The sequence below is a fragment of the Rhamphochromis sp. 'chilingali' genome (assembly GCF_963969265.1).
Source record: "Rhamphochromis sp. 'chilingali' genome assembly, chromosome: 5".
Taxonomy (NCBI): Eukaryota; Metazoa; Chordata; class Actinopteri; order Cichliformes; family Cichlidae; genus Rhamphochromis; species Rhamphochromis sp. 'chilingali'.
Genome location: NC_137932.1, coordinates 44222960 through 44344855, shown reverse-complemented (window position 1 = coordinate 44344855; position 121896 = coordinate 44222960). Strand labels below are relative to the sequence as shown.

Genomic DNA, 121896 nt, shown 5'->3' with positions numbered 1-121896 from the left:
TATGGCTTTGTCAAGATCACCTGATAATTTATCTGAAGATAACAGGAACAGACTTCAAATTTTACATTAAATTAGAAAATATATATATTTAAAAGGCAAAAGGTACCTTTGTGAGAAGGAAATGGGTCTAAGAGGGAGAACAAAAACTCCAGCTATTTTTTCAAATTAGAAAAACATCACAACACACTTGGCACCATGACTAAACTGTGTTCAGATGGGTCATCACACAAGACCCTCAAGTGATTACCAAGACTTGTGAACTTTTTTATAAAACTTTATATAAATCTATTTTTTCTACAGAAGTCATGAACATTTTTTATGATTCCTTAGGTAATATTAAAACAATTATTGACAATAATAAAACTATGTCTGATGCCCTCATCACAGCAACTTAATAAGAGTCCAGGGAATGACGGGTGGACTTGTGAATTTTACAAATTATTTTTAAAGGACTTCTCACGCTTTTACATAAAGTATATATTGAAAGCATTGCTAATGAAAAAGTCCCTCCTTCCTTGATTCAGGGACTAATTACTTTGATTTCCAAGCCTCAAAAAGACGTCCTTTTGATAGAAATTTGGACCTATTTCACTGCTCAATAATGATCATAAAATAATTGCTATGTCTGGCTAAAAAATTAAAATGTGCACTTAATGATATTATTGATGAAACACATTCTGGTTTTATGACTGGGCAGACACATAACAAACAACATAATAATTAATATTTTTGGTCATTCAGGTTTAATCACAGATAATAGTTTCATTCTTTTTTTGGATTTTTATAAAGTTTTCAACTCCATTGAACATGAATTCATGTTCAGCGCACTTGATATTTTTGGTTTTGGAAATATGTTTAAAAAATCCATTCAAACTTTATATGCAGATGCAAAAAGCTCAATCAAACTCCCGTATGGTACAACAAAGAGATTTGATATCAACCGTGGGATCCGTCAAGGTTGTCCGATTTCGGCATATCTTTTCCTTCTTCCTATGCAGACTTTCTATTCATTTTAAAAACAGCAGTGTAATGTTGCTGGCAGAACTTTATCTATTACTCAACTAGCGGATGACACAATACTTTTTTAAAAGGATAAATCTCAAATTGGTGAAGCTCTCAAAGTCATCAAAAATTTCTCAATAGCCTCTGGTCTCCAACGCAACATTCCAAAATGTGATCTTTTCACAGTTAAATGCTGCACAGATACTATTATATCAGGTGTTCCTGTTAAAGATAAGGCTAAATATCTTGGTATTATCATTCAAAAAGACCAAGATGCTAGATTATCTGAACATTTAGTCCCTCATAACTTCAATATAACAAAGATTTAATCTTTGGCTTCAAAGGGATTTATCCATCAGTGGAAGATCCTTGGTAGCCAAAGTTGAAGGCCTTTCCAGACTTTCCCTTTCCCTGATGTTAAATATGGACTTTTTTTTAAGGTACCTGGTTTGTTTTCTCCCTGTAAACACACAGGACTGATCACACCTGTGGTTCAGGTAAATACCTGAGTGATGACATGTTTCTGAGTCTCAGGTGAGTGTGAGGGAGCTCTGCTGCCCTCTAGTGACTGTTCACCGGGAACACATGGGCGGTGATTTATTTAAACTTTATTTAAAAAGTGAGTGCCAGCAGACACTGATAAACATAGTTGTTAACAGGATGTCTCATCAATATCAACATGAATCGTCATTGTTGTGTCCTTGAAGATAAAACAGGAAACCCACAGTTGGATCTCTGTGACCCAGACTTATGTATGTTGATCTTTCTGGTTGTCGTGACTGTATTTCTTCTACGTTTAGTGTTTGTATTTTCTGCTTTTAGGTTTGTTATGTAATCTTTAGGTTTATGTCATCATGTCTGCCATCTTTACTGCCTCCTGTGTTTCTCGTGTTTGATGTTCCCTCTCTGTCTCTCCTGACCAGACTTCATGAGGGTGGTCTGAGGGCCCGACATCCTCTAGTGCAGTGGTGTCAAAAGTAGTCCTTTTGCACCATGACAAGCTGTGACATGCATCAAATGACTGAACTGCCATTCAGCATGCAGGCAAGTTCTATAGCAGGTATGTCCAACTCCAGGTCCCAAGGGTCGGTATCCTGCAGGTTTTAGATGTGTCCTGTTCTTCCAACACAGCTGATTTAAAGGGCTAAATGACCATTTCAACATGTCTTGAAGTAATGAACTAATCACTTAGGTGGTCTATCTAAAACCTGCTGGACACCAGTCCTCGGGGCCTGGAGTTCCCACCCCTGTTCTACAGAGTCTTGGAAATGACCTACTAATTTTATTCAGGTGTGTTGCAGCAGGAACAGGTAAAAGTTTCGAGGGCTGGAGTTTGACCCCTGTGCTCACTGCCCGGCACCATGGAGCCTGACTGGCATTTGCCATAGAATACCAGAATTATTATAATTTTACTTTACTACAGTCTATTTTAACCTGGTGCTGTGATGCACTGAGGAATGTGAATCTTATGTGTGTGTGAACATAACCCGATTATTAAAGCTTTAGTGTTGTCTGTGCCTTCTGTTTTTCAATTCATTCTTCATGAATTAATCCGATCCTTGTAAAAAGAAAACATGAATATTCTGCTTTCTGCTCTGTATAGGGTTGCCAACTCCCTGAAAAATAAATAAGGGACACCTCGTGGCCAGGGCCGGGCGACCCAGTTGTCTTCACCCTTCCCAGTGTGGTGAATTTTCTAGCTCTTTTTTTGTGTGTGAAATTATTTTTTTAACCCTTTGACTTGAATTTGATTTAAGTAGATGTGTATTCTTTGTGATATGAACACATGTGAAACAAATGATCATTTAGCCATTTATTTTTAGCTCAAAATGACAACATTAACACATAAAACAGGTCTCTTTCTTAAACAGAAGCCTGTCATGCTTAACTTTTGAGAATATAAGTAAATCTTTCTTTAAAAGAACTGTCCTGCTTAACTTAAAATAATAGAAAACAATAGAAAGAAAAATATTCTTGTAACAGTGCACATTTAGTGCATTTAGTACAATTGGCTTCAGCTGAGGTATTATTTCAGCTTTTCTAATGCTAATCAGCTGCTCCCGTTTGAAAACCCGCTTGTTCCCATGATTACGCATCTTAACTCATCATCATTATTCATCTATGTATTACTTTTATGTATTAGTCATCTATTTGTTGTAATCATCTATCCTTGCAGTCGTTTATTACACAAAATAAATTATATTATCACACTTCTCGCCACATAGCGCTGATATTCACTGCACATGCCCATATTAACGTTTTCCAGCCAGGTGTTTTCCTTTTCCCATTCTTCCCTTTCTCTGAGGGGAACAAACATTGCTGCTCTAATGCTGGGCTCACACTGTGCGGTTTTAGGCCCATTTTGAGACGATTTTTGAGTGATCGGACCGATTTTGGCCTTCATCGTGTAGTATACGTGGGGTAACGAGAAGTGATTAACACCTCACGACCAGCTCCCGATCATCAATCGCTCGTGAGGTTCTCACCACAGCCGCTCACACTGCTCGCGCGCAAACACGTAAACGCCGTGAAAAAGACGGAGCAGCACGGCTGTGCAGCGTGTGATCTGGACACAAGCGATGGAGGCACAACTTGTAGAACTTTGAAAAGCTCATCCGAGCCTTTTCGATGTGGCATCACAAAATTATCACGACCACAACAACCGTGAAAATAGTTGGATCTACATCGCTGCTAAATCACAGCTGCCTGATCATGTTTTTCATTAGCAATTTAGCAAAGTTGATGGTGGTGGTGTGTCTGTGTGAGTGAGAGACAGAGAGAGCGAGCGACAGATTTTCTGTTATAACCTTAATTTTATGGACGCACAGTGTGAGCACTCAGGTCGCATCAGAGCATCGGGCGGTATAGTGTGAGAGTACATCGTGACCTACCAACTTCTAACCCCTGCGAGTCAATCGTGCAGTTTGAGCAGGAGCTGAATAACGCGACTGAAAAAATCGCACAGTGTCTGCCCAGCTTTAGGTGTACTGTCGTCCGAGACTTGCACCGCAGTGACGGCGTTTGTTTCCCTGTTGGCCATGCTTCTTGTTGTGGTCATCTGTTGTCTTCCGGTATTTTCTCCGTAAGCGACCTTTCCTCGACCAATGAGATGAGCGGTAATCTGAATTGTCATACTCGAATTGTCATAAGTGTGCTGTCAGCTCATTGGTCACAAAGCAGGAGAGGGGCTGGGAATTATGTTTTCAAACAAAGCGTTAATCCCATTAACATTTATAGACTACTTTTGATTCTCACTGTATTACGGGACAAAGTGCGTCCCTTATTAGCTCAATACGGGACGTGTACTTTTGTTTCTAAACACGGGACGATTCCGTTTTTTAAGGGACGGTTGGCAACCCTAGCTCTGTAGGTCCTCACCTCTGCTGACCAGGAACACCACAAGGCCTAAGATGTGATCTTCTGGACATGTGATCATGTTAATGTGGTTCAGGTCTTCACACACTGAGAACATCCTCTGTCTGATATACATGCTGGTATCACATGATTCATACCTGTGGACCGTAACATCGATGTTGTCTTTTACTACAATATACCAGACGTACCGGGCGATGGAAGCTCTGCTCTTATTTACTTGTTGCCATGGTGAATCCAGGTACCAGAGCTCCATTGAGGTGTAAATTCCAGTTTTCTTTATTCAGGTGGGTTGTTGTGATGTCTGCTAGCAGATGGAAAGTCTAGAACAGAGGAAGTTGCTCATTTTATTTCTACAGGACTGTTTAACTGCTGTGCGAAGCCTTGTGGACTGAACACAGTCATCTGGTTTGTTTTGTGTGCAGTGTGAACTTATTTCAGGTGTATTGTATGTTTGTATAGTCCATTCACTGCTGAACTGAAGTCTAGTTTCCTTTTTTTCTCTTGGACTTTAAAGGAAGGACGGATGAGCAGCATGAAGATCAGAGTTTTGACCTGCTGTGAGACGATCACTGAGGTTTTACTGCATCGTTCTTAACCTGCATCAGGTCAGAAAATGATGTGAGGGGAGATTGTCACATCTTGCAGGAGCTTTCCTCTCCTCAGGAGCTCTCTCTGCAGGAGGGGGAGATACAGGAGAGGTGGAGGAAGATCTCAGCCTGGGTGTTTATTGTCTTATGTAGTCTGGAAGATGAGTGGATGGTGGGGTGGGTGCAGTTTTCTCTGTGGTGGGGTTGGGTGGACTGTCCTGGGCTCTGTGGGGCCGGGAGGCGCTGCTGCACTGGGCCCCGGTCTGGATGGGCCTGGGCCCCCTTTCCCTGGTGGGTCGCGGAGTATGGGGGTGCCTACTGGGGTCAGCGGGGGAGCTGGCCCCAGGGAGGGGTCACTTGCCCCTCCCTTCCTTCCCTCCCCATCTCCAGCTGCCTCCCTCTTCCCGCTCCACCACAACCACCCACACATGCAGGACCTTGGAGTAGGGGTATGTCACCAGGGTGCAGAGGAGGCTACCCCCCCCTCTGTCCCCTTCTGGCTGCCTCTGCCTCAATTTTATCCCACAACTTAGACATTCACATTACTCACACTCTCATTACACATACATATAGGATCTTGGGGGTGGGCACGATACACGGAATCCAAAGTACCATCAGGGTGTACACCCCACCCCTGGCGTCGTTGCCCACCTCTCAATGTTAAATACACGTAGACATTGAGGGCTAGCAGGAGGGGCTATGCGCTTACCTGCTGCTCTCTGGCAGGTAGCTCCATGCCCTCCTGGGTTTTAAATGCACCTTAGAACACACATGCATCAACACTACAATGAGCGGGTGGAGGGAGGTTTGGAGTCTTCTCTCACCCCCGTTCTCTGCGACCCGCTGGAGCGGGGGGGCTAGGAGGAGGAGTTGGCCGTCCGACTGCGGTCTGGAGTGTGGGGCCTCCCTGCTGCTGCGGAGTCGGGGCGGTCTGCCTCCCCCCACCGCAGGGAGAAGGGTAACACCACCTGGGTCTGGGTGCAGTTCCCCCCTCCAGGGGCAAGGGTACCTAGACCCGGTTTGTAGAGTACGCTTGGGGAGTGTGATCGTGTGTACAGTGTCTCTTTATGTCTGTCTCCACGTTGGTTGAGTGTGGAGTAAGTGCATATGAGAGCATGAGGGTGGGAATGGATGTTTGTATCTGTGTGTTCCTGTATGTCTGTGTCTATATGTCAGGTTGGGTGTCAGGCGCCACCTCTCTGGGGACATCTCAGGCCCTCCAAGGTTTGGAGGCCTTTCTCCCCCTACCACCACTTCCCCTGCCAGTGGCGGACCCCCTCAGACATCGGTGCGTTGGTGGTTCTTTGTGTCCGGGGATGGGCGTCCAGGTACACAACGGCTCACTCCTTGGCGGCCGCTTATCGGGCCTGGAGCCTGGGGCTCGCTCGGGCCACTTCGGAGGTGGGGTGCCCCCGGCCTCTCGGCCTGGGGCTCGGTCACTCAGGCACGGCTGGCTGCCGGCGAAGCTCACGGGCGCGTCACTGCAACTCCCCCTGGCTTCTGCTCCGCGGCTGCTGAGTGAGCCCTCATCTGGGACTCTCCTCAGCTCTTTCTGGGACAGTGGCGCGGCTGCCCCTCTGTTGGTCTTCCTTGGTCTCTTGTGTTCTGGGGGCCTCTGGATGTCTGGAGTTTTGATCTCCTCCATTCCTGCTTCATGCCCTGGAGGACGGGGCTGTGGCCCCCCCACACCCTCTAGCAGATCATTACATGAAGGAACCTTTTAAAAAAAACAAGCGCGTCCATGCTCACAGGTGTTCACACGGGTGATCACACCCACAAACTACACCCTTTTTGGCTCCTACCTCAAAGCACACTGTGTTCTGTTGATCTTATGTGCTGCACAATAATGTTTAACATTTAGTATTTACTGTCATATTCCCATATATCATTGTGATGTTGTTTATTCTATTACTCTTGTTCTCTTCTGCTTGTTTTCTTTTTTCTTTCTCAGCAGGTGATCCAGGTGATTGATATATGCATTTTTTTTTTCTCTGCCAGTTCTGTTGGTTTTTGTCTTTTGCCCTTCTCCCCCGTCCCTCTTCTCAGCTGTTTCTCTTTCCCTCTTTCTTTCTCCCCTTCTTTCCCCCAGTCAAGTCTGTCCCGTATTCAGTAAGTGAAAATAAAATAAACAATAAAAGGTGAATCAAATGGACCATTACGGCAAGGCTGGGATGGTCAATTTGGTAAAGTAAATCCGTTGGGCATCTTTCTTTGCCTTTAGACAACAATTCTGATGGCAAAAGAGCCAAACGGGACAGGCAAGCAAAAAAAAAGAAAAAAAGAAAATAAAGTATCTGAATTTCAGGAGCCGGACCACGCCTCCGAACTTATCTATGTTCCAGCAAATCTACAAGATGTTCGTTCTCGTTTACGTGAACGTTATGTGTTTCTTTAAAGGCCTAAGATGTTTCTAAGTTACAAATCTTGCATAGATTATTATGCTATTTTAATATAAATAAAAACAAATAACTCAAATGTTTTTGTCTCCTAAAGAGATTTGTGCCTATGGTAATGAATACTCGAATCACACTGTTGTGAGATCCTGGTTCCAGATTCACTTTTGACTTCTAGAGCTAAGCATGGACAAGCATCAGTTTACATCAGTGAACTTACATCAATGCACTCAAAGCAGATCCCTGAGGTCATGTGATCAGGACCCGCTGGCTGTGCAAAATACAAGGCTGAGGATGAAAGGAGACTTTTTTCTGTCTTTATTTTAGCATTTCATTGCAAAGGACTGTAATATTATTCTTATCTTGAATAAAATTGTATTTACTTTATTTACAAAAAAAAAGAAAAAGAAAGAAAATGATGTGAGACCTGATTAAATTTAAAGCCGTGACAGTTTCTCCCGCTCATCATTATCCACTCATTTTTTCCCACGGGACATTAAATATGGACTTTTTTAAATGGACTCTGGTTTGTGTTTCAGCCCGTAAACACACAGGACTGATCACACCTGCGGTTCAGTTAAATATCTGAGTGATAATGTGTTTCTGAGGCTGTGTCCCAATCCAGCAACCGCACGCTTTGGAGTATGCATTTTGAGACCTATTATACACAGCGTCGCAACGACGGCTGTCCCAATCCGAAGTGTACTTCAAATGCATACTCCAAATGCGCTGTCGATTTCCCCAAATTTGAAGTGTGGGCCGGTGCACGCTTAGTGGTACCATATATCCCACAATTCATAGCGCGGCGGGGGGTGTGGATAATTTTGCCGAAAAATACGGCAGACGGCTGAAGCGGAGCGGCCGAAGAGTGAACTTTCAAAAGTAAGTACTGAATATTATGTCACTTATTTATGTCGGGAAAGTCATGTGACATTAGTGACGTTTGTACTAACTTGGTTTTAAAGCCTTTAAAATTTACGCCGTTCAATAGTCGACCTTAATCTTACAGAGAATGTGATGATTTTGTGGATAATTAAAGTCAGTCATATATCCACAAACACAACAAGCTGAAAGTCAGTGATGCTGCTCGGTTTGCAGTCCTGAACATCACGGCACAAGCAGGATCCACTGCACTGTTAATGTGAGCTATGTTATATTGCTGCCTCTGTTTGGTGGTGTCGAGCCAAACGGACTTTAACGTGTGTTTGAACGAGCTGACGGTTCACTCGTTAAGCTGAAAGAAAGATGCTTTAATCACAGCAGTCACACATGTGTCCACTGCACCATCTGGAACTCTTCTTGTTTACACTCGTAATAACACAAACACTAAATCCTGCTTCTCTGGTGTTGTTGTGTAGCAGTGTGTACACCTGAGACTGTCACCTGTCTGTCTGTCCTGCACTCTCTCTCTGTTTCTTTCTCTCTGATTGTGTAATAAAAGTATGAACATGTGTTTATAAGTTACACTTGTGTCTGAATCCTGCAGCTTATCACACATTTGATTTCCATGTGTGACGACTGCAAGTGTCCAGAGTGAGGACAGACTGAGGGACCCACTGCTGCACATCATCTGTGAGGCTTTGCACCCCTGATGATCCACCAGGACAAACTCAGCAGTGTGTGAGGAAGAGGAGGAGGAAGAGCCAGCAGCAGCTGACAGATGGAGAGAATAGACAGACTGTTCCCTGTTTGTGAAGGACTGCTAGGAAAGTTTAACAAAACTGTCTGTGCTGAATCAGTCTTATTAGGTAATGTTCAAATAATGTGATCATCCCAGTGTTTCCAGTGTGGGAGAAAGTACTCAGGGCCTTCAGGTTACACACCATGAAAGGCAGAAACAAGTTTAATGTTCAGAAACCTAAAGTATGTATCAGCAGCAGAATGGAGCTAAAATAAATGTTGGTTTCAGTTCTATGAAGCTTTGAGTATTTTGGATCAGTAGCTGCTGTGTTTGTTGCATCATGTTGCTGTAATTGTTTATATGCTTTATATATTCTGAGCTAAGTTGATCTATAGTGTTACATCATATTCTGTAAGGATGTTATGTGTTTGTAGACTTTCTGCCCAGTTTGACCCATTTAGCAGAAGTCAGCTTGGTTCCACTTGCCTCTTACCCGTGATTGCGTCGCTATGGGATAGACAGCATCCTGACCAACTGTGTCACAGTCTGGTATGAGAACTGCTCTGTTGCTGACCGCAAGGCACTGCAGCGGGTGGTGAAAACTGCCTAACGCATCACAGGGACTCCACTTCCTGCAATTGAGGATGCCCACAAGAAGAGATGTCTACGCCGAGCACGCATCATTCTCAGAGACTCCTCTCATCCTGCCAATAAACTCTTCCAGCTCCTCCCCTCCAAAAGGTGCTACAGGACCTTTCAGGCTAAAACCAGCAGGTTTAGGAGGAGCTTCTTCCCCACAGCTGTCACCCTACTGAAGTCAGTCCCCGCTGAACCTTTCCACCCACACCCCCCTATCCCTCCCAATGACCATGATCATGATAGTGTAGTCTCTGTTACAGTGCATACATGGTTCACTGTTATAGTCCGTTCAGAGTACTATATTCATAGCACTCTGTAGATCTGTTTACCACACACCGGTACAGCTGTATATATGTAGCACATATGTATACTTGCTCTCTGTATAGCAATATAAACATCTTGTCACGGTTTGCCGGGGCAAGCCGTGTGGAATATGAAATAGGACCCAAAATGCAGACTGCTTAAGTGGAGGATGAGCTTTATTTACAACCGGATAAGAACAACAAAAGGGGTGGCGAGAAACAGAACGGTAATAACTCTAAACTGGGAAAACTAAACTAAACACGAAACCAGAACACTAACGAGGGTACCTTGCAGGGAGAATGACCAGGAAGCTGGAGGAAATAAACACAGAATGGCGGCGAGGAAAATAACGCAGACGAACCAGCAACTACCATGACAGAAGACACAACTTAAATACACCCAGAGAACACAGGGAGATTACACGCAGGTGGGGAACACAGCTGGGAGTGATTATCGTGACGAGACTAGGGAGGCAAACTGAAAACACTCACATAAGACGCAGACCTTCACAATAAAACAGGAAACACATACACGCAATGACATAACACACCAACTTAACACAGACTGGGGGACACAGAACATAGGAACATGAACAGAAGAATACAAACACCCAAGGTAACCAAAACCACAGAATACTAATAGACTAAACATAAACACGGAGTCACAGACTCCGGACCATGACACATCTGTAGACTTAACTTATTTGTACATAATCTGTTCAGAACTATTCCGACCTTTTCTACACTTACCTGTATATAATCTACTCTTATTGCACTTCTAATCAAAAATAAAGTTTGCATCTAATCAGAAGTGCAAGAGCACTTCTGATTAGATGCAAACTTTATTTCGTTACCCTGTATTTATACATGTGTAATGACAATAAAGTTGAATCTGAATCCTAATCTGTTCAACCTGTTTCTCTAACAGGAGGACACTCTTTAGACTAAATGATTAAACTCAGCACAGACTCACGGTGGAACCAGAATAAACTCTGAATCCAGGATAAAGAGGTTCAGTGAATGTGGTGTTGAAGGTGTGGAGGTGGATCAGAGTGTCAGAGGAGACTCTGTAGAAGGACAGAGTTCCAGCAGGACAGTCCACATAAACTGCTGCTCTGTTAGAGACGGAGGAGGAGGATGTGGAGGAGGAGATGGATGTTTTTATGTTATTGTGACAGACACAATAAGGACCATCATCAGAGCAGAATAAACTCCAGGAGTGGTCATTCTTTCCAAACACACAGTTATTATTGACTCCTTTCCTTCTGATTCTTCTGTAACTCACTGTTATACGAACCTCTCCTCTCCACTCGACCTCCCAGTAACAGCGACCAGTCAGACCATCACTACACAGCAGCTGTAGACGATAACCAAATCTGTCTGGATGTTCAGGATATGGCTGAACCTCCTTCACACGTGTCACCTTCCTGTTGTTGTCAGACAGTTGGAGGTTTTTGTGTACTGTGTTTGTGTCGATTGTGAGTTGACAGGAATCTGATGGAGAGAACAAACACAATCCAGCTGCAGTTATTGATCCATCATCTGTTCATTGATTGACACTTTGATGATGACTCCTGACATCAGAATGATGAAGATGGTTGAATGTGTGCTGCTTTGTTTTCATGAATCACATTAAAAACACACTTACACTTCCTCAGACCTGGTCTCAACCATCGGACTCCAGCAGGCTCCACCCTGAAAGGAGGAGGGGGGTCAGAGCAGCACAGTCAGCATGCACACATGGACATTACAGAGTGGCTCCACCATTCTGTAAGCATGTAAGTTGATCTTAAGAAGAACATTTCAAGTGGAGAGAATATTTTATGATCACCAGGATCCTTCCATCTGAGTCATTACTTTTAAAGAGGTGCTGCTATACGAGGGAATATTCCATAGATTATTTATTAGAAACATGTATTAGAAAAGAAATGTGTGATTTCCTTGCACAGCTTTGCCGTCCACCTGGGCCTTACACAGAGTTTCTGTCTGATTTCTCAGACTTTTTATCTCATTTAGTGCTCAGCTCAGATAAAATCATTATTGTGGGTGATTTTAACATCCATGTAGATGCTAAAAATGACAGCCTCAACATGGCATTTAATCTGTTATTAGACTCAATTGGTTTCTCTCAAAATGTAAAAGAACCCACCCACCACTTTAATCACACTCTAGATCTTGTTTTAACATATGGCATAGAAACTGAACATTTAACAGCGTTTCCTGAAAACCCTCTCCCGTCTGATCATTTCCTGATAACATTTACATTTACAATAATTGATTACACAGCGGTGGAGAGTAGACTTTATCAAAGTAGATGTCTTTCTGAAAGCGCTGTAACTAAGTTTAAGAATATAATCCACCCACTGTTATCATCTTCAATGCCCTGTACCAACACAGAGCAGAGCAGCTATCTGAACGCTACCCCAACAGAGGTCGATTATCTTGTTAATAATTTTACCTCGTCACTACGTACGACTCTGGATACTGTAGCTCCAGAGTGCCATTAGTGTGGTTACAGCTAGTGAGCTGAGTGTTTGCAGCTAGTGAGCTGCACTCTTTTTGACATACTTTGTACTTTATTGACTAACGCTTGAGTTTTGCTTGTTTCTTTAAACGGTAATAGCGGCTTGTCCATCTCTTTTAGTTAGTATTAATAGAAACTTTAATAAAACTCTTTAATTTAACCCTTTTGCCTCCTTGACTCCTTTTTCTGACCCGGACACTTTTTGTTACTTCCCCCTCACCGCCTAGACCCCTCAGGGGAACGTAACAAGTGGGGAACTCTGGAAAACTAAGGTCTCTAATCAGAAGTACCTGACTCCGTGGTATAATTCTCAAACACGTAGCCTAAAGCAGATAACTCGTAAGCTGGAGAGGAAATGGCGTGTCACAAATTTAGAGGATCATCATTTAACCAAATCACAGATGTAACATTATCTACAGCTACTTTTAGTACCATTGATATTCATTTAGACTCTTTTTCTCCAATTGATCTTTCTGAGTTAACTTCAATAATTACTTCCTCCAAACCATCAACGTGTCTTTTAGACCCCATTCCTACAAAACTGCTCAAAGAAGTCCTGCCATTAATTAATTCTTCGATCTTAAATATGATCAACCTATCTCTAATAATCTGCTATGTACCACAGGCCTTCAAGCTGGCTGTAGTTAAACCTTTACTCAAAAAGCATCTCTAGACCCAGCAGTCTTAGCTAATTATAGGCCAATCTCCAACCTTCCTTTCATATCAAACATCCTTGAAAGAGTAGTTGTCAAACAGCTAACAGATCATCTGCAGAGGTTTATTTGAAGAGTTTCAGTCAGGTTTCAGAGCTCATCACAGCACATAAACAGCTTTAGTGAAGGTTACAAATGATCTTCTTATGGCCTCTGACAGTGGACTCATCTCTGTGCTTGTCCTGCTAGACCTCAGTTCGATACTGTCGACCATAATATCCTATTAAAGCGATTAGAACATGCTGTAGGTATTACAGGTACTGTGCTGCAGTGGTTTGTATCATATCTATCTAATAGACTCCAGTTTGTGCATGTAAATGGAGAGTCCTCTTCACACACTGAGGTTAATTATGGAGTTCCACAGGGTTCAGTGCTAGGACCAATTCTGTTTACATTATACATGCTTCCCTTAGGCAGCATCATTAGAAGACATAGCATACATTTACACTGCTATGCAGATGACACCCAGCTCTATCTGTCCATGAAGCCAGATAACACACACCAATGAGTTAAACTGCAGGAATGTCTTAAAGACATAAAGACCTGGATGGCCGTTAACTTTCTGCTTGTTAATTCAGGTAAAACTGAGGTTATTGTACTCAGCCCTGAAATTCTTAGAAATATAGTCTCTAACCAGATGCGTACTCTGGATGGCATTACCTTGGCCTCCAGTAACACTGTGAGGAACCTTGGAGTCATTTTTGACCAGGACATGTCCTTCAACGCACATATTAAACAAATATGTAAGACTGCGTTCTTCCATTTGTGCAACATCTCTAAAATTACACTGCACTAGACCCTTATGCATTTTACCCTTTGTCACACTTTCTTGTGATTATTTAAGACTACCCATTCATGTTAACTGCTTTTTATAAAAGACATTTGGCTCCACTGATCCCTCCCCTTCAACTGGTTGTCCTTCCTGAACCTGGTTCTGCCAAAGGTTTCATCCTGTCTGTATCATTGTATGGTCTGTACCTCACAATACAAATATCCATACCTGAGAGTGTCCAGTCTCCATTGTGAATCCTTCAGACCAGCCGACAGCAGCTGTGTTCCAGAAATGCCTGGATGATTGTAGCTCAGGTCTAACACTCTCAAATGGGAGGGGTTGGAGTTGAGAGCTGAGACCAGAGAGGTACAGCCTTCTTCTGTTATCATACAACCAGGGACACTGCAGGAAGTGAATAAATAAATACATTCTAATGTATTTTATTTTATTTTACATTAGAGTTTTCCAGGTACTCCAGGTATAAAATATATGCATATGGAAGTAAATAAAGAATGGGTCCTAAGAACTCATTCTTTTTAGGGAAACATTAAATTGATGGCGAACAGATCAAAACACTGACAGAATCCATGGATGGCAGGCTTTTGAGTGTCCTTGCAAAGAAAGGTGGCTATATTGGTCACTGATTTGTTTTTGTTTTGTTTTTGAATGTCAGAAATGTATATTTGTGAATGTGGAGATGTTATATTGGTTTCACTGGTAAAAATAAATAATTGAAATGGGTATATATTTGTTTTTTGTTAAGTTGCCTAATAATTATGCACAGTAATAGTCACCTGCACACACAGATATCCCCCTAAAATAGCTAAAACTAAAAACAAACTAAAAACTACTTCCAAAAACATTCAGCTTTGATATTAATGAGTTTTTTGGGTTCATTGAGAACATGGTTGTTGTTCAATAATAAAATTATTCCTCAAAAATACAACTTGCCTAATAATTCTGCACTCCCTGTATAGACACAGACAAACAGGCACACACAGATACGAACATCCATTCCCACCCCCATGCACACATATGCAAATACTCAGCACTCACCCAATGTGGAGACAGACATAAGTAGACACTGTACACACAATCACATTCCCCAGACGTACTCTATACTCCTGGTCTAGGTACCTGTGTGTTCTAAGGTAGCCCTGTCCCCCAGGGCATGAATGGCTCCCCTGCACCCTGGTGACACACCTGCACCCCAAGGCCCTGCATGTGTGGGTGATTGTGGTGGAGCGGGAAGAGGGAGGCAGCTGGGGATGGGGAGGGAAGGAAAGTAGGGGCAAGTGGCCCCTCCCTGGGGCATTCATGTCATTTGATGTTTGAGCTGATAAATGGTAGCTCTGAAATTTCTAGATTATTGCTTATTCTACATCTAGCCAAGAGTAATCTAATAATGTATGTTTTAGCCATCCTGAGATAAATTGAAGTGTTGTGTAAATAGTGATGCGTAACTAGTGTTGAAAGTTAGGCAGATCTAATCCTTTTATTCTTGGTCTTTTGTAGTGTTTTTAAGCTGTATCGCCCCCCCCCCCCTTTTTTTGTGCCCTTTATCACCCTCTTCCCCGCTGTTTTTCTTTCCCTCCCACTCTTTTTTCTCCATTTCCTTTCCAATAGTCATGTCTGTTCCATATGTAACAACTGAAAAATAAAATTAAATACATAAACAATAAAAACAAAGGTCAATCAAATGGACCAACATGGCAAGGCCGGGATGGTCCACTTGGTATAGTAAACCTGTTGGGTATCTTTCTTGACCTTCAGACAATAATTCTGATGGCAAAAGAACCAAACGGGACCCAAGCTTGAAGGATAGACAGTCCGCAGGGATGAGAGGGTTTTTTTTTATATATATTTGAGAAGGAGAATCCATCTGTCCATTGTCCACCACTTACCCAGGTTCGGTTCATGGGAGCAGCAGAGAAGTCCAGACTCTACCCATCTCTTCTAGCTCAGTAATAATAATAATTATTAATAATATAGTTATCTTGATTCATCATGTTTTGTTAACCTTTTGTATCAGCAAAAAAAGTCTTATTTTATATCACTTTTTTCTTACATCATCATATACAGTGGGGCAAAAAAGTATTTAGTCAGCCACCGATTGTGCAAGTTCCCCCACTTAAAATGATGACAGAGGTCAGTAATTTGCACCAGAGGTACACTTCAACTGTGAGAGACAGAATGTGAAAAAAAAAAATCCATGAATTCACATGGTAGGATTTGTAAAGAATTTATTCGTAAATTAGGGTGGAAAATAAGTATTTGGTCACCTCAAACAAGGAAAATCTCTGGCTCTCACAGACCTGTAACGTCTTCTGTAAGAAGCTTTTCTGTCCCCCACTCGTTACCTGTATGAATGGCACCTGTTTGAACTCATCATCTGTATAAAAGACACCTGTCCACAGCCTCAAACAGTCAGACTCCAAACTCCGCCATGGCCAAGACCAAAGAGCTTTCGAAGGACACCAGGAAAAGTATTGTAGACCTGCACCAGACTGGGAAGAGTGAATCTACAATAGGCAAGCAGCTTGGTGTGAAAAAATCAACTGTGGGAGCAATCATCAGAAAATGGAAGACATACAAGACCACTGATAATCTCCCTCGATCTGGGGCTCCACGCAAGATCTCATCCCGTGGGGTCAAAATGATCATGAGAACGGTGAGCAAAGATCCCAGAACCACACGGGGGGACCTGGTGAATGACCTGCAGAGAGCTGGGACCAAAGTAACAAAGGTCACCATCAGTAACACACTACAACGGCAGGGAATCAAATCCCGCAGTGCCAGACGTGTTCCGCTGCTGAAGCCAGTGCATGTCCAGGCCCGTCTGAAGTTTGCCAGAGAGCACATGGATGATACAGCAGAGGATTGGGAGAATGTCATGTGGTCAGATGAAACCAAAGTAGAACTTTTTGGTATAAACTCAACTCGTCGTGTTTGGAGGAAGAAGAATACTGAGTTGCATCCCAAGAACACCATACCTACTGTGAAGCATGGGGGTGGAAACATCATGCTATGGGGCTGTTTTTCTGCCAAGGGGACAGGACGACTGATCCGTGTTAAGGACAGAATGAATGGGGCCATGTATCGTGAGATTTTGAGCCAAAACCTCCTTCCATCAGTGAGAACTTTGAAGATGAAACGAGGCTGGGTCTTCCAACATGACAATGATCCAAAACACACCGCCCGGGCAACAAATGAGTGGCTCCGTAAGAAGCATTTGAAAGTCCTGGAGTGGCCTAGCCAGTCTCCAGACCTCAACCCCATAGAAAATCTGTGGCGGGAGTTGAAAGTCCATGTTGCTCGGCGACAGCCCCAAAACATCACTGCTCTCGAGAAGATCTGCATGGAGGAATGGGCCAAAATACCAGCTACTGTGTGTGCAAACCTGGTAAAGACCTATAGTAAATGTTTGACCTCTGTTATTGCCAACAAAGGTTATGTTACAAAGTATTGAGTTGTATTTTTGTTATTGACCAAATACTTATTTTCCACCCTGATTTACGAATAAATTCTTTACAAATCCTACCATGTGGATTCATGGATTTTTTTTTCACATTCTGTCTCTCACAGTTGCAGTGTACCTCTGGTGCAAATTACTGACCTCTGTCATCATTTTAAGTGGGGGAACTTGCACAATCGGTGGCTGACTAAATACTTTTTTGCCCCACTGTATGTCCTCAGATCTTTATTGTGAGAATTGATCATTTATATCAAATCAAAGACCATTTGTCACATTTTAAAGGTACATGTAAAAGCTGTCAGCTTATATAATTCTGAATCATCAGTCAAAAAATCCTAACCTGAGAATTTCCAACATACACTGTGGAGTCTGCAGTCCAGCAGAAAGAAGCTTCATGCCTGAATCCTGCAGGTCATTGTTGCTCAGGTCCAGCTCTCTCAGACTACAGGAGTGGGAGCTGAGAACCATGGACAGAGCTTCACAGCTTCTCTCAGAGAGGTTACACCTGTTCAGGCTAAAGAAACAATGACATTTTTCATCAAACAAAAATAATTTTAATGTTGAATCTAGATTTCAAGATGAATATCTCAGTTTGCACCACAGTTCAGATTTTAATTAATTAATTTAAAAAAAAATAATTAACTGAGATTTTGCCCTGGGACAAATAAAACACTTTAAGTTAAATTTCCTAACAGAAAACTAAATTAGACCTCTATTAAGTCTAAAGGGAAACCAGTGAATAGCTACTAGATTTACTTATACTAGTACAGAGTGACACCAATGACTGTAGAAAACATGGACGACGCTACAGCACCTCCTCACATTAAGCCAAAATATCGCGCTTGCCGAGGCTGCCATCTTGCATTTTTGGAGCCAGAGTCTGCGCGGTAGTGACTTCAGGTGGAGCGACTGTGTAACGCTCCCGCCCACACACCCCCTGGGCGTGACCGCAAACACGCCCAGTTTATTTGCTGATGGGTTTACCGCGACTGACGACTCGTTCAATTGAGGTAACTACAACCATGTCACTATTATGAAAAAGACACACAGCTTATCATCTTATAGTTCTAAAAGATCTAAAATCACTCTGTTGTTAAGTTGTTTGCTAAATTAGCCGCTAGCACACGCAATGTGTTGGGGGCTTGTTGCTAGTGATGCTACACACCTATTACTCTAATAGTCTGTATTATTGAATGATTCAGCACCAGAGATGGGCAGTAACGCATTATAAGTAACCCGTTACAAGTAACGATTACTGTTACTTTCTCCTAAGCACGCTGCGTTACTGTGTTACTAAAACTGTTATTTTTTTGGGAGAGTGTCTCATGACAATGACGTAAGCGAGTGCAACGTTCGTGGCAACAGCTGCGTGCAGATCACAAATGGATAATATATCGAGTGCGGGAGAGTGTATGACCGTGCAGCATTTAAAGCGTGGAGGTGCTGACCTTACTTTGAGTTTGATTCTGTAAAAAGTAAAAAAAACATTAGCGTCTGCTGCTCACTGTGTGGGAAGAAAACTTCTTTTTACAGCAAAAAAACCCCTAAAGGTCCGAGCAAGCACCAAATACGCTGCCACAGGAATGTGAAATTCACAGAGAAACTGCCATATCCTTCCACTGACCACTGCAGCACACCTGCACCAGGGTAAACCTCCGCCTGCCCCACTCCTGCTATACAGGTGAAAATAGAGCAACAGGACCGCTGAGTCTTTGATTTTATTAATTTTCTGCTGTGTTTTACGTGCATCGATTTGAAAGAGTGAGTGTAAACACAAAAAACGATTTTATTTTATATGGTGGAATGTGCAGAAAATAGGTTTAAATGTTAAACAAATTTTTTCCAGTCAGAGAATGTTGCATATAATTTAATGTTTGCTTGATGCATAAAGTTAAAAGATTAAAACTAATATTGTTTATTGTCATTTATGCTTAGAAATATTTACTCATATATGCTTAGAAGTATATAATCATTTGTAGATTGAAAGAATGTCTCATCCTAGGAGTTCTGTAACATATCTGTGTAGCATGAAGAGGGGGGTGCGTTCACTCCTCTACAGAGTGTTCTGGCATAGATCACACACCTCCTTGGAGAGGTCGTATCTTCTCTTGCTGATATATGGTATAGCAAACACACGTATATCTGTTTGAGTGTAAGAGCCTTTTGTTTAGATGGACCCGCTAGACTCCTGGCACCAGCTTTGGGGAGTCTTCACAGGGTCACATCTTGACCCCACACACACACACAAACTTACACAACGCACAGGCAAGGTACTCTTGGTGTGTATGTAGACCTCTTATGTTAATGAAACTATGTATATTCATGTGAGCTCAATAAAAGAACAATGTTATGGGGGAGCGGACGAGAGCTACTGGGGTCAAGCGAAGGAACGGCGCTTGTCGTGGTTCTCTCCCTCATACATGAGTAACACAAAGAATTTTGCCTACTTGTGTCTTGCTTTTTCTGTGTAGTTAATTGTCCTTAACGTTCCAGTGAATAGGTTTATGCTTCAAACCTATCAAGTAGTTTTAAAAAGACTTTTTCATTTGATTACATTTTATATGATGGATTATGCAGAAAAATTAGAATTGGGCTGAAAGATCTATTGCTTTATTACCTATTTAGGGGATAAATCATGTTTTAAAAAGTAACTAAGTAACTAATTACTTTTGAAAATAAGTAATCAGTAAAGTAACGGGATTACTTTTTTGGGGAAGTAATCAGTAATTAGTTATTGATTACCTTTTTCAAGTAACTTGACCAACACTGTTCAGCACTCCTTAGGTTTTGTTATCCATTTTTAGACAGCGATGAGATCAGCTGCACACTCCACGCCCAGAGTTACTGTTAATATAAAAAAATGTAACGTTGTCCTTTAAGATTTTAACATTTAAGATTGAGTGTAATAGATCTAAAACTGTTTAAATGTTCAGAGCCCTCTGAACCCTTCCTGGTAACATGGAAACATGGAAACTTTAAAAACAGCAGCAGAACGTTTCAGTAGTTTAGTCTAATTTGTTTTTTTCATTTAATAATAGAGTCCATATTATATCAACAGCTACATTCACCCTGGGGAGAAACTAGTGAGGGATACCATGAAGACTAAGCTGGGTTTCCTGGGTCCAGAGGTTTGGAGAAACTTCTTCCCTTTCTTTCATCACAGCTGTCCTGTTCCAGAAGTTCTGTTGACCCACTGAGAGAGGCATCATTTAAGAAACACCAGGAAGACTGAAGCTCATCGCATTGATCAAGCAGGACTCATGATCTTCACCAGCAGCTCCCTCACAGGGAAATCTTCCGCACTCCTCCCAGGAGATGGATAAACCCAGCATTTCATGAACACTGTGATGGAGACCTTTGCTTTGTGTAATGTTATAAATACTCGGATACTCCCCAGAGGCTCCGGACTTTTACATAGAGATATTATACTCAGTCCTGTAGAAAGTTATATATTTAAAAATATATGATCCTCTCTAGTTACTCTGGTATAAATAACTTTGAATTACTTTATGGTAAATAACACACTATCGGCAAAAAACTGTGAAAGAATTCCAGATCACAAGGTTGTAGTTTGAATACAAGTGACAACCTTTGACCTTCATCAGGTTTTATTTAATTGTGTCAGAAAAATGTGCTCTTCATGCAGCTGAGTACATCAAGTGTTTAAAACGGAAGCTGTGCAGGTTTGAGATCAGCAGCTTTGTAAAACACCAAACTGAGGTCCTGTTAATGCTGATATATAGTGACACAGTTACATGGGTGATTAATCCTTTTCTTTTTTTATCTTTAACTTTATCAATAAAGCTGCAGCTTTCGCTACAGCACATGTGGTACTTTAACCTTTGCACTGTTTTCATCAGTTCATTTTGCAGTTAACATGTGAACATGTTGGATGATCTGGTGCTGAGGTCTGAATCTGAGGGCAGCTCCTGTAATCACAAAGACAACAGAACCATCACAAACTGAATTATAAAGTTTATCTCTCAAATCTGAAATAAAGCTGATCCTTCTGTCCTCACACACTCAGGATCTGAAGCTCTTCTCTTACATTTTCAGTTCTACAGTTTAATCCATAAATACTGATTAATGAGGAGTGACTGAAGTACAAGCTTTTTTTTTAAATTTGGTATTTATTGTCTTTACAGATGTGGCAAGAGACTGAAAACTGTTGTTTGCACATATTTAATAATCAGCTCTGCACAGGAGCTGAAGCAGAGTGCAGCCTGTCACTTTTACAGTATAATACTTGTAATAAAAGTACAGTAATGGTAATTAATGACTGAGCAGCCCGGGGCGTTTCTCTTGATTTTTTTTTATCCAGGATAAATTCATTCACCTGCAAGGATTAGATAAACGAATTTTACAAAACAAGTTTCCCCGACATCCGAGTGCTCATGTTAGCTAGCTAGGTCTCAGGACCGAGCTAAGGACGGTAATTATGGATTAGCTTACAAACACGTTTAACTTACCAAAAAGGTGCAGTGGGGCCTCGAGTCCTTCTGTCGGGTAGTCCAGTTTACTGAAGAACACCTCAGGCTGTCAGGTTAAAACAGTCGTTCGTGTTTTTGTAACAAAAACTCTGGCCCTTCTCTCAGAGCCTACACTCTATCTGCTATTCCTGAACAGAGATACGCAAGTTTCTCCGTGACTGCAGCTGCCAGTCAAAACTGTTATGATGAAGTTACACGCCAATTTAACATCACCGCGATAGAATCAAACTTATGGGAAAGGAGACCCCTTGGACACAAATCAGCGTGATAAGAACTATTGATAACAAAAGAAAGAATCTTTGGAAAAAATGTATCTGAAAAAATGTATCTGATGAGAATTAATTTACTTTTGTCTGTCCCCAATCCCATCCGCTAACATGGAGTAGGCGGAGTTTATGACCTTTACTGCAGCCCTGCAGCCATACACCAAGGGGCAATAGAGACATTTTAGCTTCATTTTGGGGGAGCTGTCGCGTCGTCCATGTTTTCTACAGTCACAGGCATTCAGTTCTGCTGGTCACTTTCATAATTCTAATATCTATAGAGTTATCTAGGACAGGGGCAACTGAGTCCAGCCCCTCTCCAGGAGACTGGTTCCAGAGCCCAAGCCATGCGTTGAGATGAGCCCAACTATATCTAGCCGGTACCTCTCAACCCCATGCCTAACTCAGGCTCCTTCCCCACCAGAGAGGTGATATTCCATGTTCCAATTGCCAGTTTTGGTAACTGATGATTGATCCACCAGGGCCTCTGCTCCAGCCCGCCACCCGGCACACAATGCACCCAACCCCTACGGCACCTGCGGGTGGTGGGCAGCAGGTTCCTTGCACAGCCCAAAAAAGGTCCCTTTTTTGGGCTGTGCAGGGCCAGGCCCCATGGACTAAGGCCCGCCCACCTGATGCTTGGCAGGGTGAACTGTTCTCTTGGTGTTCTACTCATAGGGGTCTTCTGAATCGCTCTTTGTTCCTCACCTACCTACAACCAATTTGCCATGGGAGACCCTACCAGGGGCAGAAGCCCCCGGACAAAATAGCCCCTGGGATCCCTGGGACACACAAACTCCTCCACCACCATAAGGTAGTGATTCGCAGAGGGGATCTACGTCCCTACCCTCACCTGTGGTCACGAGCTGTGGGTAGTGACTGAAAGAATGAGAGTGCAGATAGAAGCGGCAGAAATGAACTTCCTCTGAAGGGTGGCTGACCTTACCGTTAGAGATAGCGTGAGAGGTTCAGCCAACCGGGAGGGGCTCAGAGTAGAGCCACCGCTCCTCCACATGGAAAGGAGCCAGTTGTGGTGGTTCGTGTATCTGACAAAGATATCTCCCGATAAGTTGTTGGGCAACCCAGGACACATTGGGTAACGCCGTGGTGTTCCCCCGGACAAGCTGGAAGAGGTGGCTGGGGAGAGGGAGGAATGGTTTTTTTTGCTTAGGGTGCTGCCCCCGTGATCTATTAAAGAGATGAATTTGATGCCAAATCAGGTGGAAAACTTCTGTAGTCAGGAAATATTTAGGTTAATTTGATTGGTTATACTATAGGATTTGTAGTTATAGTAGTTGGCCAGTAGGAATGTTTGGCCCTGCTCTGCAGCAGCTTCTGACTAAAGCTTCTTACCCACTCCGCGGGTGGAAGCGGCTGGTGCCCGGCAGATGCCTACACAAGTGCCTGTTCCCCGGAAGAGGGCTGCTGAGGTCGGAGCACGTGAGGGACCTGCTCAGCAGGTTCCAAAGGTCAGAGCACACAAGAGCCCTTCCCAGCCGGGATGGGGTGCGCGAGGACCCTGCCAAGCCTGAGGTTGGCGTGCTGTCTAGACCAGGCTTCCTTCCACCTGGGGCTCTGTGTGGTCTTGCGTAACGGCTGCCTGCCAAGCCGCCTGGGAGCCTCGGATCATGCCGTGACTGCTGTGCCACCTCCACTTGCCACACAGGCATCCTCTGGTCCACACGGTGGCCACCAGATCAGCTTCATCATCGCTGTGGGACAAATGGCAGACCGAGCGGCATCCGCAATCACGCCTTGCTGGCTTAAAACGGATTGAACTGGGTCCATACTGTTGTTATTGGTGTGTGTTTGTGTAACCACGGTAACTTCTGACCCCACTTCCGCCAGTCCCTTTATTGTGGCGGGAATGAACCCTGTATAAGTTCCGGGTCAATCAGCTGCATGTCCCTGCTCCTCTGGCTGCTGTTGTCCCTGTGGTTGGCGTACTTGTCAGATATCGACAAATTTTACACTACAGACCAGTTGACAGCGTGCAATAACCCGGCCGATTCATTCACCTTTACACTACCTCACAATCGACTCAACGGTCAGGTTTCTTTTTTCTCCCGCGATCAGCCCTGATCAGCGCGAGATGGCGAGCCACCCGACCACCGCTACGTTGCGGTAGGAATTATGAACCTATGGACTGAATCAAACTGTTGACACATGACCTATCACAGGTCCATGGAACTAAAATAAATCACATACTGGACTACACCTCATCCCACCTCCTTTTGGAACCCAATAAGCTGTCTTGTATTGTCAACATTATTTTGTTTGTGATATATATGCATTTTTTTTTTGTACATCTGTCTATATATTCCTCATAACAAACATAATACATATATTTTGAGCTCGACTTTGATTTCCTGTGTTTTATTCACACCCTCAGGCTCCATAGTCGAAACTTATTCTGATAGCTCATTGTCTATGAGGCTGCAGTCAGGCGCCCTGGTCCTTTAACCGTGTTACATTTGGCTGGGGGCTGGAAAGCTGCAGCCGTGAAAGTATAAGGTACAACAACTGGTAATAAAGGTGTGAAGAATGTGATCAAGCTCATCATTCGTATCCCACAATACCTCAAATAAATTATAAGCTAAAACATGTTATCAGCAGCAGCTATGGACCATCAATTTAAAACAAAACTCAATGACTGTATTTTAAAAATAAAATGAGAAGTATGTCCTTGCTTACAGAGCTTTGTTGGAGGCTTTGACCACTGGCAGCAACCTCAGAAGAGCCTCCTCTGAAGCAGAGTATTTCTTCAGGTCAAACACATCCAGATCTTTTTCTGATGATAGTAAGATGAAGACCAGAGCTGACCACTGAGTAGGAGACAGTTTATCTGTGGAGAGACTTCCTGATCTCAGGGACTGTTGGATCTCCTCCACTAGAGAACGATCATTCAGTTCATTCAGACAGTGGATCAGATTGATGCTTTTCTCTGCAGACAGATTCTCACTGAGCTTCTCCTTGATGTACTGGACTGTTTCCTGATTGGTCTGTGAGCTACTTCCTGTCTGCGTCAGCAGACCTCGTAAGACAGTCTGACTGGTCTGCAGTGAAAGACCCAGGAGGAAGCGGAGGAACAAGTCCAGGTGTCCATTTGGACTCTGTAAGGCCTTGTTCGCAGCAGTCTGGTGGAGAGATTGAAGTTTTGGTGTGTTAAATAATTTAAACCACCAGGAGGTTGTTTCTTCCAGCAGATTGAGTCCAGAGTTGATGAAGGTCAGATGGACATGAAGAGCAGCCAGAAACTCCTGAACACTCAGATGGATGAAGCAGAACACCTTGTCCTGGTACAGTCCTCTCTCCTCTTTAAATATCTGTGTGAACACTCCTGAGTACACTGAGGCTGCTCTGATATTGATGCCACACTCTGTCAGGTCTGATTCATAGAAGATCAGGTTTCCTTTCTGCAGCTGATCAAAAGCCAGTTTTCCCAGAGACTCAATCATCTTTCTGCTCTCTGGACTCCAGTGTGGGTCTGTCTCAGCTCCTCCATCATACTTGACCCTCTTCACTTTGGCCTGAACCACCAGGAAGTGGATGTACATCTCAGTCAGGGTCTTGGGCAGCTGTCCTCCCTCTCTGGTTTCCAGCACATCCTCCAGAACTGTAGCAGTGATCCAGCAGAAGACTGGGATGTGACACATGATGTGGAGGCTTCGTGATGTCTTGATGTGGGAGATGATCCTGCTGGCCTGCTCCTCATCTCTGAATCTCTTCCTGAAGTACTCTTCCTTCTGTGGGTCAGTGAACCCTTTGACCTCTGTCACCATGCCAACACAGACAGGAGGGATCTGATTGGCTGCTGCAGGTCGTGTGGTTATCCAGAGGCGAGCAGAGGGAAGCAGTTTCCCCCTGATGAGGTTTATCAGCAGCACATCCACTGAGGTGGACTTTCTAGGGTCAGTTAGGATTGTAGTTTTGTGGAAGTCCAGAGGAAGTCGACACTCATCCAGACCATCAAAGATGAACACAACCTGGAAGTCTTCAAAGCTGCAGATTCCTGCTTCTTTGGTTTCAGTAAAGAAGTGATGAACAAGTTGCACCAAGCTGAACTTTTCCTCTTTCAGCACATTCAGCTCTCTGAAAGTGAATGGAAATATGAACTGGATGTCCTGGTTGGCTTTGTCTTCAGCCCAGTCCAGGCTGTATTTCTGTGTTAAGACTGTTTTCCCAATGCCAGCCACTCCCTTTGTCAGCACAGTTCTGATTGGTTCATCTCTTCCAGGTGAGGCTTTAAAGATGTCTTCTTGTCTGATGGTTGTTTCTGGTCTGTCTGGTTTCCTGGATGCTGTTTCAATCTGTCTGACCTCATGTTCATCATTGACCTCTGCAGTCCCTCCCTCTGTGATGTAGAGCTCTGTGTAGATCTGATTCAGAAGGGTTGGGTTTCCTGCTTTAGCGATCCCCTCAAACACACACTGGAACTTCTTCTTTAGTTTTGATTTGAAGTTAATCTGACACTTCTGAAGAGCCTCTAAATGAATAAAAGAAGAGAGGTTTAATGTTTTAATGTTTCTGTCAATGGCCAGAAACATTAAAAGCATTACTACCTGGCCCGAAGGTCCCGAAGCTTCAGTAGTTGCAAATACATTACAAATTTGTTTAATATGTGCGTTGAAGGACATATCTTGGTCAAAAATGACTCCAAGGTTCCTCACAGCGTTACTGGAGGCCAAGGTAATGCCATCCAGAGTACGCATCTGGTTAGATACCATATTTCTAAGATTTTCAGGGCCGAGTACAATAACCTCAGTTTGATCTGAATTAAGAAGCAGAAAGTTAGCGGCCATCCAGGTCTTTATGTCTTTAAGACATTCCTGCAGTTTAACTCATTGGTGTGTGTTATCTGGCTTCATGGACAGATAGAGCTGGGTGTCATCAGCATAGCAGTGTAAATGTATGCTATGTCTTCTAATGATGCTGCCTAAGGGAAGCATGTATAATGTAAACAGAATTGGTCCTAGCACTGAACCCTGTGGAACTCCATAATTAACCTCAGTGTGTGAAGAGGACTCTCCATTTACATGCACAAACTGGAGTCTATTAAATAGATATGATACAAACCACTGCAGCATGCTCTTATCCCTCTAATAGAAGATTATTGATTGATTATTGAGAAGATGCCATCAACCTCACCGTGCTTAGCTGATGGACCGGAGCATAAACCCAGCTGAGAGGAGAGAGTTGGATCTCTGGTCTGAAGATGTCTGATCATTATGCCGCTGGCTTTGTCTCCTTTCTTCTTCACTGCGTCAATGATACAGCGTGCCTTATCTGCTGTAACCCGGTTCTTCTCTATAATGCTCTCTTTCTCCAAATCATTAAACACACCTTCTGCAACCAGGGCCTCGAGGAGCTGTATGAGGATTTCTTTTGACACCCTCGACACAAACTCTGTCCGCATTTTCCCAAGCTTCTCCTCTACAGGAAGGAGACATAAACATGCATCACACTCAGAAATCTGCACACATTGAATATGAGCCACTGATCACTCACTCTTCAATATGAGTGAACTCTGGTAACATTTCTTAACTCCCCACATGTCCTAAATTTGTTTCCCTGTGATTTATTTACTGCTTCCTGACCAGTTGCTCAAAACTTCGTAGCAACTTTAGAGTCAAGCATTTTCTGGTTAAAGTGAACAACTGTGAGGGGCCGAATAAGAAAAGACTGATTATTTTTAGACCTTAGACCTTTTATCATCATTGTGCGGTTTCTTGCACAGGGAAGTCAAAGGAGCTTGCAAAGAAAAGCGTCTGGACTTCTTTAAGTTGCTTGAAGACGTTTCACCTCTCATCCGAGAAGCTTCTTCAGTTCTAAGGTCAAATGGTGGAGAGTCCCAGATATAAACCTAGTGGGAGTTTCCCCCCACAGAGGGACAAAAGGACCCCCTGATGATCCTCTAATCGCCTGAGCCAAGGTGAGAAACTGGGTGTGGGTCCCAATCAGCCAGAGTTTCGGGTGTGTTCATTGTGAAACCTGGCCCCACCTTATCATGCGAATTCCTGAGGTCAGCTGGCCCAGGATGTGAGTGGGCGTTAAGGCGTCTGGGAAGGGATCTCAAAACTTGATTATAGATGGCAGAGAGTTGGTGTCGTAAACCCCGCCTCTGTTCAAAGATGGTCGCTCACAGTGGACATAGATGCTTCTTTCACTCCTCTTTCAAACCATCTGTCCTCTCTGTCCAAAATGTGAACATTGGCATCCTCGAAAGAGTGTCCTTTATCCTTAAGATGCAGATGGACTGCTGAGTCTTGTCCTGTGGAGGTGGCTCTTCTGTGTTCTTCTGTTCTTCTTCTGTGCCACCATCTTTGACCGTAGAACTGAAGAAGCTTCTCGGATGAGAGGTGAAAGGTCTTCAAGCAACTTAAAGAAGTCCAGATGCTTTTCTTTGCAAGCTCCTTTGACTACGATGACCTGGATGACTGAGAACCTTCACAGACATCTTGCACAGGGAAATTAGGTAGCTGGAACACAAAGCGCTTTTCTAGTCCCTAAGGACCCCAAAGCGCTTCACACTACATTCAGTCATTCACCCATTCACACACTGGTGATGGCAGCTACATTGTAGCCACAGCTGCCCTGGGGCGCACTGACAGAGGCGAGGCTGCCGGACACTGGCGCCACCGGGCCCTCTGACCACCACCAGTAGGCAAACATGGGGTTAGTATCTTGCCCAAGGATATTTGGCATCTATACATATATGTGAGTAAACTATATACATGGTGTATGTGTAGAAACATTGAAACAGAAACTTTGTGGGGCTGTATACAAGGGCAGTTATATAATATAATAAATAAATAAGGGTGGAGGGGCTATGGTCATTTAGGGTGGGGATGGTAATTCCACTGAGACCAAAATATTGTATATGGGATGGCAGCAAAATAGTTGATCAATAGCAAAATATAGAAGAAAAACACACAGTTTAAATTCTGACAACGTCTCAAGAGTAAAGAGCTTTCTGTGAAAGGCTGGATTTTAGGTTGTAGTTATATTAATGGAGCAGATTCAAACTCACAATGAGCAGCTACCTGAACGCTACTCCAACAGAGATCAGTTATCTTGTTAATAATTTTGCCTCCTCACTATGTACAACTCTGGATACTGTAGCTCCTGTGAAAACGAAGGCCTCTAATCAGAAGTACCTGACTCCGTGGTATAATTCTCAAACACGTAGCCTAAAGCAGATGACTCGTAAGCTGGAGAGGAAACGGCGTGTCACAAATTTAGAGGATCATCATTTAGCCTGGAGAAATAGTTTGCTGCTTTATAAGAAAGCCCTCCGCAAAGCCAGAACATCTTACTATTCATCACTGATTGAAGAAAATAAGAACAACCCCAGGTTTCTCTTCAGCACTGTAGCCAGGCTGACAAACAGTCAGAGCTCTTTTGAGCCAACCATCCCTTTAACGCTAACTAGTAATGACTTCATGAACTTCTTCACAAATAAAATTTTAACCTTTAGAGAAAAATTCAAAATCATCTCACAGATGTAACATTATCTACACATACTTTCAGTACCATTGATATTCATTTATGTCATGATTCGGCTGTGTGGCAGGCAGGAAGTGGACCCAAAAGCAAGCTCACAGAGGCAGGAATGAACTCAAAACACAGCTTTTATTGCTGGAGGGAAACGGCGAAACAAACTGATAAGAAACTACACTGGGAAGCAACACACTAGCACACAGAGAAACACACGGCCATGAATGAGGGAGAATGCGACACCGAACAGAGGGAGACGCAGACATAAATAAACAGAGGTTTAACGAGAGAAGTGGGAGCACACGGGGAACACAGCAGACACAGATAATCGTAACGAGAAAGGGCAGGAGTGAACACAACATGACGCATACTGACGAGAGACTGTCAAAGTAAAACAGGAAGTACACAGAGGTTCAGACAGGAGGAGAGAGAGAGAGAGCACAGACATAACGGGCTGGGTAAAACATTGAATGAAACACAAGGAGGGGAGACGAGGGCTCACAGATACATAGGGCACACAGGGGGTAAAAGGCACAAGGGGAAATCAAATAAGGAACAACTGAACAGAGCAACCCAGGAACCATGGCCTAAATGAAGAACAAAATACAAGAATACATGAAAACTAAGAATGCTGGGCCAACATGGCCTAGGATCATGACATTTAGATGCTTTTTCTCCAATTGATCTTTCTGAGTTAACTTCAGTAATTACTTCCTCCAAACCATCAACGTGTCTTTTAGTGTCATGGCAAAAGGGATGAGCCGTGTGAGAAAAATAAAGGAGGATCCATGTTTAGAAGGGTTAAAGAAATCTGAGCTGGCAGCAAATACTTCATGAACGTGCACACTGTCCGTTGTTCAGCTGCCGTTTGTCTCTGAACTGAAGCTTCGGACATGCACACCTACAGTGGGGCAAAAAAGTATTTAGTCAGCCACCGATTGTGCAAGTTCCCCCACCTAAAATGATGACAGAGGTCAGTAATTTGCACCAGAGGTACACTTCAACTGTGAGAGACAGAATGTGAAAAAAAATCCATGAATCCACATGGTAGGATTTGTAAAGAATTTATTCGTAAATTAGGGTGGAAAATAAGTATTTGGTCACCTCAAACAAGGAAAATCTCTGGCTCTCACAGACCTGTAACGTCTTCTGTAAGAAGCTTTTCTGTCCCCCACTCGTTACCTGTATGAATGGCACCTGTTTGAACTCATCATCTGTATAAAAGACACCTGTCCACAGCCTCAAACAGTCAGACTCCAAACTCCGCCATGGCCAAGACCAAAGAGCTTTCGAAGGACACCAGGAAAAGTATTGTAGACCTGCACCAGACTGGGAAGAGTGAATCTACAATAGGCAAGCAGCTTGGTGTGAAAAAATCAACTGTGGGAGCAATCATCAGAAAATGGAAGACATACAAGACCACTGATAATCTCCCTCGATCTGGGGCTCCACGCAAGATCTCATCCCGTGGGGTCAAAATGATCATGAGAACGGTGAGCAAAGATCCCAGAACCACACGGGGGGACCTGGTGAATGACCTGCAGAGAGCTGGGACCAAAGTAACAAAGGTCACCATCAGTAACACACTACAACGGCAGGGAATCAAATCCCGCAGTGCCAGACGTGTTCCGCTGCTGAAGCCAGTGCATGTCCAGGCCCGTCTGAAGTTTGCCAGAGAGCACATGGATGATACAGCAGAGGACTGGGAGAATGTCATGTGGTCAGATGAAACCAAAGTAGAACTTTTTGGTATAAACTCAACTCGTCGTGTTTGGAGGAAGAAGAATACTGAGTTGCATCCCAAGAACACCATACCTACTGTGAAGCATGGGGGTGGAAACATCATGCTATGGGGCTGTTTTTCTGCCAAGGGGACAGGACGACTGATCCGTGTTAAGGACAGAATGAATGGGGCCATGTATCGTGAGATTTTGAGCCAAAACCTCCTTCCATCAGTGAGAACTTTGAAGATGAAACGAGGCTGGGTCTTCCAACATGACAATGATCCAAAACACACCGCCCGGGCAACAAAGGAGTGGCTCCGTAAGAAGCATTTGAAAGTCCTGGAGTGGCCTAGCCAGTCTCCAGACCTCAACCCCATAGAAAATCTGTGGCGGGAGTTGAAAGTCCGTGTTGCTCGGTGACAGCCCCAAAACATCACTGCTCTCGAGAAGATCTGCATGGAGGAATGGGCCAAAATACCAGCTACTGTGTGTGCAAACCTGGTAAAGACCTATAGTAAATGTTTGACCTCTGTTATTGCCAACAAAGGTTATGTTACACAGTATTGAGTTGTATTTTTGTTATTGACCAAACACTTATTTTCCACCCTGATTTACGAATAAATTCTTTACAAATCCTACCATGTGGATTCATGGATTTTTTTTTCACATTCTGTCTCTCACAGTTGAAGTGTACCTCTGGTGCAAATTACTGACCTCTGTCATCATTTTAAGTGGGGGAACTTGCACAATCGGTGGCTGACTAAATACTTTTTTGCCCCACTGTATGGTGCATTCAGGGGGCATAGGAAATCTCATACACAAACCTAACCCTGTTATACAATCCAAGTGCAGGCACTCATGGAGGTGCGAAGGAGGTTTATTGAAAAGTAAAACACAAGGTGAAAATGGCAAACGAGACTAAAGATAATCTGAACTGGGACAAACTAAACTACTAAACAGCAAACATGAACACGAACATGACGGAGGATGAATGGAGGCATAGGAAGGTGGACCGCAGGGAAAACACACGATGGATTCACAGGAGATTCATAGGAGAAAAACAGACAGACCAGTCACTAGAACGTGAGAAGACACGATTTAAATACATACAAATATATAAGTAAAACATTAACTCATGGTCTTATGAACGCTCTAGGTATTACAGGTACTGCACTACAGTGGTTTGTATCATATCTACCTAATAGACTCCAATTTGTGCATGTAAATGGAAAGTCTTCTTCACACACTGAAGTTAATTATGGAGTTCCACAGGGTTCAGTGTAGTGATGTTCGATTCGTGAACGAATCGTTCAATACTCGAGAATCACTTTACTGACTCGTGAATCATGATTTACAAGCTCAACTGACTCACTGACTCATCCCTGTTGCTATTAGCAAACTAATTCCATTAGTAGAAATATATCTAGCTTATAATTAAAATTGTGGGGGGAAAAACAACAGCCAGTTTCATAACAAAAGCATTTCTGCTCTGAACTGGAAGAAAATAGCTCCTCGGTTCAGAGTAGCATCGCGCTGCTAACATGCTAACAACACATTTGAGCTACTCACCCCCTCGCTTCCTGTGCTGAATCGTAAGCATAAGCGAATCACTCAGGACTCGCTCACCCCCTCCCTCCTGTGCTGAATCAAAGAGCGAACGAATCACTCAGGAGTCACTAACCCCCTCCCTCCTGTGCTGAATCATAGGCTGTGTCCCAATTCAGGGTCTGCACGATTGAAGTACGCATTTTAAGTGCGGTTACGTCACCGCCACGCGACGACGGCTGTCCCAATTCGAAGTGTACTTCAAATGCATACTCCAAATGCGCCGTCGATTTCCCCAAATATCAAGCGTGGTCCGGTGCACGCTTCGTGGTCCCATATATCCCACAATTCATAGCGCGGCGGTGGGTGTGGAGAATTTTGCCGCAAAATACGGCAGAAGGGAGCAGCCGAAGAAGTTTTTTTCCCCCCAAACTTTATTGAAATTATAAAGCGAACAGTCAGTCATTACAGTTCAGTTTGTACAGTAGACATACAAGGCAAATAAGAGTAACAATATACAGTACAATGAAATAAGAAGGATGAATAAATAAAGGAAAAAAAAAAAGGGGGGGGGGTGACAGACTTCATAACAACTTTGTACTTGAAAGTTGTGACAGCTCATTCCTTAAACATTTCTGAATGAATTTCAATCAATGATAAACCTTTTTTATTGGAAGTTAATTTAAGAGAGTTTAAGTAATGTTTAATTTCAATCAAAAACAAATTAAATGATGGGGTTGAGTTTTGAAATTTACATTTATGTATATGGAATTTCCCTAATAAGATGGAGCGGCCGAAGAGTGAACTGTCAAAAGTGCTGAATATGACGTCACTTATTTATGTGCGAATGTTTAATAATTAAAGTCAGCCACAAACACAACAAGCTGAAAGTCAGTGATATATGTATATATATGTATATATATGTGTGTATGTATATATATGTGTGTATATATATATATATATATGTGTGTGTATACATATATATATATATATATATACTGTATATATATATATATATATATACTGTATATATATCAGTGGTAACAGTGGTCCCCGTGGTAATCGGAGCACTAGGTGCGGTGACTCCCAAGCTAGGCGAGTGGCTCCAGCAGATCCCGGGAACAACATCGGAGATCTCTGTCCAGAAGAGCGCAGTCCTGGGAACAGCTAAGATACTGCAGGACCCTCAAGCTCCCAGGCCTCTGGTAGAGGACCCGAGCTTGAAGGATAAACCGCCCGCAGGGGCGTGCTGGGTGTTTTTTTTTTCCATAATAATCTGACAATACTATAGGGCGCCATTTTCGGGGTCTACGAATCGAAACAACATACTGTGTTGGAACAACGACTACAAGAAAGATGCTTAAAAGCAGCTCAAAAGAGAATGAACTGTATAGAGACCGATTTCGTTCAGAGGCGAAGCGGCGGTACTTGCAGAAAATAGCCTGCATTGGAAATGTGGACCCGTATGAAATACGGCCGTGGAGTAGAAACCCTGAAGACCAACCGCTATTGACGTAGCCTGACATATTTTCGTACCTTGTCTGTGGAGTCAGCGCCTACAAGTCGTCATTCAAACAAAGGTAAGTCAGCTCGAGTACTGCGAGTGAAATGCGTTTGATTTCCTTGCAAACATTCAGATTAGCATAAATTCATTCATGAGGGGAAATTACAGTGAGAACATGTGGAGGCTGTTAGGTGAATAACATAGTGAGTTCAGTGCATTGATGAGACATTGTCCTGAAGGATTTAGTTATTCTTTATGGTTAAAGAAATTGCACTAATTTATTCATATTTATTATAAATAATCCTAATTATACATCTTGCTTCCATGTTTGTATCCTGTGTCACTAAAAATACATTTTAGTTTAGTTTTATACATTGATTAATGACCTGCAGAATCTCCTTATCATATTAAGTGATTCCTAATTGTCACTTTATGCTTTCTCCATCTTGAAAGTGATTACATCCTTGCATTACATACTTTAGGTTCATTTTCTGCAGGCAGGTTTCTGACAGAGAACAGGCAGATTTACACTATAACATGCAGCGTTCTATAGATGGACACATAAAGAAATGAAAAATTACATGTATGTGCTAACTTTCTAAACACTTTGTTACATTTATGATAAAGTAGATTAAACACATTTGTGTCGGCCTTGGCTCAAAGTTCTTGTCTTTAAATGAACTTTGTCTGTGTGTGTTTCAGGTCCTGCACTCTCAAAGACTGAATGAACCAGCATTGCAGCCATGGGTCACTGTGAGCATCACAGGGAAGGTTGAAGACGCCCGCTGCACCTGCATGGACGGAGTCGTGGGGACCTGCAGCCACGTCACTGCTCTTCTGTTATGTAGAAGCAACAGTGCTGATCTGTGGCACAAGGACTGTTACAGATGAACCTGCATACTGGGTTTTGCTGAGTAATATGACCAAGATACAGCCAGAGGTTGGCCATAAGATAGACTTCTCCTCTTCAGCTGCCCAAAAAAAGGCTCTTGATCAAAACATAAAAAGACCATCTGTAGTGACAGAAACACCCAGCACGCCCCTGCGGGCGGTTTATCCTTCAAGCTCGGGTCCTCTACCAGAGGCCTGGGAGCTTGAGGGTCCTGCGCAGTATCTTAGCTGTTCCCAGGACTGCGCTCTTCTGGACAGAGATCTCCGATGTTGTTCCCGGGATCTGCTGGAGCCACTCGCCTAGCTTGGGAGTCACCGCACCTAGTGCTCCGATTACCACGGGGACCACCGTTACCTTCACCCTCCACATCCTCTCGAGCTCTTCTCTGAGCCCTTGGTATTTCTCCAGCTTCTCGTGTTCCTTCTTCCTGATATTGCTGTCATTCGGAACCGCTACATCGATCACTACGGCCGTCTTCTTCTGTTTATCTACCACCACTATGTCCGGTTGGTTAGCCACCACCATTTTGTCCGTCTGTATCTGGAAGTCCCACAGGATCTTAGCTCGGTCATTCTCCACCACCCTTGGGGGCATCTCCCATTTTGACCTCGGGACTTCCAGGTTATACTCGGCACAGATGTTCCTGTACACTATGCCGGCCACTTGGTTATGGCGTTCCATGTATGCCTTGCCTGCTAGCATCTTGCACCCTGCTGTTATGTGCTGGATTGTCTCTGGGGCATCTTTACACAGCCTGCACCTGGGGTCTTGCCTGGTGTGATAGACCCCAGCCTCTATGGATCTTGTACTCAGAGCTTGTTCTTGTGCTGCCATGATTAGTGCCTCTGTGCTGTCTTTCAGTCCAGCTTTGTCCAGCCACTGGTAGGATTTCTGGATATCAGCCACCCCCTCTATCTGCCGGTGGTACATACCGTGCAGGGGCCTGTCCTTCCATGATGGTTCCTCGTCTCCCTCCTCTTTCTTGGGTTTCTGCTGCCTGAGGTATTCACTGAGCACTCGGTCAGTTGGGGCCATCTTCCCAATGTATTCTTGGATGTTCGTTGTCTCATCCTGGACTGTGGTGCTGACACTCACCAGTCCCCGGCCCCCTTCCTTCCGCTTAGCGTACAGCCTCAGGGTGCTGGACTTGGGGTGAAACCCTCCATGCATGGTAAGGAGCTTTCTTGTCTTTATGTCAGTGGCTTCTATCTCCTCCTTTGGCCAGCCTATTACCCCAGCAGGGTACCTGATCACGGGCAGGGCATAGGTGTTGATGGCCCGGATCTTGTTCTTACCATTCAGCTGACTCCTCAGGACTTGCCTGACCCTCTGCAGGTACTTGGTGGTTGCAGCTTTTCTAGCGGCCTCTTCATGGTTCCCATTCGCCTGCGGGATCCCCAGGTACTTGTAACTGTCCTCTATGTCTGCAATGTTGCCTTCTGGATATATATATATATATATATATATATATATATATATATATATATATATGTAGCGGTTCCGAATGACAGCAATATCAGGAAGAAGGAACACGAGAAGCTGGAGAAATACCAAGGGCTCAGAGAAGAGCTCGAGAGGATGTGGAGGGTGAAGGTAACGGTGGTCCCCGTGGTAATCGGAGCACTAGGTGCGGTGACTCCCAAGCTAGGCGAGTGGCTCCAGCAGATCCCAGGAACAACATCGGAGATCTCTGTCCAGAAGAGCGCAGTCCTGGGAACAGCTAAGATACTGCGCAGGACCCTCAAGCTCCCAGGCCTCTGGTAGAGGACCCGAGCTTGAAGGATAAACCGCCCGCATGGGCGTGCTGGGTGTTTTTTTTTTTTTATACATACATTGGGTGAATGTGCAGTAGTAGCAGCAAGCAGGTGAATTCTGTACATTAATATGAATGGACATCTGACTATTTTACAGGATAGACAACATAAACATATTTAAAATTAAAGGAATTGAAATGTACATTGTGCCTTGGTTTAGAGTGTCTGGAAGAGAGTCCTGTCTCAGTCAATTATAGATGATGTGAGAGGGCGGGTGTGTGTGTTTAGGGCACGGATGGCTTGGGGATAGAAGCTCCTCTTGAGTCTCTCTGTCCTTGCCCGGAAGATGCGGAACCTTCTACCAGATTGCAGAAGTTGGAACAGTTTGTTGCCAGGATGGGACGGGTCCTTCAGTATCTGCGCTGCTCTAGTCCGGCATCTCCTGGTGTAGGTGTCCTGAAGCGGGGGGAGAGCAATCCTGCAGCAGCGTTCTGCTGTACGGATCACTCTCTGGAGAGCTTTTTGGTCCTTCACACAGCTGTTCCCAAACCACGATGTCATGTTCTGTGTGAGGATGCTCTCCACAGCGCCTGTATAGAAAATCCTGAGGATCTTTGGAGAGACCCTGAACTTCCTCAGTTGTCGTAGGTGATACAGGCGCTGCCTAGCCTTTTTGGTCTGGACCTGAATGTGGGCAGCCCATGTCAGGCCTGAGGAGATGTGGACACCAAGATACTTGAAGGACTGCACCCTCTCCACTGGAGCTCCATTGATGATAATGGGCTTGTAGTCTCTGTGCTGACCTCTTCTGAAGTCCACCACCAGCTCCTTGGTCTTGCTGACGTTCAGCTGGAGGTGGTTGTCCTGGCACCATGATGCCAGATTCTTCACTTCATCCATGTAGGCCGTCTCATCGTTGTTGGAGATGGCACCCAACACCACTGTGTCGTCAGCAAACTTCACAATGGTGTTGGAGCCATGGGTGGCCACAGTCTGAAGTGTAGAGGGAGTAGAGCAGTGGCGAGAGGACACATCCCTGAGGTGCTCCTCTGTTGATGGTGATGCTGTTAGAGACGCATCTACTAACTTGGTCTTAAACACCAAAAAGACCAAGGAGATCATTGTAGATTTCCGGAAGAGGGGTCATAACAACCATCTGCCTCTCTTCATTGGCAGTGAGGCGGTGGAGAGGGTGAGCAGTTTTAAATTCTTGGGGGTAACTGTGACCGAGGACCTGTCCTGGGGCAACCATATCACCTCAGTTGCACGGAAGGCCCAACAGCGCCTCTACTACCTGAGGAGACTGCGGAGCGCACACATTCCCAGATCTCTGATGTTGAACTTCTACAACTGTGCCATCAGCAGCGTTCTGACGTATGGATTTCTAGTGTGGTTCCCCAGCTGCACCAAGGTCGATCAGCAAGCACTCCAGCGGGTGGTGAAAGAAGCTGGCAGAATTATTGGAACAAGTCTGCCAGAGATCAGTAATATCTTCCCCACTCGCTGTCTGAGGAGGGTGCACAGTATCCTGCGGGACCAACATCACCCTGCGCGCCACCTTTTCCATCTGCTGCCCTCAGGGAGAAGGTACAGGTCTATACAGGCCAGAACATCCAGACTGGCCAACAGCCTGTATCCACAGGCTGTGAGGCTCCTGAACTCTCTGCCCCCCTCTCACGGACAATAACCATATCCAACTTCTTAATAGCAATGAACTGGTCTGCATTGGTGCATCATATCTTTATTCTCTTCCCCCTCCTGCCCCCCCCCCCTCTTTCTTAAATAGATAACTATCATATCTGATATCATATCTCACAGTACAATAATATTGAATGGGTTGCATTGTTGTATTTTGTCATGTTTCTCAGGTCTTTGTCTGAATTTCTACGAACATTATTGCTAAGGATTGTCTTATTGCATTGGAGTCACACTGGGTTAAATATGTACACTTGGGTTTTAAGGGGTATTTATTATTTTCTTCTTTTTTTGGGTTGTATGGAAGCCCCAAACGCAATTTCATTGTTCTTGACAGTGACAATAAATAAATACTATACTACTACTACTACTACCCACCCTCACCACCTGAGTTCTGCCAGTGAGGAAGTCCAACACCCATGCACACAGACGGCTGTTAAGTCCCAGATCCCTCAGCTTTGTGAACAGTCTGCAGGGCACTATTGTGTTAAACGCTGAACTGTAATCAACAAACAGCATTCGCACATAGTTACCCTGTTTCTTGTCCACGTGGCTGAGAGTGGTGTGTAGGACGTGGGCGATGGCATCCTCTGTGGATCTGTTGGATCTGTAGGCAAACTGCAGCGGATCTGTGGTGTCTGGGATGGAGGAGGAGATGATGTTCTTCAGCAGCCTCTCAAACACCTTCATTACTACCGAGGTCAGTGCAACTGGCTGGTAATCGTTCAGGGATGAGGGTTTGCTGTTCTTGGGCACAGGGATGATGGTGGATCTTTTGAAGCATGTGGGGACCACAGACTTCGCCAGGGACTCGTTGAAGATGTAAGTGAACACACCTGCTAGCTGGTCAGCACAGCAGCGCAGCAGACGGCCGGTGATGCCGTCTGGCCCCGCCGCTTTCCTTGTGTTCACTCTCCTCAGTGCCGCTCGGACGTCATGCTCCGCGATGCTGGTCACCGGTCTCTCGCTGATGACGTCACTGTCCTCGGTAGTCAGGCGGTAGATAGCATTAGCCGCCTGGCTAACCTCGAAACGGGCGTAGAACCGATTCAGCTCGTTGGTGAATGCAGAGTCAGCGTTGATCAGCGCAGTGTCCCTGGTTTTGTAGTCCGTAATGGTGCGTAGTCCGTGCCACATACTCCGTGTGTCGCCCTGGTGGAAGCGGGACTCCACACGTTCCCGGTACCGGCGTTTGGCATCTCTCACCGCACGCCGTATGAGGCCGCTTTGTAGGCACTCATATCGCCAGTGGCGAGACCCGCGTTGTAGGAGGCGGTCCTGGCGTTCACTGCAGTGCGGATCGATCTGTCCATCCACGGTTTCTGGTTTGGGAATGTGGTGACTCTCGCAGTGGGGATAATCTCCTCCGCTAGCATATTGACGAAGCATACTGCTACTTCCGTAAACTCGTTGATGTCGACTGCGCATGCTCTGAACATGTCCCAGTCGACATCGTTGAGTGCGTCCTGTAGCGTAGCTTCTGATTGGGCAGTCCACCGTTTTACCTCCCTCGTGGTTACTTCTTCCCTCCGTATGCTTTGTTTATACTGGGGGATGAGGAAGATGGCGTTGTGGTCAGACTTCCCAAAAGCTGGGTGTGAGACAGCTTTGTAGCCCTGCTTGTATGGCGTGTAGCAGTGATCCAAAATCCGATCCCCTCTCGTTGGACACGAGACATGCTGGTAAAAGTTTGGCATGACTTGTCTGAGGTTCGCTTTGTTAAAGTCTCCTGCTACAATGAGGGCTGCGCCCGGGTCCTTGTTTTGAAGCGAGCTCAGCACATCATGTAATTCGGACAAAGCCATACCTGTGTCCGCTTGGGGTGGGATGTAGACCGCCGTGGCGATGACCGAGGTGAACTCACGGGGCAGATAGAAAGGGCGGCACTTAATGCTCAGGAACTCCAGATGTGGCGAGCAGCCGCTGGAGTAGAAATGCTCCTGGCATCACACCACTTTCTGTTTACTATGAAACACACTCCTCCACCTTTGGTTTTGTTCGACTCTGCCATTCTGTCCGCGCGGAGCACAAAGAATGAATCCGACGGAGTTACGGCCTGGTCCGGCACGGTGGGGGTCAGCCATGTCTCCGTGAAACATAGAAGGTAGTTCTGCAAAATCACTCAGTAGGATGTTTGTTCTAATTTGCTATGACCTCAGAGCGCATCGAAAATAAAACTAATAGGCTATAAAGAGTGATATGAACATATTTAGAACTTACTGGAATGAAAATGTCTGGAGCACCAACAGATATCTGGAGATGGGAGAGAACTGCACGTCAGCTCGTCTCACAGCTGCTATCCAGGCTAGACGCCTTCGTTTGCTAACATCGATACACGAGCTGCCTCGTGTTGCTTCCAGGTTGGGAAAGAATGAAAAGATAAACAATTTTCAAGCTTATTCTCTTGCCGGTCGTGTGATCGAACATTGCAGCCGACCACACGGCAAATACGAACCATGGCTGTTGTGTGTGCCTTCGCTCCCTTTTCACTTGCGCTAGACCCCCAAAATGGCGGATCGGGCCAAAATCCTTTCCACGCCCACCCCCGTGACATCACGCTCCAAAGCCCTATAATATTGGCCATATTATATTTACAATACCACAGTGAGATGACTTTAGTCTCATGAACAACATTAACTAATTGTTATTTACTAACTAATCTTAAATGACTGTTCAGCACAGAAATGAACCCCAACAATCATGTTTCACAGTCCCGTGGTCTCAGCCTCAGATACTCAACTAAAGTGATGTCATGACAAAAATGAATGACCAACAAAACATTTTTCTCCTTCATTTCTGTCAATCAAAGCTGTATGTAACGTGTCTCGCGGTTAGTATCATGGTTACTAGGCAACCTGAACAGCGTGACGAAGCGTATACCGTCCCATTTCACAAGCCTCTCACTTCCGCACTTCTCGTACTTATAGTACGCACCGTACGTAGTACGCGTAGTGTGCGTACTTCAAGCGTGCAGACCCTGAATTGGGACACAGCCATAGAGCGAGCGAACGAATCACTCACTCACCCCCTCCCTCCTGGCTCACAGCTTCTTCTTCTTCTTGGTTGGCAACCAATGTTAAGGCGCATTACCGCCCCCTGGCTCACAGCGCAGTGGACATTTAGATGAGAAAATATATATTTAACACACTTAAGGAAAATACTAATAAAATACAAATAAACAAAATAAATGTTTATTAAGCAATTTTGATAGGAAATTGTTGTCACGGCTGGTGGAGTGAGCCGTGTGGAGTGGAGGAAAAGGAGGACCCAAGATGCAGCAAACTGATGATACGAGTGACGTTTATTTACAGGGTGGTAGTGGCAAAAACAGGCAATGAAGCATGAGTAATTACAAAGGGAAACCTAAACTGGGAGAAACTAAGTGACAAACCTGGGACCATACCAAAAGGGTGCAGGGCAGAGAGACGCAGAGACAGGAACACCATAGAACGCAGAGACACACGGATGAATGCAGACGAGCCGACAACGAACACAGACCGACACCCACTAAATATACACACACAAGGTAATCAGGTAATCACACACAGGAGGGAAGAACAGCTGATCTGAATACACATGATGACTGGAGGACACAAGCTGAACACAATGACAACAGACACAGACTTTCAGAACAAAACAGGAAATCTAGAACCCGAACCGGACACAAGGGGGGAGGACACAGAATAACTAGAACAGAGGGAAATAATCACAAAACACAAAACGCTGGGTCAACGACCCAGGACCATGACAGTACCCCCCCCTCCAAGGGCTGGCTCCAGACAGCCCAAAACAAAAACAGACGACCAACCCAGGGCGGGCGGCGGGGGCCCAGGACGGAGGGACCAACACCGAACAAAACAAGCTCCAGCGAACCGAGGGAATTGTCCAAAACAAAAACACACATGCTGGAGCACGAGAACAAAACACAGTTCAGGAGGCCGGCCCGGAGGCTGACAACTCAGAAGTCCAGGACAGTTCATCTTCTGAGGCCGGCCACGTCGGCGACACAGCTCCGAAAGCCGACCGAGCGGAAGGCAGCGGTGGCGGAGCGGAGGCAGTTCAGGGGGCCGACCAGGCACACGGCAGCGGCGGTGACGGGGAAACCGTTCAGGCGGCCGACCATGCGGACAGCAACGGCGGCGACGAGGAAACCGTTCAGGCGGCCGACCGTGCAGACAGCAACGGCGGCGATGACACAAGTCTGGAGGCCGACCGCGCGGAAGGCAGCGGCGGCATCTAGGAGGTCGTCCATATTGACGATGACGCTCCACCAGCGGCCTGGCAGATGACCGCCGATGTCGAGGCGGTAGTTCGGGACCCGAAGGTGGCGTGGCCGTCGCAGCACCAGACGAGACCGAAGCAGAGGCTGGACCAGACGAGGCCGAAGCAGAGGCTGGACCAGGCGAAGCTGAAGCCGATGCCGAAGCCGGGCCAGGCGAAGCTGAAGCCGATGCCGAAGCCGGGCCAGGCGAAGCTGAAGCTGATGCCGAAGCCGGGCCAGGCGAGGCAGATGATGATGCTGCAGCCGGGCCAGGCGAGGCAGATGATGATGTTGCAGCAGGGGGCTGGACGGGCTCCTCGGGCCCTCCAGCTGACGAGTCTTGGGGCTGGACGGGCTCCACGGGCTCCTCGGGCCCCCCCAGGAGGCGAAGCAGGAGGCTGGACGGGCTCCTCGGGCCCCCCAGCAGGCGAAGCAGGAGGCTGGACGGGCTCCTCGGGCCCCCCAGCGAAAACAGTCTCTGGACCAGTGGGCACCGGGGCCCCTGGAACATACAGGTCAGAACCAGTAGGCGCGCGGGCCTCTGGCAGGCACAGTTCAGAACCAGCAGGCGCGCGGGCCTCTGGCAGGCACGGGTCAGAACCAGCAGGCGCGCGGGCCTCTGGCAGGCACAGTTCAGAACCAGCAGGCGCACGGGCCTCTGGCAGGCACGGGTCAGAACTAGCAGGCGCGCGGGCCTCTGGCAGGCACGGGTCAGAACCAGCAGGCGCACGGGCCTCCGGCAGGAACGGGTCAGAACCAGCAGGCGCACGGGCCTCTGGCAGGAACGGGTCAGAACCAGCAGGCGCACGGGCCTCTGGCAAACACAAGGCAGACTGCAGCTGCACGGAGCATTGACTCAGCTCAGGCAGCGACAGCCGGATGCAGTCCTCAGCTGGCTTCTTAACTTCCAGGGGTCCAGAGTCGATCAGGGGCTGGAACCCAGCCTCTGGGGATGCCCTGGAGTGCATCACAGTCTCTGTACTGGCCAGCTGTTAATTAAGTTTGCAGATGACACCACGGTGATTGGCCTCATCAGTGACAACGATGAGGCCGCCTACAGGGAGGAGGTGGATCGTCTGGCTGAGTGGTGCGACACAAACAACCTGCTGCTTAACACCGAGAAGACCAAGGAGCTCATCGTGGACTACAGGAGGAATGCTGACCCACATCCACCCATCCACATTAAGGGGACGGCTGTGGAGCGTGTGAGCAGCTTCAAGTTCCTGGGAGTCCACATCTCCGAGGATCTCACCTGGACGACCAACTGCTCCAAGCTGGTCAAGAAGGCTCACCAGCGCCTCTTCTTCTTGAGGACTCTGAGGAAGAACCACCTGTCCTCAGACATCCTGGTGAACTTCTATCGCTGCACCATCGAGAGCATCCTGACCAACTGTATAACAGTCTGGTACGGGAACTGCTCTGCCTCGGACCGGAAGGCGTTGCAGAGGGTCGTGAAAACTGCCCAGCGCATCGCCGGAGCACCACTTCCTGCCATAAAAGACATCTACAGGAAGCGGTGTCTGAAAAGGGCTGGGAAAATCATCAGAGACCCCAGTCACCCATCACATGGACTCTTCACCCTCCTGCCCTCTGGGAGGCGCTACAGGAGCCTCCGGACTAAGACCACCAGGTACCGGAACAGCTTCTTCCCCACAGCTGTCAGACTCCTGAACTCTGCCTCCTGACATCTGACCCATGTTAACTCATGGACTGAACATACACACACACACACAATGGACAACTGTACCCTCAAACACACAATAATAACATGGAGTGAACCACCACTCATAACCACTAGCACTTTATATAGCCTCTGTAGAAATTATCCACACCCTCACTTACCTTAACTGCACTACTGTATAGCCCTGTGTAAACAATCATTCTGTACATACGATAATTTTTAACCCTACAACTGTTTACAACTTGCATAGTTCCCATTTCTGTATAGCTGTATATCTCAGATTCCTGTAAAGTTATTTATTTCATATTCTGTATAGTTTTTCATATTTATATCCTGTTCATATCCTGTACATAGCTTGTACTCACTACAGCCTGTACATACTTATAGTTATAGAATATTCACAACATACTTCATACCGTGTACATTATAACATAATAGACCCATTTCTGTAATATACTTACATATCTATATTATTGCTAATATATATTGTAATATATCTATATCACTAAGCACTTCTGGATGGATGCAAACTGCATTTCGTTGCCCTGTACCTGTGCATGTGCAATGACAATAAAGTTGAATTCTATTCTATTCTATTCTGTTGGGGACTGATTACTGCGTTATGTGGTGTGTCTCTCTGCTTGACATGAACAGGTGAAAAATAGTTCTTTTCAGGTTGGATGGACTTAACCTGTTGTACAGGAGGAGTTGGTGAAGATGATGGCTGAGCGGCTAACTGAGCTAGTGGCTGCTGGGCAGCTAACTGAGCTACTGGCAGGGCAGCCGACTCAAAAAACACAGCCCCGGAATAAACAGACACACAGTCCAAAACAGAAAAAGGGTCCTTTTCACTCACCACAGCTGGCAGTTCCAAAGTCCTAGTCTTCGGCTGTGGGGTGATGCGCCGACGGCGCGATCGTCGCTTCCTCCCGGGCAAAGCCTCCGGCTGGCCGGGCAAAACCTCCGGCGGGCCGGGCAAAACCTCCGGCGGGCCGGGCAAAACCTCCGGCGGGCAAAACCTCCGGCGGGCCGGGCAAAATCTTCGCCGCCGGGCTGAGTTGGGAAGCGGTAGCGGCTGGTGGGTGAAGGTGCAGTTCGTTGAGTATGAAGTCCTGTGCGAGCGGGTGAAGAGAGTCCAGCAGCCAGGAGTGAGCAGAGATGAGCTGCTGTAGCCTGGCTTCTACAGCGCGGAGACACTCTTCCCCCTCATGCTCGAGCCATAGGTTAACCAACCTGGAAACAGAGTCAATTAGTTCCTCCCGAAGCTCCTCGGGAGGTGCGGATGCCGCTGGGTCCATGTCTGGTCGGCTCGTACTGTCACGGCTGGCGGAGTGAGCCGTGTGGAGTGGAGGAAAAGGAGGACCCAAGATGCAGCAATCAATCAATCAATCAATCAATCAATCAATCAATCAATCAATCAATCAAAGCTTTATTCGTCACATGCAGGTTGCCCTGCAGTGAAATGGGACCCCCCCCCCGACCTTACACATATAGCACAAACATTACATGGGGATACAGGTCGGAGATTGGTAGAATCAGGAAAAAACATTGAAATGTACACTACAGTGGGGAAAGTACAAGAGGAAAAAAGAGACCCCTACTCATGCTGTGCTTCCATGGTAGGACAGCATGAGAACAGGAAACAAAAAAACTCCTTTGCACAAAAAAGCACATAAATGTCCACAGCACAACATTGTGAAGACATGACAAGCCACAGGGGTGGGTGGGGGGTGAGGAGTAATCTGAAGAAACACAGCAGCCACCCTGCACAGCGCTATCATTCCAGCGCGGCACACAGACCCGCCGTGTTCCCTCGCCGGAAACAAGCATCAAAGGCGTTGGAAAGGGAGGGGGGATGAGTGAGTGCCTATCAGTGTAAGTGTATGTGTGTGCGTGTCCATAGTTTAGCTGAGACAGTGTCCTTCGCTCTATCAGGCTAAGTAAACAGTCTGCCAGCCAACCCAGGTGGCCTTCATGGGACGGGAAGAATAGTCATCACACAGTCGTTATCAGGGAGTTGTTTTGGTGGGCTCCAGCCTTGGGCCTAGCAGCTGGCGCCGTGGTGTCCAAATGTTGAATATTGTTGATTTCTCCTTTGTGAGCAGCTCGAATTTAGCCCTCTGACACTGGTCCCTCGATCTCCCGTTGGAGAGCCGCGAGCCTCCCCATGATGGTATCAAACTTCTGTTCCATGGTGTTGTCAGTCTTTTGATTCTGAGACCTCACAACTGCAGTGATCCGTTCCGCGATGTTTTCCAACTGTCGCTCAAGGGTGTCATTTTGAGCAGGCCTTTCTCTGATGTTTCCCCTCATACGCTCAATGGTGTTGTTTTGAGCCTTCACAGCAGCTGTAAGCGTCTCCAAGGTATTGACCATATTACGTTCGTTGTGAGAGGTCGCGCCTCGTCCCGTCGCTTCGAATCCAGCGGGCAGCCTTGTGGGGGTTTGAACAGCCGGTTCCGCTCTCTTATTTCTCTGATAAACCAGGGCTAAGCCAACGCCGATCAGCATGAACCCTGTTATCATGGTTCCGAATAGGTAGATATCTTCAGTGTCCTCGATCGACAGTCCCGCCAGGCACACGGTCCTCCAGTTCTGCCACCCGTCCATCGTGTAACCGGCAGGGAAAGTCCCTCCAGGGCACTCAGGCTCTCCCGAGCCCAGACTTCTCGTTGAGAAAAGGGTGTCAATAGCACTCAGAGACCAGTTGATCAAATCCATAATTCTCTTTTAGGTTTTAGAGAACGACAGTGAGAGACTGTTCCAGGGAAAGTAAATGCACACAAGACAAGACAAGGACATAGAGGCTAAGCAGGGAAGATAAGGGTGAGGAGGAGAGGAGAAAAGTGCGACCGCCTTAGCTGAGAGCTCAAGTAGAAAGCAAACTGATGATACGAGTGACGTTTATTTACAGGGTGGTAGTGGCAAAAACAGGCAATGAAGCATGAGTAATTACAAAGGGAAACCTAAACTGGGAGAAACTAAGTGACAAACCTGGGACCATACCAAAAGGGTGCAGGGCAGAGAGACGCAGAGACAGGAACACCATAGAACGCAGAGACACACGGATGAATGCAGACGAGCCGACAACGAACACAGACCGACACCCACTAAATATACACACACAAGGTAATCAGGTAATCACACACAGGAGGGAAGAACAGCTGATCTGAATACACATGATGACTGGAGGACACAAGCTGAACACAATGACAACAGACACAGACTTTCAGAACAAAACAGGAAATCTAGAACCCGAACCGGACACAAGGGGGGAGGACACAGAATAACTAGAACAGAGGGAAATAATCACAAAACACAAAACGCTGGGTCAACGACCCAGGACCATGACAATTGTTTAATTTTAGAAATGTTTTTGCTCTTTTTTTCTCTATAAAATAGGTGTGTTCTTTTTTTTTAATCATTCGTCTTAGCAGTGGGATTTACATGAAAAGGGAAACAAATTAAGTTTGAGTGAAAATGTAAAATTTTCGCACTCTCTGGTCAACTGACTCAGTGAATCAAATGACTCAAAAAATCCGATTCACTTTGGTGAGTGACTCATTAACACTCGATTCAGTAAAAAGAATCAAATTTACCATCACTAGTTCAGTGCACAGCACAACAATATGGATATACATATTATTGTTCCTAGAGTATTTAAAAGTAGAATGGGAGGCAGAGCCTTCAGTTTTCAGGCCCCTCTTCTGTGGAACCAGCTTCCAGTTTGGATTCAGGAGACAGACACTATCTCTACTTTCAAGATTAGGCTTCAAACTTTCCTTTTTGCTAAAGCATATAGTTAGGGCTGGACCAGGTGACCCTGAATCCTCCCTTAGTTATGCTGCAATAGATGTAGGCTGCTGGGGGATTCCCATGATGCACTGGGTGTTTCTTCTTCTCACTATGTATTAACAGACCTCTCTGCATTGAATCATATCTGTTATTAACCTCTGTCTCTCTTCCACAGCATGTCTGTATCCTGTCTTCCTTCTCTCACCCCAACCAATCACAGCAGATGGCCCCGCCCCTCCCTGAGCCTGGTTCTGCTGGAGGTTTCTTCCTGTTAAAAGGGAGTTTTTCCTTCCCATTGTGCTTGCTCATAGGGGTCATATGATTGTTGGGTTTTTCCTCTGTATGTATTGTTGTAGGATCTGCCTTATAATATAAAGTGCTTTGAGGCGACTGTGTGACTTGGCGCTTTATAAATAAATTTGGACAGAATTGAATTGAATGAATATCTCTTTTAATCCAGATCAGATTTTTTTTCTTCTCAGAGTTTCTATGAGAAAACCGTGTGACACCCTCTATGGAGTTAGCGCATCTCCAGTCCGGCCACCCTGACATTAAGGGTCTGAGTGATGAAGAGCAGCAGGTTCTCCATGGAAACAACAACAGCTATGACTGGGTAGCTTGGACTGCATGTGTTTCTGCCTCATTAACATGTACTGAGACAAACTTATCTCCTACCTGCAGATCCCATCTTCTTCTCCTCTACAGGTCCATCCATCCTTACAACATAAACCTAAGGATGATCCAGTGGGAACTCTAATGCAGAGGTGGATGTCGGTAGAACTGCTGAATGCTCTGATGAGCAGGAAGATGAAGTGCTGATCTCAGCTGAACACCTGTGGGAGATTTTGGAGTGACATGTTAGACAGCATGTTCCACCAGCACCATTATCCAAACACAAAGTAAGCCCACAGGGGTTTTTATTTTAATGGCATTCACACACCAAGAGAGTTCAGATACTTTTAAGTGAACACCATTGAGGCCTGAAACTGGTCTATACATCCCTCCATTCATAATAATGGACTGCATTCATATAGTGCTTTTCTAGACACTCAAAGTGCTTTACAGCACCACTATTCATTCACTCTCACATTCACACACTGGTGGAATGTGAGAGTGGTGGAGGCAAATCACAGTTGTAGCCACAGCTGCGCTGGGGCAGACTGGCAGAAGAGAGGCTGCCATATCGCGCCATCGGCCCCTCCGGCCAACACCAGTAGGCGGTTGGGTGAAGGACACAATGACCAGGACAGACAGAGCTGGGAATCGGACAAGCAACCTTCCGGTTACAAGATGAGCTTCCCAACCCCCTGAACCATGGTCGCTCCATCCATCCATCCATCCATATAATCCAGTGTCCCTTCAGTTATTGTTACTAAGTCCTTATCTTTTTCTTTTTTATGTTTTTAGTTCTTGCCTACCCCGGGCTGTGGAACATCAGTGCCTGAAGACATTAAAATGACTTTAGCTAATAACATGGACCCCCGACCTCCTCCTGCTCCCACATCAGCAAATGAAAATTCCATCCATCCATCTTCTTCCGCTTTTGTCACGGTCCGCTGTGACGGACCGAGTGGAGAATGCGTGTAATGGACCCAGGTGCGTACACGAGTGAGCAGACGGGAGTGAGCTTTAAGAGAAGGCGAGCCTTTAATATGGCTGAAAACAAGGTGTACAAATACAGCAGGGATAACGTGGCTAAACAGAAACCTGAACTGGGAACAAACGATGGTGAGGCTATGGCTTGGAAGACAACAGACCAGGCATGGAAACACGGAGGGTGGGAACACAGACGACGCGACGCAGACTGTATGAAACACAGAGACTAAATACACATGAGGGATGATCAGGGGAAGTGACCACACATGGGAACGCAGCTGACACACATGAACTTAACGACAGGACAGGAGGAGTAAAACTGAATACACTGACAGTGAATGCAGGCCTTCAAAGTAAAACAGGAAACATGAGACATGACCCGGGGAGACATAGTACAGGGGGAGGTGACATAACTGACAGCATGAACTTGACAGTACAAGACACACAGACATAAACACACGAAGGGCAAGGGAGACGTAATGCAGGGGTGATATATACAAATGGCTGGACTACCTTAGAGAACCTAAAATAATAAACATCAAAATAGGCTAAGCATAACACACTGGGTCACACGACCCAGGACCATGACAGCTTTATCCGGGGCCGGGAATTGGCGGGTCATCCCCATCATCCCCAGACTCTGCTTCCTCCTCGGATGAGGTGGGATTGTCAGTGGGATTAAAGAGGTCCTCGAAGTATTCCTTCCACCGCAATTTTCTCAGTCAAAGTCAGCAGCTCTCAGCCAACTATACACAGTGCAGGTAGAGCACCGCTTTCCCCTCCTGAGACTCCTGACGGTTTGCCAGAATCTCTTCGAGGCAGTCTGAAAGTCTTTTTCCATGGCCTCTCTGAACTCCTCCCACACCTGAGTTTTTGCTTCAGCCACTGCCCGAGCCGCATTCTGCTAGGCCTGTCGGTACCTGTCAGCTGCCTCCAAAGTCCCACAGGCTAGCTAAGCCCAATAGGACTCCTTCTTCAGCCTGGTGGCTCCCTTCACCTCTGGTGTCCACCATTTGGTTCGGGTGTTACCACCACGACAGGCACCAACCACCTTCCAGCTGCAGCTCAATGCAGCAGCTTCGGCAATGGAGACGCTGAACATGGTTTGATTGATTGATTGAATCTTTATTTTGAACATTTTGAAAATGTACAAAAAAATAGAATTAAAAGAGACAAATGAACAAAGCAAAACAAAAGGAAAACGAGCAACCACAACATGGTCCATTCAGACTCAATGTCCCCAGTCTCCCTCGGAATGCTATTGAAGCTCTGCCGGAGGTGTGCGTTGAAGACCTCGCGGACTGGGGCTTCTGCTAGACGTTCCCAGCAAATGAAAATTCAAAGATTTAAATAATCTGACACGAGGCGGAAAAACAATCCAGAAACAGCAGGAATCTGCAAACCTCTCAAATTTGAATTACCTGAGAAGCTTTGGTAGTATGTTAACTGGAACCATAGTCTGGAAAGAGAGATCCCGGTCTCCATAATAATTAGGTTATCGCAGAAGAAACCCTCAGATATGTCAGGAGAAGAGTGGTTTAACCTGCTTTCAGTTTAAGATCAATGAAATGTGTTCAAGTTAAGCAAACGGTGTACCTATTTTTGCTGCGCCTGTTCTGGATCTGTCCTGTGATGTTTGGAAAGCCTGATCTGGATTCATTATGATGAATATTGACTGTGTGCTGGGATAATGTGACTGTTCACATCAACAATAACAGAAAGGGCTTCATCAGGAAGGTAACATATCCACAAAGCCAAAGGTCGCCACTCCAACCCTTCATTTATAACGTTTAACGTGAACATCTGTCTATGATGTTTCAGGGACTCTTTGATCAAACATGTCCATGCTGATTGTCCTCAGCATTACTGTTTTACTGCTGCTTCATTTCTGGAAGTGAAACTTCAGATCTGAGTGGTTTTCTGATAAAGTTCACTTTAGCCTCTCATGTTTGACAGCTGGAGTGTTGTTTATGGTAAAGTGTCAGCAGTCTGTGGTCTCAGTGAGCACTGAGCTTGGTTTGCTGCTGTTCAAAATGAGAGCTGAATGATCAGAGACTCCCAGCAGTGATCCTGAGTCCTGACATGACAGAAAGGGGGGCAGGAACGGCAGTAAGGAGCTAGGAAAAAAGAAGAGCGGTGACAGAAGCACGCCACAGTGAAGATCACATCGTCATATCAGAGTGCTGTGATTGGAGGATCACAGTCTGAGCCTGAAACATAACAGGAATGAACTTCTGTGATCCAATCAGAGGAACAGATCAAACCACAATGGTGGCATCTTTGTCCCACACCGTTGACAGACTGAAGATAAGAGCGTCATAGATGAAGATGGTCTGCTGCAGAGTGAAGCGCTCTCATGTGATCATCAGCTGTGTGAACCAGGAAGCGACAGACGAGGGGCGGAGTCAGAGGGGCGTATGTTGGAGCATAAATATATCTGATAAGGAACAAAGATAAAGATCTGACATTTTCTCTGCTCTCAGCATCAAAGTGAATGCGGAGCTGTAATGTGAGAGACATTAAAACATATCAGAGGCATATTCATAAAAAATCCACATTCGTGATAATTCAATGAGCTACAATTCATTAATATTCCCAAATAAAACATGAAGGATATGCACAAATATGTACACACATGCACTTATTTACCAAGATTATTTTCAGAGTCAGAGTGTCATCTGGAATCTGGGATCAGACTATGTGCTGATGATCTCTGTGGTACAGATGGTCATATTTGCTCCATCCAACAAAGTAACAAAGTATCCGAGTAAACAAAGTATTCTTTATTTTTGCACCACTGAGAAATATAAATATTTCAAAATGATTTCACTAGGTATCTTCTACAGTATGAAGTTTTTTATTAGTGCGTTTGCTCACACCTGGGACTTTGCAAGAGTGCTGGACGCTTTCAGTACTCCAACATTTTTCATGCATCTGTCCCAAAGGATACATTTAATAATTGAAAATTTCAGGCTTTCATGGTTAATATTTCTGTCCTGGTTCACAGTCTGATGCTAACGGACCGATAGAGAATCATCAGAGACTTACCGCAGTGACACCGAGACCTGGTTTCCTGAAGACTGCTGAGGTCGACCGCAGTCTTTCGAGTCCTCCAAGTCCTCTGATCCACAGCTGCTTGTAATCTTGTTGTCTTAAACGGGGGGTGGCTGCCTCGTGTCTCCGTGTGCTTCGCTGAACTATGGAACTGCTGTGACATGAACTCTGACTGTGATGTCTGAGATAAACTCACATGAGCATTCCTCAGCATAGAGGCCAGCATGAAAAATGACTCACAGTCTGGTGGAGAAAAATCAGCAGAGTGAAGAAAACAAAGTGTCTAACAGGACCGAGACACCCTGTCAGCATGAGAGGAGGGAGTCAGTGGAATCACTGAAACATGTATGAGAAAATGAAACAGTCCTACCACACAGAGGTCTCCACAGGAGAAAGTCAACAATCAACATCAACCAGAGTTCGTTTATGTTGATTGTTGACTGTTGACTCTGAGTTTGTGGAAGCTGTTTACTGGAGCAGGGCTCTGATCTCCTCCTCTGTTCTCCTCATCTGACTCTCTGATTAAATCACTCTCCTTCAGGATGTGTCTGGACCTGAAACACGACTGTTCTCCGTCCCACAGATCCTGAGCTGACACAGTGAGGAGCCCTGAGAGGATGAATGTATCCCACTTGGGTGGCATCCACACCACCCACAGAGCTCCGTGAGTCCGATCCACTGAGATGCCTCTCTGACACAGTAATGGCGGTCTGCCTGTCTCACCTCTCAGTGTGCAGTCAGGGACACTCTGTGACTGGTGAGTTTTAACTGTAGTTCCTCTCAATGAAATGGTAAATGGACCGATTCTTATATAGAGCTTTTCTACTTTCACGGGCAGTGTTGGTCAAGTTACTTGAAAAAAGTAATCAGTAACTAATCACTGATTACTGCCCCAAAAGTAATCCCATTACTTTTCTGATTACTTGCTTTCAAAAGTACTTACCGTAAATGTCGGGCTATAAGCCGCTACTTTTTGCACAAGCTTTGAACCCTGCGGCTTTTAGTCAGGTGCGGCTTTTCTATGGATTGTCCGTGATTTTTGTCATATCGTAAGACGATTTGTTTTGTGTGTTCCGCTGTTGTACGGCACTACGTTGCCTGGTGGAAGGATCGGGGTTCAAGAGTGGTATGTTAGTCACATGTCCGTCCGCCAGGCAACGTAGTGCCGTACGAAGTAGCGCGAAAAACAAACTTCAAAGTAGCGCTACGCGTTCAGCGGGAGTCGTGGATGATGAGCGGCGATAAACTTGCAAGTTATGCCCAAAAAGCAAGTTATGCCCAACTCCACCGGTAGATTCTGACAGCGTGGAAAAGTGTGAAAACATCCACGATCACCAACGGATTTTGAAGGGCTGGACTGCTGCATGATGGAGAGGAGGACACCGCCACAGCCCTTCTGAGGGTGTTCGACTCTGACACTGACAATGAGGATTTCTTTGGTTTTGAAAGTGACAACGAAGGAGAGAAGAAGAGTGGATGACGAAGCCATCATGAGCCTGTTTGTATCCGACACTGGAGAAGAGGACTTTGGTGGTTTTAGTGCGTAGGAAGAAGAGAAAGATGGTGGTGAATGACTGACTTTTCTTCTTGTTAAAGCTGTGTCACTGCACCTGAGCCTAAAAGGTAGGCCGAATCTATTGTTCTGGTGTGCTGTAGGTTATTGTTATGTACTACATGTGCAAATATGTACCCATAACTTGTTTTTCAAAATATTAATAAAAGTGATGTCTCCAAACAGCCATCTCTTTCCTGACAATTCCCTTTGTGCATATTCTCTTACATATGATAAGTCAACATTGAAACACCTGCGGCTTTTGGTCAGGTGCGGCTAATGTATGTACAAAACAGGATTTTCCCCTGATTTTAGCTTGTGCGGCTAATATTTAGGTGCGCTTTGTAGTCCGGGAAATACGGTAGTTACTTTTTAAAAACGTAATTTACAACCTGAATAGGTAATAAAGCAGTGCAAACATACTGTTATAAATACTGTTATAAATTAAGCTTAAATAGACATGAAAATAAAAATGAGAATAAGAATTAAAAGTGCTAAGTAGATAGATAGATATATACATGATATATACATGAGTGCAAGTGGTGATCAGCAGCAGCAGTAGTACCTGTGGTGCTGTTAGCACTGTGTGAAGTACTGGTACTGAGTACTAGTAGTGGTATAATAAGTATTTGTTAGCATCTTGGTGGGTCAGAGGCAAACAGGTGAGGTCAGGTGAGTCTGTGGCAGCTCTGTGTGCACTTCTGTTCCACTTCCTGTCTCACACACACTCAGAGGACCAGGTAGGTGTGTGTGTGTGTGTGTGTGTGTGTGTGTGTGTGTGTGTGTGTGTGTGTGTGTGTGTGTGTGTGTGTGTGTGTGAAGCTTCATTTTCTCAGGACAAGGCAGGAAGTGCCCCAGGTGCAGCTGAATGAGCACTTCCTGTTGGGAGACGTCAATTTCCTGCAAAGGACGGCGTGCAGCTGGACGATAAAATCACAATAATAAACAAAAAACATCCGAGACAGCCTGAGGCGACCTCGCACAGCATCATCATCATCATCATGACTAAAATTATTATTGTTATTGTTGTTCTTATTAATCATAGTAGTAAAGTATTTTTATTATCATCTTATTTTAATTGTCATTTTATTTATTCTGTTTTCTGTGTTTGTTTTATTTATTTTTAAAGTTCCTGAATATTTATATTTATTTTGTGTTTTTCTCGTGGTTTTATTGACTTTTTGTCAGTTATTTTTTATTTATTTGTTTTACTTTACGTTATTTGATTCATTATACATTTATAAATAACTATTTTTCTATTATTTCTTTATTGTTATCTGTTTTATGTTTTTAAATGTTTTACTTCTTCTTCTTTCTGTAAATATTTGTATTTATTTTCATGATGACTGATGATTATTGATCATTGATTATTGGGGGCATGACCTTCCTGCTGCTGTCTATAGCTACAGTTAATTGGCTGTGTTTGGTCAAACTGCTGCTGCTGACATGAGCAGTGTGCTGCAGGTCAAAGGTCAGACAGGGCTCGCTAAGCTCCTGTGGTCAAACTGAGCCCTGGAATCTGGATACCTGAAGACCTCGGCCTGTTGCCACAGTGACCAGCAGGCCCGGGAGCCCCCCCTTCCTCCTCCTCGTCTGTGGGAATCCTCGGTGTTTGTTCCTCTGAGGGAGCGGAGGAAGACGAGGAGGAGGAAGCCCACTATTTTTATGAATAAAGTTTGTGAATTCAAATACTCAGCTGTGTTCATTGTTTGGCTTCCTGTTTGTAGAGTTTACACTCAAACCTGCCTCAGATGCCTTTAACACCACAGCACACCAGGGCCTGTGGTTTTATTTTAAAATCCTTCACTTTTAAAGCTGCAACAGTGTTAGCTCCTTCACAATAACAGCCTGAATGTCTGAAGCTCCGTTTTGGTGAAGTTCTTGGACTTTATTTGGATGTGTCTGAGTACAGCTCAGAGTCTATGAGTGACAGCCATCTTTAAAATACAGTCTGGACTTTACTTTGAAATTCTGACCCACATCACTCCACACTGTGGTTCACACAGAACTTGGTTTAATTTGATGTTTTTCAACTCAGTCCTGAAAAAGTTGTGAAACGTTTCAAACATGAATAACAGAGAACATTTTATTCACATTAGAACAAAGAAAACTGAGCTTGGTGGCTGAAAAATGTCTCAGAAAGTTGTAACCAGGCAACATAAACTTGTAAAAGTAGGTGGGACGAAGGAGAAACAGCTGTAGAAACATTTAGCAGCTGAAAAGGTTATTTGGTAGCAGGTCCATACTGTGATTGGGTATAAGAAGAGCATCTTAGATAGAACAGTTTCAGTTTCATCATCTGTAGAATGTCATTTCATCCACAGACAGAAAATCTGGAGGAATCTCTGTGTGCAGGGATCAGTGTTAGATGCTGCTGATGGTGCTGACAGCTGGCACATCTGGAAAGGCTAGTGCTGACAGGAGTGAACAGGTTTTAGAGAAACACCTGCTGCGTGCAGACGTGTTTATCAGGGAAGGCCTTCAGGTTTGAGCCAACACAGCAGAGGGGGGACTGCTGAGAGGTTCGAAGCCCACAGGCCTCTGTGACTGATGGTCCAAGCTACAGACGCCATCAGAGCTTTATTAATGAGGTTCATTTAACATGTGAAAATAAAAGACGAATAAATATGCGGTAAATTATTGATGATACTGAAAGAATACAATCATATCTATTTTATTTTTTAATATTACCATGTAGTTCTTGGATAGTATTCAATTTTAAACATGTTTTATGAAATTTAACCTCACTTTTAATAAAAACAAGATTGTTATGCATTTATTTGTAATGAATTTATTTATTTTGTTATATTTTATTTGACCAGTTTTAATAGTGGATGTTTTATTTCTTCCTGATGCTTATTTCTGCAGCGGCTGTCACGTTTAGCCAGACTCGGTTTAAAAAATGTACTATTTAAGTTTAGTGGCGTTCCTTCTTCCTTTCCTCCGTTCCTCTTTGTTTTTGGCGCTTTCTCTCACGCCTCCGCAGTTTCATTGTTCCGCAGCTGAAGCTGTAATAAATCACGCAGAGTGGGGCTGCCTCTGTGGGCGTTTCTTCTTCTCTCATTTAAACCGCAGTGTGGGGGGACCCGGGGAGACCGCCTGCGACCCTCTGCCGGACTCTGTGCCCTCTGACCCGCCGTGGATCCGGACTGATCCGGACCGAGCCGCCCTTCTTGTGCTGTAAGTTGTGCAGCGTTCAGGCTGATGTCTGCTCCAGGGTCCGCTGGGAAAAGAGATGTTTTTACAGGTTAGGGATACAGGTAAAAGCTGTTTATAGCATCAGGTGTGACTCAGAGATGAACGGGCAATGAAGCAGAGCGGACTCTGCGCCGACAGGAAGCCTGTCATCAGTCTTCTTAAATATCACTACTTTACTTTTCACCATCGAGCAAACAATTCTTAAATCAGGCGTTTTTTCAAATGGAGTTCGTTATTGCTCCAGTTTGTGCTCCACTAAAGCTGATCGGAAAAGCTTATTTCTGCAGCGGCTTAGCCAGACTCGGTTTAAAAAATGTCCTATTTAAGTTTAGTTGTGCGGGCACGTGCACGGTCTCATGCATGCGGACGGCTGAAAGTTCCCACGAGCCGCTGGAGTCGCGCCGTGCCTTCGGCACGCAGCTTGTCCGTTTGCGAACACTCGTGTTTGCATTAGGCAGTTTGTGTTTACCAGCAAACTTTACTTAGCGGACGTTTTAACGCATTTTTAACCCGCAGTACTCAGTCAGCTCAGCGCGCGTGCACACAGGTAGCTAACGTGTGCACGCGCCAACATGAGCTGTTTTTGTAGCGTGCACGTGCCTGCAGGTGAGATGATTTCAGCGCGCAGGCACGTGAACTGTCGTGGATCTTAGTGAGATCTGCGCCTGCAGTAGGAAGATCCGGGGATTAAAGGGTTAAAGAGTGGGTCCGTGCAAAGCTGTGTCCACGGCGCCTGAGCCGAGTTACAAAGGGGGCGGTGCGAGCGCTCAGGCCTCACACTTCATGCTGAAATGCCTCAAACTCCAAACGAACCGTAGGGGATTTTTGAACGGACTCTGGCTCTGAGGGCGCTGAGGCCAATTTATGGCCCTCTGACTGGTGGCTCACCCTGCGTTCAGGGACCTGGATTTCCTTTGAATGGAGCTCCGTGCTGACTGTATGTATGAGGACTCAGCACGAGCCCGGCAGGTAAACACAGGTGTGACCCACGTTGCTTTATTACACAGACACGCTGTCACTTATTACAGATGTAACAGTGTGTCTGTGGCTGGAGGTTCATCCAGATGTTTCAAACAGCTGCGCTGAGCCTTGTTGGCTTCCACTCTTTTAAAGCATCAAAGCTGGTGCTTACTGTATGCACACCTGTGTGTAAGTCACATGATAAAGAGCTCATATTTACTGTAATGCATTAAAGCCTACCGAGGCCCGCTGTCTTCATTATAATTATCAGCTGTGTGTGTGTGTGTGTGTGTGTGTGTGTGTGTGTGTGTGTGTGTGTGTGTGTGTGTGTGTGTGTGGACTGGTGCTGAGCTCAGCTCTTAGATGCTTTTTTTTTGGTAAAATCTGAGACTTTCTGTCTAAAAGACACCGGTTAGAGTTTTATTGGCGAGCTAATTGACTCTTTGTCACAGCGCTGCGGTAAAATTTGATTTTGAAGGTCATGACCTTTCAGTCTAAAGCACCCTACAGAGTTTTTATGTGCAGCAGCAATAAAACACTCCTCCTCCTTTTCATCCTCCGTCTGCTGTCTGAGGGCTCAGTTTTCTTCTTCTTCTCTGGTTTTAATGTTCTCAAAACAAACGTGGACTCATAAAGATCAGTTTTAATCTTAAAATATGCTCTGAATCCACAGGAAGAATTATTCATAGTAATGTTGATCTGATTAAAATGAACTAAAATGAGAAAGTAAAGCTTTCGATGTTATGATGTAGGAGTTTTAGAGGCAGAAGAATGAGACGTTTAAGACCATTTATTCATAATGACCTTTTAACTAATAAAATATGACAGGTTTTTGATTTTCACTAACATTTTGTCAGGAATAAGCTGATATCTTATAGGTTTTATTCCCTCCCAAACATCCAAAAGTCAAAGAACCCTTAAATCTGAGAATTTTTTAATGGAGTTTGGTGAGAGTTTCACTCGCAGCAGAAGAACAGATTATTGATGCAAATAATCAGCATGTGTCTTGTTTCCAATATTAGTCTTTTATTATTTCCTGTGTTAAATCTGTGTTCACTGCCAAATCAAACTTATCGATCTTCAGTTAGTGATTTTGCACCTGATGAATTTCCCGAGGGTTAAAACAGGAAGACGTGGTTATCTTTTTTCTGCTCAAGCGGGAGCAGGAAAAAGAACGCAGCAGTAAAACCTTCAGACCTCTCAGCTCATTCACATGTTATTGATCACACACTGACGTTATTGTTGGTTCAGTCACTTCAATTTGTTAATGAAGTCTGGATGTTTGACCTGCTCTGACTTCCGTCTGTCTGTCCAGCTGCTGGTGTTCTCGTTGTGTGGTCGAGTTGACGGAGAGCCACAGTTTGTGAGCAGGAGTCCTGAACCTGCTTGTAATCAATACGCCTGATACGACCTCCCGTTCAGCTTTGTCCGCTTTAATCTTTATTTGGGAGCGCAAAGAAAATTCTTAAATTAAAGAATCTTTGAATGGAGTTTGGTGGGAAACACTGCTTTTATAAACAAGCCTGAGGTCCGTGGGCTGAATGGACATCAAGATTTTAATTTGAAATTTGAATACTTTCAGAAAACTTTACTTTCACATAGTCAAATACACAGTTTTTACATTTTATGAATTATGTTGTTTGGGGGTTTATTTATTCATTATGACATTTTCATATTATTTATTATTATTTTTATTATGTGAAATTTATTCAGTGCATTAATTTAAATGTATTTTTATCAAAAATACATCTTTGTTTTTTATTTAATATTTCTGACTTTCCCTGTTTTCCAGGTGTAACCTCGTCGCCATGAGTCTGAGTGCTAACGACCTCTCTGAGCTCATTGAGCTGTGGGAGGAGCTGAACCTGACCTCCGCTGACCATAACCTGTCCCACGTGGAGGCGCTGAGGTGTTCGGGCACCGTCAACCAAACCGCCTTCCTTCACACCCTCTCCGTCCTCTACATCTTCATCTTCCTGGTGGGCCTCGCCGCCAATGCCCTGGTGGTCTGGGTCAACCTGCGATCCGACAGGAACCGCTATGAGACACACCTGTACATCCTGAACCTGGCCATAGCTGACCTGTGCGTCGTGGCCACGCTGCCGATCTGGGTGACCTCATTGCTGAAGGGCGGTCAGTGGCCGTTTGGAGAATCCGTCTGTAAACTTACTCACCTGGTCTTCAGCGTTAACCTCTTCAGCAGCATCTTCTTCCTTGCCTGCATGAGTGTCGACCGCTACTTGTCCGTCACGCTGTTTGGCGACACCCCCGACAGCCGCAGGAAGAAGGTGGTGCGCCGGCTGATCTGTGTTCTGGTTTGGATGATGGCGCTGGTGGCCTCCATCCCAGACACCTACTTCCTGCAGGCGGTGAAGTCAGCGCACTATGATGGCGCCATCTGCCGTCCAGTGTACCCGCCCAGCAACCCGAAGGAGTGGATGGTGGGCATCCAGCTGAGCTTCTTTGCGCTCGGCTTCGCCATCCCCTTCCCTGTCATCACCATCTTCTACCTACTCCTGGCAACGGCCATCCCTCCCACCTCAGACCAGGAGCGGCGCGTCAGCCGGCGGATCATCCTCACGTACATTGTAGTCTTCCTGGTGTGCTGGCTGCCATTCCACACTGTCCTCCTGCTGGACACCCTGTCCCTGCTGAATCTCCTGCCCTTCAGCTGCCGGCTGGAGAACTTCCTGGACGTGTCGCTGCACCTAACACAGTGCTTCTCGCTGGTCCATTGCTGTGTCAACCCCATCCTGTACAACTCCCTGAACAGGAACTACCGCTATGACCTCATGAAGGCCTTCATCTTCAAGTACTCCACCAAGACCGGGCTCACCAGGCTCATCGATGCCTCGCATGTCTCAGAAACCGAGTATTCAGCAATGACCACGGACAGCCCGATGTGAACTTCAGAGCCCTCCAGGACTCATTCAAAGACTTGTAAATAACTTCCACCTACCCCTGTTGGTGGCACACCTAACTTCATCCAGAGGAACTACTACAGCAACGACGAGTATGCCTTCAGACCTGCACCAGGTTAGGGTGTACGTGCTTTAGCAGTTTTAATGGACTGGGCTGGCTCAACTCGTTCAGGACCTGCAGTCGGTTCCTCCATCTGCTAGTGCTAGCTGCAGTCTTTTCCAGCTTGAGCCAGGTGAACCGCACCAGCTGTGATTCCTGGATGGGTTATTGACCTAATGGCCAATGTCTCTTGGGAATGCTTTTTGCGTCATTAGAAGCTTTTTAGGACTCGGGAATGCATCCTAACACCTATTTGACACGTCGTATGTTATTGGATCGACTGGTGACAGAAAGACGTTCTGGCCATCAGGTAATCATTTGTATCTATAAAAAAAGACTTTTCTTCATGCTCTGCTGTTTCTAAGTAATCAAAACAAAGACAGCACAAAGGTTTGTGGACAGCATGACTAAACGTGTCAGCGCTGCTCCGATCAGCTGCTTTAACTCACTGAGGTTTCACCTGTTTCTGACACACTCTGTGTATTAAATACTCCAACATAATGCACTGAATGTGAAAGCCATGTCCTCCTAGATGTATTATAACTCTCTTACATAGAAAATGAATGAAGGCTCAAACATCAGCAGGTCAGTGTCAGGAACAGCTACTCGCTGAGCCTGGCTCAGATCCTTCACCACCTAACCGAAGTTCACAGGTCAGAGGAACACTGGATTATGTAGAGTGAGCATCCACAAACCTTCAGTCATGTAGTTGTTTGTCCTGACAGTCAGAGCTGAGGGCTGAAACTCGCCTGAGAGATGACCTGAAGAACCTGAAACTCACAGGATCACCTGAAGGCAGTAAAAAAAAAGTTGTTTTTTTCCACTTTATATGAATTGGAGGTGGAAACATGATGGAGAAAAACATTTTTCACCTTCAGAGACGACCCTGAAATCTGTGGACGCGTTTCTGTCCAACAAGCTGGAAACTATTAACAGGAAATTCTGGGTTCAAACTGGCGAATGACGCACAAACATCACATTAACAACAAAATATTAGGAAGAACTTTCTGTCTCTGGCAGAAATTCTTGTTTTCTGTAATGTTTTTGCCAAATATCCACATGCTCTTTCCAGGAAACTTTATTTTGAAACTCAGAAAGAAACAAAGGTTGTTGTTTTTTTTGTTCATTATCAGCATATTTAATCTGTCTGCTGTCAGGTTACCAGACTGTGACGATGTGCTTCATTTCTGTATTACAGCTCCTGCACTAGAACCAAACTGTGTAAAAAAGCTCCTGTTTCCTGTATGATCTCCTGCTCGTTCCTGCTTGTTTCTGCTTCAGGTTCACTCTGTAATAAAGATGGAGATGAAGATGAGTGTGTGTGTGGTTCATGTTTGTGTGTTTGTTGTTGTGGTCATCATGTTTTCACGTCTCCATGTTGCCAGGATTTTCTACGTTTAAGGTTTTGCTCTTTGTATTTTGTGGTCAGCATTCAGTTTTCCCAGTTTAGTTCTGTTAGCTTTCCTCCAGTGTCCGTGTGCCTTTTGTTTTGTAATGTTTTTTATCCGCCTATTAAACAGCTCACTTTTTGTTAACATTCAAGTTTTGTTACACTTTCCTTGATGTCTGCATTTTGGGTCCTCTTCACAAATTCATACAGTGCTGCATACTGTGACAGTCCGAGGGAGACTTGGCGGGTAAATTCTCAGTCTTATTCACTTCATGAACATGAACAGTCTCTTCATAGCTCATGCTGCTGTAAGCTGTGGTGGCGACGTGGACGTCGCCTCCTCCTGGAAGCCGTGGTCGTGGAGCCTGGCGCTGCTATGGCTGGAAGCAGCCACCGGTTGCGGTGAGGAAAATGCAGCACTTGTCTGCTGCGGGATGGACATGGAGACAGGCGGGAGACTGAACAACTTTTACTCCCGTAGCTGGCGAAGGGAAAGCAGCATCACAGAGGGGCTGGAATGATTCAACCTGCATGGTGTGGGGGCTGCTGCTTTGGCGGTGAATGTGAAACTCCTATTGTAGCCAAAACAAAGTTCTTGTGATGCTCCAACTAAACGCTCCACAAAAAGCGGAGTGGCTGTAGCTCAGGTGGTAGAGCACCACCTGAGCTACAGCCACTAACTGGAAGGTTGGCAGTTCGATCTCAGGCTCCACCAGTTTGCATGCCAAATATCCTTGGGCAAGACACTCTCCAATGACAGTAAGCACTAAACAGTTTAGAAAAATGTGCTTGTGTGAGTGGGTGAATGTGTTAGTTGTATAAAATGCTTTGAGTGCTCAGATAGAGTGGAAAAGAGTTCTGAGAACCAGCCCGTTTACCATGAAAACCGACTGTTCCAGTCCTGAGTCACCAGTAGTTACTGGAAACCTCCACCACACACACACACACTCCAGCCTGGAATGATAAACAGCTGCTACCAGAAATATTACAAATACACAAGAAGCGTGTCAAGGCATGTGGAAAACACGCTGCACTCACATGGAAACATGTGCACTGAAAGCTGTTTTTAATGACAAACCTTTTATATTGTAAATGAGCTCATTTCTAAGAGGAGTGAGGATGACTCTTTCATGACATACATTTTTAATTTCTCTTTGCTATTTGGGCTAATTGGGACCTGGTGAATGTAAAAACAAAGAATGATCTTGATATCCACACATATTAGGACATTCTCTTTAAATTTCGTTAGAACAGTGGCAGTGTAATGTCCTCGTAAGTGGAAATCAGGCTGTTACGGCCCGAGGCCATAAGATGTTTGTGTAGCTGCTGTTTTGTGTTTTTTACTATGTTTAAGAGTCTCTGCAGGTTATTCCTCTCAGGAAGAGCACCGGGCTGCAGATTGGATAAGCATGACCATGTGACCAGGGTTTAAAGCCGCTCTGACAGCTTCCGGGAGAGAGAAGCGAGTGAGTGCGACAGTGAACCGATTTGACAGCAGACTCATACCTGGTCCTGGCTTCCAAATTCGTTGTGTAATCCTTTATATGTGTATGCGTGCTCTTTGAGAGCCGCCAAAGGCGTGTGTTTAAGCTGAAGGGGTGAGCCACTTTTTCTCCTGTTTCTGGGCTAGGAAGCAAGGGGGCTATTGTCATTTGTTTGTTTTGTTTTTTCTTAGGATTTAGTTAGTTTTCACTGACAGGACTTGGTTGGTTTTGTTTATTATTTTGGCTTGGGTTCACCCTGGGGTTGTGCTTCTTGTCACTCAATAAAATCACCCTTTTTTTTAACTCATAACCAGTGTTGGTCAAGTTACTTGAAAAAGTAATCAGTAACTAATTACTGATTACTTCCCCCAAAAAATAATCCCGTTATTTTACTGATTACTTATTTTCAAAAGTAATTAGTTACTTAGTTACTTTTTAAAAACACGATTTACAACCTGAATAGGTGATAAAGCGATAGATCTTTCAGCCCAATTCTACTTTTTCTACATAATCCATCGTACAAAATGTAATCAAATGGAAAAGTCTCTTTTTAAAACTTGTTTTTATCAGTTTTAACCTTTTAACTTTATGCATCAAGCAAAAATTTAATTATATGCAACATTCTGTGACTGGAAGAAATTTGTTTAATATTTAAACCTATTTTCTGCACATTCCAGCACATAAAATATATTTTTTGTGTGTGTTTACACTCAGTCTTTCAAATAGATGCAAGTAAAACACAGCAGAAAATAAATAAAGTCAAAGACTCAGCGCTCCTGTTGCTCTATTTTCACCTGTAAAGCAGGAGTGGGGTAGGCGGAGGGTTACCCTGGTGCAGGTGTGCCGTGGTCAGTGGAAGAATCCACGAGTTTCTCTGTGAGTTTCCCATTACGTCGTAGCTACTCGGTGCTTGCTTGGAAGTTTAGGGGTTTTTTCGCTGTAAAAAGAAGTTTTCTTCCCACGCACAGCGGACACTAAACTCAAAGTAAGGTCAGTACTTCCACGCTTTAAACGCTGCACGCTCATACTCTCTCCCACAATCGATATATGATCCATTGTTGATCTGCACACAGCTGTTGTCACGAACGTCGTGCTCGCTTACGTCACTGTCATGAGACATTCTCGCAAAAAAATCACGGTTTTAGTAACGCAGTAACGCAGCGTTTCATACGGGAAAGTAATGGTAATCTAATTACCATTTTTGCAATAGTAATCCCTTACTTTACTCGTTACTTGAAAAAAGTAATCGGATTACAGTAATGCGCCTATCTCTGGTCATAACCGGGTTCGTGGTTTGTTTTGGGAACTAGGGCGGGTACTTGGTTCTCTCTCCTCAGAATCTTTTGTGCGTCTCAACACGCCCAGACTTGGGGCGTAACACAGGCCCTTGTAGAGCAGAATTTAGTATTGTGGTCTAGACAACGCAAAATGTGGTGTCCACATATGTGGACGTCAGGTCCTAGGAGGTTAATAATAAATATATAATTATAATGTTTCATTACTACACCAGTGAAATATAACTGTTCAGTTATTATTCAATTTAAAATTAAAGTTGCAGATTAATGAACTCAGGTTCATCAGGTCCAGTGAACCCTGCAGGCCGCTGAACGCCAAAGACAGGCTGTCAAATTTCATGTTACAAATTTCATGTTACAAATTTGACAGTAACATGAAAATACAAGGTATCCGTGAGGCTTTGTGACACCTGCAGCTATTTTGATGTGCATAAAAAGTCTTTATTAAAATAGTTTTAGAGTACATAAAGTCTGTGTGGCGTGGGTGTGGTCTCTGGCCAGCTGCAGAGGAGGGGTGACGCAGTGAGCTCCCAGGGCGGCGCAGGGGCGGGGTGAACAGGTGTGCTGGGATCTGACAGTGATTGTGTCTCTTTATATGTTGGCAGTGACAGCCGGAGGAGGAAGCGGACGTGACAGCAGAGAGAGAGCGGGAGTGTCTGTGTCCCAGTAAAAACCACAGTATTAAATAAAAGTTCTGCTTTCATCGTATTCGCTCCAGCGTATGTTTCTTGGGTCCAACGTTACAGTCAGTATGTTTGATCTGATTTGATTTGTCAGCATGTGTTGACCTTGTGACCTCTTCCTGACAGCAGGAAGTGGGTATTGAACAGAAGGTGTGGAAAGCCTGGAGTGAAAGGTCTGGTTAGGTTTTGTGTGCAACGCTCTCAGACTCACCTTTTTTCCATCCAGGTGAGCCTGAGAGTGCTGCGGCTGCTGCTGGTGTCAGTCATGTCTTCCTCCAGCATCAGGATCAAAAGAAAGAAAGGAGAGGAACAGATGAGCAGAGCTCAGGCAGCAGGTTGGCCGTGGATTATCCATCAGCAGCTGCAGTCAGGCGTGTTTCAGGTGTCATGTGTCAGGTACTTTTAACAAGGATCCATCCATCCATCTTCTCCTGCTTTATCCGGAGCCAAGACGCGGGGGCAGCAGCCTAAGCAGAGAAGCCCAGACCTCCCTCTCCCCAGCCACCTCCTCCCGGTGGGACATGCCCGGAGCACCTCACCCAGGAGGCGCCCAGGAGGCATCCTTGTCAGATGCCCGAACCACCTCAGCTGGCTCCTTTCGATGTGGAGGAGCAGCAGCTCTACTCTGAGCCCCACCTGGATGGCTGAATTTATCACCCTATCTCTAAGGAAGAGGCCAGCCACACTTTGCGGCTCATTTCTGCCGCTTGTATCTGCGATCTCGTTCTTTCGGTCACTACCCACAGCTCATGACCATAGGTGAGGGTAGGGACTGTGAGATCATTATACTATCTTATGCCACGTTATACCTCTAATTAAAGATTGTGAAATCATTATGTAGTTTTAGGTTGCATTATTCTCCTGACTCAGAAGGTGATAACTATTACATTTGTTAAACTGATTTGTATTACATTAGACTGCTGATTTATTGTGAATGAATTACATTGTTCATGATGCAGTACACTGCTGAGTTATAAGAAATGCTGTTTGTGTAGAATCATGGCCTTTCTTTTCTGATTGAGAAAAGAACATACTGTAGAGGTTTTCTGCCCCATCTCATAAGGAGGAGATAAAACAGGAAGCCAAGGCCGTCACTTAGGCGCCGTAAGAGAGAAAGAATGTGAATGCTTAGTGTGGAGGGGGGCCAAAGCTATAAGAATGTGAGAAACGGTCAGACACCTGCCTGTCCACATCTTCCGTCTAGACGTTTTAATGCTCATTGTGTTTGTATGGAATAAAGAGATTGTTGATTGAGCATTTATACACCGAGTGTTGTTCTTCCTTCAAATCAAATCAAATCAAATCACTTTTATTGTCACATCACATGTGCAGGTACATTGGTACAGCACATGTGAGTGAAATTCTTGTGTGCGAGCTTCACAAGCAACAGAGCTGTGCAAAATACAATAATGTAAACAAGCAAAATACAAGAATGGCTACATCTGAAACTAATAAATATATGTACAATATATAATAGTATATGCATTTCTGGATGTGTATACTAAATATTTTTCTACGTGTGTGTGTGTGTGTGTGTGTGTGTGTGTGTGTGTGTACACATATTTTACAAATTAAATAGAGTAAACAATAAATAAAATATATAAAATAAATAAAATAAAATATACAGAGTGAGACATGTGCAAAACAGTGGCATTACTTCAGCCCAAAGATCAAAGAATTGCGATATTTATCAGGGCGTAGATCGACCGGTAAATTGAGAGCTTCGCTTTTACACTCAGCTCCCTCTTCACCACAACGGACCGGTGCAGCGTCTGCATTACTGCAGCTGCAGCACCAATCCATCTGTCGATCTCCGGCTCCCTTCTCCCATCACTCGCGAACAAGACCCCGAGATACTTGAACTCCTCCACTTGGGGCAGGAACTCATCCCCGACCCGGAGTGGGCACTCCACCCTTTTCCGGCTGAGAACCATGGCCTCAGATTTGGAGGTGCTGATCCTCATTCCCGCTGCTTCACACTCGGCTGTGAACCGTTCCAGTGCGAGCTGGAGGCCCTCACCCGATGAAGCCAACAGAACCACATCATCCGCAAAAAGCAGAGATGAGATTCTGAGGCCACCAAAGTGAAAGCTCTCCGCCACTTGGCTGCGCCTAGAAATCCTGTCCATAAAAATTATGAACAGAACCGGAGACAAAGGGCAGCCCTGGCGGAGCCCATCACCCACCGGGAACGAGTCCGACTTTTTGCCGGCAATGCGAACCAAGCTCTTACAACGGTTGTATAGGGATCGAATGGCCCGTAGCAATGGGCCAGACACCCCATACTCCCGCAACACCTCCCACAGGACACCCCGAGGGACACGGTCGAATGCCTTCTCCGAGTCCACAAAACACATGTAGACTGGTTGGGCAAACTACCATGCACCCTCAAGTATCCTCGAGAGGATAAAGAGCTGGTCCAGTGTTCCGCGACCAGGACCTCCTGAATCTGAGGTTCGACTGTTTGGAAGAAGATGGCGCCAGATGTCATGGGACGCCGACTCTCGGTTCGGCAATGTTTATGTTTTATGTTCTTAGTGGTGTCCCTGCAAGTTTTAAAAACTCACTCCCTGTTGGTATATGAGTGACAGACGCTGCTTAATATCCGTGACTCACTACTGAAGCTCCCCAACGTTAGCGAGCGATGTGGAGGACTCCCGCCCCTCTGGTGTCTGTACCGGAGGAACTGCATCGCCGTGATCCCCCCTGGAATCCTTCGAAATGGAAGCGCTGGAGAAGTGGATGAATGCGCGGCATGCGCTCTGCGAAGCGTGTTCGGGTCAGAACTTGGATGCAGCGGGTCCTTACCATCGGTGACCCTGGCTGTTTAGGACTTTATTTTGGCCTCAAACAGCGCTGCCTTCTTCCTGTTTACCCGACGTCATCGGAGCACCCTCACCCGAGGCTGCTTTATTGGTCGCCATGCCAGCGGGATACGAGGGGAGATGGAGCAAATATGAACAACCTACAATTACTGCCTGCTACTACGGATGGACAGAGAGTTAAATTAGCTCTCTTAAACGCAAGATCTGTATCAAATAAAGCTCATGTTCTTTGGGACTTTTTTGGCACTCATAAGCTGGATGTCATGCTCCTAACTGAGACATGGCTGCGCTGGTGAAGTGGCACCCTTGCTGGAACTTTGCCCCACCGATGCCAGCTTCTTCAGCTCCCCCAGGTTGTCTGGGAGGGGAGGCGGGGTAGTCTCTATCATCAAAGACTGTATTTGTCATGTTTCAGCTGTGTACAGGCAGGAGAAGGACCCAAACACAAAACCCACGACAACAAAATTAAACTGAAAAAGCTGCTTTATTGCAGAATGGCATGGAAAACTAAACTAAACTGGGACATGGATAAACTGACACACAAGGAACCACAGCCATGAGGGAAACTACAACAGTGACAAAGAGAAACACAGGGCTTAAATACACAGAGGGATAACGAGGGAATGAGACACAGAAGGAGAGCACAGCTGGGAGTAATCAGGCTGGACGAGACAAGGGAAGCAAAACTAGAATCACTCACATGAGACAGGGACCTTCAAAGTAAAACAGGAAACACACTGACTGCAAACTTAACAGCAACTGAGAAGACAGAACATAGGGACCTGAAACATGGGACAGAAAGGCACAATAGACGTGGACATAACAACGCCACAGGGACAGAGTAAAACAAAACACAGAACCTCTTAGAAAATAAAATGGGAAACATAATGAAACGCAGACATGACTACATGAACTTGACAACATAACAGACATGAAACACATGAAGGGCAAGGGAGACTTAACAGGGGTTGGAAGACATAAGGGGAATCTAATAACAAAGAACTAGAAAACCTCATGAGCTTAATCATATAAACATCCAAATAAACTAAACTCAAAACACTGGGTCATAAGACCCAGGCTCGTGACAGTTTTAAATGCAAACCCATACAAAGTCCTGGTGCTTTTACCTGATTTGAGTCCCAACTCCTGACTTTAGGCTGTCCCATGGTTCTAATTATAGTCATCTATCATCCATTTAAATATAATGACTTGTTTATTTCGTAATTTTCAGACTTCTTGACATTATCACTCACTATGAAATGATTCTTATAGTGGGGGACTTTAAGATTCATCTCTGTTGTGAGGATAAACCCCGAGTCAAATATTTCTTAAATGTAACTGATTCCTTAAACTTCACACAATTTGTGTCTGGGCCAACACGTAAGGGACACACCCTAGACCTTGTCTTGGGCTACGGGCTGAATGTATCAATGGCTGAAAGTTGTGTTTTACCTATTCTAAACCACCCAGCAATTTTATTTTATATTTTAATCCCTAAATCTCCAGCTTCTGAGAGGGGATCATAGTTATATTAGCCTCGAAGCATTGCTTGGAGTTAAATTACATCTACCTGATGTGTTGGACCCTATTTTTACCCAGGAGTTATGTGTAGACACCTTGACTGTGAACCTTAATAATACACTTCTTGAACTACTGGACTCTGTTGCTCCCGTAGGAAGTTGAAATGTCAAAAAAGGAACCCTATGTCTTGGTTAAATGAGGAGCTCTTGAACTTGAGAAGAAATTGTAGAAAAGCAAAGGGTCACTGGAGATCTTCCAGACTAGAAGTATTTCTCCAGGCTTGGAAGGACTCATTGTCTTCACTTCCATCAGTGATGTCAGCAGCGAAAGCAAATTATTTCTGAAATCTCATCATGAGTCATAAGCAAAACTCAAAACTCCTTTTCAACACAGTGTCGCAACTTAGAGAGAGTAAGTCAACTCTCTGCTGTTCTAATTTGATAGCTCATGACTTTCTTAAGTTCTTCGGAGACAGGGCTGAAACACTTAGAAATCAGATCACTCCCTCCTCAAGCTGTTCATTAGACTACTCAGCTGCTTTGCCTGTTGGTGCTGATAAACTGTTCTCTGACTTCGAGGTTATTTCTCTGTCTGGATTAACTAAGGTTGTAAAAGCAGCTCGATGTACAACCTGTTCTTTGGATCCTCTACCAGCCTGGGCTATAAAGGAACTGTGGTCAGTATTAGGACCTTACATTCTGTTTCTTTTAAATACTTCAGTGACGACCGGAGTCTTTCCTGAATGTTTTAAATCAGCTGTGGTAGTGCTGATCTTGAAAAAGCCTGGACTGGATGTTGATATGGTTGCAATCTATAGACCCATCTCACATCTGTCTTTTTTTATCTAAAATCTTTGAAAAAGTGGTTTTTAAGCAGCTCACTGAGCATTTGCCAACAAGCAATCTGTTTGAACCATGTCAGTCTGCTTTTAGACCAAATCACTCCACAGAAACAGCTTTAGTCAAAGTGGTAAATGATCTGCTGGTTAATGCAGACAATGATCGCACTTCAGTTTTATTACTGCTGGATCTAAGTGCTGCGTTTGACACTGTGGATCACTGGATTTTATTGGATAGGCTTGAACATTTTATTGGAGTTACAGGAAATGTTTTATCGTGGCTGAGATCTCACCTGTCTGGGAGGTCTCAGACTGTTAGTTTGAAAAATGATCTCTCTGAGACCTGTGCAGTGAGGCATGGGGTCCCTCAGGGCTCCGTACTTGGACCATTGCAGTTTTCTATGTACCTGCTGCCTCTCGGTGTTCTTTTACGTTCTTTTAATGTAACCTTTCATTGTTACGCTGATGACCTGCAGCTTTATGTTCCTTTAACCATTGGAAATTGTGCTGAAGTCTCTAAACTAGAATCTTGTCTATCTGCAATTAGGGGCTGGTTATCGGATAATTTCTTGCTCCTAAATAATGATAAGACAGAGTTGATGGTCATTGAGCCACACAAATTTCAGCACTTGTCCCAAAATTTCATCTTGAGAATTGATGACAGTGTCATAAATTGCAGGAACAAGGTAAAAAACTTGGGTGTGTGGTTAGACATGGTGCTCTCCTTTGAATCTCATGTAAAAGAGATAACAAAGACCGCCTTTTATCATTTGAGGAACATCGCCAGAATCAGACAAGTTTTGTCAAGCGACACTGCAGAGGTTCTTGTCCATGCTTTTGTGTCTTCCTGTATTGATTATTGCAATGCTTTTCTTTCTGAATAGAATAGCCTTTATTGTCATTGTACAGAGTACAACGAAATTGGAGTGCCACTCCCTTGGTGCAAGTTTCAATAATAAATATAAATGTAAAATATAAAAAGTACAAAAAAAACAATCGTAAGTACTCAAACAATAGTATGGGCTACCAAAGAAAAGTTTCAGAGGTCTACAGATGGTGCAAAATGCAGCTGCTCGCATTTTAGCAAGAACTGGGAAATTTGAGCACATTACCCTGTTCTGAGATCTCTGCATTGGCTACCTTGTCAGGGTCGAGCAGATTTTAAGGTCCTGCTGCTCACCTACAAGGCTTTAAGTTTCTGTCGCACCACTCAAGGCTGAGTGGTGCGACAGAAACAACCTGCTGCTTAACACCGAGAAGACCAAGGAGCTCATCGTGGACTACAGGAGGAATGCTGACCTACATCCACCCATCCACATTAAGGGGAAGGCTGTGGAGCGTGTGAGCAGCTTCAAGTTCCTGGGAGTCCACATCTCCGAGGATCTCACCTGGACGACCAACTGCTCCAAGCTGGTCAAGAAGGCTCACCAGCGCCTCTTCTTCTTGAGGACTCTGAGGAAGAACCACCTGTCCTCAGACATCCTGGTGAACTTCTATCGTTGCACCATCGAGAGCATCCTGACCAACTGTATAACAGTCTGGTACGGGAACTGCTCTACCTCGGACCGGAAGGCGTTGCAGAGGGTTGTGAAAACTGCCCAGCGCATCGCCGGAGCACCACTTCCTGCCATAAAAGACATCTACAGGAAGCGGTGTCTGAAAAGGGCCGGGAAAATCATCAGAGACCCCAGTCACCCATCACATGGACTCTTCACCCTCCTGCCCTCTGGGAGGCGCTACAGGAGCCTCCGGACTAAGACCACCAGGTACCGGAACAGCTTCTTCCCCACAGCTGTCAGACTCCTGAACTCTGCCTCCTGACATCTGACCCACGTTAAACTCATGGACTGAACATACACACACCCACAATGGACAACTGTACCCTCAAACACACAATAATAACATGGACTGAACCACCACTCACAACCACCAGCACTTTATATACCTCTGTAGAAACTATCCACATATCTCACTTATCTTAACTGCACTACTGTATAGCTCTGTGTAAATAATCATTCTGTACATACGATAATTTTTAATCCTACAACTGTTTACAACTTGCACAGTTCCCATTTCTGTATAGCTGTATATCTCAGATTCTGTAAAGTTATTTATTTCATATTCTGTATAGTTTTTCATATTTATATCCTGTTCATAGCCTGTTCATAGCTTGTACTCACTACAGCCTGTACATACCTATAGTTATAGAATATTCACAACATACTTCATACCGTGTACATTATAACATACCATAATAGACCCATTTCTGTAATATACTCACATATCTATACTATTGCTAATATATCTATATCACTAAAGCACTTCTGGATGGATGCAAACTGCATTTCGTTGCCCTGTACCTGTGCATGTGCAATGACAATAAAGTTGAATTCTAATTCTAATTCTAATTCTAATTAAACGGACTGGCACCTTCATACCTCTCCGACCTTTCACATCTTTATGTTCCATCTCTGGCCTTCTAAAGGTTCCTAGAGCCAGAAAAAAGACAGTTGGAGAGCTTTTACTTTTCGTGCCCCGTTTCTGTGGAACAACCTCCCTCAAGATATTCGGCATGCTCTGTGGAGGTTTTTAAAACTAAGTTGAAGACACATTTGTTCACCCTATCCTACATGTCTTAATTCTATGGCTTTTAGTTTTTACATTTTTATTGTTTTTAACTTGTATTGTGTCTTTTACCTGTATTGCTATGTATCGCTTTTATTTTATTTATCTCTTTAGTTCTACAGCACTTTGTTTGAAAGCGCTTTATAAATAAAGTTATTATTATTATTATTATTATGAACTCTCCTTTCCAGCACCCTGTCATAGACTTTCCCAGGGAGGCTGAGGAGTGTGATCCCCCTGTAGTTGGAACACACCCTCCGGTCCCCCTTCTTAAAGATGGGGACCACCACCCCGGTCTGCCAGTCCACAGGTACTGCCCCTGATCTCAACATTGTAGAGGCGTGTCAACCAGGACAGCCCTACAACGTCCAGAGCCTTCAGGAACTCGGGGTGGACCTCATCCACACCAGGGGCTCTGCCACCAAGGAGTTGTCTAACTGCCTCAGTGACCTCGCCCTCAGAAATTGGCGGGTCATCCCCCTCATCCCCAGACTCTGCTTCCTCCTCGGAAGACGTGTCAGTGGGATAACGGAGGTCCTCGCCAGCACTATACACAGTGCAGGTAGAGCACCGCTTTCCCCTCCTGAGACGCCTGACAGTTTGCCAGAATCTCTTCTTTAAAAAGGATTTTCTTTTAAAAACATCAAAGACCAGAAGAAAGTTAAAAAAAAACCCCTGAAAGACACCATGAAGACGCGTGGGCCAATCAGAGGCTCACAACCTGCGTGAGGTCAAAGCCTGATTCTGAGGGCAGGTACATCCACACCTGTTTGAGAAAAAGTGGGAGGAGCTTCTGACCCAACTGTGGACCTAAAACACTTTAAAACGTCCTTCCAGGACCTCTCAGCGTGCGTCAGGAAACCATTTTTTGAAATCCGGATCATTTTTACCTCTCAGGAAACATCCTCGTGAGGTGAGGAGGAGCTGTTCATGCGCAGCGGGCTCTGGCTTAAATCGAGCGTTTTGTGAATGGACTTCTGTGAGCGGCTGATCTGCAGATTATCTGAGGATTTGAGTGAAGTAATGAGAGCAGGTCTCACCTCCAAACAAAGGGAGTGCTGAGGTCACAGAGACTGAGTGTGCTCAGCGGGTGAGAGGAGGCGAACTCTTTAAATAATCACAGAAAGCTTAAAACGCTGCCGGGCCTCTCTGCGGATACCGTGCCGGACGCCATGGCAACCACTGAAAGAAGGGGAGGAGAAGCAGGAGGAGTTTCAACAAGCCTGAGAGGGACCCGAGTCATCATGGCGACGGCTCTGAGCATGCTCAACAGGTGAGCTTTCAGACCTCTTCATGCCTTTAAGGACCTCTATAGTCTGATCCAGGATGAGCCAAGGAGTTTCAAGACCCTTCAAAGACCCCTGGAACATCTGAAAAACCAGACTCCTCAAACCCTCACTCTGCTTCATGCTCACACACTGAGTCACCATCAGACTTACAGAGGCAGCTCAGGGCTGGAGGATCCTTTAGGACCTCCTAGACCCCCTCAGAGCCCCCCCAGGCCTCTTCATACCTCCTCAGACCCCCTCACAGCCCCTCGGAGTCCCCCAGACCTCCTCCTGTCTGCACTCACTCTGATGCAGATCATTTGTCTCTCAGTCTGAGGATTTTTAGGTCAGCCTGTGGAATCTGTGACGTCAGTAAGCAACCTCACAGTGTGTGTGTGTTTGTGTTAATAGTAGCTGGACTGTGTTTGTTGTCTTCTGGTCTTAAATCAATCTTTTTTTGAATGGACTTCTGTGAGCAGGGACGGTCATCAGGAACTCCTCATGTTAAAGGAACCAATCAGAGCAGGCACACAGGCTCCAACTGAGCATGCTCAGTGGGGTTTGCTTTATTGATCACTGATTACTGGTGATCATAACAACATGAGTATTAAAAGCAGCAGCTTCAAGAAAGAAGCTCAAATATGACTGTGTGTGTGTGTGACGCTCTAACCTTTGACCTGCTGCATTTTGCCACCACAGAAGAAAAAGACAGAAGAAGTGACTACCGTTGACCTTTGGTCTTGTGTGTTTACCTTCAGCAGATCAGCACATTCCACACACACACACACACACACACACACATTATTTTTGATCACAGATTTAAAACATAATTTTCTTATTTTCGTAACAGAGATAAACCACAGCAGACACACGAATAAAAATATGAATTATAAACTCTGCAGGTCATTTTTTAAATAACAGAAAATACAAGAAATCAAAAATATTTCAAGAAGAAACAAAATTTCTAAGACAAATTTCAGAATAAAAATATTTTATTTTATATAAGATATATAACAATAAAAATTTGAAAGACTTAAAACATGTTTGTGATGAAAACAAGAATATTTATTCTCATGCTGGAGTTTAACAGAGGAGGAGGAGGAGCAGGAGGAGGAGTAGGAGGAGGAGGTATTCCCTGATGAGTCTGAGCTGCAGCTGCTTCCTCAGGTATGTAAACACAGGCTTTTATTGTGGAGGAATGCAGGCCCCATCAGATAAGCTCGGTCTTTAATTTTGTAAACACAGAAACATCACTTTAGTGAGTTTCTTCATCATAAAATCCCTTCAGCTGCTGGCAGCATGGAGGTCAAAGGTCAGCCTGAACAGAGCTTCTGTGGATCCTCCCTGTGTGTGTATGTGTTAAACACAGGCAGTCTGAGTAAACAGCTCCCTCTGCTGGCCACGCTCAGCGTTACACTCAGTGAACCAGATGTTTCAGATGTCTCCAGATGTTTCAGGCTCTTTGTCAGGATGAGTGGGGTCCTCTGGCACGCGGTGACCAAAGGACAGGACAGGAACTCCTGGTGCAGCAGGTGCAGTCTGTCTGAGTGCGCTCAGTGACGCTTTGAATCTGTGTTGTGGACGGCAGGTCTGAGTTGAGCTGATTGGCTCACAGCAATACAGATATTTACAGATGTTTCTTCTGGCTGTGGGCGAGCTTACGATTGGGACTGCTGTGGTTGAGAAGAGGCTGAGAGCATGGCCTCCACAGCTGTGTGACCTTTGACCTCTGAGGGGGGGGGGGTGATGTTCAAGGGTTCAAGGTTCTTTATTTGTCACATGCATAGTTATACAAGTATAACACACAGTGAAATGTAGCCTGACACACTCCTCGACATGTGCAAAAATGGGGGGGGGGGGGGGGGGGGGGGTGTAGAGGAAGAACATTATATATATATATATATATATATATATATATATATATATATATATATATATAGTATATACACTGGGTGAATGTGCAGTAGTAGCAGCAAGCAGGTGAATTCTGTACATTAATATGAATAGATATCTGACTATTTTACAGGATAGACAATATAAACATATTTAAAGTTAAAGGAATTGAAATGTACATTGTGCCTTGGTTTAGTGTCTGGAAGAGAGTCCTGTCTCAGTCAATTATAGATGATGTGAGAGGGCGGGTGTGTGTGTTTAGGGCACGGATGGCTTGGGGATAGAAGCTCCTCTTGAGTCTCTCTGTCCTTGCCCGGAAGATGCGGAACCTTCTACCAGATTGCAGAAGTTGGAACAGTTTGTTGCCAGGATGGGACGGGTCCTTCAGTATCTGCGCTGCTCTAGTCCGGCATCTCCTGGTATAGGTGTCCTGAAGCGGGGGGAGAGCAATCCTGCAGCAGCGTTCTGCTGTACGGATCACTCTCTGGAGAGCTTTTTGGTCCTTCACACAGCTGTTCCCAAACCACGATGTCATGTTCTGTGTGAGGATGCTCTCCACAGCGCCTGTATAGAAAATCCTGAGGATCTTTGGAGAGACCCTGATGTGCACAGCTTCTGCAGCACTATATACATATGGCCAGTATTTACAGAAAAAATATACAAAATGTGCAAATGTACAATTGCATAAAAAAGAAAACAAATACGTAAATAAATAGTATGTACAGTTTGGGTTATTGCACAGTGGTGGGTTATAGAGGGAATTCTTGGAATGGGGGGTAGAACTATGATGTCAGTGCATGTGTGAGCTCAGGGTGGTTATGGGTGGAAGAAACTGTTCTTGAGTCTGGGGGTCTTTGTGCTAATGCACCTGTAACGCTTCCCTGAGGGAAGCAAGCTGAACATGTTGAAACCAGGGTGGGAGCTGTCCTTGATGATGTTTGTTGCTCTGCTGAGGCAGTGGGAGGAATAAATGTCCATCAGGGAGGGGAGAGGGCAGCTGATGATATTCTGTGCTGCCTTGATGACACTCTGAAGTCTCCCTCTGTCTGCCTTAGTGCAGCTGCCATACCATACTGTGATGCAGTTTGTTAGCAGGCTCTCATTGGACGAGTGGTAGGAGGTCAGCACCAGGTTGGATTTCAGTTTGTACTTCCTGAGGACCCATATTGATTTGGTATCCTGGCAACCAGTCCATCATGTGACCTCTGCTCCCAAAGGCTCCCTTGGTGTCTGAGCAGGATAACACAGTGGACATGATGTCAGCGTGCTCACCTGACCACCTGATCAGCGAGCAGCTCAAGTGTCTAACCCACAGGAGCTCGGCTTGGACACTTAGCTGACTGAGAATGATGACCTCACCCTCTGTGAGGTCATCACATGTCTGAGGGTAGTCTGAGGATGATGATGATGAAGGGTGGGCGATGTGTGAGCTCCAAACAGGTCAAGCTGCACATTAAACACACGTCTCCATCCAGCTGCAGGCTGATGTTTCTCTGACGACAGGAAGAAACCAGCCTCTGATCAATACACGGATCAATGATCAGACCACTGATGACGTTTGAGAGTCCACACCTGCAAAGTTCCTCTTTAGCCACTCTGTGCTGTTCAGACTTATTAAACAGGAAGTGAAGCTTTATTCTGGAGAAATCAATAATCTGATCAATAGTTCTCCCGGTCCCCGTGGAAACATCAAAGTCTTAAAAATCAACGACATTTGCTGGACTTCCTGTTTCAGATGGTGAGCAGGACGTCCAGCAGAGGGCGATGTTTCCCTGCACCCAGCAGCTGACACAGCTGTGAGGTCACCACAGCTGGGGGAGGGTTTAAAGCACACCTGTGCTGAGCCCACACCTGCCCCACACGCTGCACTGACACGCAGATGTCACACGTGTTTGGTGTGATGGTTGTACGGAGGCTCAAACATGCTGAAACTCTCAGGTCAGGTTTATTTGTATAGGACATTTAAAAACAACGAGTTTGACCAAAGTGGACAGAGTCCAGCAGCGATCAGCCCGATACCCTCTACACTGAAACCGTCTGCTCTGTGGGGTGAGAAATGTTGACAAGTTTGTTTAAACAGCTTGGCGTCTTAGTAGATGTAAACTTTACATAAAAAAAATCTAAGGATTTTTACACAAACACACACAGACACACACAGGTTTGGGGTCAAAGGTCAGTCCTTCTCTGTGTGTTTGTGTTTTCTCACTTTTATATGTCTGTGAAGGTTCTCAGTCATCCAGGTCATCGTAGTCTAAGGAGCTTGGAAAGAAAAGCGTCTGGACTTCTTTGAGTTGCTTGAAGACCTTTCACCTCTCATCCGAGAAGCTTCTTCAGTTCTAAGGGTCAACTGGTGGAGAGTCCCAGATTTAAACCCAGTGGGAGTTTCCCCCCAACGAGGGACAAAGGACCCCCTGATGATCCTCTACCTGATCACATGAGCCAAGGTGTGAAAGCGGGTGTGGGTCCCAATCAGCCAGGGTTTCAGGTGAGCTCATTGTGAAACCTGGCCCCACCCTATCATGTGATTTCCTGAGGTCAGATGGCCCAGGATGTGAGTGGGCGTTAAGGCGTCTGGGAAGGGAACTCAAAACTGGATTATAGATGGCAGAGAGTTGGTGTCGTAAACCACCGCCTCTGTTCAAAGATGGTCGCTCACAGTGGACGTAAATGTCTTCTTTCACTGTCCTCTCTGTCCAAAATGTGAACGTTGGCTTTCAAGGATGCCAACATTCATATGACGTGAATATGGCTGTGATAGGTGTGCTGATCACGGTGAGTCTTTAATTAGACACTGACAGAGGACAGAAACAGCTGACTGAGGCCAGAGCAACAAACTGTCAGCAGGAAATAGACTGGCCCCATCAGGAATCATCAGAAACAGGGTCACGGGCTGGTTTATAACCCTCAGCTAGCTGTCACTCTGCACCTTTGTCTTTTATATATGTCACAGCAGAAACTAGGAATCCACAGAAGGAGAAGAAGAAGAAAGCTCTGCAGCTGTGATTGGAGTGAACTAACCAACTTCAGATAGATTAAAAAACGACCCGGTGTGAGTTGCACTGAAACACTTCAGAGTTTACCTGTTTACCACACCATGCTCTGAAGGAGGTTTCTTCCTGTCAAAATTGAGTTTTTGCGTCCCATCGTTGTCTTGTCTGATAGTTGGAGTTTCTCTGTATTGTTGTAGGGTCTTTACCTTACAATATAAAGCACCGTGGGCTGACCGTTGTTATGATTTTACACTATATAAATAAAGTAAAAATACAAAAATCCGGCACAGCAGCTGAGATATGAAACAGATGTTTCAACTGTGCAAACCTGGATCAAATAAAATACTTTCCAGGTGCCAGTCTGGACAGATACGTGTTCAGCTGTTTAGGGATGCCATGAAGTCAGTATGTGAAGAGGGAGATGTGAACAGTTTTGGTGCTCAGGTTTGGATCCCTTTAGATTTCAGATGGGTACCTGGACCACTTCTATCTGCGAACCTATGGGCAGAAGTCCAAATGTCCATGAGACATGACTAAGATACAAAAATAAATAACATTTAAGAAGAAATGACATCACTGAACACACAAAAAGGGAGATCTTGATGCATGCTCAATCATCCAGGTAAGTAAATCTCCAAAAGTTGATTCTGTTCATCTGGACGTAGCGTTTTGTGGGAGAAATGTTTCGTCATCATCCAAGTGAATTCTTCAGTCTCAGCTGACTACAGGTTTCCCCAATCGTATAAATAGTACATTTGCATAATGACTGAAACCAGCCCACTGATGGAACAAAGGGCTGTGAGGTCAGTTCCTTAATCATAATTATGCAAATTCTCATGACCATTGATCAAAGACCACTGATCAATGGCCATGAGTAACAGTTTTCAGAAAACCTGTAGTGATCCAGTACATGTCAGGAGAATCAGAACAGTTGAGACACATTTTTTCTAAACACTGCGTCTCTGTGGCTTTTAAACCCAAAAACACACTGTGCCAACAATTGGTCCACCCCAACGATTGGGTCCCCCGACACAAATAGAGTGACATAGTGTACGCTGTTATGTGCCAGGAGGATTACCAGGTGTGGCGGGGCGTGGCCTGCGGTGCCGTGCAGAGGAGGCGGATGCACCTGCCACACCTGGATATATACACCGGGGAAACCAAACAACCAGGAACGCTGGTTTGAGGGCGGAGTCAAAGAGGCCATTTACGTGAAAAGGGAATCGCGGAGGGGGCCTAAGGGTACATCTTTCACCACCTTACAATGCTGTGATTGCAGCCATATGCATCTAAATAAAGACTTAACAGACTCACAGCAGGGTGAAAACAAAACAACAGGAAACTCTCCACACTTTACAACACCTCAGTTTTGCTGATGTCTGATGTTTACAGAAGAGTTTAAGGAGCGACCATATTCTTATCCTATTCCAGTGTTTTTCTAATAAGTTAGTGAGTAGCTGCTATTGACATAGGTTGGAGTGTTAAGAGAAGGAGAGGGGAACTTTCTTTAAATGTTGCTAGAGGTTAAAGGTTTAACTGTTTAAGGGTTAATGTTCTAGTTGTGGGTTATACAGGGGTAAGGATAATGTTTTTTTTTATTTCTTTTCATTTGTTTTTCTTTCTTTCTTTTTTTCTTTTTGATATTTATATTTTTTCTCTCCTCTTTCTTTAATTTATTATTATTACTAATTCACCCTCCCAAGAATGGCTATTTTCATATTTTTAGCTTTAATCTACTGCAGTCGACTTACTATCTATAATTATGTCCCAATCTATGAATATTAAGATAACATCCTGGAACGGTAGGGGTTTAAATAACGTGAGTAAGGTGAAACAGGTATTGACTAGACTGAGGAGGATGCAGACAAATATAATCTTTCCCCTTTCGACTAACATACAGGTAATGACTAGAAGGTGGCAGGACCTTATAGCTCACATTCACGAGGGACTTTGATTCTTATAAATAAGAACATCCCTTTTGAGATGACTAATATTATCAGAGATGTAACAGGTAGATATAATAGTACAAGGCACTTTCTTAAAGTCTAACTTCAATTTAGTCTGCGTGTACGGTCCTAATGAGGACAACCCCAAATTCTTTGAGGACCTGTTTCTATTACTCTCTACATTGGAGGGAGAAAATGGAGGGGATTTTAATTTAGCTTTGGACCCTGTTAAGGACAGGTCCTCCGATTCTACTGGCCCTACACATCCTCATGCGAGGAAGAGCATTAATCACTTCATGAACAGCTGATCCTAATACACATGATGACTGGAGGACACAAGCTGAACACAATGACAACAGACAGAGACCTTCAGAATAAAACAGGAAATCTAGAACACGAACCGGACACAAGGGGGGAGGACACAGAATACCAAAATCAGAATAACTAGAACAGAGGAAAATAATCATAAAACACAAAACGCTGGGTCAATGACCCAGCACCATGACAGTACCCCCCCTCCAAAGGCTGGCTCCAGACAGCCCAAAACAAAAAGAGACGACCAACCCAGGGCGGGCGGCGGGGGGTCCAGGACGGAGGGACCAAAACCAAACAAAAAACAAGCTCCAGTGATCCAAATGAATTGTCCAAAACACAACACACACACACTGAAATCCCTGAACAGGGTCCCAAAACATAGTTCAGGAGGCCGGCCCAGAGGCTGACAACTCAGGAGTCTAGAACAGTTCATCTCCGGGGGCCGACCATGTGGAAGGCAGTGGCGTCGACGTGGAAACATTTCAGGCAACCACCCATGCGGACGGCAACAGCGGCGACGGGGAAACAGTTCAGGCAGCCGACTGTGTGGAAGGTAGCGGCGGCGACGGGGGAAACATTTCAGGCAACCACCCATGCGGACGGCAACAGCGGCGAAGGGGAAACAGTTCAGGCAGCCGACCGTGTGGAAGGTAGCGGCGGCGTTCAGGAGGTCGTCCATAGTGGCGATGACGCCCAACAAGCAGCCTGGCAGATGACCGCCGACGTCGAGGCGGCAGGTTGGGACCCAAAGGCTGCGTGGCCCCCGCTGCACCAGGCAAGGCAGAGGCTGAAGTGGAAGTGGAGGCTGGCCCAGACGTGGCTGAAGCTGGACCAGACGTGGCCGAAGCTGGACCAGGCGACGGCGAAGCTGACTCGGAGGCAGGACCAGATGAGGACGAGGCTGACTCGGAGTCAGGACCAGACGAGGACGAAGCTGACTCGGAGGCAGGACCAGACGAGGACGAGGCTGACTCGGAGTCAGGACCAGACAAGGACGAGGCTGACTCGGAGTCAGGACCAGACGAGGACGAAGCTGACTCGGAGTCAGGACCAGACGAGGACGAGGCTGACTTGGAGGCTGGACCAGGCGAGGATGAAGCCGGAGCTGAAGCTGGACCAGGTGACGGCGTGGGTGAAGCTGAAGCTGGACCAGGCGACGGCGAAGCTGACTCGGAGGCAGGACCAGATGAGGACGAGGCTGACTCGGAGTCAGGACCAGACGAGGACGAAGCTGACTCGGAGGCAGGACCAGACGAGGACGAGGCTGACTCGGAGTCAGGACCAGACGAGGACGAGGCTGACTCGGAGTCAGGACCAGACGAGGACGAAGCTGACTCGGAGTCAGGACCAGACGAGGACGAGGCTGACTCGGAGGCTGGACCAGGCGAGGATGAAGCCGGAGCTGAAGCTGGACCAGGTGATGGCGTGGGTGAAGCTGAAGCTGGACCAGGCGACGGCGTAGGTGAAGCTGATGAGGAGACTGCTGCAGGCGACGCTGATGAAGCGGATGAGGAGGCTGCTGCAGGCGAGGATGACGGCTCGGAAGCTGCTGCAGGCGAGGATGAAGGCTCGGAAGCTGCTGCAGGCGAGGATGACGGCTCGGAAGCTGCTGCAGGCGAGGATGAAGGCTCGAAGGCTGCTGCAGGCGACGCTGAAGACGAAGCTGAATCTGGACCAGGCGACAATGATGATGAAGGTGAAGCTGCTGCTGCAGGCGTGGGTGAAGCTGCTGCTGCAGGCGTGAGTGAAGCTGCTGCTGCAGGCATGGGTGAAGCTGCTGCTGCAGGCGATGTGGGTGAAGCTGCTGCTCTAGGTGATGTGGGTGAAGCTGCTGCTGCAGGCAGCGGCATAGGAGCCGGAGGTGGTGAAGCAGGTGAAGAAGCAGGTTGCTGGATGGGCTCCTCGGGCCCTCCAGCAGAGACAGGAGGCCGGAGCGGTCCTTCGGACCCTCCAGCGGAGACAGGAGGCCGGAGCGGTCCCTCGGACCCTCCAGCAGAGACAGGAGGCCGGAGCGGTCCCTCGGACCCTCCAGCGGAGACAGGAGGCCGGAGCGGTCCTTCAGACCCTCCAGCAGAGACAGGAGGCCGGACCGGTCCCTCGGACCTTCCAGCAGAGACAGGAGGCTGGAGCGGTCCCTCGGACCCTCCAGCAGAGACGAGGACGGGCTGGCCGGGCTCTCTAGAACCCCCAGCGGAAACAGTCACTGAACCAGCAGGCACAGGGGCCCCTGGCACACACATGGCTGACTGCAGCTGCGCGGAGCACTGACCCTGCTCAGGCAGCGACAGCCGGGTGCAGTCCTCAGCTGGGTTCTTAGCCTCCAGGGGTCCAGAGTGGGCTGAGGGCTGAAACTCAGCCTCTGGGGGGGGCCTGAAGTGTGTCACAGTCTCTGAAATGGCCAGCTTTTGAGGACTGATAACAATAATGTGTGGTTTGTCTCTCTGCTTAGGATTAGAGGTTGTAGAACAGTTCTGTATGGGTTGAATAGACATAGCTTGCTGTACCGGAGGAGTAGGTGAAGATGATGGCTGAATAGGTAGCTGAGCTGAGGGCGACTGAAGAAAAGGTTGGGAAAATAATGGTGGTGAAGTTGGAGACTGAGCTGACGATAAGGCTGATGATTCCTCTACCAACTGAGCTATTGACTGGGCAATGGACTGTAACATAGTTTGTAATAAGTCTGGCTGTGACTGTAACTGGGCTATGGGTAGTGAGGCTGAATGTGATGGAGGTGACGGCTGGGCTTCTGGCTGGGCAGCTAACTGAGCTTCTAGCTGGGCAGCTAACTCAAAAAACACAGCCCCGGTATAAGCAGTCACAAGGTCTGGCGAAACAGAAAGAGTGTCTTTTCCACTCACCACACCCGGCAACTCAGAAGTCTCGGGACCCGGCTGTGGCGATGGACGTCGGCGGCGTGAATGTCGCTTCCTTCTCGGGGATAGCTCCGACCGGCCGGGTAATTCCACATCTGGCGGGCCAGCCACAGATTCCCCGGCAGGCCGGGCCGCAAATTCCCCGGCGGGCAATGCAAAACATTCACCGCCGGGCTGGGTCGGGAAGCGGTAGCAGCTGGAGGGTGAAGATGGAGTTCGTTCAGAATGAAGTCCTGTGCGAGCGGGTGAAGAGAGTCCAGTAGCCAGGGGTGAGCAGAGAGTAATTGCTGTAGCCTGGCTTCTACAGCGTGGTGAAATTCCTCTCCCTCACGTTCGAGCCACAGGTTAACCAACCAATCGGTGGCCGCGTTACAGGACGCACTCGATGACGCAGACTGGGGCATGTTCAGAAACAGCTCCGACGATGACGTCAACGTGTTTACGGAAGCGGTTGTGGGATTCATCGGGAAACTAGCGGATAATACCGTGGAGACAAAGACTATCACAACGTTTCCCAACCAGAAGCCGTGGGTGGATAAAACCATCCGCAACGCTCTGAGATCCCGCACCGCTGCCTACAACACGGGACTCATGACGGGGGACATGGACCCGTACAAAGCCGCGTCATATAACGTGCGGAGGGCGGTGAAAGAGGCGAAGCAGCGCTACGGGAGGAAACTAGAGTCACAACTCCAACAGAGTGACTCTAGGAGCCTGTGGCGGGGACTAAGGACAATAGCGGACTATAAAGCACCAACAACCGGTATGACGAACGCGGCCGTGACTCTGGCAGACGAGCTGAACACTTTCTATGCTCGCTTCGAGGCTGCAGCTAAGGTCTCCAACAATGCTAGTGTTGGCGGCGCTAACGGCTGCAGACAGGAAGATACTGCCAGCACCGGAAACGTGCTCGTCATCTCCGAGCATGAAGTAAGGAGAGCCTTCAAGAGAGTGAACACCAGGAAAGCAGCAGGACCAGACGGCATCCCAGGTCGTATCCTAAGAGACTGCGCATACCAGCTAGCTCCTGTGTTCACTGAGATATTCAACATCTCTTTATCTCAGTCGGTGATCCCCACATGCTTCAAAGAGTCCATCATTGTTCCTGTCCCGAAGAAACCCCACCCTGCTTCTCTCAATGACTATCGCCCTGTAGCCCTCACCTCAGTAGTGATGAAGTGCTTTGAACGCCTGGTCAGAGACTTCATCATTTCTTCACTACCAGACACACTGGACCCACTACAGTTCGCTTACCGTCCAAATCGTTCTACAGACGATGCCATCTCTCATCTCCTCCACACATCACTCACTCACTTGGACACTAGAAGGGGGAATTATGTTAAAATGCTCTTCATAGACTACAGCTCTGCATTTAACACCATAATTCCCTCCACACTCACCACCAAGCTGGAGCATCTGGGACTCAGCTCATCTATGTGTCAGTGGATCTCCAACTTCCTAACTGGCAGACCACAGGCAGTAAGGATGGGCGGACATGTCTCAGCCTCCACCACTCTCAGCACTGGAGCCCCCCAGGGGTGTGTTCTGAGCCCCCTGCTGTACTCTTTGTATACATATGACTGTGTGGCCACTACCAGCTCCACCACCATCATCAAGTTTGCTGACGACACCGTCGTGGTGGGCCTGATCTCTGATAACAACGAGACGGCCTACCTGAAGGAGATTAGGAATCTGGAGAACTGGTGCCAGAGGAACAACCTCCTTCTAAACGTCAGTAAGACAAAGGAGCTGATAGTGGACTTCAGCACTAAGCAGGAGAGGAACTACCAGACCCCCGTCATCAACGAGTGCCCAGTGGAGAGAGTGGACAGCTTCAAATACCTCGGAGTTCACATCACGCAGGACCTGTCATGGTCCTGTCACATCAACACCGTGGTGAAAAAGGCCCGACAGCGTCTCTACCACCTCAGACGCTTGAGAGACTTCCAACTGCCCTCCAAGGTGCTCAGGAACTTTTACTCGTGCACCATAGAGAGCATCCTGGCGGGAAACATCTTAACCTGGTTCGGGAACAGCACCATGCAGGACAGACGAGCTCTACAGAGGGTTGTGCGGTCAGCTGAGCGCACCATCCGCTCCGAGCTCCCTGACCTGCACTCAATCTACAGCAGGCGGTGCCGGACCAAGGCCAGGAAGATGGTGAAGGACCTCAGCCATCCCAACAACAGACTGTTCTCTCTGCTGAGGTCAGGAAAGCGATTCCGCTCCCTGAAGACCAACACAGAGAGACTGAGGAGGAGCTTCTTCCCGCAGGCGATACGGTCTCTCAATCACACCACCACACAGTACTGACCCACACATATGGTTCTTACACACACACTGGACTTTCTGGACATTGTTTTTGCACAACACTGGTCACTATATTCTTCATATCCGGTTAATACTTGTACAGCTGCTGTTATTGTGTATATATTTATTTATATTTAGATTTCTTCATACATTCTTATATAGTTCTATATTGTGTATTTTGTTGTACAGTTATTTTATTTTCAACTTTAATTTATATATTTTATCTTATTCCTTCCCAGTTAAATTTACCCTTCATTCTAATTTGTGTTGTACAGTTATTTCATTTTTAACCTTAATTTATATTTTATTCCTTCTTAGTTAAATTTACCCTTTTTAATTTTTCATATTTATTTCCTATCTTATTCATAGCCTTTTCCTTTTTTGTTTTCTTTAGGTCACGAGCAGTTGTCCAAGCATTTCACTACATATCGTACTGTGTATGACTGTGTACGTGACAAATAAAATTTGAATTTGAATTTGACTTGAAACAGAGTCAATTAATTCCTCCCGAAACTCCTGGGAAGGTGCGGATGCTGCTGGGTCCATGTTTGGTCGGCTCGTACTGTCATGGCTGGGGCAGCAGTCGTGTTGTGGAATGAAAAGGACCCAAAATGCAGGCAGCTGACTGATGAAGAGTGTGATGTTTATTTACAAGGTGGGATAGTGGCAAGCAAGCAGTGAGGCATGACAAAACTGAAGAAAAATAAAACTGGGAGAACTAAATAACAAAACTGAGAGCATACAAAAGGGGTGCGCGGCAGAGAGACGCAGAGACAGGAACGAAACACCATGGAACACAGAAATGCAGACGAAGGCAGACGAGCCGACAACGAACACAGACCGACACCCACTAAATATACACACACAAGGTAATCGGGTAATCACACACAGGAGGGAAGAACAGCTGATCCTAATACACATGATGACTGGAGGACACAAGCTGAACACAATGACAACAGACAGAGACCTTCAGAATAAAACAGGAAATCTAGAACACGAACCGGACACAAGGGGGGAGGACACAGAATACCAAAATCAGAATAACTAGAACAGAGGAAAATAATCATAAAACACAAAACGCTGGGTCAACGACCCAGCACCATGACAATAGGACCTGCTCAAAGGAACACACAATGGTAAGTATAACCAAACTACATAAACAAATGAAAGATCCAAATCAATTAATGATGAAGTGACATTTAGCTTTAAGTACATTTACACAGATGAAATGAATATAACCAATGCTACCACAAACAGACCTGGGATAGTATGTAGAGCCAAGGTTACATGTGCTGTGTTTACATTAAAGCATTATGATAGACTGTAAGATAACAGAACACAAAATAACAATATATGCAAGTGATGAATGGCAAATGAATTCTGTCCTAGCCACTTTGTCACAGTCACTCATACTTACAGACATATCCTGTCCAAGGCAACAATATTTTAAGGTCCGTATCAGCTTAGAACGATAACATTACGGCATCACTTTCCGCCATTTTTTCTTTCCCAAAGTAGTCAAACCCATATTACAAAGCAGCCACTAGAAGGAGCTCTAGGACAGTTTACAACCGTAATATTCAGTTTAAGTTATAAAAGGCAGAACAGGCACGTTTATTTCATTCCTTTCTTTGTTATTAATATTTGCATTTGAACTGCAAATAAAAGTCAAGACAATAAATTCTATGTTTTAATAAAGTCAATGAGTAATTCTGTTAATCAATGTAAAAGAACTGTTATTATAAGTTTATTACAACTAAGCAGCCTTGCGTGACTTCTTTGAAGTCCTGTCATTCTACTCATTATACTTGCCTCTTCCAGAACATCGTGCATATACTACATCACCAGCATACATGAACTGCCCCTACACATCAGGAATTCGGCAACCAAACATGCAACACCCATACATGTTAAGCACCTGAAGGTTCTTATCGAGGTCACATATTTTGATGTTGCCTAGCACCCACCTACTATTACCGGGCTAAATTTACCCATTTGGTTAAATGGTCAAATGACCAACCTGTTTGTGTATCAGGCTGTAAGCTTGTTTACTGCAACATGGGCGGCTAACTCACTGCTGCCCCTGCTGGACGTCACAGGAACTGCAGCTTCGTGTTTCAGCCGATTATTTATACTACAGCAGGATCATTTAAATTAAATAGTTATATTTAAAGTACTTTTAATCTTAAAATAAATTAAAACATCTATGTTTTAAGTGTTTCCAGTACGATAATAAGACTGTTTTTAATGTTTAAATGTGTTTAGGTCACTGATTTTAAATCTTTATGAATCGTGTTGTGGGTTCATCCATCCATCCATCCATCCATTCACTTCCGTTTATCCTTTTCAGGGTTGCGGGGGGCGCTGGAGCCTATCCCAGCTGCCATAGGGCGAGAGGCGGGGTACCCCCTGGACAGGTCGCCAGTCTGTCGCAGGTGGTGTGAAGTGCAACTGCTATTGCATCATCTGTAGATCTGCGCGGACCTCTCTGTTAACCCACGGCTTCTGGTTAGGGTAAGTTTGTACAACAGCCTGCAGTACAACGTCATTGATGCATTTAAGAATACTCAGCATAATTGTTGGTGTTGTTGTTCGCGGCAGTCCGGAAGACTTCCCAGTCTGTGATGCTAAAGCAGTGACGCATAAAGTCTGACAATAAACTTTTTACTGGGGAAAAAAGTTTCAATCAATCAATCAATCAATCAATCAATCAATCAATCAATCAATCAATCAATCAATCAATCAAGGCTTTATTCAGCACATGCAGGTTGGCCTGCAGTGAAATGGGACCCCCCCCCGACCTTACACACACAACACAGACATCACATGGGGATACAGGTTGGAGATCGGTTGCAGTACAGAAATGTACACTACAATGGGAAAGTACAACAGCTCCCTGACCTGCACTCAATCTACAGCAGGCGGTGCTGGACCAAGGCCAGGAAGATCGTGAAGGACCTCAGCTATCCCAACAACAGACTGTTCTCTCTGCTGAGGTCAGGAAAGCGATTCCGCTCCCTGAAGACCAACACAGAGAGACTGAGGAGGAGCTTCTTCCTGCAGGCGATATGGTCTCTCAATCACACCACCACACAGTACTGACCCACACATATGGTTCTTACACACACTGGACATTCTGGACATTGTTTTCACTTCATCACTTAAATCACTTTAAGCATATTTGCACTGCACAAGACATAATGTGGATTGCACAACACTGGTCACTATATTCTTCATTTCCAGTTAATACTTGTACAGCTGCTGTTATTGTGTATATATTTATTTATATTTATATTTCTTCATACATTCTTATATAGTTCGATATTGTGTATTTTGTTGTACAGTTATTTTATTTTCAACTTTAATTTATATATTTTATCTTATTCTTTCCCAGTTAAATTTACCCTTCATTCTAATTTGTGTTGTACAGTTATTTCATTTTTAACCTTAATTTATATTTTATTCCTTCCTAGTAAAATTTACCCTTTTTAATTTTTCATATTTATTTCCTATCTTATTCATAGCCTTTTCCTTTTTTGTTTTCTTTAGGTCACGAGCAGTTGTCCAAGCATTTCACTACATATCGTACTGTGTATGACTGTGTACGTGACAAATAAAATTTGAATTTGAATTTGAATTTGATTTGAATTTGATTTGAAAAAGAGACCTCTACCCATGCTGAGCTCCTGGGAGGACAGCATGAGAACAGGACGCAAAAAAACTCCTCTTCACAAAAAGCACATAAATGTCCACAGCACAACATTATAGAGCACGTGACCAGCAACAGGGTTGGGTAGGGGATGAGGAGTAATCCGAGGCAAACACAGCAGCCATCCTGCCCAGCGCAACCATTCCCGCGTGGGCCCAGACCCGCCGTGTTCTCCAGGAGGGAACAAACATCGAAGGCGTTTGGAAAGGGAGGGGGGATGAGTGAGTGCCTATCAGTGTATGTGTGTCCAGAGTTCAGCTGAGACAGTGTCCTTCGCCCTGCCAGCCTAAGTAAACAGTCCTCCAGCCAACCCAGGTGGCCTTGCATGGGATGGGAAGAACAGTCTAAGCACAGTCGTTATCAGGGTGTTGTTGTTCAGCTCCAGACTTGAGCCCACAGCTGGCACTGAAGGGATAGCCGCATTATGATGGTGCTTTTTTCTTCTTTAGTGCGAACAACTCATGAGAATTTCAAGCTGTTTTTAACAGTCCGACACTGATCTCTCACTGGTTTCAATCCCAGTGTCAGCCTTGTGGGGGTTTGAACAGCTGGTTCCGCTTTCTTAATTCTTCGATAAGCCAGGGCCAAGCCAGCTCCGATAAGCCAGAACCCTGTTACCATGGTTCAGAATAGGTAGATATCTTCAGCGTCTTCCATCGACAGTCCCGCCAGACACACAATTCTCCATTGCTGCCACCCGTCCATCGTGTATCTGGCAGGGAAAGTACCTCCAGGAAACTCAGGCTCTCCCGAGCCCAGACTTCTCGTTGAGAAAAGGGTGTCAATAGCATTCAGGGACCAGTTGATTGAATCCATAATTCTCTTTTAGGTTTTAGAGAACAGACTGTGGGCGAGTGTTCAGGGGAAAGTAACACAAAAAACACGAGACTAGATGAGGGCATAAGAGCTAAGCAGGGAAACTAAGGGAGAGGAGGAGAGGAGAAAAGTGCGACCACCTTCGCCGAGAGCCAAGAGAGAACACCTTGTGATTTTATGACATCATGTTATAAGACATTAAATTATTATCAACAACATTATCAGATTCTCTCCATATCATGTGTATTTATGGTTGTAAGTGGCTTACAGTCACATTTATTATTATTAAAGATAAATACGCTCAAGTTCATTCAGAATAAGTTGTTTTTGTATTTATTATATCTAGTATTAAGTCTTAATATCTAATGTGTGTTCAGTCATATCTTCGATATAAAAGTCTTCACTGAGCGTTTGATGATGTCAAATGATCTCAGGTCTCATGACCTGCTGTTGGACAAACTGAGCTTTGACTCTGAATGCTTCACACTTGTCACACTTTTAATTTCAGTTTGTGTCCCTGATGTTTGTCGTCTGCACTGTGGATGTCTGATTTCGTTTTTCAAAGTTTAGCCTGCAGATGTGTTACAGTGTGTGTGTGTGTGTGTGTGTGTGTGTGTGTGTGTGTGTGTGTGTGTGTGTGTGTGTGTGTGTGTGTGTGTGTGTGTGTCTGTGTCAAGAGGTGTCGTCATATGATCAGCTGAGGTTCTCAGTTCAGTTTCGCTCATCTCATCATTGAGCTGCAGACACACATCGGGTGAGTTTTTACTGTTTTTCACTGAATTTTAATCTCATTTATAAACTTTAAATTTAAACAAATTAGTTTTTAAATCTAATCTGAGCTTTGAATGAAGCCTCTGTCGCACACAACATATCACACAGCGCTCACTGAGTTGTCTTTATTTAACTTCATACTGCGGACAGACTTTTATTCTGAAGGCACATAAACAGTAAATTATTTTTTTAGCCTGGCTGACTTTTATTTGGAAAGTCTTTTATTGTAAATATTTTTGCAGATTGAGGTTTAAATTTAGTGAGAGTTTAGTCTGTGGGTGTGGTGACAGACCAGCAGCTGACACTGAACCATGTTCATCTCATATGTTTCAAAGTAAAAGACACTTCAGCAGCTGGACATCCTCAAATCTGATCATTTATAATTGGAGCAAAAATCAAGCTTAATCTTTTTGAAATTGTGAGTTGTGTCAACAAAAAATACATTTTCTTTTATGGGTTTTTTAAAAAAAATTTAATTAAAAAACAAACCAAATACTTATGGAAAAAATAACAATACACATTCAAGAGAAAACTTTAAAGTAGTTATTCTAATTTTTGATTTTTACTTTATTTTGTTTATTATTTTACAGCAGGGGTGCCAGAAGCTTTATAGCTTCTAAAATGATCAGGTCCAAATGATCTGCCTACTTTAAAAAATGCTCAATACATAGTTATACATATATTTAATTAAACAATATATGTCATGTGATCTGCCCATGATACCTTTGTGAGCTGCGGGTGGATCGACAGACTCAGAGGTGTTTGTGGATTTATTATCATTGTTTTTCTAATAATTATATTTTTTCATATCAGTTTGATGATGTTGATGTTCTTTTGCCTCAAAGTATTTCTAAATTTATGTTTAAATATTAAAGACTTACTGTGGCTGGCCAGGCAAAATATTTTACTTCTGATATATTATAGCTTTTTCATAAATATATTGGGGGTTTTCCTGAAAAAATATGTTGCTTTAAAATATTTCCAGCTTCTTGCTTTAATAGGAATTTACTATTTATTTATTAAGATATCTTTTTCAAATTTCTCATTATATTGAATTATAAAACCTTCATTTTGTTTGTCTAAAATGTGTTATCACAAAATCTGGTTCTAAAGATTTGTTAAGTGAAAAGTTTTTTTAATCTGAAAACTTTTGTCTTTTTCATGCTTTTATTATCAAAGTATTATATATGCACTATATTTTTCTAAAATATTTTATTCATTACTTCAAGTATTTCTAGAATATCCTTACATTTTAACAAGTTATACAACTTAAAAAAAAGAAAACCTTGTTACTAAAAGCAGAGGACCAACAACGAAACCCTGAAGAACAACTGCCACCTCATATGACTGTTTGATTGATTGTTTTTTTGATTGATTGAGTGATTCCTTTAGTGTCATGGAGCATAAGCTGGATCTTTCCCGTCTAACGGATGAAGAGGCCAAACATGTTTGGGAAGTGATTCAACGAGATTTCAACCTCCGCAAGAAAGAAGAAGAGAGACTCAGGTACTCGTTCCCACACTCAGAGTTTTCATGTACAAATATCAGAAACATTACTAAAGTTTCAGGGTGTTTTTCAAACTGAAGCTGAAATATCAGCATTAATAATAGCACACAGAAAATTCTTGCTGCAGAAATACAACAAAATAAATAAAAAAAATGCTTTGAAGCTTCTACACATTTTAATGGAAGTTTGAATATTGTTTGTATTCAGTGTTATTAAAAATTGGGCAAAAAACGGGCAAATCAAAAATCAATCAATGTACAAAGAATCAGAGAGTGAATTAAGTCCTTTTTAAAACTGATTAAGCATCAAATATGTTGTCAGGTTAGTGAAACAAAAGTAAACACAGTAAAAACAAACAAACTGAAATGATCTTCAGACATTCCCTCAGTGAATTTTGAGCTGTTTTTGGCATGCTTTCCTCTCAGAGTTGCTATTTTTAAGTCTTGGATCAGGGGACTCCAGGCCTCGAGGGCCAGTGTCCTGCAGGTTTTAGATCTCACCCTGGGTCAACACACCTAAATCAAATGATTAGTTCATTAACAGGCTTCTGGAGAACCCCAAGACATGTTGAGGAGGTCATTTATCAGAATCAGAATCAGAATCAGAATACTTTATTGATCCCTGGGGGAAATTATTTTTTGTTACAGTGCTCCATTTTAAACCAACATTAAGACAAGACAGACAATACGCTAACTAAGAATAGTACAATATATACATATATATACATACATACATACATAAGTCACTTATAAATAAATATTTGGAAAAGAAACATGTGTAGTTGTAGCAGCAAACAGTGTGTTAAGTGGATGCGTTGTACAGGGAGCCACAGGCAGGAATGATTTCCTGTGTCGTTCAGTGGTGCTTTTCGGTAATCTCAGTCTCTCACTGAACGAGCTCCTGTGACTGACCAACATGTCATGGAGTGGGTGGGAGGTGTTATCCAACATTGTCTTTATCTTGGACAGCATCCGCCTCTCCGACACCACCTTGAGGGAGTCCAGCTCCATCCCCACAACATTGCTGGCCTTACGGATCAGTTTATTAAGTCTGTTGGCATCTGCGACCCTCAGCCTGCTCCCCCAGCATGCAACAGCATAGAGGATCGCACTGGCCACCACAGACTCATAGAAAATCCTCAGCATTTTCTGGCAGATGTTGAAGGACCTCAGTCGCCTCAAAAAATAGAGACGACTCTGGCCCTTCCTGTAAAGTGCTGTGGTGTTTTTAGCCCAGTCCAGTTTATTGTCAATGTGTACTCCAAGGTATTTATAGTCCTCCACAATGTCAACACTGACCCCCTGGATTGAAACAGGGGTCAAGTGTTTCCTGGTCTTCCTGAAGTCCACGATCAGTTCCTTGGTCTTTGCCACGTTGAGCTGCAGATGATTCTGCTCACACCACGTGACAAAGGAGTCGACCACAGCCCGGTACTCTGTCTCATCATCCCTGCTGATGCATCCAACCACCGCAGAGTCATCAGAAAACTTCTGAAGATGGCAGGTCTCTGTGCAGTGGCTGAAGTCTGTGGTGTAGAGGGTGAAGAGGAAGGGGGAGAGGACAGTCCCCTGTGGTGCCCCTGTGTTGCTAATCACCTTGTCAGACACACACTGTGGGAGACGTACATATTGTGGTCTTCCTGTCAGGTAATCAACAATCCAGGACACCAGAGAAGCATCCACCTGCATCGCTGCTAACTTATCACCCAGGAGGGTCGGCCTGATGGTGTTGAAAGCACTGGAAAAGTCAAAAAACATGACCCTCACAGTGCTCGCCGGCTGGTCCAGATGGGTGTAGACACGATTGAGCAGGTAGATGATGGCGTCCTCTGTTCCGAGACGAGGCTGATAAGCGAACTGAAGGGGATCCAGATGTGGTCTTACTATGGGTCGCAGCTGGTCCAGGATGAGCCTTTCCAGGGTCTTCATGATGTGGGAGGTCAGTGCCACGGGCCTGTAATCCTGGGGGCCACTGGGACGTGGCGTCTTTGGTACAGGGACGAGGCATGATGTCTTCCACATCACCGGGACCCTCTGCAGACTCAGACTCAGCATAAACAGTTTATGAAAGACTCCACACAGCTGGGGGGCACAGGTCTTGAGGACAAGGGGACTCACTCCGTCTGGTCCAGCAGACTTGCCTGAGTGAAGTCTCCTCATTTGCATCTCAACCTGGTATTGAGTGAAGGTGATGGGTGGGGGAGGGGTGTCAGGAATCTCACAGGAGGCAACATGTGAAGAGAGAGGCTGGCACAGTGGTGTGGCTCTGGATTCCAGGCTGACTGCAGGTGAGGTTGTGGGGGTGGGAGCAGACACTGTGGTGTCGAATCTATTGAAAAACAGATTCAACTCGTTGGCTCTATTCTCACCTCCCTCAGCTCCCCTGCTGTTGGTTGGCCTGAATCCAGTGATGGTCTTCATGCCCCTCCACACCTCTCTCATGCTGTTCTGCTGGAGTTTCCACTCCAGCTTCCTCCTGTAATTGTCCTTAGCCTCTCTGATCTTGTCCTTTAGTAACACCTGGACCTTCCTCACCTCCTCTTTGTTGCCCCCTCTGAAAGCCCTCTTCTTGTTGTTGAGGAGGGCTTTGATGTCCTTAGTCACCCACGGCTTGTTATTTGGGTAACAAATAAATTTAGCTATTTAAATCAGCTGTGTTGGATCAAGGACACATCTAAAACCTGCAGGACACCGGCCCTCGAGGCCTGGAGTCCACTACCTGTATCTTAGATAAACCCCAGACTTTCCCAGACTTTCTCTCTGTGACTCTGAAGCTAAACTTTGTGTGAGTCCTGGAGTTTGAACTGTTTTCGTTCATGTGAAGTTTGCAGGAATTCCAGCGTGAAAGACGTTGTTGTTGTTGCACTCGATCACGCCCCGGTCACACGGAGTTGCCTCACAAAGACGCTCTGTGTCTCCTCCAAACACTCCAACTCTCATCAGCCCCCGGGGGGAGGGAGCAGCCTCACAGGGACTCATGACTGGAGAGAAATCATCAGGAACATGTTGTCATCTTCATCCTTTAACAAGCATACAAAACAAACCGAGAAATCAATAAAAACTGATCAGAATTCAACATTTAAAACTATGAAAGAAGCCAAAATGAAATCTGTAAGAAGACTTTTTTTATACTGTGGACTGATAAACTGGACAGGTGAGGAGTTCAGACTCTTGGGAGGGATTTGGACTAGAGTTCAAAAGGAGCACACTGCCAGCTCCTACCAGGAGGAGCAGGCCTGATGTAAATCCGGGACAGCAGGAGAGATTAGATCCTTGGGCTGGCCTGGGAAGGCCTCTGTGTTACTCCAGATAAGCTAGTGGTTGGTGGTTGCAGAGAGGGAGGTCTCTCTCCATTCCTGTCCCTGTGACCCATTGCCAGATAAACAGATCTGACTTGCAGTTGTGGTCGTCACATACTCTGAAGGTTTTTGTGGCTCAGCCCCTCCATGGTTCTCAGTCTGAGGCTGGTGGGCCTCCATGTGGACATTACTAAAGGGATGGATCACAAGAAGCAGGGAGAACACACGATTCATTCAGAGCCAATTATTGAGGGGCTGTGGGTGAGTCACAGATTGGTCATTTATCTTCTTTATGACTGCTGTTCCCTCTCTTCTCTGTGAAAATGTAAAGAACCGAAGTCTCACGTTGTTTTTTTTATCAGTTTAATAATTAATACCTTCATCCAACAGTCCATGGTAGCTCCATCTCCAGAGGGAATCAGCTCCTTGGTTCTGGTTCGTCTTCCTTTGTTTTTTATTCTACCTGTCAGCGAGGTTCAAGGTTTCTATAAGATCACCTGGAGTGGAATTTGAGTTGTTGTTTGCACCTTGTGATCTGGACCTTTGGATATTTGGCATCAGCCGACCTTTCCCGTTTTTGTGGAGCATGCTGCTGAGGTTTGATCCTTTGGTGCTTTACTCTGATCACGAGCCTGATTGAATAAAGATAGGCACAAACCAAACATAGCCAAACATCTCAAACACAGATTTACCTACTCTTTGTCCTGGAAAGCAAATCCATCACCACACTGTTCTTGAGAAACGAAATGTCAATGCCTTTGTTTCTAGTGTTTGATCTTCCAGATCTTCATCATCAGGTCTTCCTTCAGATCCTCAAAATTCCTCAAGAAGTTCTCTGTTATGGTTTTAGTTGTTTGTGCATTCCTTGGATTGGTCAGAGTGTTCTAATTTTATGAAATCTATGTTCATTTGTTATATTTGTTTAGGGAGCTGGAGCTATTTTTGGTGAAGTTTCCAAACCTCAAGGTCTCTACTCCATGATAAACTCGGGGACTATCTTTTCATGTCTTTTGCAGTGAGCTGAAGAATAAGATTGAGAAGGAGGACTCAAAACAAGAACTGCTGGGCTCTCAGAGCAACTTGTCCGACTCGCTTTGTATCCGCTGCCTGCAGCCCTTCAAGTTCCTGGTGAACAGCAAACGCCAGTGTCTGGACTGTCGCATGTACACCTGCAAGTCCTGCAGCCGCTACAACAAGAAGGAGCACGGCTGGGTGTGCGACAACTGCCGCATGAACAGGTGAGCCTCCGGCAGCGGAGAGCACTGCGTCAGCGTAAGCTCAGAGTTATTTGGTGGTCATGGTAGTTTCTTTTATGGTAGATGTTTATCATATTCTCTATATTCTGCACTTGTGTTGTTCAGGGTGCTCAAGATCGGGACTCTGGGCTGGTACCATGACAACGTGAGAAACCGTTTCAAACGCTTTGGTAGTGCCAAAGTGATGAGGTCATTGTACAAGAGGCTGAACGGAGAAGGTGAGTTTGCCTTATGTTAAAGAATTCAGAGATAATGAATCAACTGTGAGCTTTTTAGGGTTTTATTGAAGTTACACGCTAACAGACAACTTGTGTTGGTGCTTCAGGTGGGCGTGATGATGACACGCAGAGTATGCCGGATGTCCACAGTCGTGAGTTTCTTAAATGTTTTACTATTAATAGATTTTAATTGGAAATTTTCTTCCCATTTACCATGCTATTTATATGTTACTGTCAAATGTTCCTGGTAATTAGGGTTAGGGGTTAGTATGTAATGTAAATATGTAAGAAAAATTGTGTATGTTTCTTTTCCGTGTCCTGTGTACTGTTTGTTTGTATATTTGTCTTTTTGGCTGCTGTTACAACCAAATTTCCCCTTGTGGGACAATTAAAGGATTATTCTATTCTATTCTATTCTAATTATGGGCAAAGGTTCAAATTAATCATGTAAAGGTAACAGCTGCTGGTCCAAAGCTAAGACTCACCAAACGTCACCGGGACTTAGCCAATCAAAAGAACATACGCTCAAAGGCTTAGAGTAGAGAGTAGAGTACCAGAAAGTACAACGACTACCAGAAAATTAGAGGTCATCCAGGTCTTTAAGACATTCCTGCAGTTTAACAACCGTATTTTCCGCACTATAAGGGGCACTTAAAATCGTTTATTTTCTCAACAATCAACAGTGTGCCTTATAATCCGGTGCACCTTATATATGAATTCTGGTTGTGCTTACTGACCTCAAACCCATTTTATGTGGTACACAGCACTCAAAAATCTGTCAAAAGTGTTTTAATGGCGATCGTGGCTCAAGAGTTGGGAGTTCGCCTTGTAATCGGAAGGTTGCCAGTTGGAGCCCCGGCTCGGACAGTCTCGGTCGTTGTGTCCTTGGGGACACTACACCTGTTGCCTACTGGTGGTAGTCAGAGGGCCCGGTGGCGCCAGTGTCCGGCAGCCTCGCCGGGTGGATGACTGCTTGTGTAAAGCGCTTTGGGGTCCTTAGGGACTAGTAAAGCGCTATACAAATACAGGCCATTTTAGTATGACTTTGGTAAGCTACGAAGCCACACCGCTTGATGTATTACAGCTACAGTAGTCAGGAGCCTCACGGGGTAATCTGGGTCCAAAACTACAGTAATTGGTGTGTGTTATCTGGCTTATAGATAATGTTGTGTGTGATCTGCATAGCAGTGAAAATACATGTCTATTCACACGTACAGTGGGATGCAAAAGTTTAGGCAAACTTGTTAATAGTCATTATTTTCCTGTATAAATCGTTGGTTGTTACAATAAAAAAAATGTCTGTTAAACATATCATATAGGAGACACACACAGTGATATTTGAGAAGTGAGATTAAGTTTATTGGATTTACAGAAAGTGTGCAATAATCGTTTAAACAAAATCAGGCAGGTGCATAAATTTGGGCACTGTTGTCATTTTATTGATTCCAAAACCTGTAGAACTAATTATTGTAACTGAAATTGGCTCGGTAAGCTCAGTGACCCCTGACCTACATACACAGGTGAATCCAATAATGAGAAAGAGTATTTAAGGGGGTCAATTATAAGTTTCCCTCATCTTTCAATTTTCTCTGAAGAGTAGCAACATGGGGGTCTCAAAACAACTCACAAATGACCGGAAGACAAAGATTGTTCACCATCATGGTTTAGGGGAAGGATACAGAAAGCTGCCTCAGAGATTTAAGCTGTCTGTCTCCACAGTTAGGAACATATTGAGACAATGGAAGACCACAGGCTCAGTTCAAATTAAGGCTCAAAGTGGCAGACCAAAAAAAATCTCGGATAGACAGAAGCAACGGTGAGAACAGTCAGAGTCGACCCACAGACCTGCACCAAAGACCTGCAACATCATCTTGCAGCAGATGGAGTCACTGTGCATCGTTCAACCATTCGGCACACTTTACACAAGGAGATGCTGTATGTGAGAGTGATGCAGAGGAAGCCTTTTCTCCGCCCAAAGCACAAACAGAGCCGCTTGAAGTTTGCTAAAGCACATTTGGACAAGCCAGCTTCATTCTGGAATAAGGTGCTGTGGACTGATGAAACTAAAACTGAGTTATTTGGGCATAACAAAGGCCGTTATGCATGGAGGAAAAAGAGCACAGCATTCCCAGAAAAACACCTGCTGCCTACAGCAACATATGGTGGTGGTTCCATCATGCTGTGGGGCTGTGTGGCCAGTGCAGGGCCTGGGAATCTTGTCAAAGTTGAGGGACACATGGATTCCACTCACTATCAGCAGATTCTGAAGACCAATGTCCAGGAATCAGTGACAAAGCTGAAGCTGCGCCGGGGCTGGATCTTTCAACGAGACAACGAAACACTGCTCAAAATCCACTAAGGCATTCATGCAGAGGAACAAGTACAACGTTCTGGAACGGCCATCTCAGTCCAGACCTGAATATTATTGAAAATCTGTGGTGTGAGTTATAGAGAGCTGTCCATGCTCGGAAGCCATCAAACCTGAATGAACTAGAGAAAAGAGGAATGGTCCAAAATACCTTCAACCACAATCCAGACTCTGATTGTTGGACAACATCTTCCACCCCATGCATGAGACTCTGACAGCACTGAGCAGCTCCTTCACTGGCTGCAGCATCCACGATGTGGAACGGAGAGATTTCACAGGTCTTTCCTCCCCACTGCTGTCAGACTCCACAACAAAGACTTCAACTGATTAAACACATCCACACATGTGCAATAGCAATAACACTAAGTACAATACTCTTTCTGGCATCGTTGTATTATACTCATATTGTATATAGCATTTGTATTCTATTTTATTCGATTGTATATAGTATTTTATTTTAATTTATTTTCTTCTATTCTATTGTGTACAGTATCTTATGAATATATTATTCCAGTGTTTTTTTCTTCTAATTTTTCTATGCAACTTTGCACTGTCCACTGCTGTAACAAAACAAATTTCCCACGCGTGGGACTAATAAAGGTTATCTTATCTTATGTTATTGGAACCTGCAGGAAGCGTTTAGAGGCTGTAATTTCTGCAAAAGGTGGATCTACTAAATATTGATTTCATTTCTTTTTTTGTGGTGCCCAAACTTATGCACCTGCCTGGTTTTGTTTAAACAATTATTGCACACTTTCTGTAAATCCAATAAACTTCATTTCACTTCTCAAATATCACTGTGTGTGTCTCCTATATGATATGTTTAACTGACATTTTTATTGTAACAACCAACGATTTATACAGGAAAATAATGACTATTAACAAGGTTGCCCAAACTTTTGCATCCCACTGTATACTGTGAATAGATTTGCTCCTAGTAAAGAACCTTGTGGAACTCCATAGTTAACCATGTGGTATACATACAAATGTGTACACATTAATAATGATTTGCTTTTTTATAAAGCACTGTTCAAAATTAGCTGTGGAATCAAATGGTTCAAAAGGAGCATCATCTAAAACTAAAACTGGACAGAATAATGACAAAACATGTTGCATTTTCAGACGCGTATAATGGCAATGAGGATGATCAAGGAGAATTCGAGGGTCAGCGCTACAAAGTGGTAATAAACATAAAAGTGATAAAGATGTGATTCTACATCTGTTTTATGAAATAATCCACATTCAGGCGTAACGTGATGTGTTTTCAGATGAGGAAGAACAAACGTCTGCTGTCTGTTCATCCTATGGACTTTGACAATGAGGATTATCTGCCTCACTCACGGCGTCCGTCTGTACAGGTAAGTCAAAGTTATGAAAAGCAAACATACAAAAGAGATCTAAAACCATGTGTGTAACTTTGGATTCACAGCAGCAGCAGGATGATCGGTACTATAGGAATGACGTGGACTACGACCATTACAGCCACAGAGGAAACCGCAGGAAGAGCCTGGACCGATATGCCATGAGACCTGGTCAGTATACCAGCATACCAGTCTTCCAGCAACATGATGCAGGTCCCAAAATACACAACCAATTTCACATGTCCAACAAAATAAACTGTTTAAACCACTGTGGTCTATATGGGGGTTACTGGGGCCCACAGAATCTGTCCACCATGATTTACCTTCCCACAGAAAACTTCTGGGAGTAACCCTATGGAAATGCGGGAATTAATGGAAATGCTGTTTGTCCTGTAGCTGTTTTCACTGGGGCTCCACCTGCTGTCTGTTGGAGGAATCACAGCTTTTGTTTCACAGATTTATCACATCAAACAGATGCCTTCAAAACAAGCCTGTGAGACTGGATAACTAATTGCAAATTTTACTTATTATCAGGTTTAGAAAAAATTTCTACTTTGGATGTCCGACATGCTGCTTTTTATTTCCAACATGTACATTTACCTGAATGTTTTTACCTACCTGTCCATCTTTGTAGATCTGCATCCACCTGGGTGTTTTTGTGTGTCCATGTTTACCTGTGTTTGTTATCAGATGACAACGGAGAGAATCGGATGGTCCGGACTCGCTCTCTGTCCAAGATTACCTCGTCGGTGGCTCGGCAGCAGTACATTGACACATCAGACGAGGAGGAGTACCAGAGGTACCCGCAGATGTACCAACAACCACCCCACCGCCGAAGGGGCAGTAGAACCTCCTCCCAGGAGAACCTGGGACAAGCCCCGCCGGTAAGGACAATCAACCAGTCACTTTAAGTTAAATTTTGGTGGCATAAACATTGGATTTTCTTCTCTTGATTCTTGGAAAACCTGTTTTAATTCTATGTTTTGCCTTTTTTTCTTCTTCATGGTATTTTGTACAAAAAGTTTCAGTCCGTATAATCTCAGCCATAAAGAACCAGGAGATATTGTTAACTGACACGGAGTCTTTTTGTCATACAAAATCATCTCCTTGGTGTTCATGTTGATTTTACATTGCAGATAAATGAACTGAGCAAACGAATGTTGGCCATCGAGAGTCTGCTGAGCCGCCTGGAGGAAAAGATTACACCTGGTGTAAACGAGGTGAGATGCGATGATGATGTGGGATAATGTGAGATCATTTCCTGAAACCAGTCGGTACAAACATTCTGTAACTTTGTTTTACAGCAGGCATCAAATCCATCAGCTCAGAATGAGGAGGAGAAACTGAGAAGGAAGCTTAGTGAGCTGGCGGGGAACCTGAGCGATAAGGGCCCGTCATCGGACGACGAAGCTGGGAAGAAGTCCTTTTCTGTGGGTAAAGGTTTGGCCGGACTGAAGGGTGGCCCAGCAATCGCTCTGAACTCCCGGAAGAACAAAGAACTGAGCTCATCCAGTGATGAGATGCCCACTGAGGCTCAAAAGGTAGGAAGACTGATTCAGTCCACTGTTTACAGAATTAATTGAATTCCAACCCATAAATCCAGAGAATGGGAACCTGGAGGTTTCTCAGACCACCAGTGGATCCGATGTTATAAAAAGCTTACTTTTGGATCAGTGCACAATCATTTAATGGCGAATTCGTTTTTAACATTGTTTTCAAAGAACAAAATAAAGTCTAAAAGGTTTTTTAACTCTTTATTTTGTCCGATGTCTCATAAACATCCAGGTTCCCACGTGTGATACATTCAGTGCTTCTACAGCATGGCTTGGCTTCTCCCCAAAAACGCTTTTTTACTCCATCTATAACGGGTCTGAACACCATGTTTCTTGTTCATTCTCATGTTTTTGTCCTCATCCACTCCTGAAAATACTGAACGTTTCTCTAAACTTCTCATTGGTTTTCTTATTCCATCTGTGACAAAAAAATAATAATGAGAAATGAGGTGTGGTTCCTGTCCTAGTAAATCCACATCTACAGACTAGATGTCCAGTGACCTCCTGATGGAGGAGAACTCTTTCTGATGCATCACGGACTAGTCCTCACTAACCTGCTGCCTCCTGCATTGACTAACAGCCGTCTGTTAGGTTACTGTTACTGTGAAGCTCAGCAGCTACCTGCCTGGACCACATGACCCCTCACCTGTACAGGTGTTCACCTAAAAACTAAACCTCTGCTCAGTCATGTGACACCAAACAGAAGGAGAAATCTGTAAAAGCACTGAGTGTTGGGAAACCTCTTCGTCTGCCTCTGAATCATAGCTGGGGAATCAGCAGCATAGTTTTTAACACTGTAGTCAGGTCTGTCTGAAACACATGCCACCATTTTAGGAACAAAAGGTGTGCACCACATTTAAAAGTAGAAAGTTTTTTTTATGTGCAGAGTCCTTTTTAATCGCAACATGACCTCCCAGAGACACAAGTCAGACACAAGAAATGCTGTGGTGCTGTGGGGCATCCAGCCCGGTAGCTGCTGCAGGATGGGATGTTGTTTTCCAGCTGCTAACATCTGTCCCTCTACATGGCTTTCAGAGATCGACTGCCGCCGCCCTCTGTGACCTCACCACTGAGGTCCTGAGAACCATTAATGCCACAGAAAACGCTATGGTCGAGTACGGCCTCTCAGAGCCGATCGACAGGTCCCACTTAGTAGGCACTGACGTAAAGCAGGCCGATGATGCGTTCAGGGAACTTGAGGAAAATGTAAGCCTCCAACATGAACTGCACACCTCATTGTCCCTGAAACCCAACCCTCTACCTCGTCCGAAGCATGACGGAAATGTCTGGACTGGCTTTAACCTTCCCGGCTGTTGTGTGTCCGTCCATCAGCGACAGGGCTGGTGTCGGTCAAACACACTGGGTCCAGTCTCAGTCCAGTTTGAGTCCAGTTACAGCAGTTCTAGATTTAGGAAAAGGTTACGTGATCATTTGAAACATGCCCCAGAACAGTTGGTAAAACCAGGTCGATGCTCATTATTGTTCAATAGCCTTAAAGCTATCAGTAAAAATGACCCGTTAGGAGAATGTGTACAATATAAGGGATTTGTTCTAGTTTCATCATCAGGTCATAATGTCATGACTGAACTCTACATCCTCTGATGAGACCAGGTCTTCTCCTGTTACCTGTTCAGTGATTGAGTCAGTCAGAGAACCAGTGTGTTTCACTGATGCTCAGGCCTGTCTTCATCATCATCACCATCATTCTCAGTGGTCTGGAGGCGTGTCAGCTGACCCAGGGGTCTGTCCTGTTACCTGTTTAGGTGTACATCACGGCCGGTCAGTCCTACGAGCTGGAGTCGAAGCTGCGGCGGCTCGAGCAGAGTGCCAAGAATCAGTTTGGAGGGGCGACGGACTCGGAACTGTCTGAGCTTGAGGACGTGGTGGCACTGACCGCCGCCAGAGTCCAGAGTGCTGAGAGCGAGGTGGGTCAATGGCTCTGGATGGACATGGTCATGTTTACGCGGTGTCTAGGAACAAAATGGCTGATGCTGGAATAAACACAAATTTCTTACAGGAAGCTTTTCAAGTCTTCCTGTTTTTAATAAGCAAACTCAACAGTTTCCCTTCATGTTTGTTCCATCTGCAGGTCTCTGATATTGAGAGTAAAATCGCTGCTCTGAGCGCCGCCGGATCCAAGAAGAAGGTCAGTGTGTGAGGAAATGATGTCAAGGTTACATTAACGTGTGCTCACTCACAGGAACAAATAAAAAAGTTATCGGGCTTCAGCTGTTAGACGGTCATCACTTTTCTAGTGTAACCTTTTTGAAGGGAAACTCAGAGCATAGACTGGACTGAGTTACTGAAGAGAAATAATGGCACTGGATATCGGTACCCATCCCTAATTTTAACATGGGAGTATATGAGGACTGAGTCACTGCTGGAACCTCTAGTGGACACCAGAGGAACTGCAGGTTTTGGTTTTCAGAGGTAGACGGTTGACTGGATGCCATGTTAGCTGCGTGGAAACAGTTTCTTTCTAACATCACTCAGGACTAAGTTAAAAACTTCCATGTTTCTTTGCAGGTTTCAGGAACTCAGAGAAAAAAGTCGACTCAGGATTTTCAGAGTAAGAAACACACTCACGTTGCTTTCTGCACGTTTAAAGTGAAGAAGCTGAAACATGTTACAGTCACGTTCCAGGCCATGACATTACAAAGTTGTGATGCGTGTTCGTTAACAGCGAAGAACCGTGTTAATGAGCATTTCTTGTTTCAGAAGCTAACGGCACTCAGTGGAAATCCAGCAACATGTTCTGAAGCAGAAACAGACCTTCAGCAGCTGCTGCTTGCTCCTCTTCGTCATGAAGCCTTCATCATAGAGCAACTCAAAGAGCAACTTTTATCTGTAACTGCTGCTGCTTATGTGTTAGAAACATAACCCATGATTACAGCTGGTAGATTTAGACAAAATATGAGAAAACGTGAAAAAGTACGTACCAAACTAAATGAGTATTCAAATGTACAGTCATTACAATATTTTTTGAAGCTCAGAGGCAGCTGGAGAGAATTACATGGGAATGAAGTAACATGAAAATGTTTAAAAATGTATAAATCCAAAATATTTCGTTTTAACACTGACAAAGTTTCGGCTTGTCTCAGCAACGCAAAGCCCCCAGCATCCGACATCAGCATGGAGGAGAGGAAGGCACTCACATCACTTAGTGATGACAACAAAATCATCATCCTTCCGGCAGACAAGGGCAGGTGCACAGTATTGCTAAACCAGAAAGACTGTCATGAGAAAATTTTGTTACTACTCAGTGACAAAAATACTTATGAGCCCCTGAAACGAGGCCCATGAAGTGGACTGTCTGTCTGAAGCAGTTAGAACAAGACGATGCTATGGACTTGATCTCATACCACAGGCTGTACCCAGGGTAATCAACACCAAGTCTGTATGGTTTACCGAAGATACATGAACAGGATGCACCTTTAAGACCGATTGTCTGTATGATCAACTCGGTCACCTATAACAACCCAAAGTTTCTGACTTCGATCCTCAACCCGCTGGTAGGCAGCTCTGAACACCACATCCAGAACACCTTGGAGTTTGTTGAGAAGGTGAGAGATGTCATTATGGAGGCAGATGAAACCATGGTCTCGTACGATGTTACATCTCTTTTCACTTGCATCCCAGTCACGGAAGCGTTGGAGGTAGTAAGAGATTACAGGATGACACCAACCTTAGCAACAGGACCACTCTCAGCATCAGGGATCATATTTTCCACATATTTCACATACAAGGGTCAGTGTGCCATGGGTTCCCCAGTTTCACCCGCTGTGGCCAATTTGTACATGGAAGAAGTGGAAAAGAGGGCTTTGCTATCCTACCCTGGAACACCACCAAGTCATTGGTTCAGGCATGTGGATGACACCTGGGTGAAAATCAAATTTCAGGACGTACCACAATTCAGGTATCACATTAACTCGGTGGACCGACACATCAAATTCACCAGGGAGGATATGAAAAGTGGCAGGTTAGCCTTCTTAGACTGTGACATTTCCATCAGTAATGGGGGACATCTAAAAGCTAAAGTGTACCGGAAACCTACGCGTAGGGATCAGTATGGCGCGATATGGCAGCCTCGCTTCTGTCAGTCTGCCCCAGGGCAGCTGTAGCTACAACTGTAGCTGCCTCCACCAGTGTGTGAATGTGAGAGTGAATGAATAGTGGCATTGTAAAGCGCTTTGGGTGCCTTGAAAAGCGCTATATAAATCCAATCCATTATCTAAGGTTTGACTCTCATCATCCACTGGAGCACAAACTGGGTGTCATCAGGACGCTACAACACAGAGCGAACACCATCCCCACAGACACAGCAGTCAGGGAAGCAGAAGAACATCACATCAAGAAGGCGCTGAGTAGATGTGGTTATCCTAGCTGGACATTTGTCAAAGCTGGGACGGCACCGAAAGAAAGCTCCAGCCAATCCAGGAGAGAAGGGCAATCAGTGCCTAAGCAAAAACCTGTAGTGATCCCGTACGTGTCAGGAGTATCAGAACAACTGAGACACTTTTTTTCTAAACACCGGGTCTCTGTGGCTTTTAAACCCCAAAACATGCTGCACCAAAAATTGGTCCACCCCAACGATCGGTCCTCCAACTCAAACAGAGTAACATAGTGTACGCTGTTAAGTGCCAGGAGGATTGCCAGGACTTATACATCGTGGAAACCAGACACCCTCTGGCGAAGCGGATGGCACAACACTGAAGAGCCACCTAGTCAGGGCAAGACTCTGCAGTCTAGTCACACCTACAGGCCAGTGGACACTCTTTCAATGATGAGGATGTACAGATCCTGGACAGGGAGGAACGCTGGTTTGAGGGCGGAGTCAAGGAGGCCATTTACATGAAAAGGGAAAGACCATCTCTGAATTGAGGAGGGGCCTAAGGGTCACCATCTTACAATGCTGTGATTGCAGCCATTCCCCAATTCTCTGTGAATGGTACTAATGGCCATTGATCAGTGGGCTTTGATCAATGCTCATGAGTATTTGCATATTAATGATCAAGGAACTGACTTCCCAGCCCATTGTTCCTTCAGTGGGCTGGTTTCAGTCATTATGCAAATGTCCTGTTTATAAGATTGAAACCTGCAGTCAGCTGAGACTGAAGAAGTCACTTGGATGAAACATTTCTCCCACTGAAAAAGTCCAGATGAACAGAATCAACTTTTGGTGACTGACAGAAGACAGATATAAAAACTTTATTTCAAAATAAAATCTATTAACTTTAAAACCATTTCTAAACTTAATCTCCTCTGACGCAATTTGATTGGCTCAGACAGACAATTCACTTTTTACTTTTATGTTTAATTCTGGCACCACTGAGCTTCTATAGACTTTGGTCAGCTGTTTATTAAACTTGTGTTTGTATCACTGCTGATACGATCAATAAATTTTAAAATCAAACCCTGTTCTTATTTGATCCATGTATTGATTTTATGGATGAATGGTACTGATCATCAGAACTGATCACATTTAGAGTTTAACATATTTAGTTTCTTTGATTATTGATAACATTGATCTGCATTTGCCTTTGTGATCCATAAAACATCAAATCAATTCTGCATTTTTAACTTATTTCATATATTCATGAGAAAATTACAGGATTCTTTACCATCAGTGTGTTCAGCCTTGAGATTACTGAAGCAGTCCATCCTCTGACCAGCAGGGGGCGATAATTCCTGCAAAGGAGGGTGGATTCTACATAAAGGAGAAGTGGACTATCTAATCCATAGAGGGCACTTTGTAGCTCCTTTTATACGAGCTCACAGTGTGTCCAAGTACTTAGAGTGTCTAGTTACTGGCTAATGACATCAGGCAAACCCATGAAACACTCCAAATTCACTCAGCTCCAATAAAAGTGTTAAATGTACACACGTCATGAAAAAGAGCATTTACGAGCTAAGTTAGAGGCTAGCAGAAAGTTAGCTAGCTAGCTTGTAAAGATGAAGATGAACCATGTTGTGACTGAAGGACTTCTACAAACATGAAACATACAGATGTGTACAGACTGGTAGAGCTTTGGACGTAAACACAGGTGAAAAACTAACCAGCATGTGAACTTTTTTTATTTACGAACTTTACTGTTTGTTCAGCTCATGTTTGATTTCTTCACACAACAAACTGTGTGTGTTTTTATTTCCAGTCTCACAGTCTGGCAGAGGCAGAGTGTATGCATTGATGAAAGGACCTAAAATGCAGACACAAAGAACATGGAAGAAAACTTGAATATTAACAAAAAGCAGGCTGTTTAATATAAAAAAGGTGGAAAAACAAAAATCAGATACACACAGGGGAGAAACTAAATGCTAAACACGCAACGAAAAAACAAAACTTAGAATGTCGTAAAAACCTGAACACAGAAAAAAACCCGTAGACACGGAAACATGAGGAGAAACAACAGACGACATGACAATGAATGAGCAGAAACACACAGACTAAATACACACAGGGGTGATTAGGGGAAGTGGAAACACATGGGGAAACAGCTGACACAAAATAAAGCATAACTCAAAACGCTGGGTCGAAAGACCCAGGATCGTGACATCCAGTTTCGTGCCAAAAACTGTTGCCCCATTTATGAGAGCGCGCAAAGGAGGAGGAGCCACTTGCCCAGCTCCGTTTCTGTATGCTACTTGTCACTGATCTGCAGCCGTTGCAATAAAGCACTTTAATGGTAATTTAGTGACATTGTAATGTGCCGTGCGGAAGACTATTTACCCTAAACTGTGCACTGCAAAAACCTGCCGGGAACAGTTTGAAGAGGAGGTTGAATGGAGACATAAGGATGGGTTCCAGAGTTTGACAGACATAATAATCATTTGTTATTGTCACACTATATAAGCTTTATGGCCCGATGAGGGTCATCCTTTGTGTGAAGACAGATGTTTGATTTAACACAGAGGTCCACCGCTGTAACTTGTAATTTCAGCTGCTGAAGCAAATTAAATCTTTTTAAATTAAAGATATTTCTCCTGAATTCTTTCTGAAAAATCTGAACATGTCAGTAGATGAGTTAGTGAAAAGATAACTCATTTTCTTGCAACTAAAATCAATTCTGAAGTAGGATTTGTCCAACTCAGACAACTCAACTCAACTCAAACCATGGCAGTTTGTCCTGAAACAACTGTAATCTCCACTCTTATTCTGAAAATGATCAATAATATTTGTTTTCTTAATGGTAGCACTGGTTTAGCTCACTGAGATGAGCAGAGCGGGTGGTGAGGGTTCGACTGTAAATATAAAGACCCGAAGCACAGCGAGTCTCCGACCATGTGTTTAGTCTGAGTTACAGCTCTGTAAATGTATTCCTATCGCTGCTCAGATACTGTGTCCACACTGACATTTGATTATTAAATGTCAGCTCCCTCCAAAATAAGAGCTTTCAAAAACAGTCACATCAACTGATTTTATTTTGAAAGTCAGAGTTTGTTGAAGCTGATGAAACCAGATTTAAAAACACTTCATGTCATCTGTGTTCATTCAACTGACATCATGCAGTTCATCTTCTCACCAGCAGAGGGCCACAAATCACCATCCATGAAAAGTTCAAGGACATGTAAGTGACATCAGAGCTGTACATATTGATCTGATCAATATGGAAGTTCATGTTTCTTTGATTGGATCAGTTTTTAAAAGCAGCTGTTTTTATAGAATGACGGAAACATGAGATATTCTGAATGCCTTTAATATTTGATACACTGAGCACTACTGGATGTCCACTTATTCACCCATGATGGAAAAATCCCATTAAGAAAGAGAAACCAGACATTTGGATTCATTTTAATGAGCTCAGGCTTGTTGGAAATGCAGAGCAGCTGTGCCTGACTGAACAAGGACCATCATGACAACAGTCCAAATTCCAGGACTGATCATTGTCTCCACACAAACAGTCTTCACTGTCTCCTTTCTTCTGTAATTCACTGATATATAAACGTCTTCTCTCCACTCGACCTCCCAGTAACAGCGACCAGTCAGACCATTTCTACACAGCAGCTGAAGAAAAACTTCAAATCTGATCAGGATATGACTGAATCTCCTCCACACTTGTCACATTCCTGTTGTTGTCAGACAGTTGGAGGTTTGTGTTCACTGTGTTTGTGTCGATTGTGAGTTGACAGGAATCTGATGGAGAGAACAAACACAATCCAGCTGCAGTTTTTGATCCATCATCTGTTCATTGATTGACACTTTGATGATGACTCCTGATATCAGAGATGTGACAGTTTGAAGATGGTTGAATGTGTGCTGCTTTGTTTTCATGAATCACATTAAAAACACACTTACACTTCCTCACAAGACCATAGGTCAAATATTATCTTCAAGTATATTAATGGAAGTTTGTGCCACTTGCTGTATGAACACATGTTGATCAATACTGTTTGAAAATGTAGTAATTAGGATCAGTAAGTAACCTTAAGTAACCTCATCGTGGACTACAGGAGGAATGCTGACCCACATCCACCTATCCACATTAAGGGGACGGCTGTGGAGCGTGTGAGCAGCTTCAAGTTCCTGGGAGTCCACATCTCCGAGGATCTCACCTGAACGACCAACTGCTCCAAGCTGGTCAAGAAGGCTCACCAGCGCCTCTTCTTCTTGAGGACTCTGAGGAAGAACCACCTGTCCTCAGACATCCTGGTGAACTTCTATCGTTGCACCATCGAGAGCATCCTGACCAACTGTATAACAGTCTGGTACGGGAACTGCTCTGCCTCGGACCGGAAGGCGTTGCAGAGGGTTGTGAAAACTGCCCAGCGCATCGCCGGAGCACCACTTCCTGCCATGAAAGACATCTACAGGAAGCGGTATCTGAAAAGACCCCAGTCACCTATCACATGGACTCTTCACCCTCCTGCCCTCTGGGAGGCGCTACAGGAGCCTCTGGACTAAGACCACCAGGTACCGGAACAGCTTCTTCCCCACAGCTGTCAGACTCCTGAACTCTGCCTCCTGACATCTGACCCACGTTAAACTCATGGACTGAACATACACACACCCACAATGGACAACTGTACCCTCAAACACACAATAATAACATGGACTGAACCACCACTCACAACCACCAGCACTTTATATAGCCTCTGTAGGAATTATATCTCACTTATCTTAACTGCACTACTGTATAGCTCTGTGTAAATAATCATTCTGTACATACGATAATTTTTAATCCTACAACTGTTTATAACTTGCATAGTTCCCATTTCTGTATAGCTGTATATCTCAGATTCTGTAAAGTTATTTATTTCATATTCTGTATAGTTTGTCATATTTATATCCTGTTCATAGCCTGTTCATAGCTTGTACTCACTACAGCCTGTACATACCTATAGTTATAGAATATTCACAACATACTTCATACCGTGTACATTATAACATACCATAATAGACCCATTTCTGTAATATACTCACATATCTATATATATTGTAATATATCTATATCACTAAAGCACTTCTGGATGGATGCAAACTGCATTTCGTTGCCCTGTACCTGTGCATGTGCAATGACAATAAAGTTGAATTCTAATTCTATTCTATTCTTTAATTGTGTTATGGCCAACGGTGACTAGTCCAGATATTGGGTTAAACCCTTCCTCGGTGTTCATCTGCAATCATCTGTACCGCCCCACGTTGTGTCCAGCCCTTCCATTGCCTATACGTTAAACAAACCTGGCCCCACCAGGCATGCACCTGGGGTTCTGTTTTCCCACCTCAGCTGCCAGAAGCTGAGAAAAACCCTTTCTTAGCATAGATAGCAGTTTACTTTTGGCATGCACGCCCGAAATAATTGTCAAATTGTTGAATTGTTAACTGCCGTTTTGCAAACTGACAAAGGGACCCAGTTCAATGATGGATGTAAGACTGGTTCTCGGGAAGTTATGTGGTAGGGCCAGAAAGTTATGTATCATAAGTGGAAGATGAAAAGAAAGAACAAAGGATTAAAGGGTACCCAACAGCAGGAGGAGGGGTCACTGATCGTATATAAGCGTTGGGTCGATTTGACCCGGACTGCTGCTTTTTCCTGTCTGTCTTTTTGTGTGTCTTTTCTGTTTGTGCTTTAAGGCTCTACACGGTTGCTTCGCTTTCGTTTGCTTTAAATATACTGGTAAATGTACTGGTTTCTGCTGTTCATATGACACTGTTTAATAATTTCTATTCTAAGAAATCTACTCTTTTCCAGAGGATCTTTTTGAGTGATTTGATTTTAATTGGATCTGACAAGCTGGACCTTCACAGCATTGGTGGGACAAGGCTATCATACTGGCTTTAAAGTTTGTGACCCAACAGCACTGCAAAAAGGAAACACCTTTGAAAATGGAAAAGAAGAAAGGTTTTTGTCCTGATTTAGAACAGAAACCACAGATCTTTAAAAAGACCTCGATACATTCTGAATAGGTAACCAGTCCATCCCCGGACACCGGACAGAGAAACAAATACTTTCACAATCTTCAAATCGCAATTAACTTGGAAACCACCTCAGACACTGTGCAAACTTCAAGATAGACTCAGAAGTCACAACCCTAGACTTGTTGCATTTATGCTCAGTTACCTGCATAGTTACATACTTTAAAATGCCCTCAGTTACACTTTGTTCTTGATGCTAATATTAGGATTGCATAATGCATTGTACAACTGTGTTGTGAGCTACAGGTAATGGTCAAAACACTAACTGAGAGGTTTTTTTTCCACTTTTCTATTCAAACAATGTGTCAGCCGGTGATCGGCTGTGATCAGCTGATCACGGGGCCGGGGTTAAAAGAGAGACGCCACCCACCTGTTCGCCGCTCAGACATCAGTCTCTTCGTGTCAGGAGCTCCGAAACTCTGCCGACGTCAGTCTCCGCCTGATTCAGCAACCGTGAGTGACAATCCCTTTCAATCCTTTTTCTCTTCCCGGCTCCGCTCGCTCTCTGTCTGTAACGACAGTTCCGAAGCCACGCTTCGTGCACTGGTCATTACTAGAATAACTGCGTGTCTGCTCCAAACCCACCGCTAGCCTTCGCCGCGCTTGGGTCTAGCCAGCACGCCACACGGGCACGCCGAATTACTGTGTGTGATCCGCCCGACCGTGACAGGATGTCTGAGCCACATATAGACCCAGCGGAATTCGAACGGCTGAAAGCCGAAGTATTATATCTTCGCGGTGTGGTGGATCGGATGAGCACAAAGATGGAGTCTCTCACCGAAACTGTCCTCCAGCTTTCCTCTTCCGTCACCTCGCTGCAACGTCAGCCAGCGCCGGTGAGCGCTGAACCCCGGATCGGACTACCAGATAAGTGGAACGGAGTAGACGGCCGGCCTGATGGGTTGCTCGCCACCTTAGACATGATGTTTGAATGTCAACCCACTAAATACGCCACTGCCCGTGCAAAAGTGGCGATGCTCACCTCTCTCTTGTCTGGCCAGGCTCAGGAATGGGCCGCGGCTCTCTACAACAATAAATCTGCAGCGTGTAATGACTATGCTCTGTTTGTGGAGGAGTTAAAAAAGACTTTCGTTCCCCCCAGCAGTGAAGTGGAAGTGGAGTCACAGCTGCTTCATTTACGCCAGGGCAGCCGACCAGTCTGTTACTTCGCCTCCCAATTCCGCACCCTGGCTGCTAAGCTTCAATGGGGAGATGCTTCTCTGCGCTCCATCTTTCTAGAGGGACTGGCTGATTACATCAGAGACGAGATGGCCGGCCGTGAGGCCCCAAAGACCTTGGATGAGGCCGTGGACCTTGCCCTGAAGATCGACCAACGTGTGATGTCGCGGCCTCGCCATGCCCCTCGGGCCTTAAAACCCTTCCAGCCTCAGCGGACCACGTCGTTGCGACCTCCTCCCCCCTCTGATGGAGCCACGGCTAGCCCAAGCAGCACATCCAGCGAGGAGCCCATGCAGCTGGGTGGACTCCCCAAAGAGGAGAAAGAGAGACGCTGGCGTGAGGGCCTCTGCGCCTACTGTGGATCAGCTCGACACCGTCGTCCCCAGTGCCCGCTACGGCCGGGAAACGACGACGCCAGGTAGACTGCGGGGGTGTCCCACCTGGCCCTTCCCACTCCTCCGATCCCTCTTGTTTTCTGTTACCGGTCACATTTCACCTGAAACACCAACAGCTCTCATCCGAAGCCCTCCTGGACACCGGAGCTGCCGAGAACTTCATCGACCAAAAACTAGCCTCTCGGCTTCGCATCCCATTGACTTCCGTCGACCGATTTCTCCCGGTGACCTCAGTAGACGGGCGACCACTCCAACCCTACCCGGTCCAGTTCCAGACCCAGCCAGTCCGCATGTCTGTCGGGGATCATCAGGAGGAGATCCGGTTTCTAGTAGTCTCGGCCTCTTCCTCTCCTCTCATCCTCGGATACCCCTGGTTCCGTCGACATGACCCCCACGTCTCCTGGTCTTCCTGCCAGATCCTGGACTGGGGTCCCCGGTGTTCACGCCGCTGCCTTCTCCTCCGGACTGGACAGGACTCAAAGTCAGAAGAGGCGTCACCCCCGGAGCCCATCGATCTGGATAGGATCCCTCCGGCTTACCATGACCTGTCCGAGGTCTTCAGTAAGAGGCGAGCCTCCGCTCTCCCTCCTCATCGCTCCTACGACATGGCCATCGAGCTCCTCCCGGGAGCAGTCCCTCCTCGTGGTCGCCTGTTCTCGCTGTCAACCGCAGAGAACAAAGCCATGGAGGAGTACGTCGCTGAGGCTCTCCAACAGGGCTTCATTCGCCCTTCTACCTCCCCTGCAGCTGCGGGGTTCTTCTTTGTAAAGAAGAAAGACGGCGGGCTTCGCCCCTGTATAGACTACCGAGGCTTGAATAAAATCACTGTTAAGAACCGCCATCCTCTTCCTCTGCTATCCACCGCGCTCGATTCCCTCTCCCAGGCCTGCATCTTCACCAAACTAGACCTACGCAGCGCTTACAATTTGGTGCGGATTAGAGAAGGGGACGAATGGAAGACGGCCTTCATCACCCCTAACGGGCACTGGGAGTATCTGGTGATGCCCTTCGGCCTCTGCAACAGCCCTGCTGTCTTCCAACACCTGATCAACGATGTCTTGCGGGACATGCTGGGCCGGTGGGTGTTTGCCTATCTGGATGACATCCTGATCTACTCCCGCACCGAAGTGGACCATATTCGCCATGTGCGGGCCGTGCTAAGCAGGCTGCTCGAGTACCAGCTGTTCTGCAAACTGGAAAAGTGTGCCTTCCATCAACGGTCCACTACCTTCCTGGGCTTCACCATCTCCTCCAATGGCCTGACCATGGACCCGCAAAAGCTCCAAGCCGTGACCCAGTGGCCTCAGCCTTCCAGCCTTAAGCAGCTACAGAGCTTCCTGGGCTTTGCCAATTTTTATCGGCGCTTTATCCGCAATTTCAGCACCATTGTCGCGCCACTGACATCCCTCACTAAACCAGCTAACCTGCCCAGGCCCTTCTGCCTCCCCCCTGGTGCGAAACTGGCATTCCGAGACCTTATCCGTCGGTTTGCTACAGCTCCCGTCCTGCTCCACCCTGATCCTGCCGGAGATTTTGTGGTGGAGGTGGATGCCTCCGATGTTGGCGCTGGCGCCGTCCTCTCTCAACATGGCCCGGATGGAAAACTTCACCCGTGCTGCTATTTTTCAAGGAAATTCTCTGACACGCAGCGACGGTATGGTGTCGGCGACCGGGAACTCCTGGCCATCAAGTGGGCCTTGGAAGAATGGCGGCATTGGCTCCTGGGAGCGAAAGAACCATTTCTGATCTGGACTGATCACCAGAACCTGATCCATATTCATTCTGCCAAGCAGCTCAACCCAAGGCAGGCCCGTTGGGCCTTATTCTTCGAGCCGTACAACTTCCACCTCGCCTACCGCCCTGGCTCCAAGAACACCAAGGCAGACGCCCTCTCCAGGCAGTTCGCCCAGGACGACTTCACGTCAGACCCTGGACCTATCCTACCGTCTCATTGTTTCGCTGCCCCCCTTCGGTGGCCCTTGGAGGACTCTATCCGGGATGCCCTGACCGCCGAACCGCCTCCGCCGGAGACCCCAGCTGGGCGGCTCTATGTGCCATCCCGGTGCCGTCAGGAGGCCTTGCTCTGGGCTCACTCCTCCCCGCTCTCTGGTCACCCAGGGCCCGACAGAACCCTCCAGCTCCTCCGTCGTGCCTTCTGGTGGCCCTCCATGACTCGGGACGTCCGTGACTTCGTTTCCGCCTGTGACACCTGTGCTCGGGCCAAGTCCTCCACCCAGCCGCCCGCTGGCGACCTTCACCCTCTCCCGGTGCCGAGACGTCCCTGGTCCCATGTCGGCCTTGACTTTGTTACCGGCCTTCCATCTGTGGACGGTCTTGACACCATCCTCACCTTTGTGGACCGGTTTTCTAAGGCGGTGCACCTGGTCGCCCTGGCCGGCCTCCTCCTGGACCATGTCGTCCGGCTTCACGGATTCCCCAAGGACATAGTCTCTGATCGGGGGCCACAGTTCACCGCCAGGTTCTGGAAGGCCTTCTGCCGCCTGATTGGAGCGTCTCCCAGCCTCTCGTCCGGCTATCACCCTCAGACCAATGGGCAGGTTGAACGGACCAATCAACAGTTGGAGCGCTTCTTACGGTGCTTCGTCTCCGCCCAACCGTCGCTATGGCCTCGTTACCTGGTGTGGGCTGAGTTGTCTCATAACCTTCACATCTCTTCCGCCACCGGTCTCTCGCCCTTTGAGGTCTGTCATGGATTTCAACCTCCTATCTTCAGCCATCAGGAAGCGGAGGTCGACGTGCCGGCTGCTGAACGGATGGTCCGCCGCTGTCGCCAGGCCTGGATCAAGGCGCGGGCTGCCATTTCCCGGGCCAACGCTCTGTACACCCGGCAGCATCATCGCCGCCACCGCCCGGGTCACCCCTTCCGGCCGGGGGACCGCGTCTGGCTCTCCACAAAGCACCTACGGCTGCGCAGTGAGTCCAAGAAGCTCGCTCCCCGGTTCGTCGGCCCGTACGAAGTCACTGCCCGGCTCAACCCCGTGGCTTACCGTCTCTGGCTTCCGCCCGCCATGAAGGTCCATCCGGTTTTCCACGTCTCGCAGCTTAAGCGGCACGTCGCTTCCCCACTGGCGCCCCCCTCCCGGGCCCCGCCCCCGCCCAGGATCGTCGATGGGGGTCCTGTCTACGCTGTCCGTCGGATCTTGGACTCCCGTCCCGGGGGCCGGGGGGTCCAGTATTTGGTGGACTGGGCTGGCTACGGCCCTGATGAGCGCTCCTGGGTGCCGTCCCGCTTCATCTTGGATCCTTCCCTCATCTCGGATTTCCGTCGCCGCCGTCCTGGCCCGTCGGGTGCCGGTCCTCGGGGGGGGGGGGTCCTGTCAGCCGGTGATCGGCTGTGATCAGCTGATCACGGGGCCGGGGTTAAAAGAGAGACGCCACCCACCTGTTCGCCGCTCAGACATCAGTCTCTTCGTGTCAGGAGCTCCGAAACTCTGCCGACGTCAGTCTCCGCCTGATTCAGCAACCGTGAGTGACAATCCCTTTCAATCCTTTTTCTCTTCCCGGCTCCGCACGCTCTCTGTCTGTAACGACAGTTCCGAAGCCACGCTTCGTGCACTGGTCATTACTAGAATAACTGCGTGTCTGCTCCAAACCCACCGCTAGCCTTCGCCGCGCTTGGGTCTAGCCAGCACGCCACACGGGCACGCCGAATTACTGTGTGTGATCCGCCCGACCGTGACACAATGATTATTAAAACAGCTTTTGTTTCCCAAAAATGCTTCTTTGAAACACTTTTCCACAATGCCAACAACTCTATTCTTTGTTTAACTCGATTAGTGTTCACAGTGGAATATAACAAAAGTCTGGTGGAGGCCTGAATAGACAATACAGAGATGCCTTTACATTTGTGCTCACTAACACTTGTCATATAATGCGTGACACTGTCTGTAGGCATTTGGTTTGTCATCCATGTCTTTCAGTTAGAAGGCTTTGCTGAAGACAGATGTGGTTCTGAACAGACTATCTAAGAAAAAACTTTACTGTCATGTTTTAACATATTTCACAAAGGAATATATGCATAAATAAATAAAGTGGTGGGAGATGGAGAAGTTTTCAAGTACAGAGTGGTTGCTTATTTTAAGGCACTAAGGCTTGTCAGAGTGAGACAAACAAAGAGAGCTTCACACAAAGCATGCTGTGCTTCTCCAAATGCAATGCTTTCAAATTGTGTTTAAGTGTGTTTATCTTTATAGAAACCAGTTTGATATAGTGTCTGGTCGTTTCACAAACCTTTAAAGGCATTTTTGGTTTTAGTGTTGAGGTTTAATTTGGGTTAAGGCTGGTGTTAAGCACTGAGTGCAGCTGTTGTCAATCAGTGTCCCCCCAAAAGATCCCCATACAAACAAACAAACAAACAAACAAACAAACAAACAAACAAACAAACAAACATTTGGTGTCTTAAATAGACAGAGAAAAGTAAGACAATGTATGTCAATGTGTATGAGCAGGGCTGCTGATGACAGATGCCACACACTGTGTGATCAGACTGCTTGAGTGACACTCACAGATGCCTCAGTATTCTGCTCTGATGGAATAAGGAGAGTGCTGCTGACAGCACTGGGACTGCCTGCAGTATATTGCCACAGTGTCTTCAACAAAGCACAGTGTTGCACAGGCATTTGACGTATTTTAAATGTAAGCGATGATGTGTATTTCTTTCCAATGACTTTCTGACAACAATGAAGAATTTTAATTAATTAATTAATTTACACGTAGACATTGAGGGCTAGCAGGAGGGGCTATGCGCTTACCTGCTGCTCTCTGGCAGGTAGCTCCATGCCCTCCTGGGTTTTAAATGCACCTTAGAACATACATGCATCAACACTACATATGAGCGGGTGGAGGGAAGTTTGGAGTCTTCTCTCACCCCTGTTCTCTGCAGCCTGCTGGAG

At 45.3% G+C, this 121896-nt stretch overlaps 3 protein-coding genes across 8 annotated transcripts; 2 read left to right on the top strand and 1 right to left on the bottom strand.

Annotated features, from left to right (window-relative positions):
• Positions 1-10789: 10789 nt before the first annotated feature.
• LOC308396573 (protein NLRC3-like) lies at positions 10790-53247 on the bottom strand. The gene is made up of 8 exons (XM_080881990.1): positions 53149-53247; positions 49180-49337; positions 27305-27589; positions 24851-26642; positions 17744-17917; positions 14157-14330; positions 11568-11614; positions 10790-11413 (listed from the first exon to the last, which is right to left on the bottom strand). The coding sequence occupies exons 2-8, from the start codon at positions 49217-49219 to the stop codon at positions 10878-10880; spliced, it is 3048 nt and encodes a 1015-aa protein (XP_080738116.1). The 5' UTR covers positions 49220-49337; positions 53149-53247; the 3' UTR covers positions 10790-10877.
• Positions 53248-53841: 594 nt separating this feature from the next.
• On the top strand, positions 53842-63402 carry LOC308396574 (atypical chemokine receptor 3-like). 5 transcript variants are annotated; one of them, XM_080881991.1, is made up of 3 exons: positions 53842-53911; positions 57782-57953; positions 60657-63402. In XM_080881991.1, exons 1-3 carry the CDS (start codon positions 53857-53859, stop codon positions 61768-61770), a joined length of 1341 nt encoding a protein of 446 aa, XP_080738117.1. In that variant the 5' UTR covers positions 53842-53856; the 3' UTR covers positions 61771-63402. The 5 variants fall into 5 exon arrangements, with proteins under 5 accessions (XP_080738117.1, XP_080738119.1, XP_080738120.1 ...); XM_080881993.1 differs by having other exon boundaries at positions 53896-53911; positions 57782-57886; XM_080881994.1 differs by lacking the exon at positions 53842-53911 and having other exon boundaries at positions 57907-57966.
• Positions 63403-93353: 29951 nt separating this feature from the next.
• Positions 93354-110406, top strand: mlpha (melanophilin a). Of its 2 annotated transcripts, XM_080882292.1 has the most exons (15): positions 93354-93420; positions 94818-94943; positions 99259-99480; positions 99604-99716; positions 99824-99868; positions 103207-103265; positions 103353-103442; positions 103514-103616; positions 104136-104329; positions 104582-104665; positions 104750-104986; positions 106762-106923; positions 107088-107144; positions 107525-107567; positions 107717-110406. In XM_080882292.1, the coding sequence occupies exons 2-15, from the start codon at positions 94834-94836 to the stop codon at positions 107755-107757; spliced, it is 1560 nt and encodes a 519-aa protein (XP_080738418.1). In that variant the 5' UTR covers positions 93354-93420; positions 94818-94833; the 3' UTR covers positions 107758-110406. The 2 variants fall into 2 exon arrangements, with proteins under 2 accessions (XP_080738418.1, XP_080738417.1); XM_080882291.1 differs by lacking the exons at positions 106762-106923; positions 107088-107144; positions 107525-107567; positions 107717-110406 and adding an exon at positions 106034-106718.
• Positions 110407-121896: the final 11490 nt, after the last annotated feature.

What these genes read in the sequence shown, in the direction of transcription:
- LOC308396573 (XM_080881990.1), bottom strand. Translation starts at nt 49,219, where the DNA reads ATGGATGGACCTGTAGAGGAGAAGAAGATGGGATCTGCAG. An exon ending in TGTATGTTGGAAATTCTCAG is followed by an intron (nt 14,331 to 17,743) that starts GTTAGGATTTTT and finishes CACTTCCTGCAG; the next exon opens with TGTCCCTGGTTGTATGATAA. An exon ending in TGGAGACTGGACACTCTCAG is followed by an intron (nt 11,615 to 14,156) that starts GTATGGATATTT and finishes TCCTCCTTTCAG; the next exon opens with GGTGGAGCCTGCTGGAGTCC.
- LOC308396574 (XM_080881991.1), top strand. Translation starts at nt 53,857, where the DNA reads ATGGCGGTCTGCCTGTCTCACCTCTCAGTGTGCAGTCAGGGACACTCT. An exon ending in TCAGGGACACTCTGTGACTG is followed by an intron (nt 53,912 to 57,781) that starts GTGAGTTTTAAC and finishes TTTAAACCGCAG; the next exon opens with TGTGGGGGGACCCGGGGAGA. An exon ending in GAAAAGAGATGTTTTTACAG is followed by an intron (nt 57,954 to 60,656) that starts GTTAGGGATACA and finishes CCTGTTTTCCAG; the next exon opens with GTGTAACCTCGTCGCCATGA.
- mlpha (XM_080882291.1), top strand. Translation starts at nt 94,834, where the DNA reads ATGGAGCATAAGCTGGATCTTTCCCGTCTAACGGATGAAGAGGCCAAA. An exon ending in CAAGAGGCTGAACGGAGAAG is followed by an intron (nt 99,717 to 99,823) that starts GTGAGTTTGCCT and finishes TTGGTGCTTCAG; the next exon opens with GTGGGCGTGATGATGACACG. An exon ending in ACCTGGGACAAGCCCCGCCG is followed by an intron (nt 104,330 to 104,581) that starts GTAAGGACAATC and finishes TTTACATTGCAG; the next exon opens with ATAAATGAACTGAGCAAACG.